The sequence below is a fragment of the Nipponia nippon genome, unplaced genomic scaffold (assembly GCF_047370975.1).
Source record: "Nipponia nippon isolate SJK-2023a ecotype South Korea unplaced genomic scaffold, ASM4737097v1 scaffold_4, whole genome shotgun sequence".
Classification (NCBI taxonomy): domain Eukaryota; kingdom Metazoa; phylum Chordata; class Aves; order Pelecaniformes; family Threskiornithidae; genus Nipponia; species Nipponia nippon.
In genome coordinates, this window is record NW_028262358.1 from 110,256,757 (window position 1) to 110,398,743 (window position 141,987).

Here is a 141,987-nt window from a genome sequence, read left to right on the forward strand (position 1 = left end):
TTTCTGTAAAAACTGAGATATTTGGGGTTTAGGCTGAGTTTTTGACAAAGCAGAAATCTTACCCAATCAGTAGCTCTTGCATTATGGTTACTTCAAATGGTGCCAGAAAACAGCCTCATCTTTTCCTATATATTTCAGGAATTTAATTTGGATGACTCCTCACTAGCAGGAACTAAAAAAGCTCAAATTTTAAAGCTCTAATTTTAGTTCATGTCTTTTACAAAGTCAAGGGTTTCTGGTTTTTTCTTTTCTTTGTTTTGTTTTTAATGGAAATTCTTCCCAAAATATGTCAGTGATAAAGAGAGTCAGATGCGATACACAGCATGAAGGATGTGATAGCGGCAGCTCTCAGCACAGGCGGAAACGCTCATCTCCACCAGTAGCTGGTTACTGCAGAGTGATTAATAAAGCACTGATAGCAACTGACTGGGACGATCGAGAGCAGGGAGGCATGGTGGTAACACAGCTAGGTAAAACTGAAAAAAAACCAAACAAAACAAAACCAGCAGCTTGCTTGTTTTCCCACAGGACTTTGTACTCAGGGTGTCTGTTTTTCCTCTGTAAGTAACTTGGATTAAAAGAGACTTTGCAAAACTTATAATTTTTAGTTCACAAAGAATTGGGGTGCAAAGAGGGGAGGAAAAAGAGAGGGTAAAGACTGAATCTACTGTCTGTTGAAATGACGTGTGGTGGGTTAGGTCTGTCCATAGGATGGGAGATTACTGTGTTATGAATTTCATTTCATATATGCATGGTAAAAAATGTATCACCAAGCATTCTCTAAGCAATAAATCTCCCAGCATCCCAGATTACCAAGGACTTGAGCTTTTCCATCCTTTCTCTGGAGCTCTTAGCAAGAGTAATTTGTTAGGAACAGGTATCTGAATCCCAGATAATTAATCTCTTGTGATTACAGTGGTGTCATTGCATCTTCATCTGTCTTCTCTTTCTCATGTGAAACAAATCTTTGGTTATTAAAGTAGCTAACAGAAAGGAAGAGCCTGGGGGCAAAGGTAACAAGAAGCAGAGGAGTGAATTAAAGTTATATATATACATATATACACTGTTATTTATCAAGCAAGTGCTGTACCTTGGAGTACAGCAAAGGCCTGGATTAGACTTCAGCATGATGGTAATGATCAGCCATCAGTGGCGTTAGGATAGATGCAAAAGAGGAAATGGGCAGAAATATGTGAGCTCTAGAGAGTGGGATTCAGATTTCAAGGATTAAACAGGATTTCCAGTTGCTAAAAACAAGAAGATGGCTGCTATGAAAAAGTATCATCATCTGCCTGCTCTGTATTTTTTCCTAATGAATTTGCTGTTGTACTGAGAAGTCAGGCAAAGTCACTGAATTTTCCTCCTTTTTTTTTTCCTGTTTTCGCTATGTTTTCTATGACTTTTCACTTTTTGTACCTGTGGTTCTCTTTTTTAATCAGAAGTAAAGCTTTCTTGGCCTGTGGTGTGAGCAGCTGATGGGGAGTGATGGGATAAGAGGGAACAGAAGTCCTGTTGACAGGTCAAGGCTAAGCATTAATGGCACGGCACAGCACAGCTGCCTGCGATTGCCAGAGCTGAAGCTGATAAGCTCAATGATCCCTTCTGCCCTGTGTCCTGCTAGTGAGCTACAAAATGTAGGAAGTTATGTCTTTGTCCTCGTCCTCCTTGTAAAGTAAGAACAGCAACTGAAGAGTAGGCTGAACGTAGAGGTCCAACGAAGAAAGAGGAGTTGCAAATTTTTGGTCATGCAGTCAATGTGAGGACAGCTGGTTTGGGTATAACAGTTGTGTAGTTGTTGCCATTCTAGAGTATTGCCATTCTTTGTCATCCAGTATCACCTGGAAAAACTGCTGATGGAGTTCAGCTGTAGCTTGTGCCAAGCACTTTGTAGTCACTACTCAAAAGATGATCTGCTGGCTTCAGTTTCCTCATGTAATGAAATGTGAGGCAAACATTGGAGAGGAAACTCTTGCACAAGGAGATGAAGTGAGTCACTTGTGGTTGTGCCATCAGTCAGCTGCAGAGCTGGGATGAGTGCTTGCCTCTGGGGGGTCCAACCAAGGCAGCTCAGTCCTGTTCCTACCTTGAATTGACTGACTTTAACTACAACTTCCAGCTGCAAAAAGGTGTGTGTTTGTATCCTGGTGTGCTGCTTGGGATGGTGGCAACTTGGCAGGGCTGAGGGCAACATCCCTCTAATGCAAAGTTTGGGGGTATCATTCTGTGGGGACTCTAAAAATGTTTTTCTGTTTAGGGGTGTGCTATGCGATCCATGCATTTCTGACTGAATGTAGCCAGAGAGACCCATCTTATTAGCATTTCTACCCACAAACATCTTCAGTCTTCGCTTAGAAATGGGAACTATTTTAAAAACAGGCTGTGAATACAGATTCAATGATGTTGTTATAATTACTGTACCAGACAAGATGGCTCATTTTAGGAAGGGGAAAGTAGCTACAAATACAGCATCTCATAAAAGAGACTTTAATTAAGTCAAGAGGCAAAATATAATAACAGTCTTTTTAATGTAGACATGCTGTATCAAAGATCCCCAGACTGACAGGAAGATGAAGCTGGTTATGGTTTCTGTGTTAGCGTAACTGTTGAATTCAGCACTTGCCAAAATAAAACCTGGATCATAAAATAGGCAAGTTCCCATATAGCAAACTATGGAAAGTTTTCAGGGGTTTTAATTTTTTTTTTAATTTAGATGAAACAGTTTTATTCACAATGAATGGTTTAATACCATGTGCATTTGTATAATGAGCGATAGAAGATCCTTAAATTAATGAAAATTACCTAGAAATTAATGAAAATTACCTAGATTCTACCTCAGTTCTTCCCAATACAATTCAATGCTGGGCAGATCTATTCATATATGCAGTGCTATTCGTATGTGCAGTGCTCCCACTAAAGCACTGCTGGTCATGGCAGCGGCTGCAATGTTTTTTTCTCATGTCCTGCAGGAGTCCTTCAGTGGTGGTCCTGTGATGCTCCCCACTAAAACCCTCTGATGACCTTCCAAAGGTCCTCAGCCCTTGTGCCTCCCTGGGGGGTGAGTCCGCTTCCTACCCCAGCTTCTCTGTGCTTGCAGTCTTTTCCCACTCTGTGTTGCTACCTATTCTCCATCCCTGCAAGGTGGCAGGGCTTCTCTTTAGGTTGGGCTTGGGATGCGGTAATAATCTCGGAGGAAGTAAGTAAAATATTTTCCATATCTGAATAAGCAACGGCCTCCTTGTGTGATTTAGAAAGCCAGGCTGCATTCACTTGATCCCTAGCACTGCCTTTGGAGTGAATGGTCTACCTGAGCTGGCTCCTGGATGTTCCCCGTGCTTCCATGCCATGGTTAAAGCCCCTGGGTTTGGCTGCTCTAGCAGCAGATGGGACCATCAGGGACTAACGCTGGAGCTTGTACCCCAGGAAGGAAAGGGTGGGCTTTTCTGACCAAATAAGCATCAAGTACCTCTTGCACTGTGAGTTTCTGCTGCCAAGTCCTTAAGACGTTGGACTGAAATCAAAGACGAATCAGTTCCTACCTTTGCCATAAACTTTTTTTTTCCAAGTCAAGTAGGTCCATGTCGATAAAGATAACTTTAGGAGCCTGACTCCACTTGGAATGTTACTTATTTCTGGTTAACTTCAGCGTGACTTAAGCACTCAGGTCTAGATCTTCTCTATTTATGAGATGTGGATCCTTTGCCTCTTATTTGCCAAAGCTGGTAAATCTGTTCCCCAAAGAGCTAACTCTGTGCATGTGAAATATTGTTTATAATATGACACTGCTACAGAAATACTATTAATTGTTAGTGAAATTCTGGCAGAGAAGTAGTAAAGGAGAGCTGAGAATCACTATCTGCTTATGCAACTTCATTAGGACTTTAAAGTGGGGAGCAAGGCAAGAATATGGTGCTATAGGCTAGACTGTAACTTACTGAAAATTGTATTTATAATGGCCCTTTTGAATGAAAGATATTTTGTGAATGTTATTTGTAATCATTCAATACTTCAGAGCTACCCTGCTACTGCTGACTGTCATTACCAGGAAAAAGGAGGCCTTTTGGAATTCAAATGAGATGCAGAGAGCATCAGTCATCAGACTGACTCCACTTTTGTTGGCAATCTATCAAATACACTGCCAGTGGGTGTCCGAGTCTGCAAGATGAAGAACAGTCAAATCCACTGGCCCTGCCACACCCCACGTTGGTTTCAGCCAGGTTTGAAGATGAGTTACTAAACATCCATTCTCAGCCACGGTTGGTGGCAGGGTTGATCGTGGCTGCTTGAAATTCTCTCAAAGGTGGGAATGTTACACTGGCGACGGGAGAGACGCTGAAGACTCATGGACCAGTGCCTTGCTGCAACAGCATCAGCATTTTCATCAAAAAGATCCTCAAAAAAGCATTGCCTCTACCCGTAATATTTTTGTTGCTTAGGGTTTTTTTCGCTCCTCAGGCTTGTTGGCAGTTTTTAATAATGATGTAAATGGCATCTGTTTTCACTAGTAGTTCATCCACAGCATTCTCATGATGCAAGTAACCCTTGTCTGGTTAAGGGTTTGGTTTGCTGCTTTCTTCCATCCAACTTAGCTTTCACTTAACTAAAAAATTACAGGGAGGTATTGGCTTGATTTGGAGCCAGAAAGCAGTTTCCCAGGGCTGGGGTTATCTGCCTGTGTGTTTGGGTCAGCTCTCTGGGCACAGTCCCACAGGCAAGGACTCTCTAGGGACGTCTGGGCAAAGCTGCTGTAGCTGTCATGGTTCTGCTGTTTTGCACAAAGGCTGTTCTGAACTGCTCTGTCCTGGGCTGCCTGGGAGATCCCACCTCGTTTTGGTTGGTCTGCAGCTTTTGGAGGTGTCCTTCAGCCGTTTGGCTTCTGCTCTGGGACCAGGCATGCTACCAGCATCCCTCTCCTGCCCTCCTTGGGAGGCCACAAGCTCCAGCTCACTCATACCTCCCTGCTGTCTTAGGGCTCCCTGACTTTCTGCCCATGCTTCATCACAAGCACAATTTCTATCAACAACTTAAGGTTTCAACCCAGAACAGGAAAAGAACGGGTTAGAGGGTAGTTCCTGAAGTTCATTCTTGCTTTCACCTTTGAAGATAAAGCGATGTGAAGACCATGCTGGATGGATGAGGTTTTTGGAAGCCCAGCAGCATGAAGGTGTACTGAAGAGAAAGTGGGAGAAAAGACTCACAGATGAGTCAGCTGAAGGTACCACCCTCCTACCTGAAAGCACATGGAACAACAGACTGTTGGAAAGCACCTGGAAGGACCAAGTAAGACAGGTAGCAGCAAATACAACCCAGTCTTTTAAATTCCAAGGTATTTTAGCTTTATAGTCAGATAAAAGCCAATGTGCTCAAGGGAGAAACAGGTATCAGAAGTACTGTCCTCAGGCTTTGGATGTTACATGCGAATGCTATGTCTGATCAGGAAGGGAAACACGGTCTGGCTGAACCTACCGTGACATATGTGTGAGGTTAGTTGATAACAGTGGTAATGGTTCACTTCAAAAGGAAATGAGGTTGCTGTCTGGCATTGCTGCATCTGCCCGGATGTGGTTTTGTTCCGTGTTCTTCAATGATTACCTGGCGTGACCCTGGCGTGGGGCTGCCGGGAGAGGCAGAGAAGAAAGGAGAAATCAGTTCTTCGTGCCCTTGGTGGACAGGATAAGAAATGAGAAGCTTAAATCTGCAGGGAGAAAGATTCGGGTTTTACATTAGAAAGAAACTCGCAATCCGCTAGGAAAGCAAGGTTGTGGCAAAGCAGGGGGAGGAACTGTTTTCTTTTCTTATGTCTCCCTTCTATCAGCTGCCAAATTATTAACAGCTGAACTGTTTCCAATGGTGGACAGTCTAGTTCATCCAAACTGGTCTCAGGCAAGTGCTTCTTGTTTTTCAGACCAAAGTGCAGAGATCAGTGCTCAGTCATCTGTCTCCATGACAGCAAAACACTAATTTTGTGGAGAGGCGAACACTCAGGAAGATTTAAATCAGGAACCTTTTGGCTCTTGAAATCTGGTGGATAAACACTACTTTTGGTCCTGGCAGATGTTCTTAGCATGACTCTTAAAGAAAGTAAGATGTGAAGTTGGGCTGCGACCGAATGCACGGGCAGTGTGGGGGGATGCGCTGGCACAAAACAGGCTGGAGGAGAGATGGCTCTGCCTCTCTTCACAAAGTGCTTGAGAACTGGTGAAATGAAGGGCTAAATATGAGCCTGGCATTGTGGTTAATGTTATAAATGAGATGTTAAGCCAGAAAAAAATGGAGGATCTGAGTCATTCCTTTTTGTCCCTTACCCTCTCTACTTGCCATCTTTAGCTTGCTGCTGCTCATCATGCCCTCTTCTCGCATCCAGACACCAGCCACAGGCTTTGGCAGGTTTCCCAGCCCTCCTCCATGGTCAAGCCACCACAGCTGGAGACAGCAGGCTCTGCTGCTGACCACCCTATCCTGAAAGGGTGGATGAAGACACTTTCCTCAATCCAGGACTAGATGACCCATTATTTTTAAATAATATTTTCCTAGATTTTGCAAAGATCTTGTTGTGTCTCCAGCTGCACTTACTCCTCTACAAATCCTTATGCAGTGAAGTGTCCCAGAGCTTGCTGTGGTAAGGTATAAAAGCAGCTCACTTATTTAAAGATGCAAAACAGTGATAACCTTGCTGGGTTATATTCCTGAGGTTGAATTCTCTTCTTATGCACTGTTGCCCATTCAGTTACTATGAACGCCTGGGTAGGTGAAGGGCAGTGTTGGGTTTCTGTTATATGTTCCTCCTAAGTTGTTGCCAAATTGGAAATTTAAATAACATATGTGGGTAGAGTTCCAGACAAGCTGTAGAGGTCCCATTTGGATGCTGAGTGTCAGAGTTATAGTCTGATCCTTAGAGATGCTGAAATATGTTTTGCGAGATGGAGTCAGGCAGTGGTCAAGGATACTTGAATCTTCTATAGCTTATTGGATAAATGATTTTTTCATTGCTATTGTAGCAATCAGGCTAATGGATTGAGTTTTCTGATTGCTTTCTGATATCATTTAGCAATTCCAAATGCTTAAGCACCTTCATAGGTTTCGTTATCTGCAATACTAGAATTAAATATATTAAATAGAAATGAAAGTAAACGTTGCGTGTTTCTCTATGAGAAGCATTTCTTATTTAATTTCTGAGATGTTACCAGTATCTGCATGATACTGGTATCATGCTTAGGGAATGGCTCTACCTAGTAAAACATGACAACCATTAGCACACTTTAGGTTACAGTTTTAGGCACAAGGAATTGCTCAAGTGCATAATCCTGCCTAGATGACGATCCAGCCCTTCCCAGAAATATGGTGATTTTCAAAGTTACAGAAAAGTGAAGGAACAGAGTGAGCATGTGGCAACATGTTCACACCTTCTTTCCATCTGCATCTACAACCTGCTGAGAGCCACAGGTGGTATTTCTCCAGGTTGATACTTTTCAGTGGGCTCCCATCCTCCTCCAGATTTGTGTAACTCCATTTTTTGCACCCGCAAGCTTTTTGTAACCTGCAGCAAGGAACTCTAGAGATGTTTCATAATCAGGTATTTGCTGTGTGTTCACCATTTTGTCCAGTTGGAGAGCATTAAACAAAAGTGGTCAGAGCCAGGTTCAGAAACGATCATCCCGTTTGCCCTCCCTGTCCCACTTGGACTTTGTGGCTCTCTATGGTGCCTCTGACCCATTGTCTCTGCTGGCCTGAAGGTGACTGATGGGTTGAGTGTTGCCCTTCTCTTTCTCTCCCAGCTCCAGTTGATGCTGCTGGAGGTGGAGGACACCTGACCTGCACACCATATGCCAGATGAAGATGTTCTCTGCATGGTCCCCGTCCCACAAGAACAATTTCTTTTCTGTTTTTTGCTTCTCTCCTTATTTTTATGTTCCCTACTTTTAACAGCTACTGTTTTGAATTTTTCAAAAACTATCATCCTCTGCGTTAACCATATGGAAAAAGGTAATTTAAAATTCATTGTTGTGTAGGATTAGAATTTTTTCTGTGTGTCACTTTGTATTTATCCATAAATTACCTACCGGCTTGCTGCCCAGTGAGATCCTTCTGAAATTCCTCTGCTACCTTCAGATTTTTTTTTTTGTTCTAAATAACTCTGTATCATCAGCAACATTTTTTGTGTCATTATTCAAGCTCTTTACAGCTCATTACATCTATTATAACTTCAGGATCTTTTTCCTGAGTGGTAATGGTTTGTTCAGAAACCACTATCATGGAAGTAAAGCAAGAACTGTTCTCATGTTTATTTATCCACAGTGAATTTAATTTGCCATTATAGAAAATTATGTTAGTTTAAAAAACAGAAGATATTTATTTAAAGCAGATTTCAGTAAGAGGCAAAGTTAAAATTAAACTACAATAGTGAAACAGACGATCTGTTTTAAGACATGAAGTTATGACAAGTGTATTAAGGCCACAACTTGCTATATCTGAGAATTTAAGTTGATGTAAATGAAATAGAATATTTAAGAATGACATTGCTTATTTCCAAAGTTTGAAAAAGAAAGAGCATTAAGCTCATAAAAGTCACCAGACAAACATCTAAACCCAGGTTTTTGTCAAAATAATAAGACAGTTTTACAGCTATTTCATCTCAGCAGGAATTCAGTGGGGTTTTTGTTTCAGCATGTTCATCTAGTTCAGCTCAAAGACAAGTTAATTGAAAGCTGAAAAACTGCTGTTTCCTGTTTCGAAATAGGAAAAGCAAAGCATGATTTTCCTGCACTAACACAGAAGTAAAAGTGGGATGTGAGGAGACCAGCTCTACTGGTTTTAATGGCTTAAAGGACCTTGTGGTTAGTAATGGCCAGTTCAATTCACTTGCCATAGAAAATGTGTATGTTAATAAATGAGAAACGTTTTCAACAGCAATCGCATTTCATTAAGGATTTAAAGACTATACAACCAAAATAATTGCTTTTTTTAAAGTTGTTTTTGTGCTTTGTGTCTGTATTTTTAGCCGAATACAGCTTGACTCCAATTACCTAGGAAAAAGTCACAAGCGAATAACAAATCTGTAACTTACATTTTGAAACAGGAAATTATGAGCTACAATAAAAATTGACAATCTGGATGTACAAATACAGTCTATCCCCCCAATACTCAGAAAGTACCATGTGTACCTCCATCTTCTATTAAGTTGCAAAATGTCATATCCTGGTGGATGCCGGCAAGAAGAATGATTTTTTTTTTTTTTTTTAGTGCAAGTGAAATATGCAAATTATGATTAAAATTAATTTATTTCTATCTGCAGTTGGCAGAAATTGTTGAAACTGGACAAAATTGCAAGTGGTCACAGTCAGCTCTTTAAGAGAGAGCTGTTGGTGTATGTGTATTTCAGTATCCTCCGATCAGCCGGCAGCTCAGTGCAGTTCTTCCTGGCTGATGATATTAAAATAATCTCATAATCTTACTTCCAAGTCTGTAAGCAAGATATCGTAGCTAGAGAGTCACGCATGGTATTGGTCTATGGCAATAGGTAAAAATCAAGGGGAATGGCTGGGTGACTTGAGTAATATATTCTGGCTAAAGTCTTAATGCAATTTAGCAGCTATTCCAGGTAAACTTTAGCATCGATAATAGAGGTCTCCTGATTGGGAAGGAACCGGGGATTCCCTTCTTGACAATGCCTCTGACACCCTGAGCTTGTATGACTTTTCATTTTCAGGGACTCGGTAGCGATGTGTGAATGGCCATTGAATGTCGCAGCTTCCTCCAGGCTGAGAGATCTGGCACTGAGAATTTTCCTAATTTCAACAGACTCATTCTGGACTCTTTCTGCACCCATCTGAGCCTCAGCCAGTGCAAATCTGCATAGTCCCATTGACTGCAAAGGAGACCAGTTAACAGCAGCCATGAACTGAGCCTTGTTTGTGCATACATGTGTGTTTTACCTCTACTACAAAAGAAATGTGATAATTGTTCGTGCTGGTAATGGCCTCCCTTCTTCATCTACCCCCTCTGAGGTATGAATTAGCTTTCTTGCTTCTCTGATGACCTAAATAGGGTGGCCTTCTCAGAGGAGGATTCAATTAACATGCAAATATCAGATTGTATAGAGAATAGCTGACACCTCTGTCTAGACCTTTGTGAACTTAATTCATAAAGCATTGTAAGCAAAATAATTGCTTCTTTTCTGAGGCTGTAATTGCCAAGTACATTATACTCAGTATTCAGGAAGAAATTATCACTGTGCTATCAGACAAAAAATCAGGAACTAATAGGAAACATGCAATTTTATGTCAGGGAAATACAAAACAAGGTCATGTAATTTCTGCACATAATTGTGATAATGTAAAGCCTAATTCTGCAAGACCATGAAATTCACCCACTGAACAGGAGTCCTGACCACGAGGATAATTCAGCAGTGGGGTCCTATTAAAATAACAATTGTAAATAACATTCCTAACTAGATTGAAGTTAGGATAACAAACCACTGCAATAAGAATTTGGATAAGACACACATTAGATTTGATCATAAAATGCATATATAGATAATGACATTTAAAAGTTTCGGGCAGTCAGCTGACTTGCTTTTATCACATGTAGCTTTTTAAGGCAAATTATAACAGACCGCCTGATCAGGCACATAGTATCTCAGTTGCTGATTTGAGGCAGAATTTGAGAGTAGATGCTCTCACTCCAAATCAGCGATCTAGTATAATCAGGCAGATTTCTTTTGATTGCAGTATTTTTGTGGCTGGACCAGATCAAGGACATGGAGCTAGTCTTAAAGAGCAGATTAAAAATGTAAAAAGGAAAAAAAAAATCCTTTTTAGCAAAGAAAATATGAATAGAACTATATTGGAAAAGGAGGGTGTTAGATGCTGCAATCTCATGTACTAAGCTTGTCTAAGCAAAATACCTGTAACAGGGTTATCAGCTTCAAAAGAAGGCTCATGTTGGTAGCGTTGCCCTCTGAGTTGTTGCAGTGCTCCTGGGATAGCTCAGGCAGCCAGAACACTGACAAAGCTGATTCTTTAAAACATGAAATGAGGAGGAGAAAAAAATGTCACTTAATGTAGAGCAGGAGCAAGTAATGGCACAGGGTAAGAAAAGAGGAAAGGACTAGACACCTGCTCAGGCTCTGCTTGGCTTGGAGCAGTTCAGAAGGCACCATGCCCTTCCCCTGGGAGCTGCCCTCACCAGGCATCATTTCAGATGCACCAAGGTGAGTAAATGCACATGGGGAACGGATGGGATCCTTGCTGCCAGCTGTGGCAGGAGGACTGCTAGAAACACCTCCCCATGCACAGCTCTGCCAGCCCTTTGCAGCCGGTGGCAGGGAGGGGATGGTTGTCGGCACAGGGGCAGGGCTGGCCAGATTACACGTGCCTTGCCCCTTGGTGTTGACAAGGTGAAGTGCTTTGCAAGGGTAGATAAAGGCCTTGAATGTCCCTGTCCACACCAAAGATGACAATTTGCAACAGCAGTTGAGAGCCAGTAACTAACACAACTTGGTGCCCAGTACTAAGCTCACTTGTCTTAGAGCAAAAACATGCTTCGTCTTTCCACGGGTGAAGCCCTGGTGTGTTATAGTTGCATTTGTTTTGAAAGGAGGTAGTAAGGCCTCTTTAACTATGCTTTTTAATGCAACTCGATACTGTTGATGGAAGTGTGCATGGGCTTGCCTTGGACTAGGTGAGGGAGTAAGCAAGCTCTAACACAATTGCTGTATAATGAGAGGTAAGATTACCCCTTGGAGAGAGATTTTCATTCCTACTAGATTAATCTAGTTAGGCTTACTTGTGCCAGTCATTTCTGAGTATGTTTAAATGAAGACAAGACGTGCTCCTTTTTCAGGATTCGCTTACTGCTTAGGCACTGCTTGCCTTTCCCTGCCTTTCACCCATGTGTTGGTATCCAGTGGGAGCAGCCACAGCCTTTGTCAACTGAAACTGCAGCTTCTCACACAACGGGACCCCAAGTCAGGGCATCCGGGTGCTACTGTAGGGTAAACAGCAGCATATGGGTGGTAGTATGTTACATAAACTATGGGAGAAAGAGATGTTAATATGATTGAGACATTCACCATTGCACTCCTGAATTTCAGAAACTAACACCTCCTGCATATGCATGCCACTCTGTACCTGGGATTATTGACAGAATTTTAATTTATATGTTAAATACAATGCACTCATAGTATTGGTGTGATACTGCAGCAATCTTCTTATCTTTCATTACCAATGCCAGAAACAAAGAATATTTCATGCTGGCATCTGCATTATTTGTAAGATGTTCTCCCTATTCATCACAATAATTTTATTTCTTCTCCCCTTCCATGTGCATATGCAACATAGCAGCCGAGTTTCACCATTTTCTTTCTCTTATTGTTCAAGATTAAATTTCTCAGAATCGTATTTTCTCTTCCAAGTAAGACTGACCATGCAGTCTGATATTGCTTCTTTTCTGAGAGCATTAGATTTCTCAACAGATAAAATATGGACACTATTAGATGGCATTGACTTTTTTAAAGCTGTAAGTAGTAACTGATAAAATCAGTAACACAGACCATTTTAAGCAACCTTTCATCCTAGTAATTCTTTGGCTTAGTCTGATACGGAAATTAATTTTACATACTGGGAGAAGATATATTTACAGAGTCTTGAAAGAGCATATCTTCTTCTGAGTTATTGAGATGAGAAGCTCTATTTTCTTTCTGAAGTTTGTCTCATTCTTTGTGGTAAATGACTAAAGATGCAATTCGGCTCTGCGTGTTAAAATTTTGTGCAGTGGAAGATCTGGGTAATCTGCCAGATAGTTATTACAGTCACGCTGTGTGAGTTTTATAACTCTGTGAGGGTCTGCAAGAGGCAATCAGTAGCTGACGCTGCTTGGCTATTTGAAGGTGGGTATTTGCAAGGGTTTATTTTTAGAGACCGCAACACCCCGAGGTATGACAGTGAGATCTTGTAAAGATGAAGTCGTGAAGGTGGAGTGGCAAAGGGGTCTCTGCAGTGCTGAAGTCCTCTGCTAAGGCTGTGACAGCAACTGGAGAAAGTGCACGTGGCTGAGGATGAGGGCGGTGTGATGAAGCCGCCTTGCCCGGGGGCTCTGTTGTGTAGATAGGTTCAGAGCCAACTTGGGTACATGTGTTTGGGGATGGTCCAGCAGCTTGTGATCTGTGAGGAGGAAGGTTTACATGAAGAAGTGAAACAAGGCCTAGCAGATCTCTAAGCCAGAGGCATTGTTTTTTTCTCCTTTACCATAGATGGGTGTGTAGAGTAGATCCCCAAATCCAGAAAAACGAGTGTCCCAGGCTCCTCCAAAAAGCAGCTGCAGACACACATGAAGTGGAGGATGGAGCTCCCACTCTTGTTCAGAGACAAATATCTGGGTCTGCATGTGTGAAAGAGGACTGGGGTGGGAAGGGCAGCCTGCAGCGTTAGGGTCGGGACGGGACGTGAACCAGAGACTGCAGCTATTGCTGTTTCTGAAGCGGGAGCAATGGCACCTGCTTCTGTGAAGCATGGAAATGGAAAGAAAGAGCTGGGGAAAAGCTGTGCTGGCAATAGAGAAGTAATATTGTTGATTCATATTGTTGTAACACTTAAAGTGCAAAGCTTGGGGCTCTGCTGTGTTGAGTGCTAGGTAAACACATAATTGCTATCAGCAAATGAGAGCAAATGTCAGCTTTACTTTGAGGTGAGAACCCCTTTCTAATTAAAGGTAAACTAAAGCCCACGACAGGCCCAAATTACTTGGAAATGTCATGTTCTGCAGCGTGGTACAGGGTAACATAGACACCTACTTTTTTGGGTAATTAAGCAAGGGATTCCTGAGCTGTAATACATGACCATGAAAGGTCTTCCTTCAGCTTATAACCCAATCTTGCATTTTTTGTCTTTCAGAAGCTTGAACTGGGTATTTAGGAGGTTCTCAAGATGACTGCTGGCAACAAAACTTGACATTTTTCTGGCACTTAATGAGATAAAGATTGTTTAGTATCTAATTTTTTATGTTACTAAATATGAAGACTATAACAGGTAACTTGTATTTCATCAAGGCTTACCTTTTCTCTGTGCCTCCAGACTCTTGGAGGAGAAGAACATTTAAAGTTGCACAGCTGTGTAGACTTAGAGTTACTAAACAACTTCCATTCTCAAGTCCTGTTTTTAGTTGCTTATGCCTTGTCAAATAAGGTTGAATCCAAGTGGATTGTGTATTATACTGCCTATCCCAGAACTTGGTGGCTTTGCAAGCTTCAGAAATCCGATCCAGCAAATTTGGAAAAAGTCTGACACAAACCAGTTTAATTTCCTTAAGTGAGAATTCTTGGAGCTCTTTAGCCCAAACTGCAGTGCCTCATTTTTGAGCAGGAATTGAAGCTCAGTAGGAGGATTTGATTTGCAACTGGATCAGTTTTCCCTCTCACACAAATCTGGCCAAGATACAAACCTCTAAAAAAAAAAAAAAAAAAAAACAACCCCCAAAAAACCCAAAAAAGCAACAACCCCAAACCCACCACTATTTCACATACACTTTAGATATATGGCAGTGTGGGTAAGTTCATGGATGATTTCATCTCCAAACCCAAGGCTCCAGCCCATGTAGTCTCTGGAGCTCTTCCTTTGTAATTGGGCATTGGAGCCAAGAGCAAAGAAATGCTATGCTTGCAGTTGAAGCATATGGATGCATAAGGCAGAGCTGTGAAAAGCAGATGAAGATGAGGCAGACTGGTGAGTGGGGAACAGATGTAAAGATAGACAGGGTAATCTGGGTGGTAGGAATAGGAGTAGGGTAAAAAGCATGGGAAGGAGCAGGGATATGAAGCAAGAGAAGATGGTGAGGAGGCAGGTGGGTCTGTAACCAACGGGACATATGACCTTCTAAGGTCAAATTCAGGATGAGTGGGTTTCTTTAGCATCTTCCCCAACAAATGGACTAGAAATAATGTCAAGTAAAATGTGAGTATCTTCCTACACAGAAGGCAAGAGTTTGCTGTCTCTGCTCCAGTAGCTTAGCTTGAAGGGATTCATGGATCAAAGCAGCTCAGTTTGGGTAAGGACTGCTTTGGGGTGGAGCATAGAGACACCTGAGGTGCCCCATACACACAAGAGACAACAGGCCAGTGCATCAGAGGGAAGCAGAACAGCATTGAGACATTTCAGTGGAAAGCATCCTCAGTCACTGCTGCGGGACAAGGCCACCTCTGAGGAACATGGCTGCAACATTAAGCAGACTAGTTTCTAGTGATAGCGCTTGAATAATGCCGTCAAAATGCTGCCAGACGTGTTTCAGAACACTCTAATATCTTATATAATATCAGCCAAGGACTGAATTGCTTTGCCAAGCTTCATCAAGACAACTGGGACAGATTGGCAGAGCACATCATACTGCAGGATGCATGATACTTCAGGGGAGAGAAGTACAGGAGAGAGGAAATGTTGAACTTAATATCTTTTATATTAACACTGGCTGCAGAAAATAAAGAGCTCTGTGTGTTTCCATGCCAAACCTGAAGCGATCTGTTCACATCATCTGAATGGTGAACCCTAGCACTTATTTGCCATCTGGGTTAAGGGTCTGCTTATCTCATACAGGAGAGACAACTTGGGTGGCAATGAAAGGGCTGTGAAGGGTTGTCAGCATTTGAGCAAGGTTGATGCGGAGATTCAATGAATGGACCAGGCAGGTATTAAACTTGGCGGGTAGCCAAAGGGCGTCAATCATAGGTAAGTGACAATCCTGCAGCTTGAGCACAGGCTGGGTGTGATACCTTGGCTGGGAGCAGAAGAAGTGAAAGACTGGGGAAGAAGTGAGGAATGCAACTGAGTGATGAAGGCAGGAGGCTGGGGGTGTATGGGGGGGTGCTTTGTGCTTCTATTCAGAGCCAAGGAGACGTGAGCAGCAGTGTTTCAGTTTTGAATGACTGATGAAGGCTTGCTTTGAAGAAACAACCTCGAGTCTCTGCAAAATATTTGTTGGAGGTAATATTTGCAAGAGCAATACATTTCCAATACAAGATTAGTGCTCGTGAATCCAACTGAGAAGGTCTTTGTGAAAGATGATTTGTCTTGCAGGGAGCTCAGGGGTGCACCCTTGTTCGGGTGTGGGAGCCAGGAGACCACCCAGCAGTCTTGGCAGGCCCCCTGAGCAGCAGTGCAAGGGGCTGCCGGCTCTCAGAGCTGAGTGCAGTCGTGACATTTGTACATGGAAGGGACCTTCCCCTGTGCTCCCAGTTACATCCTGAGTTTGACTGCGTTGATGGGATGCAATATGAACGATCCCATCATCGCTGAATGCTTGTTTGTAGAGCTGCTACAAAATAACAATGAATTTGCAAGAATAAACTCAAGTAATTGAATTTACTCATTTGGAAATTTTTCCTGAAGCCTCGTTTGACTTCTGCATGCGTTTAGCATATGCATATCCTGTAAGTGCCAGGAGAAATTCTATATGCAGGTCATGAAACAGACCTTTGGATGGCATCTCAGGGAAATGTGGGGATATTTAAAACAAGACTGAAAAAGTACCCCTCTAGGGAAATGTTTTTCTGGCAGAGATGGCCTAAATGGCCCTTTTTAATCACCATATCAACACAAAGAAGTGTGTCAGAGTACTTCTAAAACAGAGAGGGATTCAGAACTTTCAAATATTGGATTTAGCAGAAATATATAATTTAACAATTTAATATTGACAATATATTAACATAAATATCATCTTGAGTGCTGCTTCATCTGCACTTAGACTGAGTCTAAAATGAGGTGTGGGTCTGTGGCCCTGTCCCCTGCAGCCTCGGTTCCCATGCTGGGACCAAGCTCAGGGTTTCCTTTCTGTGGACTGAAGGGATGAGTTGGGGTGCACCCGGGTCCTAACATGGACTTGGACAATGTCTGGGTCCCTCTACGTCCAGCAGAGCCTAACAGAGATTGTGTGTGTCACAATAGGCTTTTTCTTGCCTTGCAAAAGGCCACATAAAAGAAACTAACCTTCAGACACACTTCCAGTGGAGAAATGATGTGCTTAACATGCACAGAGAAGAGGGTTCATGCACTTTCCTGAAAACACAGTTTTCATGGGACAGCCTTTTCTGTCAGTGTTAACGGTTTACCTTGGGAATATGATTCTATAACTCTACTCAGGTTCTTCGCCTAAGGAAAAGAAGATAAATTATGAGCTTCAGAGTCTGAGTCAGGGCAGGCAGGTAATGTCTGAGAGGGTTTGCAAACCGGTTCTGGTGGTGGCTGCATCATATTCCTATAAATGCTGGTTTCAGTGCTGATACCATCAACATCACATAGGCCTGTTGCAGCAGCATTGTGTATCCAGAAGAAAAAACAAACAAACAAAAGCATTAGTTCGGAGCTGAAATTTACTTTTCCCTCTTCCTTTAGGCTCACGGTTTTTGTATTACTCATTTAATTCTGTGGTCACTTTTCAGGAGCTCCTGCAGGGGATTTTGCCTCCTCCTCTTCCCTGGGAAGAAGGTTATACAGGGAGTTTCCAGCTGTGTTCAAGTACTGTGCAAATATGAACTTTAAAAAAACTCTGTCTTTTTAAAAGGTGAGAGTCAGATATCTTTGCACAGAGTTGCAGGAAATGATGGATGAAGTCTGGAAGCTTGTTACGAACATGAGTGGTTCTGCTGCCTGATCTGTTTGTTTTGTACTTAATTGTGGCTTAGCTTTAAATGAAGCTAAATGCCAGAGCTGTCAATCTAGCACAGAAATGGTACAAAATCTGGGAATCTGGCTGCAGAACTCATGTTGCTCAAGGCAACCTGCATTTGTAGTCAGAGAAAAAGGTAGCCCATCTTGCTTTTCCTACAACACACAGAGTCAGCCATTTGGGTGATGTATATGCTGCTGTCTTCTGTAAGTGTTGGAGATACTTCCCATGTAGAAAATGCCATCAGTGTGACAGATATTCACTGCCAACACATTGAAATGGAAAGCCTGCTGCAATTCAAATAGAAATATCCTGGGAGATTCTCAGCTATGTTGAATTAAGGAAGGAAGAATAGATCAAATGTTTTTTTCTAAGCTCAGTTAACTCCACGAGAACAGGACACAGCTGTGAATCCCTTAAAGGCAGTACACATTCTCTGCCAAATTAGAAGGCAATTATTCTTCATAAATCTGTCTTTTTAAATTCAAGCAGATCGATTGTCTCGTCCATCCGTTTCCTATGCAAGCACCCAGAAAGGCTCTTTTAGCACCACCTACAACTAAGTACCCCGCTTATCAGGAGAGCCACACCATGGAGGCAATGAAAGCCCTGTCAATCCTGCGTATCCCTTTATAATGGTGGATGTAAAGGTACGTTCAGATTTTTAATGTTTTAACCAAGAAGCTTCTGTGCTGTTTTTAAACATTGTCTTGGCTTTAGATATCTGACCTCTATGAAAAGAAATAGGACGATCCTAAACATTTATTGTCTAGCTAATAGGCAGAAAAGTGTTGCAAGAAGACAGGATAGTTTCCTTACATATACTTTCATGGTTGCATTAGCATAGGGCTTCCAGAGCTGTGCTACGTTGGCTTGGTTACAAGACAGTCATCTCCTAATAGCCCTGTTCTGCCAAATCACCTTGGCTCTGAAAGTCAAAATGGCTTCTGCCCTTTCTGGTGACCTCTAGCCATGGCTAGACATTCAGCAGGTACAGCGAAGGCAAATATTGTTTGGTGCAGTTGTGAACAAAGCTTACGTAAAAACATGTGTAAGACTTAGGAGAATCAGTTGCCTTCAGGGCTTTAAGGTGCTCGTTGTGATCTGAGTAACATGCTAGTCCCGAGGCTTTTCACTTTTTTTTTCAGATAGGGAGAATGCTATGCAGTCTTTGTAAGGTGCTTTTTGAGATTGTACTGATTACACCCATTACTGCTATGGTGTGTCTTCTCTGGCTGACATTTGGTGGATTTATTAAGGCCCTGAAAAACCAACAAACACGATGAGAAAGGGAGATGAGTTAGCATAAATTGTCCTCTCCCACACCGCAGTGGCACAGCAATGAAAGAAAGGGTGTTTATTTATCTTTTTTTTTTTTTTTAAGACCATATTGTATATGTACCTCATTTGCATTCTGTTGTAATGAAACAAAGCAGGTAAGTGAGATGTTTGTCCCTATCAACCATCCTCCAGAGCCCAGCCAGATAGACGGGCCAAGGACAGCTGAGGGGTGGGATGTGGTGCAGAACAGACCCAGCAGCAAGTCCTGGGTCAGCTGCTTGGTGGCACTAGGTAGGACTGGGGCAGCCTGGGGACACACGCTAATCATTGCCAACTTAAATCCAGGGGAAAAGTGTGTTCTAGGTATGCAGAAGTATGAGAAATTCTGCTGTCACTTAGGAAACTTCTGGTTTACCCCCACTGGGATCATAGAAGGGTCCTCTGGTGTCTTAGTCCCACCCCTGATCCCAGTATGGCCAACTTCAAAGGTAGGTGAATTGTCCAGGGCCTCATCCCACTGAGTTCTGAAACTCCAGGATGAAGATACCACCACTTCCCTGGGCAACTTTTTCCTATGCTCAACCACCAACCCTCATGATGAAAATTTCTTCCTTGTTTCTAACTGGAATTTCCCTTGCTGCATCTGTGACCGCTGTCCCTCCTCCTCCTGTTCTGCGTATCTGCAAAGAGTCTGGCTTTGTCCTTCTCTGTCACCCACCACGCTGTTAGGCAGCAGGAGGCACTGCTCCTTCCCCCAGAAACAGCAAATGAAGGAACTAGAATGGAGCCAACATATTCATAATAGCTTCTGGGGGATTGAAAGGCCATGTGAATCTCAGTTTGTGAATCATTTCTGCTACAAAAGCAGAAGGAATTCAGAAAAGTCAACGGCTTGGCACTGGCACTTCCAGAACAGGAATTTGAGTGTTCTTCTTTCACCTTGACTTTGAAGAGGCCTAGGTGTTGACAAGGGATGATGGGAGAGGAAAGGGTTAAACAACCTGGAATCTGAACTGAAATAACGCTCTTATTTTGGCCCATCCATGATTTTTTGTTGATATTTTAGTTCCACAAAAACTGGAGAGAAAAGCTTTGAGCGTTACTTTCTCAGCTCCCGAAGAGACCGGAGCACAGCTTCCTGCTGACTTCACGGGGGCTTTCTTGCAAAAGTGGTGGGGTGTCACTGGGCTTAGACAAGAGGGCTTCCACTTTCTCCACTGCAGTGTTGGCCAGTGGAGCTGCATTTTTAAACCCTGAAAATGTGGAAAGCTGCAGCTGCAAATCCTCTGATAAATCACAGGAAAACAGGGCTAGAAAGATTCACAAGGGCTCATTTAAACTTTTCTCCAGCCTCAAGGCAGGTTGTACCGCTTTATCATCTCTAACCACCACTTGTCTGACCTGTTCGTAGTGTGATGGAAATTTCAGTCCCCCCCAGCCATCCAGTCTGGGGGTTTGCTGCCCTTACCTGCAGAATTTATTTTTTTTTCCATGCATACTCTGACTCTTACTTGCTTTAATTTAAGCTTATCACTCCTATTCACTGAAGACATCCCCCTCCACTTAAGACAACATTTTACATAGCTGGAGGATTATGTTTCCCTTCAGGCTTTGCATATTTAGGCTAAACCCCAATTCAGTCAGCCTTTGCTTTCGGGGTGTTTTCCACCTCCCTGCTCGGCAGCCGGGCTCTCTGCAAGTGCCACTCCTCAAGCCACAGTGCATCACTGGCTGGTGTGGGTGGGTCATTTCCCATTGTATGGGCTCTGCTCCTCCTTTACCCCCTCTAGAACATCTGTCTTCACAACAACATGACACTGTTGATTCACATTCACTCTGCAATCCACAACCACCCTCTCAGACCTTTTTTTGGCAGAGCTGCTGCAGCTGAACCCGGGCTGTGTTTGCACAGCTGATTGTTCCCGTCTACCTCACACGCGTCTCTGCTGAACCGCATCCTTTTTTCCAGGCCTTTTCCTCAACTTGTCAGCATTGCTTTAAATCGTCATCCTGCCCTTCTCTGTGCCTGCAGTGCCCACTTGCTTTGCCTTGTCTATAAGCTAATAAGCATACTCTCGATTTCTTCATCTGTACCCTTACCACATGCTCTTCTCTTCAATTGACCCTAATGTTTCTGGACACAAGGGAAATATGTGATGCTTTACCTGCCACCCACTTAAGAGCTTAAGAGCTCTAAAGAGCTAAGACTCATAGAGATGGCCTTTTGTTCCCCTTGCAGCAAAAAACCCTGCAGCAGAGCTGGATGCATTTTTGACTGATACAGTAATCCTTGCTTCCTCTCTCCAGTTGCTTTGTGTCACGTCAAACAGCTCCCACACTTACAAATGAAGGAGAGGATATCTATTTACAATACATGTCTCCTCTCATGCACTTTTTAAGTTCAAGGAATGGCATGAGCTTATAGGAGAGCCTTTCACTTTGAAGGATGCCAATGTTCTTAATAAATGAAGTCTATGGAAAATCATGGCTCACAACTATGAAAAAAGCACTTGTTTGATAGCATGCTATGACTGCACCCAATAACCTCATACTGGGAATGAATAATGCCATAACAGGCAGCTCATGGAAACATGAGCTGACATGGGACAGACCCCTCTGCCATTCTGCATGTGTCTTTGGCCAGAAGGTACGACTGGAAGTGCCTCGTCCTGTGCCACTGAGAGTCATGCTGAACCAGGGCACTGGACATTAAAACAGTTCATCTGGAGCACTGATAACCTCCCTGTTTGTTAGTCTGTGAGCAGACTGCCACTTCTGGCTTGCATAAAACTGAATTGTCAGGTGATCTGTTGCTGTTTTTAAAAAAAGGCAATAAACTTCTGCCTCTGTGTGGGTATGCTCTTTTTCCAGAAAGCAACACGTAAAGGGCAGAGTCTGTCCCGGGGACCCATGTGCCGAGCCTCAGGGAGCCCGCTGTGATGCTGAGGGCAATGGGGTTGCATGGTGCCAGCTATAAACCGGTCACCCAACGTTGGCTCCTTCAGTATTCAATTAAAACGTGCCCAGTATACAGCCTGACTACATGTGTTAGTCTGTAAGCCATAAAAATCCCACATCCCCCTACCCGAGAGTGGCAAGTTAAACAAGCAGTCCCAAGGATTCAATACCTTGAACTGGACACTGTAATGACTGGCTTAAAAAACTGGGAGACTGGAAGAAAACATCTGTGTTTGCTTGCTGGTGACTCAGGGCTCAGGGTTAATGTTTTCAAACTTGCCATGAGAAATCCGGACTAGAAATAGAACTGGTTTGAAAATTGAAGGTCTGGATTCACAAGCAACACATGAATTCCAGCATCTGGAGCTTTGAAAAAAGCCCAAATGTGATAAGGTCTGCAAACAAATGGGGATTTTATAGGACCAGTGGTAACATAGTGGATGTGATAGTGGAGGCAGGGTGGGGGGAAGAAGGTTAAACTAGCATTATAATAAAACGTTTCAGAAAATATCCCTCCCTGTTTACAGCTGGGGCAGGAATGCTAACCTGAAACAATTTCACTTGTTTCTTCTATACTTTCTATATTAAGAGGTGCTATTTTAGATATCTGCTCGCTTCATCAATCTAACTGCAGGGTCTGCTTTCTCTCCCTGGGCTGAATCCATCCCAGGAGGAGCTCTGTAGAAGACTATGCAGTTCTGTCGAGTATGAATTTGACCCACTGTGCTCAGTTGTCCTACTAATGCATCTGTCTTGGGTTCAAGTGCTCTCCTGATTTGTACTATAATTATCCTAAAACTAGTTTTTTCTAAATTTCATTCCCTCATAGCTTTTTATAGTTCTGGGAATTAATTATTCAGAGCTGTGGAAGTTCTCAGCAGCGCTTTTCCCCAGCTTTTATGGACATGGATGCATTTGGCTTATGTAGAGCGGACTGCACGTTGGCACTTCAGATGGGGACAAGGGAATGACTTTGGCCAAATGTTAAACATGATGTGTTCAGCATTTTCTTCTCTGACACCATCTCCTTGAATCTTTTGAGGTGCTTATAATCTCTGAGCCTAGTAACGTTTGTATTCCCTCCATGGTGTTCATAGACTTTAAAGTGACCCTTTACCCGTTACAGGTTGATGCCACCTGTAGCATCGCAGGGCAGGAGGCTTTGCGATGAGCGTAGGGACCAGTGTGGCTGCAGAGCTGGGCACTGCCAAAAACACCCCCACATTTTGGCTGGGATGGGAGTAAAGTGGAGCAGGGGTGCAGTGGGGAGGCTGAAGGAGACAGACTGCTAGCCTGGAACCAGAAGCTGGGCAGAAGTTAGCAATCTCATTTTGCTGGCTGGGAGCGAGTGGATGTGCGGTTGGGGATGGCTGGGCTCTGGGGGACATGCCAGAGGGGTGCCTCTCTGGGGTGCAGGCTGAGGGAGATGTGTCCTTACAGCCCTAAGGCTTTGTTCGAATTTCACTTGAGTTGGAAGTTACGAGGCGTGTTTGGAGGGCATGGAGGCACCAAAGCATGGACCTATGAGGCTGCTGCCAGCAGAGCTCCTCTGGCTTCCTTGGCTGGGGACAGAGCAGTCTCCAGTACAGGCATGTGGGGAGCAGCGCCTACGTTGGGGTGTCACTCCCTCCCTTGCCAGACTCACCCCATCTGCCTGGGGAGTCACAGCCACTTCTTTCACTGAGCCCTTTCCCCTGGAGGTCGCCATTCACATGCTGGGAGTTTCCATCGCATGGAGTGGTGGTGAAGGGTCTGCACTGCAGCCGCCAAGCTCTGAGCAGGACCCCGGTTCCCTTGCAGTTGGCTCTGCAGAGGCAATACAGCAGTGGAAAATGAGATTGAGCCTCTTCTGCCTCCCACATCCTCATTTGGGTAAGTGCAGAGTGTGTACTTTAATTAGCGATGATACATGAGGGAGACAGGAGATGAAGCAACGTTCAAATTAAGTATCTGCAGAGCTGGTGAGAAGGTAAATATGAGCTCCCAGACTTGGGGGATTTTTTTTCAGTCCCTTCTCCCGCAGCAACAGTTTGAGTTTTAATTTAAAAAGCAAAGAAATCGTTGTCGCAGCATTTTTTTCCCCAAACCCACCAGCTTTCATGTCCACCTTCGCAGCCCCCTGTGCTTTACGGCATTGCAAAGCCCAGGCAGGGTTAGCTGGGCTCCTGCTGTGGATGAGGGCTGGGTCCTCCCCATGCACAGCTTTGCATCAGGTAAAGGGATGCTGCTCCCATGTTGCAAACCCACGGGGAGCGCGATGGACGGACGACTGCATGACACCACTATCCCTCCTGCAGCAAACCACCCTTTAACAGAAGGAAAACACAATAGATTTGGGGTCTTTCCTGAGGGATGGAGGCTTCAGCAACCTGCCTGACTCCTCTCTCCCAACACTTTGCACTTCTGCCCCCACCCCTGCATGCATTTCTGCTCCCACGACACGTCAGGAGGATAAATTAAGGTTTATTGAAGAATAACTTAACCTTAGATTTCAAAATTGTTGTTTCTTAAGCGCTTGACTTCCTCTGTGCCCTATATGACAGATTTTTTGCTTGCTTTTGTAAATAATACAGTATTTAATTATTGGACAAAGCGTGCTCCATAGTGAAATAGGCTTTCTAATGCATTTTAAACTGGTAAATACCAAGTATTCACACCCTCTTTGCTACGATTTCACTTTAATAATGATTTTGGTGTTTCAGTATGAGTCAGGCAACAACACGGGAATTGCTGAAGAAATTTCACTGAAAACCTCTCTGAAAAACCAGTTATGAGTCAGAGGAAACACAGCCGAATTTTACCGGTTGAGGTCTGGCTTGGTTGGGTCTGTAATTTCAGAAACCAGGTTCCACATCTGGAATTGTCTACAGTTTGGCTATTAATAGGATGTCTGTATTTTTATTTCACCACCACCACCAAGGGATGGGATCTGCCTTGGGGAAGGCAGCAGCAGCCAGCACCCACCGCTGCCTGGCGGAGAGCACCCCGCTAGAACAGGAGATTTTCTGCAGAGATGAGTCAGAAAAAATGACCTTTTTTCCAATGGAAAAATGCATTGCCGATGTGAAAGAAAACCATAAAGAGAATCAGCTAGGAGAGGAAGACACTGGAAGACCTCAAAGGCTCCAGAGTCCCTACCTTTTGCTTTCTGCCCCTGCTAGTGTAACTTGTTTACCTACCTTTTTGTTACCAAACCCTAAATTTTATATGCCATTAAATGCTGGCTGTTCCCAACAGGACCCCAAAGCAAAGCAGCAGTTGTGTTGCTCTCGGGAGTTTGTATGTGCATCGGCAGAAATGTGCTCTTTCCGTGGCTGAACTGTACGTTAATTAAGCAGTGCTGAAACTCTACCAGCTTATGTTAAAGGTGACCCAGTCCAGCACTTTTTAGGAATTCATCTGGTTTAGGAACTCATTGGGTGCCTGTTGTGGTTTAACCCCAGCCAGCAACTAAGCACCACACAGCCGCTCGCTCAGTCCCCCACCCCCAGTGGGATGGGGGAGAGAATTGGAAGGGTAGAAGTGAGAAAACACGTGGGTTGAGATAAGAACAGTTTAATAATTGAAATAAAGTAAAATAGTAGTAGTAGTAGTAGTAGCAGTAGTAGTAGTAGTAGTAGTAGTAATAATAATAATAATAATAATAATAATAATAATAATAATAATAATAATAATAATAATAATATACAAAGCAAGTGATGCACAATACAGTTGCTCACCACCTGCCGACCAATGCCCAGACCATTCCTGAACAGCGACCGCTGCCCCCTGGCCAGCTCCCCCAGTTCATATACTGAGCATGACATCATATGGTACGGAACAGCCCTTTGGCCAGCCTGGGTCAGCTGTCCTGGCTGTGCCCTCTCCCAGCTTCTCACTGGCAGGGCATAAGAAGCTGAAAACTCCTTGACTGGTGTAAGCACTACTTAGCAACAACTACAACATCAGTGTGTTATCACATTATTCTCATCCTAAATCCAAAACACAGCACTATACCAGCTACTAGGAAGAAAATTAACTCTATCCCAGCCGAAACCAGGACAGTGCCCTTTATTACTTCTTAATCTCTGTTAGCATGAAGGCATGTCTCTCAAAGTCTCTGTCAGACAGAATTAATGCCGTTCAGATAGCCCCAGCATGGAATAAGTAACTGAATTTCTCTTACTTGCCTGGATATCATTTTATATAAAACAGGACACCTGGTATCTTGATAATATGAAAAATCTGGCGGTATTTGCATGGCAATCTGAGTGCAGAGAAGCTGCTGTGGCTTCAATAAGCTGTGCCACTGTTTGCCTTTGAACGCTGTTGGGTGTATCGGCTGAGAGTGGCCATACCGGCGGGTGCTGTGAGCACCAGTACCTTGCCAGAACACCAGTGGGATGCTGATGAGAACATGGTGTCATGCATTGTCCAGGATCGTGCTAGCACGCTCTTTTATTGGATTATTGTCTGTTTGGAGGGGGAAAAAATATCCTCTGCTTGAAGCAAAATGCCTCATGGTTTGTGTTGTGATAAAAGGCAATTACACATCCCTGAAAACTGTAATTGCTTCTATTTGCAAAGTTGCTGCCCCTCTCTCTGTTGGTTTAATAAAAAAACCGCATGTTTTGGTAGTGCTGTGGCAAAGGTAGGGCAGGATGCTTGGCATGGCCAGAAAGTAATCTGCCCTTTGGAAAAGTCCTCCCATTCCAGCAAGTGCCCTCTAAATTTTGCTGTGATATCCCCATCGGGTGAGCAGCACCAGCTGCCGATCAAGCTCCTGGGAGGATGCTGCTCCCCTGTCTGCCTGCCCCAGGCTCACCACGCCGGTGGGTCCTTCTGTCTCCCCCTCCTCCTGCACCCACCAGCTCAGGCAGGGGGTGGGGAGGGGTGTTGGACTAGATGAGCTTTAAACGGCCCTTCCAATCCAAACTATTCTATGATTCTATGATATTTCATTCCTTGAAATCAAAGCTCGAGGCAGCAGAATTGGGACATTCCTGCAGTAGCACGAAGAATCTGGTGATTATCTCAACGGGTAATCAATACCACCATTTAATTATTAGTGCGCATTTGTCAAATGCCCAACAATGTGATTATCCTATTTAAGGATTTTCTCCAGGCATAAACCAACCTTTTTAAAATTACTAACTTTTTTCTTATTGAAAGTGTTGTTAATTAATACTTTTATTGTCCTCCCCTGTGATTTGCTTTCTCTTAATTACCAACAGGAGCAATACAAGAGTGCTCCATCGCCTGTGCCAAAATTAATCTGACTTCCTCCAAATTGCACTGAATGATCCACATGGCTTCGCCTTCGGGTACTGAGTGGAAGACCTTGATCCCATGGGAAATGCTGCTTTATGAGGTCCTCTGATTTCACAGAATCATGGAATGGTTTGGGTGGGAAGGAACCTTTAGAGGTCATCTAGTCCAACCCCCCTGCAATGGGCAGGGACATCTTCAACTAGATCAGGTTGCTCAGAGCCCCATCCAGCCTGTCCTTGAATGTTTTCAAGGATGGGGCATCTACCACCTCTCTGGGCAACCCGTTCCAGTGTTTCACTGCCCTCATTGTAAAAAATTTCTTCCTTATATCTAGTCTGAATCTACCCTCTTTTAGTTTAAAACCATTACCCCTTGTCCTATCGCAACAAGCCCTACTAAAAAGTCTGTCCCCATCTTTCTTAAAAGCTGCCTTTAAGTATTGAAAGGAATTTCAATATTGAATATTTCAGGGTCAATTTATGCAGATGAGATTGGTGTGAGGACATGGGTGTCCCGGCAGGAAGGTCTGAGCTCTGGACGAGGGGTGCAGCATGATGCAAAGCCCCTTAACCCCAGAGCGCTGGGGCAGCAGCATCCTGATGCTGGCAGGTCGGGTCCCGCGGCTCTCGCAGGACTCTGGAAGGCATCCCAGAGCACACAGGCTGGCAGAGCGCTAAATTAGCATCTTGTTGTCTCCAGCATCCCAGAAAGCGCTGTTGGGTTTCTTTCTTTTCCTCTTTTGTTCAGCAATATGAAAAAAAGTGGCCTTAGCAAAATCGAAAGTTGCTGCGGGGAAATACCAGGTTTACTATATTATTTTTTTATTGCCCTGAATGAACAAAAATACTTTGTTTTGTTTTGCTTTTTAAAGCTTTTGTAATGCCAGGCTAAAACATTGATTTTCATTTAGACACACGGGTATTTTTCACATTTAATTTCTGACTTTTGCGTTTTCCTGTTGTGGTTCAGAATAGAAACAAGTAACAGCATTGATGTTTTCTGCTGCATAGAAACACTTGACTTTCCTTACTCTGTCTTACCTCTCTCAGCATAAATCTGCCATTTTGGACCACAAAACCAGAGTTCACTCTGTTGCATCCCACAGACACAACAGTCTTCCGATGGCTCTGTGGGACCTCTTCCATTTCGAAGGTTCCCCGTTATTTTCTGCTCAAACAAGTCGGACATAGCATTTTGTGTTTTGATATTGCTGCTGCTGCTGTATGGGTTAAAAACCCCAGGTGGCAATGCCAAGACCAAAGATGCTGAGGCCCTCACCATGCCATGGAATCGCAGGTGAATACCCAAAGCCCTGCTGCTCTGCCCTGATAGCAGGTATCCTTGCGCGTAAAGCCCATGGCAGAACTGGGTTCTTGGTAGGTGCAACTCAAAATAAGCATGTGCAGGCTATGGAGCGTAGGAAATTCCAATTTTTTTAATAGTTTTAGTTAAAACACCCCCTGCCCCACACTTTTTTTGATGATAAATCCCAGCAAACATTGTGGCAAATCCCAGAGTGCAAAACTACAGTAAAGCACTATGGAAAGAAATGAAGCTTTTTAATTTTCCCTATTTAGCAAGGTTTTTCCCTTTTTGTGTAAGAAGCTGTAATATTAAAATCTTATCTAAACCATCTAACTTTAGTGTCTGGCATAGCAACTGCAACATGGGAGGCAAAATCAAGTCCCTTTTAGATTCCCATGTAATAAACTGGTAGACAACAGTAAATGAAATGAAAATGTGCTGGTTTAATTCATAAATTCATCACCTCTGTCAGGCCTAATTTTTTTTAATATTTCCTCCTTCAGTCATTCTATTATCAGAGAGAAAAACCATGCAGCCAAATTTCCTTTATGTTGCTTTAATCGTTGCTCTCTTTGACTTTGAAAAGGACATCAAGTGTTCTTATATATGTAAATGTGCCTGACTGATAGCTTTGGCTGCTAAGTTCCCTGTAGGCACTGGGGTATCCCTCGGGCAACCTTAATACAAATGTAGGTAGCAAAGTGCATTTTTTTTCTTTGTCCAGCTGTGTAGGCTCACATCTGCTGTTCCCAGGCTTACTGCCAATCAGCACAGCTCTTAATATTCATTTTTGCTCACAGGGGAAGAAAGCACCCAAGACAATCTCCTGCTAAGAGAAAGAGCAGAAATCATGCAATGATAGAGTATTGCCACTCTTTTTGTTACTTTTTTTTTTTTTTTTTACATCTATCTGATGTTACTGGCACAGCAGCAGACATAGCAAGTAGGTTGGAGATGAAAAAGCATGCAAAAAAACTACATCAAATATTGTGTTGCAACTAAATTCTCTGAACACCCATTTGCACTTTCTCCACATTATATTAGTCAAACTAGACAAAGAGACTCTGGAGGGTACTAGCAGGTTCCCCCCTCCCGCCTCTCCCCATCCTCCAAGGTTGTTTAAAACAGGCCAGGAAAGTACACTAGAAAATACTGCAGGGAACAATCCTGCTTTGGCAGGAAAATGCACTGTAAAAAACCTACCTGCTCTTTTCCACCTCCAGTTTCTGTGATCCAGACAACTGGCAAAACCCCTTGGCATATTTGTTTTGGTCGTACATTAAATACGGGGTCTGCCTGTTCAGCCGATGCTGCTTGCCCATATTGCAGGTGAGAGCAACGCGTGCAGCTGGCTTTTCCCAAGTTATGTTTATTTGCCTCTTATGTCCAAGCTGGAAATGCAAAGGAAAGGAGCACAAAGAGGGGTTAAACTGATGCAGGCAAAGATTCAAGCCCCAGCATCTGGTAGCAAAAAAATGGGAGGCTTTATAGATAAGCATCCAGGGTTTTATTACTGGAAGACAAAACTTACCAAAGAAAATAGTTCTGATAAACAATTTTCCCTTATATTTCCCCAAGCACCTGCCATCCACCTTGGCTTTATCACAGTGAAATAACACTGGGTGCACTTCCCCATTGCTGTTTCTGTTAGAATTTCTTTAAAGTGATTCCTTGGTGAAGGATTTCCAAAAGCAAGATTAAAACAGGATGAAAAAAATAATTGGTGTCTTTCAAAACATTGTTTTCTTCCATCAAATTTAAGTCGTGAGGACACTCAGTGATGGAGGAGGGTGCCCCTCCGACCGCTCCCATAAAGTTGTCCTGCAAATGCCCCAGCCAGGCAGGACCCTCCTTCCCAGGCTAAACTGCCGGCCAGCAGCTTCCCCCGGAGAAGTGCCATCTGCCTCCAGGAGGGCAGCATGGGGATGACCAGGACGACCGTGTCCCCAGCTCAAAGCCAGAAGACATGCTTTTGCTGTCACTCTCTGCAGTGGAGGCAAGTCCTGGCTCTTCTGGGAGAGGCAGATGAAAGCCTCTCTGACCCACACAAGCTTTCCACCAGACACCTGGCCTGAAAGCAGCTGGAGCAATCAGCCGCCTTTAAGGATGCTGCTGCCCACCAGCCCTTCCTGAAGCACCGGTGTTTTCCATCCCAACAACCATGACAGGTATCAGGAGACCAACGGGGAAAGAGTGGGCTGAATCCTTAATCCTTGCCAGCAGTTTCTTCCTTTGTTTTTTTGGTGCTGGCTGTCCAGGTCAAGCCGATGAACTGCTCAAAAAAGGTAAATACCGCTTTAATCTCTTCCTCGAGTTAATCATGCCAAACCACAGGAAGGCGGGTAATAATTCAAGATTAGCAATAGCTTTACAAAGCTCACATTATTATGGCAGATATTTAAAGAATAGCAGCGTGCCACACACCTCAAATACTTTAGTTTCCATCTAATCCCTTGGTGATTAAACCCCAGACAGCAGAAGGAATTTCACACAGTATTTTCAAATTCAGTGTAGTTGGAATGATCCAGATGAATCTAATTTAATCCCCCTTTGTTTTTCTCTCCTGACTGTGGAAACATGATGAAAAGCAGAAAGAAAAAAGAAACAAAAGGTGAGATGACAGAGCAGCTATGGATCTAAGTCTGCAAAGGCCCACACTAGGTCATCATGGGAGTATTACAGATAGGCTTAATGAACATAACGCCATCGAAAGAAAAACTTCAAATAAGCCAGATACACCCAGTGGGCCCAATCTTGCAAATGTGCCTACTTTCGTAGAATCATTTAGTTGGAAAAGACCCTTAAGATCATTGAATCCAACCATAAACCTAACACTACCAAGTCCACCACTAAACCATGTCCCTAAGCACCACATCTACACGGCTTTTAAATACCTCCAGGGATGGGGACTCAACCACTTCCCTGGGCAGCCTGTTCCAGTGCCTGACTGCCCTTTTGCTGAAGAAATTTTTTCTATTATCAAATCTAAACCTCCCCTGGCACAACTTGAGGTGGTTTCCTCTTGTCCTATTGCTTGTTACTTGGGAGAAGGCACCGACCCCCGCCTCACTACAACCTCCTTTCAGGTAGTTGTAGAGAGCGATAAGGTCTCCCCTCAGCCTCCTCTTCTCCAGGCTAAACAGCCCCAGTTCCCTCAGCCACTCCTCATAAGCCTTGTGCTCTAGGCCCTTCACCAGCTTCGTTGCCCTCCTCTGGACACGCTCCAGCACCTCGATGTCCTTCTTGTAGTAGTGAGGGGCCTGAAACGGAACACAGTATTTCACAGGACATTAAGTTCTCGTAGTAGTAGACTCAAGTACGCACTTACGTGCATAATATGAGAAGGTAACTGCCTACATATGGATCTTAACGGGCAAGTGCAGGGCTTGACTGTCTTCACGTGGCACATTCTCTGAAGAGGAGAGCAGAGCTGGGAGGCTGCAGAGCAGCAGCTCTCAAACTCATTGCAGGAATCAATCTGCAGCTTCTTTTGATCTCAGATTGTTTGTGAGCAGCCAACGACTTTCTAAGGTCATCCTTCCTTGTTTCCCAAGGAATTTCTGTAACTCAGGAATTGTTCGTTATCAAGCATAAGGACTCAAAATAATCTGAAATCTTGGCGGTGTTTCTTTGGTTGGTCATCTGGATTGCTCCATCTTGTACCCAGTCACAGCTGGAAGGGTATAATTCTTGAAGAAAGAAGTTGGGTGTTAATGAGAGTAATGCCTCATGTCTGTTTCCCAATAATTGTTGAATCCAGAATTATTTTCAGTATTTATATAATTTATCATGGGATAATATACAGAATACTGGAGGGCTTGAAGAGAGGAGCAGCCATGAGTCCTTCTCAAGTAAGTACCCACTGACCATAAAATGTCCCAGAGTCTCCCAGCACAGGCAGCTCTGGACAGAAATGTTCGAGCGCTGTGCTGAGCAGGGTGCAGTGCAGCACAGGGACACCCACCCGAGGATCACCCCAAACCGAGGGCAGGGCTCTCGCAGCCGCCGAGCCCCATGGAACCAGGGCAACCTCGCGAGGAATTGCTGCAGCCTCCAGCAATGGCTGCAGGTCTCACCTCACAGCCTGTCCACTGCAGGACGCGGGGCAGCGAGGCAGCAGAGGAAAACCTGCTGCTGTTGGGGCTACCGGGTGACAACCGCATTAAAAATGAAAGCGGGACTGAGTGCCATAAACTGCCTCCTCTCGCCAGACAGCAGCCCTGAGTGCTGTAAATCTCGGAGGAAGCCTCAAGCAGGTACTTGCTCTGTTGCCACCTATTCCTGGGTGGAGGGTGGTGTCGTCACCCGCGCCACCGCCCTCCCTGGCAGAGCAGCCGGAGAGGCACGGCGGGAGCCACAGCCCCATCCCCGCGGCCGCCACGCTTACGTGGGCAGTGCTCGCGCAGGGAAGGGTTTTCGGGGAGACCAAGGGGATTACTCACGCGTAATCATCTCCTGCGAGGAGAACCCAGCTTCAAGTATGTGGAGTTGGCAGCGATGGTGGTTGCATACAGTTTTCCATTATATGTTCCTGGTCGAGTTGCTTCTAGTTTTTAACTGGTTCTTTAGTTTCCAAGCTTGTTCTTTGCCTTGGGCTGACATTTTTATTATCTTTCTTTAAGCTGGCAAAATGGTTGAACTATTTCGGAAAGGCCTTGGAGAAAATGGTTATTGTTGAGTAACATTTTCATCTCTTTGCATCAATGTATTCAGTTTCAATGTATTCAACCTTTGGAGTACATGTGAAAGGTTTGCATTCTTTTTTTTTTTTTTGCTGTCCTTATAAAAAAATCTGTTGGACTTAGTACAGAGATAAGCTCTGAAAAACTGCTGCTTTGGTGGTGGTGGGATTTTTCTCTTTGTTCCTGCCTCCCCCCTTGCCTCCCAAGGTCTGTGGCTAATATCTTTAAGTATCTTTTTTCTGGTGTAGCCTTGATTTCAGCTCTATTCAGTTCTTATCTCCTGACTGCACTGAATGTGCTCACTTAGTCTCCTGTAAGGGAAGGCAGAGTGAAAGCTACCCATAAGGTACAGCGGCAACTACATTAAACTCTCCATACATTTTTGACTTGAAAATGTGCTGGGCAGGATCTGGGCGGGGGGAGGGGGGGGAATCCTAACGGGAGGATTCATTTCTTTGTCTGTGCTGCAGGCCATATTTCTGAGCAAAGATTTCAATTACTTCCCTCGGGAAGCAGATTAGCATCAATCCCTAAATCCCCTCCATTTTGTGATGGGGTACGCGGGTGAGCTGTGCAAGTTCACGGCTCGCACAGAACGGCGAGTGCCCGTCTCCAGCCGGCTGGGAACGCACCCACCCACCGGCTCAGCCGCCGGTACCAAATCTACCTGCACCAAATTCACCTGTACCGCTCCCAGCCTTGGTGGGGGGCACTGCTGGGATGGGAGGGGGGCACTTTGGGGGGCACGGGGGCTGGCCCGCATCGCCGTGCTCAGCCGGGGAGCGCGGGGTGTGCTGTGAGGCTGCTGCGCTCGCTTCCAGCGGCCGCTCCAGAGCTGCCACCGCTGCCAGCCCACCCAAAACTTGCCGCTGCTACGGGAGTCCTGCTCCATCGTTTCCTTATTTGCTTTGGGGTTAAAAAAAAAGGAAAAAAAAAAACGAAAAACCCAAACTTTCTTGCACACCCCCCGCCCACGCCCGCGTTGCCAGCGAGGCCGGCAGCGAGCCCCGGCGGGGCGGGCGCAGCCCCCCGCGGGCGCGGAGCCCCGCGGAGCCGCCTCTCCGCGCTGCCCCGCCGGCCCCGCACTTCCTGCCCGCCGGCGGCGGCGGCGGCGGCGGCCCGGGAGGCGGGCAGGGCGATACCAAGTGGCCCGGCTGGGCGGGAGCGCCGGCGGCGGCGGCGGGCGGGCCGTCCCTGCGCGGGGGCTCGGTGCTGCGCACGCCGCGGGGCGGCCGCGGAGCAGCGGCGCGGTGCGCTCCGCCCCCCCCCGCTGCCCCGCCGGGGAAGTTGAGCTCCGTCCCTCGCTCTCCCCGGTCCCTCGGCGACGGCTCCTTCCTCCCCCTCCCTCCAATGCGCCTCCCGCTCATTTCCTCTTTTCCTCCCCGCTCGCCGCCGCTCCGCAGGCGTGCGGCTCGCCCCGGCGCCGCCGCGGAGTTGTAGCGCCCAGGAAGCCGCCGCGCCCCCGCGCAGCAGCCGCCGCTTCCAGGCCGCCGCGGGACCCCGCTCCGCCCGCCGGGTAAGGGGCTGGGGCTGCGCGCTGCCGCCCGCCGGGTAAGGGGCTGGGGCTGCGCGCTGCCGCCCGCGGGAACTTCGGCGGGGCTGCAGGGGAGCCGCGCTGCCCTCTCCTGCCGCGGGACGGAGGGGAGCTGGGGTAAGGGGGGGGAACTCTACGGCTTTTGGGGGAGTATTTTTGGGGAGCGAGGGTTGGAAGGATCCCGGCTGGATTGCAGGCGCGGGGCGCTCCGCGCATCTCTGGCAGCCCCGCGGGGCGCGGAGCGGGGCGGGGCGGGGCGGGCGCCCCCGCCGCCGCCGGGGGATGCGGAGCGGATCCCCCCCGGCCCCGCCGCCGCCGGGCTGCGGTGGCAGCGCCCGCCTCGCCCCGAGCAGCGCGGAGCGCCAGCGCTTTCCCCTGCCCTCGGGAAAAATACATCTGCCTATTTGTACGTGTTTCTCTCTGTGTATGTGTGTATATGTCTGTCTGTCTGTCTGTACGCAGATATATGTGTGTATGTATATACACATGCAGCCCGCGTGTGTGTTTGGGGTGTGTGTGAGTCTTGCCTGATGATAAAGCGAGTTACGCAGCTCTGCTTTATGGTGGTTAATGGTTTACCCGGCGAAGTTCCCGCCGCATGAATGTTGCTGGGCGCTTTGAGTCAACTCCTTCAGATCCGGACTTCCTATTTGCCACCTTCCCGAACGGCCTCAAAAAAATGCTGGCGTTTGCCTCTGGTGAGCAGGCTTTTTTGGCTGCCTCCTCCCCTGGGAGATGTCTGCGGCTGCGGCCGAGGTCACCCCGGTCCCCTAAACCCGGGGCAAGGGGGGACACCCTGCTCCCGGGAGGTCGTGGCAGCGAAAGTGTCTGCCAGCCTTGGTTTGCATCGGGGACCTGCCAGGGCGCCGGGCTCCGGCGTGCAATAGCTGCCGGAGTATGGAGAATCGCAAGAAATAGGGAATAAAACAAGGCAAGTGTGTTTACAAGTGAGTTTCCATGCAAATAAGTTTCTGCTTGGTTTGGGAAAAGGTCGTGTAATGCATCATCTGGAATGAAAGATTTGCTGAGAAAAACAGCTGGGTGTTCAGTAGGTCTGTGTCTCCTGCTTGCAGCTGGGTGATTTATACCTTTATGGCAAAATCCTGAGTTTTTTTCACAGGAATACTTACAGGCAAGAGCTGGAACTGAGCGTTATCCTGTAATCTCATTCACAAATGAAAATCTGGTAGGGAGATCAAATTTTCTCTGTGGGGGAAAGGAGGAATCAATTACTCCTTCCCCAAAATATTCCACCGTTTTCCTGATAGGAGCTATTTGTCATGGTTTGGGGTTCAAAAGCTCTTCTTGCCTGAGAGGAAACTTGAGCAAAGACCACAGGGCTATTTCAGCAGCCCACTGGCACGATAACGCTGTCCTGCGTGGGGTCCCAGTGGCATCCCACGGCAGCCGGGGAGCAGAGCTGGAGAGGAGCCCGCGTGGGGCCCTGCCTGCGCCGGGGCCGAATATCCACCTTTCTCCTGGTGCCTCGGCTCTTCTTGGGTGCTTCGACGGGACCCCTTCGATTCAGGTGAAAGGATCTTACAACTGCTTATGTTTGATTTCATCTAGTGTGGTGAGGCTTGGGAAAAAAGGGAGGTAATCCCCCCTGCTTCTTCCCTTAGGTTAGGTGGGGAGATGCTGGCCAGCCAGCAAGCCACGCGTCGCCTCTTCCTGATGCCTATTTCTGCTTTGTTTCTTTCCTTAAATTTAGGGTTTCTCTGTGTAGAGTTGGAAGTGTAGGAAACTGGGAGGAAAAAAAAGCATGTGCCGCTATAGAGCGGCTGTCGCAACGCTGGCAGCAGCTCTGCTGAGGAGTCAGCTCTGCTGGCAAAAGCAGTGCTTTTTGTTGGCATGGCTGAGTCCGTTCACGGAATCGCAAGGGTGAGAAGAGTTCTGCCAGCTGCAGGAGTGGGGTTTGCTCTTACAGCTGGGTGCTTGCACCGGCAGTAACTTGTGTCAGTGTGGACAAACCTTTTGAGTTATGGAATGAGGCTGTTGCTGTGGAGGTGCAGGCGATGCTCTGCTCGCTGTGTGTTGCAGCTGGCACCGTGGTGCCTGCTTCTGCCACCCGAACTTGTGGGCATGGCAATAACATGGGCCAGTTGTTGGGAGCTGATGACAGAGATTACTTTGTAGCCTAAGCAACATTAAACTTGGATTATGACTCTGCAAAAAAAAAAAAAAAAAAAAAAGCATTTGATCTGTGATTAGAAATGGTTGCAATTAAAAATACTCATGCAACGTGATTTTTTTCTTTTTTCCCCAAGCAAGACAATATTCTTTTGAGTGTTGATTATTTTGACATGAGTGAGAGAGGAATGCTGGTAGACCAAGGGACAATCTGAATTAAAATTCTATGTTGTTGGGGTTTTTTTCTTGCTTTTAGTGATGCGAGACTGTTAGGAATGAGGCTGGGCTGTCTGCATATGCAGGATGCACTGATACTGCATGGGAGGAGGATCTTGCGCTTTTCCAAAGAACTGCTGGCCTTTCCTTCAAGCATGACTTATAGGTCAGATCCAGTAACAAATGCAATATGTTTTCCAGTGAATGAAAGAAAAACAGACCTTTTTTTTTTTTTTTTTTTTTCCAAATGTGCTTTTCCTCATGTTCCTAGGATGCTTCCCATAATGTCTGTATGTGGGATTGGTTTCTTTGTTTGTTGTCTGTATTAGAAAATAGTTTGTGTCCAACTTTAGTATCTTTATGGAGCTTAACTCGGACTGAAGTTAAATTTCTTTTGGCACGAAGTGATTTATCTTAGCTCACGTTGACTGTATTACTATATTGTGTGAGATCCTAGCCATGGATTGTGGAAGGATTTGCTCTTGCAAAATTGTTGGGTTTTAGCTTTAATGAACAGAAAACGTTTTAAATCAATGCCTGAAATTTCCGTTCATCCAATAATCCTCTACCACCCTGTGAGTATAACAAATGCAAATAATTATCTTCACTTCATCAGCCTTTTGCTGTATAAAAGCTTTCACCGGTTGCTTGTGTTTTGCTGACCTGCTAATTAACCCATGGATTTCTGCATTTCTTGACTTCCCCAGGTAAATACCTTCTGCCTATTGTCACACTCCAATAGCAAAATAATTGTGAATCCTTAAACAATGGGGCAAATACTCCATGAAGGAGTTCCCTACCTAACCTCCCTGGGTCTTTCAATGGATAGGAGAGAACATCCTTCAGCTGAGCCTCCTGGGAATGTGACCTTTCTGGAAGTTCAGTGTTATGTTGCTTATTGAGTGGGAGACCCATAGGATCGACTGTGGGATGAGTTATGCATTCTCCTGCACTGATTGCACTGGAATTAAAAGGGAGGAGCTGGGGGGGCTGGATCCATTTTGTAATCTAAGAAATATTGCAGTTCTTCTGGATTGCACTGCATGAAATATGCCTTTATTATTATTAAGAAATGCCGCTTATATTTCGCACAGTAGGTTTGTAGATACCTGTGAATAACCAGGCTGGAAGAGATGGCAATGGTACTTTGACTATTTCAGTGTTTCTTGTACTGTAGATGTGTGTCTTTTTAAAGTCAAAGAAAGCAGCAAGTAGTTTAAGGAACTCCCTGGTGATCTGTGTTAGTTGAGATACTGTGGAAACCCATGCCAGCAGCATTCTGTGCAAAAGACACCAGCTACAACCTGGTCGGCTTTTCTCTTTTGCACGCCACATGTTTACTGACGAGCGGACTGCCTGTATCAGGCGACACAATCTACTTGAAACCTAGCCGGGGAGAAAAAACAGCAACAGAACTTAAATGTAGCTATAGTTACATACAGTTCATGCACCAGCCTTTTGAGACCTTCTGCCAGTGTTTTGGTGACTGCTACAAATATGTTTTCATTTTCTTTTTCAGCCCTCTCTTTTCAAGGGAGATCAGGCTGCCTAAGTGGGAAAGGGTGCAGCTGGATAAATGTATGTTTAACAGCTGGGGGAAAGGACGCTTGCTAGTATTTCAGTTGCTGTAATCTTAATGTATTCAGAGAGGTGTTCTGAGTAGATGGTATCCCTTTAAATATCCACTTGAGTTGGAAAACACTGGATCTGGGTGACAGGGACACCTGGAGACTTCGAGGGTGAAAGGCATGGCTTGCACCTTCAGAGATGCTTGCTGAAAACGAGGCGTACTCAGATCCTGACACGCTTGCCAAGAGCGACAGCTAAACTTGGGCAGCTGGTTTAGCAATTAGATTATGTTTTTGTTTTGGACAATGGGTTTACCGTAACGAATTAACCGGTGGACTAGTCAGAGTGGCAAAGGGGTTTGTTTTAGATTCCCCAACCATGCAGCGTGCCAGTATCGGGAACGTACTTCCCACCGGTGGGAGTGCAAGAAGTGTTTCATATGAATGCCCCGGGGGGCAGAGGGAGCGTGTGTGTATGTTCTGGTGTGCAAACACCAAATTCTTGTGATTTCTTGAAAGTACAAGCACGTGACGGATGGTATAGCTTGGGCATGGGATAAGAAAATACATCTTGCTGGTGCTTGAAAGTTGGCACGTGGCTCATGCAAAGTCATTTTAGAATAGGCGGGGGTGGCGGTGGGAGGAGGGAGGAAAAGAAATGCCTTGGGGGGCCGGGAGCCAGGGCGCGGGCGTGCTGCAAGCCTTCCTTGCCCTGCTTCTCATTCACCTCTGCTCCGCACAGGCTAGCGTGTCTGTGCAGAAGGGATGCTTTCCCTTGCTGGGAGGTAGCAGGATTTTTTTTCTTTTCTTTTTTTTTTTTTTTTTTTTTTTTCTTTCTAAAGGGCATTGTGCGCAGGATGCTCTGTTCTTGGCAGCTCACCCGTGGTGCTAGGGGAGAAAGCCGCTGCTTTGGGTCTTGCTGCAGATAGCCGCTGTCAAAGCCAGTTAGCATTTGCAGGGCATCCTTTCCTTTTTCTCTTTAGTGAAGCTTTATTTTTTTTAGCAGGTAAATGGTGTTTCTCCAAAGATATCTCTTTGTCTTTCTTAAAACTTACCTGGGGAGAAGCAGACTTTCCTTTGGAGGACTATTTGGGGCTGGTTGATGACGGTTGTTTGCACGAGTGGGGAGTGGGAGTTGCAAGGCAGGACGTTGTGGATGCATAACCATTAGCACCAACTTTAATTATGAAATGTGTGTTCAAAAGAAAGTAAGCGTACTTTGCGGTGCTTAGGAAAGGGTCTAGAAGCAACATCTGTTCAATATGCTAGAAGACTGTATCCTCTTCAGCAGAGCTGAAGGGAAGGCAGCAGCTTGAAACTTGGGCTTGGGAATGCAGGTCTGGCAGGAGCTGCCTGGCAGGAGTGGCCGGTGGGTATCGCAGGCAGCTGCCTTTTGTAGTCCTCTCCACAGGGTGGTCAAAGCACCGTCTGGGAACAAGCCAGGGCTTCTGCTGTTCCGTCCAGTTTCCAATTTGAGTTTCTTCTTCGACAGTCAATACCCTTCTGTTTGTGTCACCTCTCTCTGTCTCCTCTCCCTGGTATCGGTCCTCCTAAAGCTCTTGTAGCGAGAGAGCTGGAGTTGCTGTACAGAGGAGTGGGGAGAAGAAAGCAGACTCAGTGTAAAATGCCCTCTGTGATTAGATGCTACTTTGGTTTTTGCTGGGCTGAGTTTTATTGCTCTTGAGCTCGTGTATGTCAGCTTTGCTTCAGAGGGATTCGGGGTGGCTTTCCAGAAAATGGGTGCTCCTGTGTATAAGAGTTTATTAAAGGAGGCACTTATGCAAAATAAAACGGGGGTTGGAAATGCAGGTACTTGACAGTCACCTTTTTGTGACCAGTCTCTGAAAGCCAGAACTATTTAAATGGGAATGAGCATGTGCCTGTGTCCAGCCTCTCTCCTGGCTCTGTGCAATGAAGCCTGAATAGTTACATCCAGTGGAGGGTGGCAGGCCAAGCCTGTCCCTGGTGTAAGGAGCCTGATTCCCCCAAATCCCGTGGCAAATTATTCTCCTTGGCTTAAGTTTGATGAGGAGCAAGCCCAAACCCACTGAGATCAGTTGTGGGAGACCTTTTCCTTTCAGCTGGCTCCCTTGCTGTTGGTAACTCATGAGCTGCGGGGGTGGTTTGCTGGGTGTTGTACTCTCAGTGATGGCTGTGACACCTTCTCAGGTTGTCAGGACAGGAGTTTGGTCACTGCACGTGTGCCTGTCCTCCCGGGGAGCACAGTGTGAGCCTGGGGGTGCTGCGCTCCTCCGCGCCAGGCTCGTCTCAGGAGCATCAGCGCTGCCTGGGCTGGTCAGGGGCTCTTCTGGGGCTGTCAGAAGATGTATCAGAAGATTTTTATTTTTTTTTTTTAATGGAAATTGGATTTCATTCCAGCTGAGGGTAATTGGAGCTGTGGTAATGATCTGAAAGTAAATGAGAATGAGCTCTGTAGACTCCAGCCACAACTTTCTGTTCTGCTCATGTCATGCTTCTTAAAATGGCATTCGTTCCTAAAAGTGGCCCTAAAGCTCTAAGACCTGTGTTTTTCGCAGGAGATATGCAATGTGAGGGAAGACCATCCTTCCTGATGTAATTCATCCTCTAGTCCTCCTCTCCCATCTCCTTAAGGATGCCCTGAACCTGCAGGCAGACTGGCTCAGCCAGGCTTGTCCCTGTGGGAAACCTCCTGACCCTGGTGGCACTTTGTGAAGGAGCAAAGAGTCTGCCTTCGTGCTCCCCATATCATGAACAGCTTTGGCTGGACCCTCCAAAGCAGCCTGCAGTTGCAGGAGAAGGAATCTGTGACTCCAGTAATGTCTCCCTGCTTGGCTGGGAGGAGGAGAGGAGTCTTTGCAGAAGAAAATCCCATCGCCGACATCTGCTAAGATACTGCTGGATCCTCCAGAGCGGAGAACCAAAGCAATTGCTGTGCCCGTCGCAGGAGGGGGCCTCTCTTCTGACACAAGGACTTGCTGCATGCAGGTTTTGCCGGGTCTGAGCGTCTCAGCCACACCGACTGTGATTTCTCCTCTCTCAGATCTCCTGGTGTTTGCCCGTGTGTTTCATCACCCCAGTGGGGACTGTCAGCAGGCTGTTCGCAAGGTGTGTGCTGCAGCTTTCCACAACTCCTGTCCCTTAAGTGAAGCAAGCTGTTATGAACTGATAGCACCAGAAACATGTGAATTTACTGAATTACTGAATGCTCGTTTTTATGGGCATAATTCAGAAGGCATGATCTGGAAGTGAAGATGCCCTTGCTTGCCGCTTCCAGAGCTCTGGCTTGTTGCAGGACACGTTCAAGGATCTTCTTCCTCAGCAGTTGGCTTAGGCATTGTCTTCTGGGGACTGGAGCTTCACAGCCAGGTGTTTGCTAGTCCCATTTGTGTTGGGAGATTTTGAGTTAGCTGCTTCTTGGTGCTGAGCTTTGTTTTCAGATGCTTGGTGCCCCTGGCTGGTGCTGGGTGTCTTGTATGCCTCATTACCTGGCCCTGCTGGCTTTTTACGCTTGCTGGGGAGACATGTTTCTAACAAAAGTGGTCTGCATTGCTTGCTCAATTTCAGGAAAGCACTGCAAAACCGTGCGGGGGCAAGTTTTAATATTCTTGAGCTGTATGCATGCGAAAGGCTGGGCTGGCTATTGAATATTAATGCCTGCTCAAGAGCTTGTAACCAGCATGCCTCCTGGTGTAATAGTCATTAGATGGACAAATAAACCGTCGGTGGCTTTTAAATATCACGAGGGGTATGGCATCCTGCCTCCCCCTTTCCATACGAGCACGCTTGCTGTCTCTTGCCCGCTGTTTGGGCGGACTCTGACCCGGGGAAGACGTGTGGGTGCTGGGGCAGTGGAGCCACAGGCTGAGCTCCTCAGGGCCAGCCACCGCTGACACCTCTGTTCGTGACAGCGTTTGTGAGATCTCCGTGCCGGCTTCTGCGGCTCTGGTCAGCATCTGCGGCCAGTGTGACGTGGGTTTTGCAGGGTGCCCATTTGCCACCGCTTGTCTCCTCTCCTCCCCCAGCTCACCCTGCTGTCCACGTCAAGCCAGGGAGATGGCAGGCTCTTGCTTCCTGTTATCAGCCTCCATTTAAACCTAAGCTTGGCCGCAGCATTTCTTAATGTCAGTCACCAGTGGAAGGAGAGGGAAAAATCCCTAACCAAAGTAGCAATGGTGAAAGATCCGAGAGCGTAGACTTCAAGGTGGTCACCCATCAGTCTTCTCCAGGTGCCTGGTTTCGTGCAAGTCATGGCGCCCACCAAGTACAGAAAGGAGGGGACTTCCAGCACTATCACCCGAGTGTCCCTGCAGCTCCTGAGGAGGGGTTCACCCAGCTGTGTTTCAGACAGTCCTGCTGCTGAACCCCATCTCCATGTACCCGGTTTGTGCTGGGACAGCCCCTGCCAAGGTGAGCTGTGGGAGGGCTGCCCGCAGGGAAGCAGCAGCCTGTCCTGGCAGAGCAGGGAGGACCCACCAGCCTGGAAAAATCTTTGTCACCTGAGGTTGATATTTTACAGCCTCTAAAGCCGTGATTGATGTGTTGAGGAAGTTTTGCTCTTAATGTAGCTTTTCCAGCTCTCTGGAGGTTAACAAGACACCGGTGCATCTGGTTTTTGCTTTGCTTTCAAGGTGGTTTTCCCCTTATAATTATAAAGAGAATGTGTAAATTTTTTTAAAGGAGTAAACAATCTGCCCAGGAGCACTAGTTTGTGATAAAGTCAATTTAAACACAGCTGCACATTCTGTAGCTGGAGTGTGGTTTTATGTAGCGTAAAAGAGCCTCAATATGCAGAGAGGGTTAAGGTTATATGAGGAACCTTGGCTGTGCCATAACAGCATTTATCACTGTAATTTCGTTTTTGAATAAATTCAGGCTTCGTTCAGTCCTTGGAAAGTTTTTGAACTCTTTCAACGGCTCTGTTATGTCCCTCCACCTAGTAGCTTAGCTGATACAAATTTGCAATCTCCTTTAATAAAAGGCAGTTGACACTATGTCCTGCATAGCTGCGTAGCAAATCTTATTTTAGCAGATGCCTCCCTTTCCATGACCGTCCTAATTCAGTTCATTCTTCGCGAATCTTTATTGTGTAACTTGAACGTAATGTTTAGCTTAGAGCATCCTGTGAAGCAGGGAAATGCAACTGAAAAGGAGGCTGAAAAAGGGAAGAGAGAAACTTCCTGGACAATGAATGTGTAATGACATAATTTAGTTAATTGTATTGGGGAAAAGTTTAAAAGAGGAAATAGAGTAAATAAGTGGCACTGTTCTGTCCCCGACTGCCTGTATCCTTTTTAACAGTAGGCTGATGGCTTCTGCGCAAGTCAGACCAGGCAGTATGTGGCATTTGTCTACAGTCTTTGTGAGGAAAAAACAACAAAACCAGCCCTGCAATTCAGTAAGGCAAAAATATTTACGTGTTATTAGTTCATCTTGTTCTGACACTTTAAATTAGATTTAATAAAATTTAATGCATTTAGTCATAGCAGAGTCTTTGACTTTCCATACTTTCCTTTCCTTCTTTCATGTGCATGCAGCTTCTAGGGGAATTTAGTGCAGTACGTGTGCTTAGACAACTTACTTTGGCCATCAATTCTGTGGTATCATCAACTTACCCAACTTGGCTTCTAGCCTTAGCGCTGGTGCTGTCCTGAAAAAGCCTTTCCTTACACTTGAATTTGTAAAGCTTCCTTACCCTGTTGTGGTTTCCTTTTATTTGCTTTTGTGGAACCCAAGTTTGGGGTGTGTTTAATAAGCCAAATAGCTTTGCTTATGTAAAACTGGCCTAAGGACTGCAGATATTAATTACTCATTGAATTGGGTGGAGGAGATGTTTGTACAGCTTCCTCACCCCTCTGAAGTGGGGCATCGTGGCATGGTCATCCTCAGTGGCCAAAGGTTATCAGCCAACTTGTGAGAGCATCCGTTAGCAGGAGGGCTGGAGCCAAAACTGACATATAATGCAGAAATACAATCTGCAGCTTTGGATTGAAGTAAACAAAACTCCTCCGAAGCCAGGGGAATTGCCTCTGACTCCACTGAGATGAATCTGTGGCAGTGTAGCCCATGATGTATTTCATGATAGGTCTTGTTGGTGTGCAGGTTTCTCATTCGCATGAGCTTAGTTTGGTTTCCGTTGGTTTCCCTGTTGTTCCCCTGAATCTGGCAGGGATAACTGTTTGTGTTATGATAGCATCAGCCAGAGATAAGATTCTTGTACCGCACACTTCAGGCTGTTCTTCAGTCAATGGTTTAACCACTATATTGCAGCTGTGTTCAATAAATAAACCTTCGGGGATGTTCGGAGTGGGGTTTTTGGAAATGTGGAACAACAGTTACTCACTGTAGACCTAATCTTCTACTAATTTAGGTCCAAGCTTTTCAGATTGTACTCCAAGTGTTTCTGTGCTCCAGCACGGCAGGCGTGCAGTGGAGATGTGCGGCGCAGCATGGAGTGTTTCCTAAAATCCCACAGTAAAAATTGAGGGGATAGATGCGTTCATTTGATAGGATTTTGGTGACTCCTGTGAGCCCAACTCTGATGTCTCACAGCTAAGGCATGACATTCCTGCTTGGGTAGGAGCACAAGTCACAAACAGTCTTCCAGACAGAGCCATAGGTCTCTTACTCACTTGGAGAGTTTACTTTTAAGCACTCAGGTAAACATCTTGTCATGCTCTCAGGACTTGTTGACTTACCTGGTAGACCTGTTGACTTACCTGGTAGACCTGAGTGCTACGGGAAACCAAAGGAAAACAATGCTCTGGTGGGGCAGAGATTACGCCACCGTCCCCGCAACACCCAGCAGCCCCATTCTCCCTGTTTGGTTTTGGTTTTTTTAATGGTACAATATCCACCATTCTTTGTTCTGTCTTCTCTGCTGAGAGGTGGACCTGGCTTCGCATTTCACCTCACTGTTAGGGGTTAAATTCACCAAGCAGTGTCAGGGTGGCTTTGTGAGCAGGTATAGGTACCGGTGATGCTGCAACATGCTTCAGGTTGCAAAAATTTGTGTTGGAAAGTTGTCCAAATAAACTGCAGAGGGAGAAATCCTGAAGGCAGAGAGCTGACAGGAGTTGGACACCTTCTGAAAATGCAGGCTGCTTTACAGCATGAGAAGTCAAAGTAGCCTGGGAGCCTGTTCAGTCTGTTCAGTCAGCAGGTGCAGGAGGTGCTGCAAATAAGCAAACACGGCCTCCGAGGAATGTTTTGAACTCCTCTCTGTTGCCGTGTCCTGATACCATCAGTGCTTGCTGTTTCCTTCATGCTCTGGCAGCCGCCTGGTTACAGTCTTCCCTGTGAGAAATGGTGCTTCGCTACGGTGACTGCCAGGAACTTTCATCGAGAGTTTTTGGGCTGTGTGACCATCTCGGTGCACATGTCCAGTTTGATGCGTTCAAATTGAGGTTCACTGTTGTTATGGTTGTGGTGACAGCTGGAAGCAGGTATAGGGCATGTCTTCTGTCAGCTACCAGAGCTGATGTGGCTCTGCTGATGGCCTGGGGCTCGAGGGAGCGACATTCAATCTCTGCCTTAACTGTATGCCTCTTGAGATGTTCCTGGGGAGGCTGCAGGGTCTCCGTACATCAGTTTCCTATTGCAGTGGTTGGATTATAATACATTTCTGGGGGTGTTGCAAGCATGTTGTTTAGGTGAAATGGTAACAGGAGAGGTGCCACTAGCAGTATCCAAGGCAGAGAAAGGAGGGGCAGGAGTTTATTCTGTTGACACAACAGAAACCTCTCTCAGTGGTACCAGCCCCTCGGGGGATGCCCAGCCTAAGGTATATCTGCACCGCAGCCATAGCAGAGTATTGAGGAGGACATGTGAATTAGCTTTTACGTTAGCCAGTGCCTAAATCTCTAGTTGTAGCACCCTGGAGTGCAGTATGGGCTAGAAAGGGAAACGAGCCTGCGCTGGGCTGTGGTGGCATCTGGGCTCTCTGAACCATGCTGAGTGGTGTAAGTGATCCCTGGGACTTAGGCAGGTTGGAAATGAGCTTGGATAGTGACAATCCTTTGATGGACAGGGTGAACTGACCTACTCTTCTTCTGGGATGTAGGGGCCTTAAAGAAAACAAACGTGGAGGATAGAGTCCTCTGGGAGTTTCCTTGCACTGTGGGTTGAATTCTATGTCGAGGTGGGACCTCTCAGAGCTGCTGGGTGGGCTCTGAGCGTGGTGTGAAAGGTGAGGAGGAGAAAGGGGGCAAGAGGTGAGTGGGAAGAGACTGTGCTATGGAGGAAGAGGTAGGTGGACACACTCCAGAGCAGTTTGTCAGCTGGCACGAGTGCTGGCACAGCTACACATGCAGTCTGGATGCATCCACAAGCATGTGTAGAAGTGCAACAGCCAAAGATGTGGTGCCGTAGTGGGTGATGAGCTGAGCAGCTGGGGGGGACTGGAGGAAAATTAGACTAGAATAGTTCAGTTGGAAGGGATGTACAATGACCATCTAGTCCAACTGCATAGCAAATGACAGGACAAGTAGTTTCTTGGCTGTCCATGGACTGTTGCTACCCACATGTAAAGGGGACTGCAAAATTGTATGTCCTAACAAGTCCTTACCAGTTTGCATTTGCAAGAAAAAAAGAAAAAAAACTCAACACATTCTTATAAAATAGCAGAGTCTAGTTGAAAAAGAAATTGCAAATAAGGGAGAGCAGAGACTTCATGTAGTGCTTGGGGTTATCTCCAGGGCTGCAAGTGGTGTTTGCAGGCAGGTCACACCATCCACAAATGTAGCAATGTTAATAACAGTATTGATTTGTCTCAATGCAGTTATGAAAGCTGAACCTTGGAGGTGTGGGAGGGCCTTATCAGTAATCAGCATCAAGATTGATCAAGGATAGTATCAGCCAAAGGGGAACAAATGGAGGCTAGAAGAGCGCAAGATAAAATAGTGGCCATTAAAGGAAGAAAAGTGCCCACAACACTTGAGGCTTCTCCATCATGTAGAAAGAAATCTACTTTATATATAATGTCTATGACTCGGGGCAAAGGAATGGGGTTAAAATCACTTTGGAAAACAAGACAAAAGAAAAATAAAGGTGTCTGCAATGGTTTTGGTGCAAGCTAAGGCAGGTCTGGAGACACTGCAGGATGTGGCAGAGCTGCAGTGCCCGCAGGGGAGGCAGGGGTGGGTGACGCGTGACCGTTGGGAGGGACTTCTACCCCTGCCAGATAGGTCAAAGCGTGGTCTGAAAAAAAAACATTTGCCACCTTGGTTTCTCCGGTCTGTCAGTGAAGCTCTTTTTATAAGAAGGATCTTTACAAATGATTCTTTGGAGCAGTCTTCTCCTTAAGCTTTTTGCTGGCAGCTCTGAAAACAGTAGGTTGATGCACTCACCTCTTCCTGCCCAGCCTCCAAAAGTTACTGACATCTCTTCCTTTAATTCTGCTTTGTAATTGAATTTCTGCCATAAGTTGCTTCTGCTAATTCAATTATACCTTACTTTTAACTGTCAGTGGATTTAAATACTTCATGTGATACTAACATAGAAATTAACGTGTGCTGTCTGGTTACCCTCTACTCCATTGGGTTGCAGGAAAGGTTTTGTATGATTATAAGAATTTAAGTAGCCATTTTTTTTTCCCAAAAGTCTTTTGGGATGCCAGAATCTAGTCAAGGACTGGGAAATGCCATTTATTTTGCACACATAAATATGGCCAAAAAATTGTGCACTATTCTGTAAGGTTTGTTGAATGGGGAAGGCACAACAATTTTGTACCAGCAACACAGAAGAAAAATCGGAAGAGCTTCTGGGTTGTGTTTCCTATTTTGCTATTGACTGGGTTCAATCCTTACCTTGCCTTTCCATTGGGTTTCCTTGGGTTGGCAGCTTGGAGAGATAGCATCCATCCCTGTACAAAATGAGGATACTAGGTTTTCTTCCCAAAAAGATGTTGAAGCTAAAATGACTTGTTTAAATGTTTGTATTGCTGCCAGGTTACAACATTAGTGAGTGCCTGCCTGGGGATCTCAAGAGTAATAGAAAGTTTCATGGAGTGTTGGATCTTCCTTCCTGTGAGCAGGAGACTGATGTAGTTAACATCTGCACTGACAAGGGAAGATACCAAGATAAAATAGGAAAAGAATCATTTAGGGAGCACTCACTTAAGGGTTTTTCTCTTTTTCTTTATTTTTTCTTCCAGGTTCTCTAGGCCTTAGGGAAGGGTTTGTTTAAAAAAAAAAAACCTCAAATGTTGGGAGGACACATGTGGCAAGGTTGGTCTTCAGCAAAAGCCGGTCAACCAGCATCACCAGTGATCAGGGGAGAGGGCACCTGCAGGGGGTGGCTGGTGACCCTGTGGCAGAGCAGGATGCCCTGACCTCACCTCCATGACACTTGTCGTGTTCTCATGATTTGTAGAAGGAGCTAGATTTCAGTTGGCTGCTTGACTTTGGTTCTTTCCAATTTCTTCTGGGTGATTATTTCTGAAAACCTGTGGAGAATTTGTGAGGTTTCCATAACAATGAAAAAGCAAAAAATATGGTGCTAAATTTTTTAAAAAGGAGGAGATAGAATTGCAGTACAGCCAGTCTGACTTTTATTAACTTCCAGTAAAATACTGTAATAAATTATTTCCCACCTGGGCATCTTCTGGGTGCTTATGAGTAACAATCAGCATGGATTAGTCTGGAACAAATCATGTCAGACATCCTAATTTCCTTCTTCAGCGGGGTAACAGGTCTTGTGGATAGAAGAAGAGCGGATGATAAGATGTACTTCAGTCTAGTTAGGTTTTTGGCACTGTTTTGATATTCTCAGAAGGAAGCTAGGGAAAAGAAATTTTGGTGAAACTTTTGCCTTATGGATGGTGCAATGTAGGTGTGCTAACCATGCTCCAGGCTTAGCTCCAGTATGTCGTCAAGCTCAGAAGAAGTATTGGGTGGGGATTTCCAGAGATGGACCCTGTGGCTTGGGTCATTGTAATTGATGCATTTGATAAAATGCTGGTTCAAACTCAACAGGTAGCACCAAACTAGGGGAGGTTACAAGCACTTGGGAGGAGGGATTAGATTTTCAAATAGCTTTGGGCAAAACCAGAAAATTAACTTGGAGGGTCCATCATTCGCACCCGAAGGCGTTAATGTGGGCTTGCAGTTATACCTGTTGAATGAGCTGGCTGTACAGGCTACCCAGGGGTGGTTGGAGGGGCTCTGCTGAAAAATGTTTTGGGATCGTGGTGGGTCACATACTGCTTTGCCAGCATCATCCTGCCCCAACAGCACCGGACAGAGTCTTCCATAAACAGGAGGATGGCCTTGCTGTGTCCTGTGTTGCGTCTCCTGGTGCTTTGGCATTGCTGGAGTACTGGAGCCAGCGTGGGGCACTGCATCTAGGGGAAGACGTGGAGAAAATGAGAGAGGCCAGTGGGGATCTGAAGAACATGACCCAAGAGACCCAAAAGATGGGAAGGAGCGGGGTGTTTGGTCTGGAGAGAAGGTGAAGGATTGGCACAAGGGATTTGCAGGAAGACTGCTGCAAGGGGAGAAATATGAAACATCTGCCCCATGTCTGTGGGGGTTAGGGCAAGCGGTAATGAGTTTGAATAGTATCACAAAAGGAAGAAATTCCTACTTGTAAGGATAGTGAAATGTTGAAGGAGACTGTTGGGAGGCTTTGGTAATGTCTGGGATCTCTGTGGCTCGGGTTTTGCGTTGGGCAGACCAAATGTGTGTGTTAGGGGTGGGTTGGAGGTGCCTGGGAGTAGGGTCCCAAACCCGGTGGGGTTACTGGGTCAGATGAGGGTCTGGCAGGAAAGAAGTTGGTGTGGTAGGCCTGGAGATGTAGGGCTGGAGGAGATGAATGCTTCCCAGCTGTGCCTGGCCTCAGCGGTGGGGGAAAGGCTCTGTGGGAGGGTGGGAATCAGAGCGAGTCACTTGGTTTTGATTTTCTAATCCACAGATTTTGAGAGAGTAGGAATCGCAGGAGCAGGTGAGCTCGCTCCTGGTGCTCTCCTCTGTGACTCCTTAAGTGCTGATGAACCCTCAGGATTCACAGCTGGCAGATGCTGAAGGGATGCAAATTATTATACTCTGTTTTCTTGAGAAGCACGCTCAACGGAAAGAGAAGTGATTTCTAACCTTTCAGAGCAATGCTTAATGGCTCCAGGAGAGTTGAAACTTTCTCCTATTTTTAGATCTTGACACAGTAATATTTTGAGGTATAAGCCAAGTAAACCTTCTGAATCCGAACTTGATACTTGCTAATTTTGAAAGATGAGTTTTACAAAAAAGATTTAAAGTAGGAAGGGTGGTTTCAGCAGATTTTTGAATGCCAGAAGAATTTGCTGTCTGAATTTGAGAGAAATCTGTGCGTTTTTCAACATAGGAGCTGATTACTATTTCAGGACAAATAATAAAATGCAAATGCAGGCAACAAAGTTGTTTCTCAGTGTAGGGTAAGAACTGGAGTGGAGTTTTTGCATGTTTAGACTAATTCTGATTTCTTTTTCAGCTGGGAAACCTGTTTTTTACAGGGGAGGCCAAAAAGTGGGAAAGTAATCACTTAGAAGAAAGCTGTAATGTAAAGCATGTTTGGTTTGTGTCTTCTGCTCCAGGTTATCGAGCCCCGTGGACTTTCTCTGAAGAGGTTCCAAGATAGGTGGTGAGTACTTTCCAGAGCTTTCTCCTTTCAAGGTGCTCTTTAAATGAGTTATAGAAAATACCAGTGTTGGTTTTTGTTCTGCATTGGGTGCAGAAGTTTGCATTTGCTGAGCTTGTGGCACACTTTAGTTTTAAAGCTGGCAGGGCTAATCTTTGAGTAGGGGTTTGGCATCAAAATGTTAAGCTGTACTTTTGCACCAGAATGAATTTTCTGAGACTTGATTCGTGAAATAAATGCTATATTTTTAAAAATATTTCACTTTAGGGAAAATCTGTACAAATTACGCTGTATTTTTACTAAAAGGCTATGCTGTCCAGTGGGGCAAAGTGTTTTCCATGTCAGAGAGTAACCTTAGGTTTCTTTTTCCTTTTGTTCTGACCATCTGTGTTAATCTAAAGGAATGCAACTTCCAGAGGGTTAAATGACCTGCTAATCGTTGCTGCATGTGACTGATATTGTCCTGCCTGCACCCAAGACTTACATGTATTTCATTTTTATGCACTTCATTAAAGTCCTTATTTGTAAGTAAGCAAAACATTAAATCGGTAAAGAGTTGCAGGAGAATGAGATTGCTAAGAAATACCGATGTTGTGGCATTGCAGCCGGAGAGCCACCTCTTATGCTGATGTAAATCAGTGCAATTTCTTTTCCTCTGGTGGAGCTGATCTCTTCCGGTGAATGCCAGCCAGGACGCTGCTCTGTAGCACCCTTTGCTGTTTGTTTTTGTCATTTCTAGAGAAATACGTACCCTGTTTCCTCTTTCAATTCTAGATTTCTTTCCAGTGAGATTAACCAAATCATATCATTACCCATTAATTGCTCAGGAAGTTTATTCTTTAGTTGCACTTCCCTGGTGCACAGGATACAAGCTATTAGAGCTCTTATGTGTTCAGACTGACTAATGAACTACAGTTGAATGTCCCAAACCTCTAATGGACTTCTCCATCTTCCAAATCAATACATTTTCCATAGATAAGGTGCCTTTTGATACAGATGGTGCCAGGTTGATTTGAAGTGTCCATACAGCTGAAATGTAGCCATCTGCACGTGTTTCTTGTCGGGGCAGGGGAGACACTGGCGTTTGGTGTGTTGTACTGTGCTTGTGTCCACCTTAAATATGTGTTCATTTTGGCCAGAAAATGCTTATTTAACATTTATAAGGGTCTTATTTAATGCCCCTTGAATGTATTTGTCACCAATTACATCTTTCATTGATGAAAGCATCCCCTACTTAATAAACTGTGTTATCCATGTTTTCTGTATAAGGGGAGATAATTTAACCCCAGATGGTCCTTCTGACTAAGGCTTATGTCCATAAACCATGAGTCTTATAAGACCAAATTATGAATCTTGTGTGCCTTTTGCCAAAATGCTCTTGTGAGTAATAGCTTATGAACCCCTCCTCTCCCCCCAGTCCCACAGCTACTATTGGATCTGCATTATAAAACTGCACGCTGTTTGTACTGATAATTGCTATATTGGGACCTGAATCATCGATCTTTTAGAGATGTTGAAAGATGAATCAAGCTCTCTTCTCCTGAGGGCAGAGGGGAGTATGGGGTTGGTGACACTAAAACCATCTGTGTAAAGGCCAGGCAATTTTAAACTGTCTGTTTAAATTGTATTTACAATTGGATTTTCTTTTCTTGTTGTTTTACAACATCTGAATAGGTTATAAGTTAAAAAAAACTTATTAATGCTTCAGACTGTGCTTGCCAGAGTTAAAGTTTCTTTCTCCTGGGTAGTCCCTTTGGGTAGTGCTTTTAAAAGCATGAAGGTCCTGTGGTCTTTCGGGGAAACTTGGGCTTCCGATACACTTTTGCAAAGAGTTTAGAGGTGTCAGGTGTTTATGCATCACATTTTTGCTGCTTTAATGGTCTATATTCCTCCTCGCCTTTTCAAATTCAGGTGTGTCCTTTATTCCAATTGGGACTTTAGATGATCCATACCAGTATGAAGGTACATGTCCAGGGTGTAACAGTTTCTGTATTGAGCCTTACAGTGGTCTGGCTGTGTCGGTTGCTATTTAACATGCAGTAAGAGACAGACTTGAAGGCAGACCGGTGCTGAGCCAGCTGGGCATTTTCCAAAATGTAACATGTGGCCAGTGGCACATGTGTGGCTTCAGAGCAACGTATAGCATCATGAAAACAAAATATATATGAAAGTCTCTGAAAGTAGCTCAAATTTTACTACAGCTGAGCAAACCTGGATGCGAGGGTGCTGTCTGGGGAAGGGGGGAACAGGCACTTGGGTGCTCTCCTGATGGGGTACTGCGGGCTCTGACAGGGCAAGCTGCTTACCCGTGTTTCTGCCTGTAAGCTCATAAGCAGCTCTGAGCAGCAGAGACTGGGGAGCCAGGCACATGATGGGAGATGCACCCGCGTTGGGGCCGCCCTGGGCAGGATGGCTGAATCGGCATCCATGCTGGAGTCTCTTGTGCCTCGCCGTGTTTCGGGGTGCTGCTGGGGTGCTTGTGCCAGGAGGCTGGAGGTGTGATGTGGGCGTGAGGGCCATCTTGGTCCCAGGTCTGATGCGGTGGGGCTGCAGCAGTGGCATCACCGTAGCCTCTGTGCTGTTTCAGAGGAGTGCATGAGCAGCTGTGCCCTGCGGCTGAGGGAGGCAGAGGATAGGGCATGAAGTGGCACGAACAACAGCAGAAACTGCCTGTTGCTTGCATGGACCTAGGGCTCTGCAGCTGAAACAGGGCTCCTCGCTCCTCCGGTTCAGCGCTGGCATGCGTCGCTGCAACATCCAGGACTTGCATTTTGAAGTGAAACTTTCTGCAGCCAAAGACTGACAGATCAGTTCTACCAAACTGGTGTTGAGAAACATTTTATTTTTAAACTGCAAGCTGACCTGAAATCTGTGCAACCTTTGTTTTTGAGGGAAAGTGGCTCCCCTTGAATGGGAGGTCGCGTGGAGGCCTGGAGGGTTGGGCTCCTGGAGATGCCTCAGGACCACCTTTGGCTTGGCGTTGAAATCGGTGGATGCTCTTGCCATTGGTGCTGGGGTGTTTTTGAAAATACTCCTGTGCACAGAGCGGGGCTGTGGGCACCTCCTCGTGGCCTGGCTCTGGGACCTTCTCCACCACTAGGACATCCCTAAGATGTCCTCATCCCTGAGCCCCAGTGCCTACCAGCATGGCTCCTCCTCTGCTATCCCTGCCAGCACCTCCCTGCCTTCCCCACAGCCCACTCCTGTCCCCATCTCCAGGGTCCCGCAGGGTCACTCTCCCTGTGAGCATCTGGGCTCTGTGGGGAGGAAGAACCAGCAGCAGAGCCAGACTGAGCACCAGGGTGGAGGAGGAGGAGGAGGGAGCAGGCAAGATAAGGGGGAATTTGAGGCTTTTTTCCCCCCTTCCCTGGGCATCCTCTGTGCCACAGCCTTGAAAGACTCCCTGGTTTGAGGCTTCAAATCCTGTTGGGAAAAGGGAGACCTTTCAGTGCTATAACCTTTTCCTGTTACCTTTCCCCGCAGTCTGCTAAAACCCTCTGGAGGAAGCTGCGAGGGCCAGATATCTGCCATACATATGACTATACTGCAGTAGGGGAAAAAAAAGTGCAATTAATTGGAAAATGTGTCTTAAAAAAGAACAAATGGGGAGCACAATAGCAAATTAAGTACCTTGTGTGAGTGGCTTATGTAATAAGAATTGTTAATGCATTTTTCCTCCCTACCACCTTTACAAATTCATATTTGAGTATGTTGTCTATATTTTTAATATAAAAAGATTTAATTATTTTCACTGATGAGGCATTTCTGTGTTGTATTGTGTGTTTGCTTTCCACATACCCTGTTAGCTCATTCAAGGATATTAAGAAAATAACCAGGATGGATGTGCAACGCTGCTGTTCATCTGTGTTTGTTTTTATGAATGAATCTTCTGCCTGGTTGCACACAGGCTTCGGGATTGCCCACTTTTTCGAGAACTCCTAAAATTCAAACTTTTTCATCAATTCTTTTCTGTAATGGGGAAAATTTAAAAGCAGGCTTTGCTTTTAAAAAATGTAAGTTATTAGCCAAGATTTCCAAGCTTGGATTATTCTGTAATAGCGCTGTTTTCCCCATCGTTTACTGTGTCTCCTACAAACACCACCTACCTTCTACATTTTGGGTAAATGTTGCTGTATAGCATGAAAAAGGAGTGTCTCCTAATGCAAATATCTCATGTTGATTCACTGCTATACAACTGTTCATCCTCTAATAGTGTGGGATTACAAAGCATTATCATCCTCAGATTGACTCAGGTAGTGCTATTTTTATTTAAGCTGTATTAAGGTATCATTGTGAATCTTTGGTCTTGCAGCATGGGGGTAATACGATTTACTATTTTTATAAAAAATCAACACAGCTGTACAAATCCTGTCCATAGCAAGAGCTGCAAAGATTAGTCATGAGCTCAACACTTTTTTCCCCCGTTTCCTTTACAGTGAGTTGTTAAATTTTTAATTTTCATGTGACATCCATCATGTTGGCCAGGCTTGGAATAAAATATGAGGGTGCCTTGGCTTATGGCCAGGGACTTGCTGGGAGAAGCTTTAGTGTAAGCAGGGGGCTTTGGTGTAAGAGGGTGAGCAGGTTTGGGGATGCTTGGTGGAGTTACCTGGGCAGCCACCGAGGGGATGCAGTGGATTTCATCCATCTGAGCCCTTGTGGGGTCATGTAATTCAAGCAAATGAGACCTCCCATGGACATCATACCAGCGCTTGTGTCCCTCCACCTTGCCGGCTTTTAGATCAGGCCCTGCCCCTCTTAATTAAAAAAAAAACCTGCTGTAATTTGGTGTGGATCCTTTCCTTGCTCCTTTCCTGCTTATCACCCTGCAGCAGCTTGGTGTCCTGTTAAAGCAAAAATAAACATATGTCCTGGGGTTGAGGTTGGCTGAGGGGCACAGTCAGAGCTATCTATGGACAGCATGTCTGTCCGGCTGGATGCCTGTGGGTCGGACGGACCGCCAGCTGTTGTGTTTCCAGAGGGTGTGGAAAAAAAAGCATGGTCAGGGATCATTTCCTGTAGGTGGTTTGGATGCAGCCCCCTTTCTGGGGAGCATAGTAGGAAGGACATCACCCACGGGTCGGCAGTGCACCCCCAAACTTCCCACCTCCAGGATTTGCCAGGATGGGGGGCTGCTTCAGAGCAGGGGATGCAGCACTGTCTTTTGGGGAGTTTCCGGGCATCTTTCTGGCCTTTGTCGGCATTTGGAAGAAGAGGCGATGGTTGACAGAAGGGGAGCAGTGGTGGAGCTGCTCCACCTGCCCCAGCATCATGCACATCCTCCTGGGCATCCTCCTGGGCTCTGCATCCCGGGGCGGCCTGGCTGGCGAGCTGCTTAATTGCTCTAATTGGCTCATGGCACCCAGAGGCACCAGGATCCTGGTGGGAATGCTACCGTGAGCAGCTGTGGCTGTCTCAAGCGTGATCCCCAGTTGTGTAAGTATGAACACATGTGGGGACACATGGGGCCTCAGCCCGCAAAAAAAAACATGTGAGTGGGTGTTTCTATCCCCTTCAAGCCTTCATTTGAAATGAAGTAGACATTCAACAATGGGTATTTTTACAGCTTTCTCTTTAATTATCAGGAATGCAGAATAACTTTCAATAACTACTTGATTTCTACCTTACACAGAAAAAAAGCCAGTGGTAGTGGCTGGATGCTCCACACTTCGGCATGGGCAGCACAGCACATCTATTGGAAGGGGTGAGAAGATGCTGTAGGTTTGCCAGTGCAGCACTGCAACTGGCTTCTTGCAAAGGCTTTCAGTCCCATTCCCAGCTGATCACGAACTGTTGAGCTGGGTATGGGAATCAGCTGGTGAAGTCTGATCTCTGTTATGCCATTTAGGGTAGAGGAACTTAAATTGTCAATTTTGCCATAATAAAATATGTGAATAATTTTGACATGGGATGCATGCTGAGTTTCAGAATAGCCAAGCTTGAAGGCAGGGAAGAAAAATTGTGAATGTTAATTAAAAGGTTTTTTGAGGTGAAGGCTGAAAACCCCAACTTACTTTGAGGGTTTTGACCTATCTAATGTGTTTGCCTCTTTAAAAAGAGCAACGCGTCCTGTTCATTGTACTTGTTTTTATGCTTAACATGTATTTTAGCTGTATTTAAGTATTTCAGTAGCAAAATTAACCATTTAACTAGCTAACCACACACAGACTTGCAGGTCTGATTTTGCTGCAGCCTCATTGCTGCATTCTTGCTCCGGCCAGGGTCTTGGCTCCAGTGCTTTGTTAATGGTTTGGTTTGGGGGGGGTTGGTTTGGAGTTTTTTGGGTTCTCTTTCCCCCTGACACCACCAAGTGTTGCATCTACATCGGCTGTCTGGTCCAGGCGTCTCCCTCTTCCTGCACAGTGTTCTGGTGAAGTTCCAGTGGAGCATCGGTGGGGTTGGTGGGGGGTGCAAGCTGGTTTTTGTGTGAGCAGAGGGTCTGAGCTAAACCAGAAAGTTTTGTTTCCTTCTCCCTAAGCGTTTGGTATTTATAAATACTACCCTCGGGTTACCAGAAAATCGTGTCTCTTAGCAATCAAAATCCTGATTGCTCCCTTCCAGAGAGCTGCCCTGCATCACTGGGGGAAGCAGATGTGGCCATCAGACAGATCCTTGTTGCTGTTTTCTGGGATGAAGCATCAGCATCTGCAGTTGGGCTAGATGATCGTTGCAGGTCCCTTCCAACTGACCTCTCCTCTCTTCTCCTCCTCTCTTCTCATGTAGACAGGATTCGGGAGCTGCAAGAGGACTGGGCTGTAGATCCCAGCTGGTATTTCTGTTCTTGCATTGGTGCAGGAGGGGTTAGGTGCTCACTGGCTGGCTGTCTTACACCCTAAAGCCTGAGAATTAATTGTCTCAATTTTGATTGCATCAGCAAATGGAGTGTGGTCACAAAATGCAGTGAATCTGCTACAGTAAAACTGAAGTGGATTGAAATACAGAATTTTCATTTCAGGAAAAAAAAAATTGGTCTTCATTGAATTTCAGGGGGAATATGATTTGACATTTTCTTTAATAAAATGCCATAAAAATAATTTAGGAAGAATGTTAATTTTTGTAATTTGTGGGAGAAATTTCTTTTTTGGGATTTACCATCAATAGCTTATTTCATGGCACATGAGTATTAAGGCATTTATCATTAAGGATGTGTATCATGTTTCATTGTTTGTTATGTACCATTACTACCTATATGTCAGAATAGTTAATTATCTAGTTTTGATCATTTATATTGGAGTCATTAAGGCAGTTTGGTTTTAAGTCTTTTTCTAGGTTAAAATACCTTTTCTCTGAATGATGATGAAATATTTCAACGCTGTATCAAGGAGCACAATAGATATGTTAATATAAGGATATGAAAATAGAACCTTGGGGATTCAAAACCTTGAGCAGATTGGTTTCAGAATATACTAGGAGTACCTTCCCTGAGTTTGCATATGCTTCCCAAGTGTTTTGAATCTGAAAAAAAGAGCTGTTTCCTTTTGTTTTGCTTGCATTTTGGTTTTTGTTGTTTTTTTGTTTTAAGTTGGACCAAATGTATTTGACAAACTCTGCTCCTCACTTGAATAGTCAGGTAAGAGGATTGAATGGTCCCCGTTCACCACTATAAAGATAGTGGGGGATGAATTTACCTACAAAATGGCAAGTGAATTGAGGATTGAGAGATGATAGCATGTACAAAAGACATTTCAAAGCAGGCAGGCACTAAATGTTGAATTTTGTAGAGTACCTGGGAAATTACTTCAGATTATCCTCTTGAATCAGTGTACTTTTAAAGATCATAGGCTGGGTCTCTAAGGACAGGGATTCAGTTTTCCAGGCTAGCTGTTTCTCTGGTTGTTTCCAGACATCTACCAGCTCTGTGGTTGCATTCCGCTCCAGCCACATACTTTCTCTGCGCCCCGGATAAAGTGTGACCTAGTAGGACGGTGGGCCTTTACCGTGCTCTCCATCCCTTTCTGTGATGGCACGGTTCTGTCTATTTCTAGCTAAACAAATACAAAAGTTTGATTTTTATTTCTCATTTCATGTCAAGCATCCTTCTCCCTTCAGCCTCCCGTGATCTGCGAGATGCCCTGGTCAGGGGTGATGATGGCTCTGCCTGGAGTTCCAGGCATCTCAGGGGAGCAGAGCAGCATCCACCTCTGTGACAGCACCCAGGCAGAATCCGGGGTTTATTATGCCTAAATGCAAGTCAAAACCTGCAAGAAGTGGTTTAATAATGGGAATGTCAGCAGACCCCTGAGTACAATGATGCTGCTGGATGCTTTCATAAATCTAAGGTTTAGGGATGACAGTTATGATGCATGGCACTGGGAGAACGTGAAACTGCAGTCATTAAACAAAAATGGGCTTTTAAACTAATGGCAGCTGCCTAAACAGTTTTGCAGTGAAGCAGATTCCCTTAGGCTACCATTCTTCAAATAATACAGGTCCTATTTACTTTAAAAATCAGGAAAATATTTTGTTTTGGTGCTGTAGCACTGCTTTTACATTCATCCCAAAGGTCAGGCTGCTACGTGTTTGCTAGGTTTTAAGCTGGAGGTGTTAGAAAATAATAAATGGCAACATTTCCAGATAATTCATTCATCATTATTCCCCTGAATTAAGCCACCTGCCATACCAAGGATTCACACCTGCTCCTAGATGGGTTTCCAAGGGAATATGGGGGCACTTTGCTCCGTCCAAACTCGGCTGTGTTTAACCCAGTAGGTAGTTCTGTACAATGTCTCTGTTATACAGATTTTTATCCAAATATCTCCCATCAAAACCTGTTCCAACTCCTGCTGGTTTAAAATGATACACAATAAAGCAGTGTGTTGCCTTGTCTCCTTTGAAGCTGTCATTCCCAGCCTAAAGCTGGAGGTGTAAAGATGCACATATTGCCTTTTCCTTCATGCCAGAGGGATCCGGGTGGACAGGTGCTACCCGTGATCTGAAGTGTGTTGGCCAACTCCTTGAAGAGGCATTTCAAGAGTGTGTGGTGGTTGCAGAAGGCCAACCCATTCTCAGCCGCCCACTTTCACATCTTTTGTAACTTTTACTTTACCCAGGCTTGGTTTCTTCCTGAAAATAGCTTGTTTTGGCTCAGTCTCCCTGTCCCCCTCGTTCTGCAGCTTGATCAGAACCTATAATCTTTTTTCTTCCCCCCCCCCCTTTTATTGCAAGGAATAGAGGAGAGCACAAAATAACCCTGACTGTGAAAGGATGCCGAACAGCAGAATTTGGTTGTTTTGTTTAATATCTCTCTTCATACCATACATGGCTCAGAGCCCACTTCTCTCCCTAGAAGCCCAATTTCAGCCTGGGGCTGGCCTTGCTTGCTGAGTAACTCCAGATTGATTTTTTTTTTTTTTTTTTAATTATTAGTATTATTTTTAAAGCAAACAGTTCCATTAGAAATGTATGTGAAATCCATTGTGATCAGTCATATTTCACTTTGAAGCCCTCCACGTCATGAGATAACAGTTTAAAGCTGGATGTTGTAATGCTCTGTAGTTTTTCTAGGAGCCCTGCAAGACCAAGCAGAGGTTGGGAAGGATGGGCTGGAGGTCTCCTGCCGTGTCAGGGAGGTCGAGCGCAGCTTTCAGAAGCCAATGAGTCTCTTCCAAATGTCGCCTGCGGTCCCGGCTCTCTGTAGGTTTTGGTTGTCCTGTGAGACCTGGGTAACATACTGCTTCTTTCCACCACTTTTCTTCTTTGCTTCCGTAGTCTGTCCTTACTGTAAATGTGTTTTCTGTCAGCAGTTCTTTGTGGACAAGGAGAGCTGTCTAACTGCGGTGGCTTCAGCCAGGTTTTCTTTTTGCTGGGGAGTATGCTTGAGTCAGGAGAGGAAGGTGGAAGAAGAAAGGTTAAATTAACTGTGACATGAATGTTTGAACAGATGGCTGACCTTTGTAACACCAAGAACCATTTACTTTTAGAAATTTGCAGGCTGTTTGAAGTTTGTCATGCTCTTTACAACCATCTAAGCGTAGATATATGACACGATTTATTAGCTTACCACAAGGCTCCATTGCTTAATTTCCCTGCTGTTTGAAACACTGAGCTTTAGGTGGAATAAGCAGGATCCAGGAGCATCAATGGGATCAGCTCCCTTGGTGCCAACTTTCTTTAAACTTCTAGAAGCTGAGGGAGGAGGGATGCTCCCGGTCATGCTGGAAGGAGCTCAGCTTGCTCCCCCGGGAGAGCTCAGCCCTAGCAGGGATGAGGGCCATGCAACAGTTAATTGTGGACAGGGAGGAGACAGATGATCATCCTGCCCCAAATCACTTAACCGTCTTAAGGGTCTACCCTTGCCTGCCTGAACTAGCGAACTAATCTTTCAGTGAGCCACACAAGTGAGCACTGAGCTATGTATGGTATGAAGAGGGAGATGACACAAAACGATCAAATTCCCCTATCCCACCCCTCCCCAGAAAGCTGTGCACCGTATGCCTGCCTAATGGGGGAAGAACATCACTGTTTGGAGCAAATTGTTTCAGCCCGTGGTGGGTTCTCTGTCCTCTTGCGGCTTTTTAGGTCAGGGTTGCATATCTTCTGAAAACATTTGTGGTGAAGGCCAAATAGGTGGTGGCTTGATGCAGAAAATCCTGGAGAAATTCTTTGAGTCAAGAGGTATCGGACTAGATCAGTTGTTCTCAAATTAATGCTTTTTGTGAGGGCACAGCAAATTCCCAGGGGCTGCACTTTGGACAGTTGTGTGGTGATTTGGAAAAGCAATATCTGCATGGTGGCAACACATGAAGTCTGTGGCGCCTTTCTGGAGATCTGCTGGGATGAGTGATGCTAAGGGTCCCATCTGGGATTCAGTCAGTCAAGGGTGGAGGTACAACCGTGAAGTGCTTGGAAATTGTCATTATAAGGAGTGCACCATGTTAGTCCAACAAAAAGAAAGAAAAAAATCTGTATCAGTGCAGCATGTATTTCTTTTACAGAGGTCTGGCTTATCACTACGGTTGGCTTTTCTTAATTACTGCTAATGCTTCTGCAGGCTGTGCAGTTGGAGCTGGAATGTGGCTGGCCCGGAGTCAGGGCGCAGAGGCTTTTATCAGGGCCACTCGGAGACAGTCCATCTGCAAGATGTATTTTTTTTTTCTTATTTGTCTTCTCTAAATAAAAAGTGATGCTGTGAGAATGTCCCTTCCATCCTATTGCTTCACTCTACCAAAGCTGCCATTTTCTGACAGACTGTTTTAGAAAGTTGTATTTGGCAAATGGCTGTTTACTTAATTCCTCTGCTATCGTTGCTGCTTGTCCGTGAAACCCAAATCTGTTTGCATGCAAGCTCAGCTGTAGCTCAGTTCAGAGAATTCTTTAAACCGTAGTTGCTTTCTGCTCTTGTTTGCTTTTTTTTAGCTCCTTTTCTCTCATGATGGAGGAACTGCAGGTACTTCATATCTGACAACGGCAAATCCAGTACCTGCAGAACCAAGGCTGTTAGAAGCTCCGACAGGTGCGTGATCAGGTTTCCTTGCTTACCCCAAGTGTTAGAGCTTCAACACTCTTGGCATCCCACAGCTATAACACAGAGAGCATAACGAGGATTAGATTTGCAGGGGTGAGTTTATTGTGTCTGCAGAAAACCATGTGAAGCGCCACAAAGGAGCAGCCACCTATGTTGGTTCCCCAAGTGCTGTTGGCTCAGGTCTTCAGCCAACAAGGGAGATTTCTCCATGATTACTGTCAACAAGACTGGCTTGTCAGGAAGACTTGGGAGAAACAGCCTTTTTTTTTTTTTTTTTTTTTTTTTTTTTTTAAAAGTTATTTCCTTGGGCTCAGTGCCATCTCTGAAGTGAACTTACCTGCTTGGGACACTGGGATTTGTTTTAGAAATTAAATACCTCCTCCATCATGGAGCTCTGTGCAGAACTGTGCTGTTCACTAGGGAAAAAAGGAGAGTCCCTCAATGAAACTGGTTGTTGCAGGGTTTTTCTTAGACTGATAAACTTAAGGCTGTCCCTGGCAAAGTGAGCTTAAGCAAAGCTTAATGTGCTTTGCCCACAGTTACTGCGATACAACCCAGCTTTGGCCACCCTGGCCTAGCACTGGGTGTTTCTGGAGGAAGGTAGAGCATAGGGACTGTAGTTATAAAGGGAAATGCAATTATAAAAGCAAAAGAGCAAACAGTTGTTTATAATCTATAAAAATTGATACTCATTGCTCTCGGGTTCACCTTCCTTGCCTTGAGGTTTTCTCATTAGAAGCAGTTTCTGTAAATACCATCTCTTTCTTTCCCCTTGGAGAGATCTCAAATTGCTGGGCTGGAATTGTTGTCTGGGTAATCAATAAACTTTATTCTACACGACAGGTTTTTTTCCTTGAAGTTGGTTCTTTCTGTACTGGAGATAACATGTCTAAAGCAAATGTAAAATGAAGAAGGGTTAGATTCAACTTGACTCACTCTTACAATTTTGCAATATGAATGTCTTCCAAAACAATTATGGTTATTGCTAAGTGGACACTAAATGATTAATCTACTAGCAGACAGCCAGTGCAGTAGTGTCTTTGAAACAATTTTTGAGCCTCTTCCCCGCTGTTCTTTCCCTGCAAGACTGGTTTAAAGATAAGACACTGACAATAAAATAAATTGTGATTTGTAGCCCAGTTCTCTTTCAGTCTACTTCTTTGCTTCAGTGTTACACTTCTGCCTCACAGTGAAAAGCATGTAATGAAAGGGGTTTAATGTCTGCCCTGAGCCCAAAAAATATTCAGTCTTGTATTTCATTTGAGGCATATGCTTAAATTGTCATGAGGTTGGCTGGATTTATTGATGCACTTTGATGCATGCTTAATCCACGTGAATAACGATGCTTGAGAGCTTTTGTTGATGGGAGGTCACAAGTGCTCTTCTTTGTGAGTTGGTGGCATCATGTGCAGAGCATGTGTAAATATTCACTGACCATTTTACCGTCTGGACTAGTCCTTATAATGGGAATACCTGCTTACATCCTGGTTTTCTTCTCAGAAGGTCTCTCCTTTTTGCTACGTGGTGTGGAGGGAGAACTTCTCAGCGCTTAGTTAAGGAGCTGAATTTGCAGCTGAATTTAGGGAGATGGCTAAACACTTTAAAATGCAGTGATTTGTGAGAGAAAAGGCAAGACTGCAGAAAAGACTCCAGTGTGGTGCCTCATAGATTGTGTAAACTTGTACATTTTTAACATTTTTACAGCTACAAGTCATAACACTACGTACCATGTTGCGTTGAGACAACTGACTCAGAAAAATCTTCTAGAGTCTGTTGATGCCGTGGACTTGCCTATGTGCTAGTGCTGGTTTTAATTGTCTTTCTGTTTGAGCAGATGTCGTCAAATCTGACCTCAAGTTAGAGGTTAAGCTCTTGAATAGCAATGATACGTTTGGTTGTATGCCCAGTTGAGCCGGCTCAGAGCTGGTGAGCAGCAGTGGAGCTGGGCATAAGTCATGGAGTTACTCATATAGCTTCTTACCCTTGCCTTAAGTTGTTCTGGTTAATAATATGATATAATAATAATTCTGAACAATAATAGGTTTGCTTCCCTGGCTTGTGTGATGGCAGTTCTGTTATTGCAGAGGTTTTGAATTTAACTCTCAATAAACTGTAGGCACAAAGCCAGTTACTGAGTGTATGGTTGAATACTGGCTTGATGGAGCTACAGAATATTTTCCCTGCGCTTGGAAATATTTTCTCGTCCCCTAAAGGCAACCCTGTGCTCTGATGGCAACACTTTTGTTAGAGCACGAGAAGGCTAAAAACTGGCTCATACTGCAAACTTTCTTAATCCCAGCTTTCTCAGGTAAATGAATCACCTTTTGTTAATTCCACGTGGTGGAAGAAACAGTCGTGACAGTACTTATAAATGATGCAGTTTGCTTTTGCTCCGAATGCTGAAGTTTGGGAGTGAACTCCAGGAAGACATCTGTGCTCTGTTAAGGTTATTCAGAGCAAAGCTTGGTTTTAGTCTTAATGTATTTGCTATCAAATTCTAGTAGGTAAACATGAGACAGACTGCTCCCACCCAGCAACAGATATGGTTGTTTTGGTGCTATGGCTTTGGTGCCTGTTCCAAAATGACTCAGATGACCAGTGCTTAAAAATAAGCACCCTCCTCTCCTCCGAACCTCCAGTGTGGGGGCCTGTGGTGCAACTCCTGCCAAAGGAGATCAGAGAGGAGTGATGGTGTGCTGAGGTCAGAAAAGGGATGTGAAGATGTTGAAGGAGACCACCAAGAGCGGTCTTGCCTGTGGGTGCTGCAGGATGAGGCAATTCATCTCATTTAATCTTATTTTTAAGATAGTTTAAGATAGTTTTCTCCATGCATCGGGAGACTCTGTCATCATCCTGTTGTTTAGGTTTCTCTGTGACATGGTGGTGGTCAGCATGTTTCAAAATAGCAGATTTCACAAAGCTGTGTTGATTGCAAAGCCCAGTCTCGTGCTGTTGCAGCGAGCGGCAAGTAGACTTCCAGCCCGAACAAACAGGTCCCCTCTCGCGTGTTGGCCCTGCTGAGAGGCTGTTCACTTCCCTCCCTGATTAGAAACTGCCCCACTTTCAGTTTTAACTTACGGTCTGTTTAATAGTTTGGGGCTTTTTTTGTCAGTGCTATGGGTTTTTTTTTGGTTTTTTTTCCATCTACTGTTCACCATCCTGATGCAGTTATAGCAAAAGCTCCTCTCCCTTCTTGTGCTTTTGTTTTAAGATGCATCAGCCAAGTGCTGCTAGTCTGCCACTTTCCTTAGCATTTTTTAAAAAATATGTATCACTGAAGAACATTTTGGTCTTTGCTCTTTATTTTTATTTGCGTGATCTAATTCAGCTTGACTTTGGCAATTTCTCTTTGCCCCTTTGCTTCCTGACCTCCGTGACACAGCTGTCTTTGCCGAGCAGCCCTTCCTTTCCATTCCTCGCAGGCACTCTGCTTAGTCCTGAAATCCCTTTTTTGGTGATTGTTTCTTCAGTTAGATTGGGAATCATTCCCTATATGTCTTCCCCACTTTGCTTGGGGTTATAAGTACCAACTCTTTTCTTCTTCTTCTTTTATTTTTTTTTTTTTTAAATCTTTGCTGTAAAGATAGTCTAAGCTTCTTCCAAGCATGTCCTTGAGCACTTCAGTCCTGTTGACTTCCATGCCGAGTTCCTTTGATTCCTCAAAGCTTATGGGAAATTGAAAATACTAATTTCTGTGTTTCGCTTCAGAGTATTCTTCTACCTAAACCACCTCTCCACTTTCTGAGAGCACTTACAGCTACTTACAGTGTCTAAATTAGTACGCCCTTTTCTAGTTCAGGAGCTGGAGGATTACAACTGCTGTCTGCTGCTTCCAGGAATATCTGTGGTCAGCTCTTAGCATTAATAGTAGGTTCTTCAGTTGAATATTTTGGGAAGTTACAGTCCCACAGTAAGATAAGCCGTGTTAGCACTTTTATCTTGCTGCGGACCTTGCAATCTACACTGCATTCCCATGAAAACTCTGTAGGGTGCAGGACAACCTGTGCCATTGTCCCTCCTTCTCCCAAGCAGCGTGGACCCCATAGCACCATAGACCGGCCATGACTGCCACCCTTCTGAGTTTCTTCTTGTTCTGCTTCCTGACTTTTCCATTGTGTTGCCCTGGCTCCCTGTATCAGTATTTTAATCCTTGATCTTGTTTCTTACTCATCATCTGTGAATTTCTGGCTAATTAACTACCATCCTATCTGGCTAGTGCTATTGATGTTAATATGGTCTTTGTTCTCCTAAGTTTGGATGATATTATGTGCTTTTTTGTCCACATTTACCAATCCCCCTGTCTGTTTATTAAAACCAGATGTGGGAATTAACTGTATTCCTGATTATCCTCTCTAGAGTTTTTTTTTTTTTTCCTTTAGTTTAAAACTCTCAGCTGTGCCTGCTGTGATCACAGAAGGCCACGGAGAAACATCCTTTTTCCATTAATGCTTTCTGGTGGTGGAACACCCTAAAACTTCCCTTGCAGTGTCAATTCTTGAACCATATGGATGACATTAACTTGTAATGGCCTTTCCTTCTCTTTGTAGCATCGAAAGTAAGTCCCCAGGGATGATGCTCAGAGGCTAAGCCTGGTCTCCCCAGGCTCTCTCTATAGCCTAGAGGGAGGTAGGCACCACTAGGGAGCATATAAAATGGGCTCCTGCTCCAAATTGCCTTCCTAGTCTACTTTTCCCACTGGCAGAGAGACTATCCTCTTCTGGGCTAAATTTAGTCCTGAGCCTAGTTCATACTGTGGTTGAGTTCTCCATCTGCACACTGAGAGGAAGGGCACTTCACCTCTTACCAGAAAGCCAAAGATAAATCTCTCAGGGAACGAGGAAGTCGAATACTCTTAATAATAAGGACCAAATAAATTGGTGTAAGTAAACAGAGAGCTGAGGACAGTACAGTGGAGCAGCTGGGGGCACGGGATGGAAAAGGAGATGGAGAAGCGGAGTATGATGGAGAAAAGTCAGGCCCCAGGCACATGAGCTGTGGCCTTGCAATCAGGAACAGCTGAAAGACTTTCATGGTGCAAAGACATCTTGCAGCATCTCTCCAAGCGGGAAGAATGGGTCCAGATTGCTGTGTCTACAGAGGACGATTGTTTTATTTCGCATTAAGAAGGTAGACACCAAATCAGATTTCCACTCTGAGTTGTCTTATATTTTTAGCCTGTGATTGGATTGCAAATGCACAGTGGTTATTTACATTTCTGGAAGCAGGCTCTGGTGCCGTCTTCTTAACCAGGATCCGAGTTAATTTGCTGAGCTTCCAGATGGGAGCCATTCATTTCTCTATTACAAATTTGCAGGAGTGCTTAATTTAATCTAGATTTTCTAGCTCAGTAGTTTGCCTATTCTAACATTCAAGCGTTTTCCTTACCTCCCCTTCTGCTTTTTTTTTTTCTTGCCCTTGAGCTGAATTATCCACTTGTGCAGAAGAAAGAAAATGGGTTTTGCAGAAGGAGCCACCTGTCCATCATCCATCCTGCGTGGAAGCAGATTGTCCTTCCATCTCCTATAGAAGGTTTCCTAAGAGGGGACTAAGCGCAACGTGTAGCTGGTAGAGCCTCTTAGCCCTGTTTCACTTGGTTTGTTGAGGCTTATTAAATTTTGCTAGCTTCTTTGTTTTAAACTATTTAATGATCACCTTATTCTGGTCTAGTACATGTGCTGAATGAAGATGATGTTAAACTACTGGCTTTTTCTCTGTTGCAGGTAGATAAGGATATTTGCGGGGGGGAGGCTCATAATTTTCCTTAGCAACATTCAGCCTCCAGTGCATTGAGTGACTTGTGATTGTATTACAGCCATTCTTTAATGAAATTTTAAACTACATGCCTCTTTACAATCACTTCTGCCTGGGGTTCTTAGCCATGCAAACACTATGTATATCATTGCCGTGGCGTGCAGTACATACTGAAGAAGCAGATGGAGTGCAGACAGGTAAGGTTGACTCATGAACCAGCCTTTCTTCATTACTGCATTTTCCATAACAGTTAAGACTGTGGTAGGAAAAAATGATGCATCATGTTTTAGGTACTTTAGTTTCAGAATGAGTGTATTGAACCAGCTTGAGGTCAACTTTATTATTTCTTCTCCTTGTGTTACGAATTTCCAGTGTTCCAAATAGCCAAACCTCATCCTAGAAAGACACAGAAGTGCTGCACAGAAGGACTGCATCCCTAAGCCCCCGAGACACAGCGTGCCCGGAGTGACAGGCATGCTTGAGAGCTTGTCCTGAGCAGGTTGGGTCAGTGACCTGCAATACTTAGCACATGGATGAGCACCTACAATTGTCCTGCGTGGTTTCTGTGTTGCTTATGGTTATGCAGCAGTTGAAGGAAGCTGGGGTTGGTAGGGAATACGCAATATGAAACTGTCCTACTTCATTCCTTGCTCGGGATTGTTGCCTGTGAGGCAGTGATGATGGGGATGATGCGATAAGGTACGAGAAGACATCTTTTTGTTCTGCATCTGTACAACATAAAGTCTTGCTGCCTCCTGGTCTGTGGCTCAGGCCCCAAGGTGCTAGGGTGATGCTTTCACCCAGGTGATGCTCAACCCTTGCAACAGTAGGGCAAAGTGGGGTAGTTGGCTACACAGTTGGGAGGCTCTGGCTGCTCACTTCTGGTATAAATAGTCCTTGGCACTTTTACATTTTGGGGTTGGAAGTGTCAATATTGGTTTTCCTCACAGCAGATGAGTGGACAGGCTTTGGAGTATTTTATCAGGCGATGGAAGCGATGGGGGGGCTCACTTCTGGAAGGTGGGTGATGGAGCATGGGGCAGGGCTGGGTGAAGCAATACTGCAGTTGTGCCTGGGAAGGCAGGCACGGGCTGGGCAGCGCAGCCCAGCCTCAGGACTGAGGGCAGGGGATACGTTTTGTACATGCTCGAAGGGTCAAGGCACAACCTGGGCCTGATTTTCAGCACCACTGGCAGGCTGTGAAACACCACAAAGGCAGAGGTGGTGTGGTGGAAATGATGCATCAGAAGATTATATGGCTAGCAGTACTCAGGTCAGCATCTCAGGTTAACAGTCAGTAACCCAGACAGGGTGGGAAATTATATGAAACTATATGAATGGTACTATAATATATATTTTATTAGACCGTTGTTTTCCATCTTGCTCTACCACTGTAAAAAAGGATGAATATAAAGGAGAAAGAAGCAGCACTGGTATTAGAAACAGAAGCTTCTCTAATGTAGCCATGAGATAAGCTTGTTACATCGAAACGGTCAGCCTGGAAGTTTTCTCCCCGTCGTGCTGCCCATGCAAACTCATTAAGAACCTTTAGGAGTTTCTCATGGTCTCCTCCTGCCTTAGTGTGAATAGGACACTGAAAACATGGGATTATGGCTGTGCTCCCCCCACTCGCAGAGTCTTAACGGTGTGCACGTGTTGTGAAAATTGCTTGGCGAGGCTGCCCTGCAGGAGCTGGAGCTCTTTCAGGCTGCCTAGCAAATCCTATTAAGTCAGGAGTGTCAATACAATGTGTAAAACTTTGGTGCGGGGCAGGGGGCAGGGAGGCTATTTATAGCTGCAGTAAGAGTATTGTGTGCACAGGGCTTTTCTCTCACACCTAATCAGGGACCTTGGCAGATTCACTGTTCCCTTTACCTGCTCAGCAGCTTGGGTGCCAGACCTCCGAGGGGACCAGTATTTTAGCTGGAAATCCCGGTCATCTTCTAGGGCCATCTGAGGGCCATTGTGGAGGAGGAGGTCGTGGTTTTCTGCCTGCCTCTCTGTACAGCATCTCCTTCTCTCCTGGCTCACTGGGTTCAGCGGTTTGGCTCTCAGGGCGCGCTGTGCCCCGCCATCACCACCAGCGCTGCGGTGGGAAGGAGGAGGGATGCCACATATATGTCAGTGATGTCATTAAATTTCTCAAGCTGTCTCCATGATGAGTGAGCTCTCTGAAATGTTTTGGGGCAAAGTGCATAGGATCTGGAGTTTGGAGGGACCGAATGCGGCAGAGCTCCAGGGGCAGGGTAACAAGGAGATGTGCTTGGCCTTTGTGGGAAGGATGATTTACGCACCCTGTCGGCAATGTCAGTTCATGGTTTTGGGGTCTGGCTGGGTAGATAGGAAGGACTCGCCTATAAGAAGTTTCCCGCCTTGGGTAGTCCAGTGGTGGAGCGAGGGCCTCCTTTGTAAGCGTGTGTTCACAGTCTGGTTTTAGGCTTTGGCATTTGGCAAGCACACTAATGGGATGTCAAGGAATTGACACTAATTTAGTTTTAAAATAACACAGTGTTAGGGGAGCACAAACAGCAAAGACCAGCAAGAACATGCTCCTTCCCGCAGCTGGTCCAGGCTGGGGTCCCCCCACCACTGCTAGCCCCTGGGATGCAGCTGTGAAGCACAAAAAAAGTGTTAATAAAGCATACAAGCTTTCTGCATGCTTACCGCATTACACTGAGCGAGTTGATTATAGGGATTGTTTATTTTATGGGATTTTTATATTCTTATTGGGAGCCATTTGCCAGTCTGCACGGAAGTCTGATTAGCTGAGAATTGCTAGCTCTCTTGTATGTGTTGACCTATAAAGTGAAGGATGCAGCAATAAACACAGTCCGTTAGGCTGCTGGAGAGGTCTGTAGGCTTCTTTGGAGGCTGGAAAGGAGAGGTTTTGACACTTAAATGCCTTTCCCTTGGGAACTCGCCTGTGTTCGGCATGGGGGGCCTGTGCTGGCATCCCTTGGAGGGGCTGGCAACCCATTTCAGCCAAACGGCATTGCTCTCGGCTGCTGGAAATCTGGGGTCTGGGTGTCGGTGGGTCTCTGTGCTGACCACGGTGGTGAGTTGAGAAGGAGCTGCCTTACTACAGGGGGTCTCGTGCAAGAAGGGAGCAGGACGCTAGTGTCAGTGCAGCCATAAATCTGCCCCATCGGCAAAGCCCCAGGTAGCAGGAAGGGGAAAGATGCTGCTTCTGTAGATGAAGGGAACAGGGAATTGTGGCTGACTGTGGTGCTTCTGCGATGCCTTCTAGAAATAAGCATGATGCTCCTTGCAGAGTGCAGTTCATTAGTTAAGTAAGTGTAAATTCAAGTGTCCTTCAGGGTACGGGGGCACAGTATAAGGCTTCCACTTCGCCCAGCAAATGCACCTCCCCATCGGTCCGTGTAAAATGACTTTCAGTTTTTAAGCAAGGGGATATTTGACCTTAGCACTGGGCACCTGGGTGTGTTGCCGGAGGGTGTTGAATGGGCACTGTATACGAGCGGATAAAATACAGACAAGGTGATTAATGACACCTGCAGCCGTGCAGCGATATTTTTGTGAAATGTCTCCAGTGTAGCAAAAGCGCCAGGCTGTTCTCTCCAGTATCCTCTTTTATTTTCCTTAATTACAACAGAAGATTTAATTTTTTGTTAACGGTGTAGGAAAAACCTTTGGCAATAAGGCAAGCAAAGGCTGTGGAGAACTTTGCCCTCTGTGGTGGTGCATTCAGGATGCCACTGCCAGCATCATGTGGGGTGAGGTGGTTTGGGGCAGCAGACTGGCGCTGCTGCTGTCCCCATCCCAGCAGCCTTGGAAGAGACCAAGCCTCCATCCAGGACAGGATAAAGGTATATTTTTAACCACTGTTTTGACAGCATGAGTTCAGCTGCTTGGTCAAGGTGGATCTGGGCTGCAGCGTGCCTGAATGGTGTGTCAGCGTGTAGTTTGCCTTCAGTCCCTTCTAGGCGCACCAATACATTGACTTGTTTAGAAAACCCAGTCTGGCTGCTTGAGATGGGCCAAGAGGGCAGAGTGAGAGTGAAGCAAGGGGTAGTTGTTAGCTAATGTAATCTGCTGTCCTAAAGCCAGCCTGTGTCTTACCATGTGTTTGTTGGGTTGGACTGGGAAAAGATGTCCACATGTTAGTTCTGCTTCTTAAGATCCACAAAAATAGTTGCCAGCCTTTCCAAAAGATTTTTAAATTACTTAAGGTCTGTGCAAGGCTGCATTGAATCTACTTTTTATCCTAGCATAGAGGACCACTGTGTGGTTGGAGTGGCCCAACCATGTTAGCTTCCACCTTTTTATATTCACAAACATCTTATTGTTGTTGAGGTTGTGGACCAAAGCTTGTGTGTGTTCAAGCCTTGCAGTGCTTGAAGCTGTCCAGTCTGTCCCTGAGCTACTGTGCAATGGCATACCCACCAAATTCTTCTTGTCTTGGAGGTAAAAATCAGCAGTGAGATACTATAAAAGAGGCAGATGCCGTCTTACAATTTCAAGTGGCTCCATTTTATCTTTGAAGTTTGCTTTCATCAAAATGATGGCTTACACTTGTCCAAGCAGTATGATATCCAGCAAGTAGCAAGGGCATTTTTCTGCCTGGGATTAGGCGTTGCCAGTGACGTCAGGGCGTTGTGGAGCTGGCGTGGCGTTTGCAAACTATCACTCATAAAACCAGTGCTGTGACTAATTAGGGTTCGCAGAGCTCTGAAACAGTCATTTCTATATTAATAATGTTCACATCTAAGTGGCCCTCCGCTGGTGTGGAGTTTCTCTTTGAACAGAGGTTGAAACAGGTAATTTTCCCATTAGAGCCTGAATATGTAGCCACATCAGGCTGTGGGCACAAATTGGGTCTTGTGTAAATGTATTTGCTCCTTGAAGGTTTTCTTCTCTTTGATGCAGAACTTGCTGCTGTAGGTGTAAATATGTGTATGCTGACCTAGTGCCCCCCTTTTTTTAAAGAAAGATCTATGAATTTCTGATAGACACATTTTGGAAAAACAGGGGATCTTTCAACTTTTTATCTTTATTTTACCTTTGAGGGAAACTAAATGCTGTACCAGAAATTCCCATGGTGGATGGGTGACCAGCCAGGTGGTCTCCTCCTAGCTCCAAAAATTTGACCTGGGGAGCTGTAGACTGCAAAACCATCAACTGCTTGGAAAAACCCTTCAACCCTTTCTACCTGCCTGTGCCTCTGAAACTAAAGTTTGGGGTGTCTCTTGAGATCCCATATCTTGTTTAACTGAAACACTCAAAGATACTGTAAGTAATGATGTCTGAGGAGCTGCAGAAGAGAAGCAAGAGCAACTCCTGGCTAGTAGGGATTCAAAACTGTGTTTGAACTGGTGGGAAGGGAAAAATAATCTCATGCTAGCTCTTACTTCTCTGAAACGTCTGCAGTGCAGCTTTGGAGGAGTGAGCTGCATCTTCTGCTGGTGCTCCTGGATGTCCTAAGCCTGGGTGGTTTTTGGGGAGATGTGAAAGGGGGAGATGAGCTGAGATCAGAGCCGCCTGCCTGCTTTTTATGCCGTAGCAGCGCTAAGGACGCATTCCCTTTCTGAGCTCTCTCTTCGGGTTTTGTCTGCTTCTTTACTTGAGAGACTTAATTCAGCATTTGAGAGACTCTTATTTTGCCCGTGTAGGAATGGGGCTGCTGAGGGGGATAATGGAAATGTTCGGGGCGATAGGGTGACGTCTGTTCTCCACCATCGCCCAGGAATTTCTGAGTGTTGGAAGGATGTAAAATGTAAAACCCATCGCTGGGCGGAGTGAGGGTGAACGTGCGGTTTGTGCATGTGTTTTCGCTTCGTATTTAAGAAGAAAAAAAAAATCATCTAAAAATAAACTGCCAGCTTGCCTCCGCTTCCTGGTTCGCGTGGGGCTGAGGCGGAGCAGCCGGAGGGATGAGGCGGCTGGCCTGGAGCAGGGAACCCCCGTCCTGAGCCGGGGGCGGCCAGAGGGGTGAGGTGAGGGGGCGAGCGGGGGGCGTCCGGCACCCTTTCGGGCAGCCGGCCGCAGAGCGGGGCTGATGGTGCGTGGCTGGCTGTATTCTGGGTGCAGGGGGGTCACGCTGCTGTCGGACAGTACGGCAGCACCCTGTGAGTGTCTGTCCTTCATGGGGTGGCTGCGTGAAGTCCCTCTGCAAATATGCGTTATGGCGTGATGGTGCGAGTGTGTAGGTCCTCCGTCAGTCCTGAGTGTATGAGTTTCGGTGGGGAGGGAGGTGGTTGGCTTTGAACCCTAAATTGTAGAGAGTGGTTCAGAGGTCTGGAGTGGAAGAAGCAGCTCTGAGTGAAATGGGTGAGCGAGGAAAGCAATGGTGAAGCCATCAAAAATGTAGAATATAATGGCAGCCTCCTGTGCCGATGCAGCAGCGTGGCGTTACGGTGGTGTAACCAGCACTGAAACTCGGCTTGAGAGCCACCGGGACACTGTGCAACGGCAGCTGTGCTGGCTCGCGGGGGGCTTTGCTCTCTGCGTAGGGAGGAGCAGCGCGGTGCAGGGGCAGTTTGCTGAGCCGGTGCTAGCAGAGCTGCAGACGGGAAGCGAGAAAGGCACTGCCTGGCTGAAACCACAGCGCGGTGTGTTCGTCGAGAGATGCCCTGAGAGCTTATTTTCTCATTAAAGATGCTACATTTCCTAATGTGTTGATTTTTTTTTTTTTTTAAAAAAAACCCCAAAACCTAATGATATTGTGCAGGGGATGCACAGCTGATTAAAATGTTTGTAATACTGAAGTGTTTACAAATAAGTTGATAATGGCAATAGGAAGTTGCGTAGTTTTCTCTGCTCTTTACAGGCAGGACTGAAACTCCCCTAGCTTGTGGTCAGTAAGATATTGCAGAGCCTGGTTCTGGCCTGAGCTGCCAGCAGGGACTTTTACTTTCTTCTTCGTGTGAGCTAAATCCATTTTACTCCGTGAACCTCCATGAACTTTGTTTTTACCTCCATGAACCTGCCTTGCTTGTCTCAAATCCAGAAGCTGGCTATTTGAAAAGATTTCTCTGAATGTCCTTCCAAGTTTTATCAGTGATTTCTCATCATTAGTCCTACCAACATATATATCGTCTGTATATTTACATTGCATATTTTTACTTCACAGCTTGTTAGTTCTCAGAGGTTTAGCAACCTCCTGGAAAAATGTGCACTGATGGGGGAATCAGTGGCTTCAGTCTTTCATGACCTTGGTTTTCTGACCTGTATTAACATCTTTTCCCCCCTGCCTGGAGGAGATGGCACTTGCAGATTCAGCAGTGGGCTGATGGAGTGGCACCGGGGAGGTGCGGGCTTGCTGAGCAGTGGGTTGCCCAGCTGGGGTGGCCAATGAGAAGCATCTGGCATTTAAAAAACATTAGTGGGCGATGGATATTATATCCTTATGTAAAAGGTACTTTTAAAAGTGCCTGGAAGGGTTGCAGATTGCCCATCTAGCTGGTGAAGCATCTGAATAGCAGAGCTGCATGGGGGAGCATCTTGCCATAGTTGGGGCTTTTCTGAGCAGGGATAAAGTTGATGGATGCAATTTAGTTTCCGGATAACTGTAGGCAGTTTAGCACAAGTAATCACGAAGGAAATAATGGTGGGTGGAAAGGGAAATGTGACTAGTGTGGCCGAGCAGGGCTCTGATGAGTGTCGTAAATGATGAGTTTCTTTCCACCTTTTTTTTTCCCCCTGAAGAAAGTCCAAGCCCTGGTGGCTCTGTCTCTGCTGCACAGCCTCCTGCTTCGCGGAGCTGCTGCAGCCACCTGGGCAGATGCTCTGGGCTGCGGCCGCTGGGTACCAAAGCACCCAGCGGGGAGGAGATGCTTCTGCATTGACTCGAGTGGTGGCAGGAGGGATGGATGTTTAACAAGGGCTGCCATCGTCTCGTCCTTGCTGGTGTCGCAGCCCAGGGATGGCTAGCTGCTTTTTATTGACCGCAGGTTATTCATCCGCTTGGTTTTCCTCTGTGGGGGAAGAACTGGTTATAGTGCAGGGATGCTCCTTGGTGTATCCGGCGGTTTCAACTCGGCTTGAATTTTGTGACTGATGGCTGCAGCAATCGAATTCGGTGTCTGAAGGCAGCGCTGCAGTCATGCAGCACTTGGGAGGGGACTACAGTAATTTTTCTATTTAGCTTCTCTGAAGACTTCTTTTCATCTGGCCAGTTTGGCCATTTTTGTTGTTGGTTGGTTGGGTTTTTGATATTTTGAGGTGTGTATGTGGTTTTTTTTATTATTAAAGATGAAATAATAGCTCCTTGCCTCTCTAATGTAATGTAATTAGACAGAGGAGCAAGCTATTGAATGGTTCTGGCTAAAGCTGTGAAAAAGAATAAATTTAACTGCTGTTATATGAAAAATCTTCCTCCTTCTGCTTTTCTGATGATGACTGCCCATTTGTATTTTAGCATCTGTTCCTGTAAGAATGTGGAAGCAAATGAGCTGGCTCAGCAGAAACTGAAACCCAAACTAATCTCATGCTGGAGTAAATCCTCAATAGTCTCATTGTCTGTAGGCACTTTAGCAGCAAACCCAGAAAAAAAAAATCAGCATTAAAAACCTGAATAGATGGCAGAGAAAGCATCAAAGCCCTTTTGTTGTTTTCCCCAGCACCCCTCAGGCTCCATGCACGTGGCCGGCAAGCACAAAGCTCGGCAACAAACTGCCGTGAGCTTTGTCCTGCTGCCCAGGGTGCCGGGCACAGGGTCCTGCAGCTGGCAGTGCCAGAGCCCGGCGTCACCATCACCGGCGGGCGGCCGGTTGCTGCCAAAGCTCTTTGAGCTCTCCGAGGCTGGCTGCCGTGCATCCCGCAGAGTCCTCCCATCCTTTCACCCTGCGCTTCCCCACTTGCATAACTGACTTAGGCATTACCCTCCCTGCTCTCCTTGCCGTGTCTTTGGTACTTGTGCATCACTTGGCCTCTTTGTTTCGATAAATAACTTTCTCAGCCAAGTTGCTCCTTAGGTGAGGCTGGGAGTGTTTCAAAGCAGAGGCACTAAGTTTACATTCTTGCCTATTTAATTTTGTAGATCAGTTTCATACCTAAACTCAGTGGGGTTATTTACTGAAAGTATATGGAGAATAGTATTTCTCATTTAAAAAAATACCAGTTGCTTGTGAACTCGATGCTTCCTCCGGTCAGAAACTGAAAGCGGAAAGGATTTTTTTTTTTTTGATTACTTTATCAGACTGAGAGAAATGTAGATATTAGTAGAGCATAAACAGAAGGAAGTAAAGTAGCTCTCAAGTGTTTTAATGATCTGAGTAGCCAGTCTGTTTAGTATGAGTTGTCATTGAACCTTCAATTTGGAACTTAGGGTTTTAGTTTGTTAAATTAAATAAAGCATGGCAATAGAGTTTCTAGAAATTGTGCTCCAGCTTAGCTGTGCATACATTCTTCAATCCCACACACAAAGGATTGCTCGGTCTGTGCTGGTATTCCCCGTCTGGGCTTTTCCTTGCAAGGTGTTGTTGTGTATTTTAACTTATTAATGCCATAGACAGTGGGATTGAGTGTGCCCTCAGCAAGTTTGCAGGTGGCACCAAGCTGAGTGGTGCAGTTGATACGTTTGAGGGCAGGGATGTCATCCGGGGGGACCTTGACAGGCTTGAGGAGTGGGCCCATGTGAACTTCATGAAGTTCAGCAAGGCCAAGTGCAAGGTCCTGCATCTGGGTCAGGCAACCCCCAGTATCAATACAGACTGGGGGATGAATGGATTGAGAAGGACTTGGGGATACTGGTGGACAAAATATTGAACATGAGCCAGCAACGTGCACTCACAGCCCAGAAACCAATTCTGTCCTGGGCTGCACAAGAAGCAGCATGGCCAGGAGGTGATTCAGCCCCTCTGCTCCACTCTCGTGAGACCCTACCTGGAGTCCTGCGTCCAGCTCTGGAGCCCTCAGCACAGGAAAGACATGGACCTGTTGGAGCGGGCCCAGAGGAGGGCCATGGAAATGGTCAGAAGGATGGAACACCTCTTCTATGAGGAAAGGCTGAAAGAGCTGGGGTTGTTCAGCCTGGAGAAGAGAAGGCTGCGGGGAGACCTTGTTACAGCCTTTCAGTACTTAAAGGGGGCTTATAAAAAAGATGGATAAAGACGTTTTAGCAGGGCCTGTTGTGACAGGACAAGGGGCAATGGTTTTAGACTGAAAGAGGGTAGGTTTACATCGGACATGAGGAAGATATTCTTTACTCTGAGGATGGTGAGACACTGGACCAGGTTGCCCACAGAAGTTGTGGATGCCTGGAAGTGTTTAAGGTCAGGTTGGATGGGGCTCTAAGCAACCTGATCTAGTTGAAGATGTCGCTGCCCACGGCAGTGGGGTTGGACTGGATGATCTTTAAAGGTCCCTTCCAACCCAAAACGTTCTCTGATTATTCCTGTGAGATCTGGTGCCAAAATCTGCGTTTGTTTACTGGCAAAGGCTGTGATGTTTCTTAGGTGATATTTATACTGTACTTGAACAACTGTTGGCACTGCTGCTTGATGAAGGTAAGCAAAATTCCTGTGTCTGAGTGGAAAAAATGTTCTTCAAGTTTAAGACATGAGGCATCTAATATTTTCAGTCATGGTAAATGTAATATTTTATGGGCTGGGAGGCAACGGTAGGAAAGAGGTCTGTAACCTTTTGAAGGAGAGGAAGCAGATTTTTTTTTTTTTAGGCTTGCCAAGTGTTGCCATTTATCAGGCAGCTCCTCTTTATCCCCAGCCCCTGTCCTTGGACCTGCCCAGGACTTATTTGAAAGGACCTTCCACTTTGTCAGTGCAGGGTGATGTTTGCTGCGGCAAGATGTGTTTTCCCAGACGGCTGCTTGGCAAAGCAGGGAAGTCCCGTCAGCTGCCTTTTGTACTTAAATTACCCGCTTTTTGGCACAGCTACAGGCTCTTTTTAGCCCTGTGCATGGTGCCTGGCATGGTGAAAGCCAGATCTCAGCTGCCACTTCTCTGCATCACAGCAGGAGCCCTCCAGCATCGCGCTTTTGGGCTGGGGCAGCCACCGGCAGATGTGATCCCCATCGCAGACTTCCACTGGTTAACTTTCAACATGTACCAGCCTCAGATGTGCTCTTAGCAAAGAAATGGTAGCTCCCACCGCTTGTACAGACGCGTGAAACCAGGCTACTCATGTTAAACGTAGTGCTGGCTGGAGAGCATGTGCGCCATGGTTTTCTCCGGGAAGGCTGCAGGCTTGGAAACACTGGCTGCAACAGCGGTGTCAAGAAATTGTATGTGTTTTAGTGGGGTTATTTGTGGGTAAAGAGTGGTGCTCTGCTGTTGAGGAGCTCTGTAAGCTCTGCCTGTGGTGCTCCTGGCAGCCACCGTGGCTTCGTGGTGTAGCCTGGAGAAATGTGCTGCCACGGCTCCCCTCCCTGCCAGAAGGAGCAGTTTCGGTCAAGAAACAGTTGCTTTTTATAGGAAAACTAGATCTGGGGGATTTATGCATGCACCAATTTTATTAACTGGCGTGCCGAGACATGTAGGGGTTTGAAGCTTTTTCACAACTTGGGTATCAGAAGCAATGGGCCATTGGAGCAAGCACCTGGCTGAGCAGGCTTGTGCCTGGCCAAAGCTACCTGTGTGTGCCAGTGTACATCCAAACGCCCTTATGGAGTAGACCACAGTTTTGGCAAATGATCAAATTTGCGGTGTTTTTGCATGGTTTCTCCCTATCCATTTGCTTGCACGGCGACCCAATCCAGGCTGCCTTTCTGGTTTGCAGAGGGTTCTGCCATCTTGCTCTGGTGCAAGCACTGCTTGGAGCTAAGGGAGGAGTTGTGCCAGGCCGCTGTGGTCCTGCCCAGAGGTAAAGCAGCAAAGGGCACACTTCTCTTGATGTCAAGAAAAAAAAAAAAAAGTGCTTTTTTTCAGTGGCAAATCTCTCATCGACTGCAAGCACTGTGTGTCTGTAAGCATGCATGAACATGTGTTTGCTGAAGAGTTTCCCCTGCCCGTACAGCAGATCCTGAGGCCCCTCATGCTCCAAGCAGGCTGCAACCTGCTCATAGTGTTCAGGGTTGTTTTCAGTCACCTTTTTCATTGCTCTAGTAAAGGGGGATTTTATTTTTTATTTTCAGAGCAAAATGCCTAATGGCCTTTCTGTTTGTTACAGCTGTTCCTCTGATGTGCCAGATCTGAATCTCCCCCTTTAGGAGGAAAAAAATCTTATTATGGATAAAACACAAATATATGTGTGTGAGAAGCTGCACTTGCTGAACATGTTTTCTAGTACACAGATCCTATTGAATAGCAAATAGAGAGTGATTGTGGTCTCCCCTAGTTAAGGCTGTGGTTAGATTTGTTTGGTTGGTTTGTTTTGTACAAGCCTGCTGTATTGTTTATAAAACAAATACACTGTTATTCCCTGCTTTTCCACTGGATGGGTGGTAGAAGTGGTCCTCGTCAGTTGCCCAACACTTATAGCTGGAGCAAAACTGGAAAATCCTTGTGTGATGTGCACCACTAGGTTGTACATGTGGAGATATTCCAGAAACGTGTTGGATCACTTATTTCTTAACGTTGTTTTTCCACTGAGCTTCGCATCTCTTCCATTAGAACACATCAGTGGATGGGTTTTGAAGCTCCACATTTGGGAGTGCACAGATCGGATATCTGATGCCACAGCACTGGCGTTTGTCATTAACGTGAAAGAAGTTCAGGACGTGGTTCTGAGAGCTGGTTAACCCTGGGGATGGAAGTCACAGAAAAGGCAAGAAGTGGATGGGGAGACCATCTCTGAAGGGGGGAGAAGCTGCTCATCTGGAAATGCAGAAAAGAGCCCGGGCAGAGCTGAACACAGATTGACCCAAGGCCCTAAGGTGAAAAGACAAATCCCCTTCTTGGGTGCGTTCCCAGTGCAGATAAGGAAACTCAGTGTCACTGCGCAGGCGAGACCTCATCCAAGATGGTGCAGTGTGGTTCCAGTGGCCAGGAGTCGGGAGGCTGTCACTGCATTAAGTGTGGAAGATTTCTACAACACAGGGAAAGGAAAATGTGTGTGTGAGAGGAGCCTGCTCAGTTAAGCCAGGAAAGCCAAGGCTGATGCGAGAGTGATGTCTCTCTATACGTGTATGTAGCAGAGGGGACGTTCTAGAGAAGATTATGTTGGGACCAGAGCAAATGCTGTAACCAGCACTGAACACATTTGGGCTGGAAATTAGAAGATGACTTTTGAAGCTGTTAGAGGAATCAGGCCCCTGACTAGGGTGATGGGAGCAAAGCCTGACTGGCTCTTGGGATGAAGCTCAAGAAGAAAGTCAATGAGTGATGCTACACCTGCTGTACCAGGGGCCAAACCTTGCGAGCTGGATGGTCCCTTCCCCTGCTGAGTCCCCACTGTTAGCTTGGCAGAGTGAGGGGAGTTGCCAGCACCATTAGTTTGGTCTTGTCAGTTATGTGAGGAGGGGTAAAGCTTGCCTGGGTTTATGCACAAGTGGCTGTTGTGTCTCAGCAAAAAGCAGGAAAAATGTGCAGGGCAGGGGGACAGCCAGGGCTTTCTAGTACCACTTGTACCCCGGTGTGACAGATGAGCTCTTGCTGGGCATGAGCTCCCCTAACGCTTACCTAAACATCCAAACACGCACCTGTGTGATGCTTTAAGGGCCTCAGTGTGACTGTATTTCTAAGAGGAGCGGCTTATCTTTAAGAATATTGAAAATAACGAGTACTGACTGCATTTGCGAGTATATTGAGATACATCCACTTGGGCATAGCTCTGTATGGAAGCCATTAGGACAAAGCTGAGTAAGGGAAGCTTATAGGACACTGAGACAGTTTGGAAGCAACAAGAAAAAGAGAAATAACCTATAGTAGCTGAACTGAATTTGCAGGAACGGTGGCACTCAGCGTCTTTGCCTCAGTGTGTGCCCGTGGTGGATGTGCCATCTCTCCAGGGCTGGCACTCAGGCAGGTCTGCCCCTCTCACCCCTGGCTGCGAATTTGGTGTCGCCACGGGCTGTTTCTTACTGCAGTTTGTCTAATCTCAGCCCAACAAAGCCGCCTTCTCAGCTGAGTGCTCACTGTTACTGCCATAATATGAATTAGTAGAGAGAACCCAGGAGTTTTATAACAACAGTACATTTACCGAGCGCATTTTGTTGTCCAGTGAACCCAGAACCTGGCAGATAATTGCGATGAGAAGTAGTTTTGATTCTTTCACTCCCTTGTAAAACCAGGGAGGAGTTGATAACTTTATCTCTCCCAGTTTTGGACCAAGTGCAGTTTTGATGGCTATCTCAGCAGGTCAAAACCACAGACGTCTGTTCCAAACCAGTAGGTAATTGCTTTGTGCAAAGCCATTCATGAACTAATTTTTTCCTCCAGGAAGGTGAAGTTTGTTTGTTTGTTCAAACCCATTTCAAAGCAATGCCATTTCTTTCCAGAGACCATAGCAGAAATGCATGCACCACTCAGTTCTCTGACCTGCCTGTATCTTCATTTTTTGTTTTGAAAATATAATTTGGAATATATTTTTTCCACATTGCTTCTTAATCTGTCTAGCCTGATGTTTTCCAAACCTGTGGTTTCCTTCCTGCTCTCCCTTATTTTCTGTTATTAAATCTTCCAGCCCATTGAAAATATCCGAGATGTAGATTTAAGCAACTTTGGCCCAGCACAGGTTGTCTTCTCTTGGGTTAATAGGCACTGGGTGCTCCAGCACACTAAGGATGGGTTGAAAAATGACAAACAGGCTTCTTCCTGTGGGCTGATGCTTGGGGTGGAAAACAAGGCAGGCGAGAGGTGTGATAACTGAATATATACATTAAAAATGGACAGATAGATATCTGATGCAGAACTGTACAGAGAAAAGATCTGGATGGTCTGTAAATATGTAATACTGTATTTAGGGCCTGATCCTGTTACATCCAGGCAAACTAAATATTCCATCAGTATTCGTTAGGAGTGGAGGTTTTTTGGTCAATGCCGGTTGTTTGCTTATCAGTACTGTTGCCCAAACGACAGATTGTCTTGGCTCCAATGTTCATGGTCTACAAGTGGGACCGTGCAAGAGGCAGGAGGGAGGCAAGGGGGGAAGGTCCAGTGTGGCTACAGAGGTGGGGAGGGAGGGAAGGAGCTGGGAGGCATGGATGGAGCAGGTTGAGTGTCTCTGTCTGTCAGAATAAAGGGGCTGCTGCAGCCTTATGGGCGACAGGAGAAAGAGCTAGAAGGTAAATGAGGCTGAGAAATAGTGGGATGTTGAGATGGCATTGCAAAATGTAAATGTAGCTTCTTGATTTTCCTTTTTCAGCAAAGGATGTTCTCGGGGGGGCAAGTCTGGCTCTGCACCTTTGGTGAGGGAGCTGAGAGCCCTGTCCCAGGCTTTCCACAGGCTTTTTTATCTGGATGGTGCCGGTCTCAATGGGGCTGTGTGCAGCCCAGCCTTCCCTTTCCCACCAATGTGGTGGGAACTGCAGCAGGGTGGCCGCATCCCGTGGGAGACCCCCAGCAGCCTTCAGCCGGGTCCCAGCCAGATAGGACTTTCTTCCAGCGGCAACCCTTTTGGTCTTCAGCGGGACTTGGGAGGAGAGTTATTTAAAGCCCTCGTCCTTTCTGTGGAATATAGGAAGAAGGAAGCGCTTCCTTCCTGTAGATCTCTATCCAAAGCTTTTGTCCTCTTCCTTACAGTCCCACCCTGCTTGGAGTTGCTCCAAAACCCAGCATGCCGGGGCAATGCGCAGTTGTTCAATGGGGTCATCCTCAGCTGTGGCTCCTCTCCTTTTCCAAAACAGAAGGTTTTGGCACCAAAATGCCGAAGAGCGCTGTCCTGGGCTGGGCTATAGGATATATAAATGCCCATCTGTCCACCCTGCCCCACCAGCCCTCCTGCAATTGGAAATGTTGGTGCTGCAGAGAGGAAATAAGGGGGTCGACCTTCCTTTGGGAGCCCCATTGATGCTTGCTGCTGCATTTGAGTTGTGAAACTTAAGGGAGGTGTCAAGTCTGACAAGTCATGATCTCTGCGATAAAGGGTCAAGAAGCTAAAAAAAAAAAAAAAAAGTTAACCACAAGGATGTGAGGGCCTGAAATGCTTTTAAGGTACTGCCTACTCTCTTCAGAGCACATGGGGGAATGTGGGACTATTTCTGATGTGCTTGATGTATCTCAGGAAAGTCCAGCAGCAGGATTGTGCCTGTGTTTGCAGAGGGGAGAGAGAAGAGGCTGAACAGGAGACTTGGCCAGGGCAGAGCATCAGCTGGAGCATCTACCTGGTGCCTCCATGGTCCAGACTACCTTCTGCTGAGCAGATAAAGCTTCACCTTCCTCCAGCAGGAACCTCTTCCCTGATGCCAGTGTGACTCCAAACACCTGCATCAGTTTTGGAGCTGACTCCCCTGACCCTGAAGGTGGTGCGTTCGCTGGCCTTCCCTTTTCAACATACGTTCTGCCAACAAAAAGCTGTTAGCAGGCTTCAAGGCGAAGGGAAGCGGCCTTGCTCTTGTGTGCTGAAATATGATGTCTGTACACCCCGGGAGAAGGCATCACTTAAGAAACTTTCAATTAGTGCATCATCCTCCACCACTGTAGCCCTTCTTTTAAGCACTGCCGCGTCCTTTAAACACTTTTTTCCTGTTCCTCTCAAGAGGAAAAAATAAATGATAAATTATTGTGTTGACATTACGCAAATGTTGCACTTGCGGAAGGGTCTTGTTGACATGGTTTCTCACACAGGATACCTTCTCCTCGTGCAGAAAAGTTGCTGAAAATTTCCAGGAAAATAGATATGTCATCCTTGGGGAAGGGAGATTAAAAACGAATGACAGCCTGGTGGCTAGCGTGGATCTTGGTTTGTGAAAGATGCAGAAATTGGTGAAAGTGTTGGGTTTAGCAGGATTTTCTGTAGCCTTGTTAAAAGTGGAGCTGACTAGTAGTTCATACCAGGTATAGCTTAAGGTCTCTTCAGAGACCAGAGTAATAAATGAAAAGATTAAAAAGTGGCTGAGGTCAGTATCCTGGCATGGCTGGACCCAGAAGACCTTGTATGTCTATGGCCTGATACATTAAAACATTACTGATTATGTGCTTGCTTTTTTTTTTTTTTTTTTTTTATCTTTGCTGAAACAAAGTTCATGAAGATAGTGCCATCTGAAAGAGAGACCTTAAGGTGGTATCAGGAGTAGGTTTTCTCCCTCATCCCCTTCTCCCCCCATGAATGTCCACCTTCAACATCGCTGTTGAGAGAAGACACTCATTTCCTGTTTTTCGAGTTGAGACCTTCACCGATGCAGCACCGAGGCGGTGGGAGAGGATGTGCCCCGTGTGTGGTCTCAGGTGGAGGTCAGCTCTTCTCATCCCACGCCTGTTGGGGTACTTCCTGCTTCAAACCCATCGCATCTCCTTCCTGTAACCATACCCAGCTAGGGACAAAAATACACCCATTTGGCCACTACTGGCATCACTTAGATATAAATATAAAATACAGCGTGATTTGATTTTCCATTTACTGTCATGCCTAGGCTGCTGACAGGCTCAGCTCCAGGCAGCCCTCACCCGCAGCACTCAGAAAAGCGCATTTGGTGTGGATATTGCTGGGGATGGAGCCCCGTGGTGGAGGTTAATGAAAAAAGTAATGTCTTGAATGCGGATTGCATGGTTTGCTTCCAGGATGATTTGCATGCGAGTGTTGAATGCTGTGCAGAAATGCCAGAGGAAAGGATTTTCAAAGGGCTGTTCTTGGTGGCCCGAAAAATGTCATCGTGTGTCTGGGTCAGGGGGTCTTCAGCTGTCTTCTCTGATATGGAGCACCCCGTTTCTCTTAGACAGACTGTCATATTGCTCTTTTGCATAATTTGTAGTGAACACACTTAAAAGCAAATAATGCTGTCGAGTGTTCAGGATTAATGCAAGTTGTAACTACTTAGCGCATGGGCTGGGACTGGAGGTGTCCTGCCGTGCCGCTGCATCAGCCGCTCCTGCCATGGACTCAGGTGCTGGGAGAGTCCAGCAAGTGCAGTCCCTGACAGCTCAGTGAAGGGGTGTTATCCATTTTTGTACTGCTTTTGCAGGAACTAGTCACAAAATAATCCAATGTCTCCTGTTTTCTGGAGAACTTCTCCCATTTTTAATGATGGGAACTTAAGAAGTGAGAGGGGATATTACTTGTATCACTGAGCATCATGCATGGCTGGAGAGATAGTCTGTCATATCACCGCTGATCAAGCAAACATGTGCTTCTTGTCTCTGCAATGGGTATGGAAAATGGCACTTTGTGGTCAGGATCTACCTAACAGGGATGCCAATGCCCTGCTCATCCCTGCGACCATCGCGTCTGGAGTTCACACCACTGAGGTGCTGCCTTGGGCAAACACCCATGTGTGCCCTCGCACACGTTGCCTATGGGGATTCACCAGCCCAGGCATTCCTTGGTGTGGGCAGACCTCGCTATCCCAGGAGGACAGCAGGAGTTTGCCCCAGATGGGTGTCTGAATCTCAGCACAGATTTTGCTATAACTCAATACGAGGTGTTTGGCATCGCATTCTCAAGGCACAAAGGCTTGTGGTTATCCTGATGCAAACCTGAGCACGAGTTCCTTGTGTGATGCTCTTGTCGAAGATGTGTGCTGGGTACATGGCTTTCCTGTATATGATAGTAGTCTCTGCACTTTTGGCTTCTTGATTTTAAAAATAAATTTAAAAAATCCCTTTGAGGCTGGTACAGTCCCCTGCACCAAGACTTGAATAATATCATCAGCTAGCGTAGAGCTTGGGCTGATTCCTACCAGCAGAAGACTGGGTCTCCTGCTGCCTGAATTGCTGCATCCAGTGGAACCAGGTTCCTTCCTTACTGGTGGGATGCTGTTCTCGTGTAGTTATTTTGCAGAGTTTTTATTTCCCAGGGTTTTTACACCTCTGCAAGAAAAAAAAAAAAAAGTTAAACTCTAGGTTTGCTTTTAGATTTTTAACTTCAGAGTTTTTTTCATTCATCAAACAGGAAGATAAAGGTGTGAAACAATTAAAGTACTATCATTAGTGGTTGCCACTGAAAGGGAAAGAGAACAGTGTTCTGAGAAGAATTTTGGTTTAGTGGAGGGTATTTTTACAAGGTAGTTAACCCATGGCTTTTGTGCTATTTTAAAGTGATGATCTGTATAAAAAAGCTCATTTAGAAAGCTAAATTAATAACATAAATGGATGCATTTATATTAGATTTGAGATTTTGGGAACAAAAACCTGGGTAGTAGTAGAAATAGCTGTGTATTTGGTGGATGAAAATGTTAGTGACAAACAGTCCTTCTCTTTTGGTAGATTTTTTTTTTTTTTTTCCTCCCAGTGTTTCAGTATTTTTAATTAAGCATCTAAATAAATATTGGTTGAATTTTTGTTGAAGGTAGCTAGTTGGCCTGTCTCCAAAATCACATTTTTCAGCATCGTTTTCCTAAGCATACCTCTCCTAAATAATGCTTTAAAAAGAAAAAGTTTGTCTCCATTCTCTGAAAACAAACCCGGTTCTCCTCTCTTCCCTGTTTGAAATTAGCTGCCCTGAAATCCCCTTGATTTCTCCAAGCCCTGTATCTCAGCACAGTACCTGCAGCTGGGGAAGGGAAGGATGACAGATCACCTTTTTTTTTTTTTTTTTTTTTCTTTCTTTTTTTTTTTTCTTTTCATTTAGGCATCATTAGCAGGGAGGATGGTCAGCCAGGGCCAATTATCATCTGTCACTATCTCTTTAGCAAGTGTTATTGTCCCCAAGCTCTCCATCTACTGCACACGAATGGCTGCGGTGCTACGGGGTTTGCTCAGGTGCAGTTGGCTGGCTCTTGATACTGCCATATTTTGGCTAATTCTTCTGAAATTTAGTCCAGCTTCCTTTCTCCTAGGGCTGTAATTATTCTGTAGAGAGGACAGCTATGTAAAAGTGGGAATACAACCTGTATTTGTCCCTCAAATCAGTACATATGCATCCCTTAATGCAAGCAAACAAGACTTTAAAGGATTTTCAGTGACACACTGACTTCTTAAATGTTTTAGGGACTTTATGAAGCTGGCTTTGCACACCAGAAGAGGAAAAGAGACTGATATATTGCGTCTCCACTAGCGTAGCAGGGTGCTCAACATGGGATGCAGCACAGAGTATCTCACCTGGATGGGCAGTGCCTGAGAAGCGTTGCTGCCCCTTCCACTGGCCCCCTGCCCAGAACGGCTGTGTTAAGGACGCTTGCTGGGGAAAGCCAGCAGGGAAAGGGTGGGAAGCTGGATTTGATTTACCTTCATCAATTAAATAAATGCATCATATGAAGCTTCTAACATCCAATGGCAAGACAGCCCAACCATGCTAATTCTGTGGGTTTATTTATATTAAAAATATCATGCCCTGTGCTGATTTTTATCACTTTTTTCCCCCTCTTTGTAAGCTGTGAGGCTACAAAGTTCTCTCTGGTTTCCAGGTTCACATCAGGCACCTTTCCCTGTCCTGCAGGCCTGAATTCACACAGCTTTGTTTAAAACTGTGTATCACAATAGTATCGTCAATGAACATGACGTGGGTTTTTCCTCGTGCAATGCAGCCTTCCCTGAAAAAGACCTTGTATGCTAAGACATTGTGCTGACATGTTTTCCTTGCTCTGTAATATTGTGTAAACAAACTGTATTTTTTTTTTTTTAAGCCTTGCCAACTTTCCACAGTGTCTGAAGACAAAATAGGGCTGGCTGATTCTCCCTTGGTTTTGTTAAAAAAAAAAAAAAAAAAAAAAAAAAAAAGGAAAAGGCAAAGGGAGGAGACAAGGAAAATCCACTCATGATTTTCTTTTCCTGTCTCCAATCACAAGCTGCATTGCTGCCCTATCTGCTCCCAGCCAAATTAACCCAATTTCCTAATTTACTCAAAATATTTCTGTGCTTTTCTTACTTCATTGGGAATATTTGCCCTTTACAGTAATAAGCTCTCCTCCCTGAGCTGGACAGCATTACAGAGAGCTCCCCAAGGAACTGCCGCTTTTCTGGTCCCAACGCAGGTCTCATTTTTTCCCTCATTAGCAGCCATTCATGAATGTTTGGGGGTGTTTTGTGGTTCTTTTGTTTCTTTGCAGCGAATTTGCAACCGTGCCCTCGATGGCAAACTCTCATCTCCTGGTGACAGGGGTCAGTGTCGGCGTGCGCAGCGGGTACCAGCGTGCCTCAGATCATCGCCGTGACTGCTGCTATCATCTGCAAATGCCTCTGCACCACATACCAATGATTTGAACGTAAAATGGTTCTCGGGTTAATGCATTGATGCCCGATGTCAGAGACTAATTGGTTTCCCCCTGTAAATCAGGAATATAATCCCGAGTAAAGTAACTTCAATAGACAGGAGCAATCCAGAGACCTATAAGTGAATTTCTTAGGTTTCAGCCCTTGCAGCTGACTCCTTGAAATTAATGTGCCAGCCTGGAAATATTCCTCTCACATAGCTATTTGCAGGACTGGAGCCTTTGTAATTATATCTTTCTTTGGTGAGCTGGGGGTAGGTGGTTATCTATAATGGGTTTTCATCCCAGACGTGGAATCAGGTTTTCAAGACCACACAGTTCCTGAGTATGTGTTTATGGATAAACTTACAAAGTAAGGTGGCTCGAGGTCTGTTACCAATTCACTGCGCCTTTTGGAAGGACATTCAATGCACGTACCTGAATTGTTACTGAGTTTTCTGGAACTGAAAATGTGGGTGATACAGAGGATGGTCCTTTCCCTCGCCTACTTCTTTTAAATAAGCTTCTGAAGAGGATTTAACGTGAAAATAAGTTGCAAGTAAGCAATGTTACTTATTTAAATAAAAGCGTGATTAGTCATTGAAAGTGAAAAATTTAAAAAGCCATTTATTTGGTCTGTTCTTCACTTGTCAGGTTTCGTTTCTGTTTCCCCAAAGGCAGCAGAGGAAGGAGCTTCAGCTCCTCTTGACGCCAGCCTTTCGCATCTCAAACCCCGCAGCATTTCTGCGGGGTTTGAATTTTTCACAGCATTATTGATTGAGGTTTCTCTTTTGTCTTGCTGCTTCTATTATTAACTTTTCAAGAGGTGAAGATATTCCTCGTTGCACTACAGACTTTATCAAAAGGTGTTACTTTTGGCTCTGCATCTACGGCTTGGGAAGACAAAGCAGATGCTGCGGTAGCTGGTATGTGAGCTTCAGTGCTGCTTTTGCCACAGGGCAGGAAAGAAGTTCACATGAGTTTACCAGGCAGGACCAGATATCTATAGCAACGTATTTGTATATCCTGTGCCTTCTCTATTGCAATGCTCGTTGCTTAGGATACTGGCATTAAAACATGTAACAAAATCTGCTCTTTGCTCCGGAGTTTGTTATCTGTCCCAGACCCATGTAATTGCACATTTCCCCTCCCAGTTCAGATCAGACCCGTTGACCAGCCCTGGGCAAAGCATGGTCCAGAGGATGTCATTGTAATCCCATTTTACAGCCTATTTGCTACATGATCTTTTCTTATTGCCAGGCATTTGTTGCTAACTGGAGTGCCTGAGAACCCATCTCCCTCTTGCAGTTTGGCCCACGGGAGCTGGAGTCTCCTTAAATACATCTGAGCATTGACTGAGTTGGTGAGCACTGGTGCTACCACAGCCCAAAACATTTTTTCTCGAGGGTGTGTTCCTGAAGCGTGGCAGCACAGATCTTTAGTGACTGAGGCTTTCATTTGGACTACTTGTGTTTTTTCATGTTGTTTTTTTTTGTTTGGTTGGTTTTTTTTTAATATAAGGATCAAACTTTAAAAAGTACAGGCTCAGAACAAGGCACCATAGTTGCTGAATTGCCCCAGGGGAGCAGGGAGCAGGACCTCCTCATGGCTCTCATCTTCACCTGGCTGTAGGAAAAATTACATTGAGACTGTTTCACAGAATGGTTGAGCTTGGTAGGGACCTCTTGAAATTGTCCAGTCCAACCCCCCTGCTCAAGCAGGGTCAGCTAGAGCAGATTGCCCAGGACCATGTCCAGCTGGGTTTTCAGTATCTCTAAGGACGGAGATTTCACAGTTTCTCTGGGCAACCTATGCCAGTGTTTGACCACCATCACTGTAAAATAGTGTTTCCAAGCAAAGCCTTTCTTAACATGATGCTCACAAGGTCCTTGTGGGCTAAATCCTTTTGTCTCTTCTGCGCCCCAAGGCAGATGGCATCAGTGATGGATCTGACGCTTTAGGTGTTTTAATAAAAAAAAATCTTCAACCCCTGTGGGAATGGTTCTTGCATTTCAGACCAACTTAGAGCAGTATTTGCTGCCGGGCTTACGCTGTTCATTTGCTTTGGGCTCCTGCAGTCCCAGAGGCACTGTGCTACAGCTTCAGGACCATAACAGATCTCAGACACACTCGTTCTGTTTTATAAGTGAGCACTGCAAGAGAAATGGTGCTAAATTTCCCCCTGTGAAGCAGATAGCTCAGATAGTATAGAGAGTATTTATTCTGTTTCTCTGTGCACTGTCTTTCTCTGCTGGAAAGCAGCTCTGTCCTACAGAAAGGCGTTTCATCAATTTTCCTCTTTTTATTAACACTAAATCAGTATCCAAGGGGGGTTGCACAAGGAAGTGCATTTCTAAGCAGTGGTTCCTCCTTTTGCAGTTGTAACTGATGTACTGAGAGGATCCCGTCGGGAGTTCAGTTCAAGGGGGTTTTGCCTTCAGAAGGTTTGCAGTGAAAAAGCCAGGTTGGTCTCTGGCTTTCTGGGTTACATGCTCGGAGAGTGCTTCTACCCGCAGTAACCGGTGGTTGACGAAGAGTTCACGTAAAAATAGGATGCACTGATCTTTGTTACAAGTATTGCAAATACTTCAGTGCGTGGATGCTGACAACCCATCCATCTATTGGTAAAAACACAGAATTGCTACTTTAGCTCTTTCAGAGTTAGCTACAGTTACTCACCGTAGTGCTGGGGTGCACACTGGTGTGCATCTTGGCCTCAGTAAAAGACCTTTTTTCTCATTGCGGGGCTTTTGCTATGACATTATTGCTTATTTTTGGCGAGCCTAGAAGGACAGAGGATATATTCAGGTAGGAGTTCTCTGGCATCTCGGTTTCTAGCCTGGCTGGATGTAGCTTACTGCAGGCAGGCAGCAGCACCATGTGATTTTAACAGAAAATTTGGTGTAAAAGTGGAACAAAAATGTATCTGCATTCCCCGTTTGACCCTTACGTGACTGAGCATCGCTTTAATGAGCAATGATACACTTGTGAAGTCTACTGGTCGGCAATTATACTTCTAAGCTTTTCCTTGTCTGATCGCCTCAAGGGCATTCCTGTGCTTATTTTTGTTACTGCCATGATAGTGCCGGATGCTCTGAGGGCTTTCGCTCATCCAGCTAAGCAGGGACGGACCTCGCTGCAATGTGTGTGGCATCGCTTCCCTGGATTTCAGCCTGGCGTGGCAGGAAAGGAGGGACAGGCAGGCTGTGTTGAAGTTAGGTCTCTGCTGACTGCTCAGGGCAACGCTGGGTGCAAGGATTTCTCTTCTCCCTTGCCTTCTACGCCCACTGCAGCGAGTGATTTGGCTGGTACAAGCTCGTTTAAAAAAAAAAAAAAACAACAAACAAAAACCAACCAAAAAACACAGCCCAAATCACAGGACTGACCTGAGCATCCCAGACCCACTCCCTGTGATTTCCATTAGCAGCCATCCTCCGAGTGGTCTTGTGGCTAAATCAGCTGCTGAGCCTTTGGAAAGTGATTTGATGAAAGCATTTTATAGCAATCGAATGAAATGTCAGTTGGATGCTAGCAGCAGGGGTTCTGTCATGATTAATGAGATATTTAGGCATTTCATTTTGGAGGAGCTACCTGCAACACAATTCACACCAAAGCTGTTTTTTTTTTTAGATGGGTTTTAATAAATTAATGTTAATGTTGGTTACAACAACTGCAGGGTTGAACATATTATGAACATATTATGAAGCCTTTCAGAAAGCTCATATGCAAAAAAGGTTGTGTTCAGAGCATTGCACGTTATTTTTCTGATATAAAAATATGTAAAAGAGGAGTAAGGGTTGAAATAACCTGTAATTTGTTGAATGCAAAGACTACTTGAATATAAAGCTTTTGAAGCTGATAGTAAATGAGCATCCATCCAAATAACAGGATATCTCTTACTGCTAGTAGAAGTAATGAAATCTAATAAATGAAGTTAACATCTTACCTCTCTGTTGTCTAGAGGCCTCTATTTTTAAGAGAACAGGAATAATAATGTTGTTATAGGAACAGGGAGAAATGGCATTAAACCTTTTCAAACCTCTTTTAACTGCCGGTTGTTGGAAGTTTTACCATGCATTCCCCATCGCTGTGCATGATTAAAGCTGAGTTTGTTTCTGCTTAAAGTCCAGCTCCTGCATTAAGCGGGCTCTGGCGCTCCTCCTGCCCCTCTCCCAGGGAAGTCTGAGACAGCTGCTAGCGAGGCAGGGATTGCTTTTGGCCCAGGCATCATGAAGCCAAGAGGATTCCCTGAAGGACAGGACCCAAAGGCACCTCCTTGTCCAAGGACAGTAACAGTGTTACAATTTCTGCTCTTAAAAAAAGGACCGCGGTCGATCCGTTATTTGCTCCAAGCCACTGTTTTCTGCAAATTGACTGCAGCAGAGTAGAATATAGTGTTTTCTGCCTTTGGCACTGCAAGGGTGAATATCTGGAGCAGGGGAGACTCATAGATGGAAAGGCAGCGGGAGCAGCTGGGAGACAGTGGTTTAGCTGGAGGGCAGCCCAGTGCTCACCTAGGGATGATGCTGGCAGGGACCGGGAGCTGTAGCATCCCTGCACATTGGGAGCAAGCAGAGGTGTGTCAGGGGCCCGGAGAAAACTCTGCAGTATAATGGACAAAAATAAAGCTTTGGAGCTGAAAGATATTGGCAGCTTTTCTAGAAAACAGAAGTGCTAATGATAACACAGTTTTCCGTTAAGCCCGATGCATTGAACTAATGAGCAGCTGGCTGGTTTTTGTCTCTGAGCTTTAAGCCACAGAGCAGGATGTGGATTTTTTACATTGCTGAGGCGACGCAGAGACTAAGTGGAATACAAATAAAACGAGCTTAAATTCAGCTGCTGAAAATCTGTCTGTAGAGCAACTTATTTTTTGCTGACCTTTAACTCTTTTTTTTTTTTTTAGGTTCTTATGCATGCCTGGGATTTTTACTCTCTGTGAAGTGCTTAGCCCCGTTATATTTTTCACGGTCTCTACACGCTTTGTTGCTTAGCTGTTGCAGTTTCCGAGTAGCCGCGTGGTGTTGGTCTGTTACTAACCTGCCTTCTGCACTGGCTATGAGCAAGCCTAACAGGGGCATAACAGACTGCATAGAAATGCCATTTATGCTGGACCAGTCACAGGGGTTTGGATGTGACTTTGCGCAAAGCTTGTGAATTAACCTCTTGAGTCTAGGGAAGGAGATAGAGCTCAACCTCTTGCTTGGCAGCTTGGTTTGGTATTGCTGGGAAGCCATGAAAGGCTGAAAGGGATAAAGCCAAAAATACATCATGGTATCTTTTTTTCCTGTTGTTTCCTAAGTGCAGATTGACCGTCTTTCATTTTGTTGAAGGAGCTTTCCTGTTGCCGGGCAGTCTCACCCGCGCAGTCACCTGCGCATCACGGGCACTGTCAAAGGAGGGGACAAACCCAGCCCCCTCCTGAAATCCTGATAAAATCATGAGGTTGAAATGCCCTTTTGCTCACATTGGGGAATATTGAACTTACTGAATAAGCTTATGTAAAAGTATAAACCCCAATAAACCTGGAAGGAGTTGCTTTGCCAAACATTTTGCTTTAAAAAGCCCTTTTCTCTGCTTGTCTGGGGAGGCAGAGGGTTGCGATCTGCTGGGAAGGATGAAGTCTCTTGTGCCGGTGTTGCTGTCACGGGAGGAGGGAGGAGATGCTCCATAAGCCAAGGGGTTTCAAAGAGCATCTGGACAATGTGAACGTGGCTGGCACGGAGCCACCTGCCCTTCCTGCCCCTCGCTTCGTCCCTGCTTACTTTCACTTTTGAACAGATGGATTTTACTTTTCATTGCCGCTGCTGTCCCTTCCCGCTCGGTCGTCGCAGCAGATCAGCCTGTTGGGCTGGGTCAAAGATTTGGGATCCAGACCTGGGCACCGCAAGCCATACGACAGAGCAGTGGGATCGTAGCAGAGAAATAAAATAATAAAGATGATTATTTTCCAAATAATAAGGATTGATAATAAGGGTTAATATTTCCCAAATAGTCCCTGCCAAACTGCCTTCCCTTGTCCTTCTGCAGCATACTAGTAATTGAGAGAGCCGAGAGGAGAGGAAAAGAGGCCAGATGAAATGAGATATTTTCCCGGTGATTTATAGCATCCTTTTTCTCCTCTTTCTGCCTTGCATCAGGCAGGGTCTGCATTTCCCACAGGGCTCTGCCTATGCCTGGCCCCTCTCTGCTGAGTGGGGCCGGAGCTCAGGTGGATGCTCTCTTGCTTTGCAGCCGCTGAACCCGGATCCAGAAGAGGATGGGGAAGCAGAACAGCAAGCTGCGCCCCGAGGTGCTCCAGGACCTCCGCGAGAACACTGAGTTCACAGACCACGAGCTGCAGGAGTGGTACAAGGGCTTCCTAAAAGATTGCCCGACGGGCCATTTGACTGTGGAAGAGTTCAAAAAAATATACGCGAATTTTTTCCCCTATGGCGACGCATCGAAGTTTGCGGAGCACGTCTTCCGCACCTTTGACACCAACGGTGACGGGACGATTGACTTTAGGGAATTCATCATCGCCCTGAGCGTCACCTCTCGGGGCAAGCTGGAACAGAAGCTGAAGTGGGCGTTTAGTATGTATGACCTGGACGGCAACGGGTACATCAGCCGCGGGGAAATGCTAGAAATAGTGCAGGTGAGGCATTGTCTCTATTTTATATTTTATTCATGTTGCTGTAACCTCTTCACCCTGAGACAGTGGGAGCTGGAAATGAGGGGTGTGCTGAGCTGGGTCCTTCCTGCCCCAGGGAGGCTCCTGAGCCCGTGGTCCCCAAAAGGATGCTGGGATGAGGTGCAAATGAGGAAAGAGCCCAAGAGACGAAGAGGGGGCTGTGCAACTGGCCCACAGCCAAAACCTTGCAGCTCTCCCTGGGGATTTCTTAGTGGGGTGTTGATGGGATCAAAAAACCCTAAATGCAAATTTTACTGACCAGATTAATCTCAAAATTAATACTTTGAAACTTCAAATATGAGTCAACATGAGCTCCGAATGAAAGGCCGTAGCATGTCCTCGTCTCCCGAAGGCTGAGGCATGTAGCCCATGGGCTCTCCTGGGGGGGCGTGTGGGGCAAAGCCCATGTGCCAGCCGGGGCTCGGCCTCGGCAGTGGGCTGCTTGCCATCCGTTCTGCAGCTGAGATTTGTCTCCAGTGCACTGCCATGGGCACTGGGAAGCACATAATGCACCCAGCCAGTGCCCTGGCGTTTGGTCCTCATGGCTGAGCAGGGATAATTTAGGAGGAGGGCTAGGACTGCAGGTGTCCTAAAGAGGTCTCGTCTTTATTCACATTCTTGTAAGTCTAAAAATGTGTTTCCTTACCCATCCACAAAGAAAACCAACCCGTATTCCTAAATAGTCATGTTCACCTGTAATCCATACAACACTCCACACGCATGCACGTAACTGAGTGTATGTTGAGAGCCAGCTGAAAAGGCAATGGCTTAGCCCAGTTACAGAAAAGAGAATTACACACCATTGCCTCCTGTATTTTAGCTCAGTCCTGCTCGTACATTAATTTAGACCCTGACTTTCAGTTAAACTGACCCAGTGGTGCGGAAGCTTCTTTTGAAGTGCGAATGAGTAGAGGAAAGAAAAATAAAAAAAAGCTGCAGTCAGAAATTCCTGTTTGTTTTGGTTTATAAAGTCCCACAGCTGCCTGCCAGGGTCAGCTGCCTTTTTTTATTGCTACAGGCTTGAATTCTTTTCCTCAGTCCTGATGCTTCATTGTTTGGGTTGTGGTTTTCCTATATCTTTTTTTTTTTTTTTTTCCTTTCAATACCCAGGCCATCTACAAAATGGTTTCATCAGTAATGAAAATGCCAGAAGATGAATCCACTCCCGAGAAGCGAACAGACAAGATCTTCAGACAGATGGACACAAACAACGATGGTAGGACAACACCGACACCCCTTCGTAGGCTCTAGAAATACAGGGTTTCTAACCCAGTGTTGGTTGAAGCAGGTGATGGTATTTGGGGGGGGGGGGCGCGGTGTCAGGTAGAGGGCAGGGGTGTCCCCACCAGTACCTCTGGTCTCTGCCTGGCCTCAGTGAGCACCTCCGGTCCACAACAAATAGGGTGAATAACTGGGCAGTGGGTGAAAGATTTTTTCTGCTGGGGGGATGAAGGAACGGGAGGGGAGCAGTTCATCCCCGACATTTCATGGGTAAATCCCCTTCTGCAAAGGCTTCTCTGAAACCCCCCAAGTCCAATGTCTTTCGGTTATTTTCTCTGGGCATAGCACGAACTAGGCACAAGGTTTTGCTCCCGTTGCCCTTGATAGGGTTGCAGTCCTGGACTTGTGATCAGTAATGCGGGTCGGGGATGTGGTTGGGTACCTAAAAGTAAAATTCCCCTGGGTCCATTATACTTATTTTCTGTGCATGTTTATGGTGTGTGTACGTATACGCATGGTCACACACGGTCCTGCAGTTTACTCTGCTGCAGTGTGCGCGTCGGGGGCATGTAACATCTCCTGAGCCAATTATGGAGCCACTTGATAAATTATCTGACAGCATACCCATCACAACCCCTCCACCTGAGCTAGCTTGTTTCCTTAGGCTCGAAGAACACAGGCAAAATTGGGCAATTTCCTCTGCCCATCGGCCTGCTGACGTGTTTCCTCTCGTCCCAGTCGAGGTGGAGCTTTCCCTGGGAATTACCCCAGCAGCCGCCAAGGTGGCAGCTGCCCATGTCAAAATCAGGAGCTGTATCCTACTGATGTGCTCAGTGGGAGCACAGATTTGGTTCTAGTGCTGAGATATGGAGACCTGGAAAAATATGATCTTATGTATAAAAGGTTTTTATTTAAGAGAATTTTATGGCTGCATTTTGGCATCTGGTGCTGCAGCCCCCAGGGCAAATTCCTGGCCTTGCTGAAGTCCTTGAGTATTTTACCTTTGACTTCATGAAAACTATCACTTCATCCCCTGACTTCACATGTGGAGGGCCCTAAAATGACGTGATTAAAGCATTTTTGTTCTGCAGAAAGTAGCGGTGCGTGCAGATGTGCAACAGAGTGGTGGTCACAAAATCTGCTACATACATCCTCCTTCTGTTGCACTTCGTTGCTGAAATAAAGTCATCCTATTCCCAGTTAAATACCAGCCCTGTAAGCCATGCAGTGCCAAGGAATAGCGTGTGCGCAGGGAAGCGCATGTGCTCTTGGTGGCTGGAAATGTTTCTTCTTCCCCATCTGATTGTTGAACGTTGCAAACAGATTTTGATTTGTGCTTTTCTTTTAAGTATTGCAAGGAGAGGGGAAAACTAATAAATGTTCTGATAGTTACGAGTACTCTTTTTCAGGCTGATAAAAACTTAAGAAAACACTTGGTTTGGGAACATTAGCTTAAAAGCCAGAAATTAGGACAGAAGCGTGCCACGGGTTTTTGAGCTTCTGTAATTTCTACAAGAGGGAGGTTTTCTCGTTCTTCCCTGTTCAGCCTGATTCGGGTGCTGGCCACCAAGCTCAGTCCTCTCCCTGTCCCCGTGGCAAGCTGGGAGCATCCCAGGGCCGGTGAAAACTGGCACGATGAGCTCGTGCCTCCCTGCCTTCAGGGGCACATGGCCAAAAGTGGCAGCAGGTGGGTGCCACGTGCAAGATGTTCATGCGTGGGTCCTGGCTGTCTCGAGCAGAGCAGTTTGGGTTGGGTAAGGGTGGTCCTGGGGTGTTGTGTGAGGCTGGGGTTAGGTTGTGCTGGGAGCATGAAGTAGATGGCACATCACTGGACCTGGTGACAGGGATGCAGCAAATGCTTGTCTCCTCCAGTTCGTAGGGAAAACTGTTTCTCGTTAATATTGCTACGGCTTATTTCTGCCATAGTTCAGAGTGCTGAAGCAGGAGAGTATTGGTGATAGCAGGCAAGGTGGAGGCTGCTCACGGGCTCCTGATGGCATTTGTGCAGGGGACTGGTCCTGAGTTTGGGAAAAACCTGCTGGGAGACTGGGTTGCCCCAGGATGAGGTCTGGGAGACCAGATGGGACCTTTCCTCCTTGCCGTGCCATGCCGTGCTGTGCCATGGGACTGTTGCAGCCAGGGGATGCTGGGGTGGTTGCTCCTCCAGAGATCAATTTTTCAGACCCACAGACTGTTACGGGGTCCATCCAAGTCGGTGCCTGTGGCCTAAACCAAAGATGTATAAACCAGAAACACTCGGTAGCGACGCGTGGCAGTAGGTGGCTCTCCCAAGGCTGGCTTTTCTCGCTGCCTCGTGAAACAGGTCCCGTTCTGTACACCCCACAGGGCAGAGCAAGTGGCTTGTAGGCGCAGGAAAAGCCATCACTGCTCAGCCCTACACGTCACAACAAACCCAGAGGGTGCAAAGTGGAGACATTTGGGATATTTAGGTTTAAAATGCCGTAGTAACATGGGCATAATTTTCAAAGTGTACATGTGTTCAGGTACCATGCCTTGGGTTCATGTGTCATGTAATTTGTATAGTCTGATTCTGGGTAAAAAGCTGCCAAATGATATTAGAACAGTTGTTTTTATATTTGGTACTGTCTTTTTAAATAAAAAAATAACAATTATTATGCTAGATTGTTTTGCAGAAGAAAAATGCATCTGGGCTTAAGGGCTTGAGTCGGATTTGGCTGCTGTGCATTGCACTAAATTCCCCTCAGTGCCTTTGCGATAGATTAAATATACGTATGTTGCTTCGGTGAGGAGGGGTTTTTTTAAGCTACAGCAACGGTGGCAGCAGCAACTGACTTTTTTTTTTATTATTTCCATTTTGTTTTTCCTCCCTTTCAGGTAAGCTGTCGCTGGAAGAGTTCATCAAAGGTGCCAAGAGCGATCCCTCCATTGTGCGGTTGTTACAGTGCGACCCCAGTAGCGCGAGTCAATTCTGATTAAAGCGGACAGTGTGCACGGAGAATCTCGGCTTGTGTCCTTCAAGCTTTGCTCGCAATCGGATGCCTTCTCAACCATTCCTCCACACTTCGCGGATAAGATCCCGTTGCCAGATTGTGTGTGTGTGTGCGTGTGTCCGAGCGAACCAGCCCTCGCTCCTCTCACTAACACCAGTGCAGCTCTCCTTTGGCAGCTCCGTTTCTGCTTCCCTGTAATGTTACGATTCACTCTACACATTTTAAACGTTAATCGAAAGGTATGTTTACATGCAGCTACAAAAGAGTTCATACCGCTGGTGAGATACCGCTTCACTTAGTCCGTAAGAAAGGTGATGTTCTAGTAGTTCCCAAGAAGATGCTAGGTAGGACTTTTACCCAACATAGCAGATGGTAGATAATTTATTTTGCTTCAGAAATTACTATGTAAAAAAAAAAAAAGTGGACTGAATGGAGTAGAAAGTTAAAAAAAAAAGGAAAAAAGAAAAAAAAAAGCAGCTTTCCTGGGCATGGTTCCAATTTTCTTTTTGAGGAAAATTGCTTGCACTTATCTAATGGTCTTTACTTTCTTTTAATATATATATAAATTATATATATATGGTGAAGTAAAATTTTAAATATTTAGGTCATCTATTTAAGGCATAAAATAGAATTCGAGCTTTGTTTCTTCTAGTCGTCTGTGATTTATTCAAATCTTGGAGATTGTTTTTTTGTGATATTTATGCATTAGCAAATTGCTGTTCCAAAAGAAATGCATGACTAGCAGTTTGTGGATATTTCACTCTGTTTAATTCCTGAATGCAAATATTTGTTCATTTTTACTGTCAATCGTTCCAACATTACTGTATTAACGAAAGACCTGAAAGGAGTTCATCTTCATTTTGTATTTCTCAGTGGAGTCCTACTTTCTGGTGGTTGCTGCGTCAAATGGCTTTTGAGTGCCCCGAGGTGATGTGACTCGCACTGCTGTTCTCGACTTGGCTACACCTCCTCCCTTTTGCTGTCGATAATGTTAATAGTCTTGTGCATTCCAGTGTTATTTAATATCTGCCTAATGCCAAGAAATATTAATTGAAATAAAAGACTACTTTTCTTGTCACTGCCTGTCTTGGTCTAACCCATGCAACAAGTTCCTAGCATCGCATATTTGGGGGAAGGACGAGGCTGGCTCCCTGCCTGCTGTGTCCCCATCTTGTCCGAAACATGTTGCCTTGTAAGTACATAGGGTTTTTTGGGAGCCTGTTGTGGCTGGGTTAACGCAGCAGTGTTAGTGCCTGCGGGTGCCTGTGGCATCCTGCTCCATCCCAGATGGGCCCTGGGTGAAGGCAATTCCTTGGTGAAGATCACAGGCAGGTGACAGCTCGGTTTCTGCTGGATGTGGAGAGGCTCAAGGTGCCGAAGGGAAAGCTGCCAGCCCCACTGGCCAGGCTGTTGTGACGAAGAATTTAAAACATAGAAGTATCTTGTTCCTGTCAGGTACCAGGTACGTGCTGTTAGAGTAACGTTTGACATTGGTGGCATGGAAAGCAGTGTTCCCCATGTTCATCAAGTCTGCAGGTAGCTACTTAAGCCTGTCCTCTGCAAAAGAAAGTATCAACAAATGATTTGGCCTGAGGTTAACATTAAGCATGTAATTAAGGGATTTTTGCTGTATAGAATGGCCTAGTAGTGGTTAGGTGTTAATAATTTAATTTTAAAAAATTAAGGGATTTTTGTTGTGTAGGATGACCTAGTAGTGGTTAGGTATTAATACTTTAATATTTAAAAAGAGAGAGAGAGACGGTTGCAATATCCAAATGGAAATGCGTTGTTAGGTCAGACTCGGTCTGCAATACGGGCTCGTGTCAGTGCTGCCAAGCAGAAAAGTGTGTTCATTTTTTTTCCTAGAAATTAAAATTTGAGCTATTAAACCAACAGTCCTTCCAACCACAACACCCTGCTGACAAGCACAACCCTGAAAGGAGAGTTAATCAGGAGCCTGCCTGCTCTCCCTGGATGAGCCCAGCAAGAAAAGCAAGGTATTGGGAAAAAAATATAATTCCACGGTTGCTTATAGTCTGTCTCCAGACTATTTGTGTTCATGCTGGCTGGCTCTCTGCCAGAAGATGCTGTGGTGTTAAAGATGGTGCAGGTGTTCTTACACTAATGGCTCTTCTTGCACGGGCTGGGTAGCAGTTGTTTAGATGCACAAGGTTTAGATGCGAATCAGCCACCGTGGGTTTTTAGCATCTCTCCTCACTCGGAAGAACGTGCAAAAACATCTCTGACCTTGTCATGGGGTGGTGCCTGTGAGAGGGACCACAGCATTTGAATCTTCTTTGTGCAATCTTAAAATGAGTCAGGCATATTTTTAGTCAAGCATTGCACAATATCCTTTTCTTAGGTACCAAGGATGTAAAAACTCTTGCTGTAGCATTCATAAATGCAGCAATTCTTCTGTCATCATTCATCTGCTCTTGTAAGTGGGACTTTTTTCACCTTTTCCATCCTTTTCTGACATCTCTCCTCTTCTGGTTTCCACTTTTGTCTTTAGTGAATAGCAAGTTTAAGTAGTTGCTTAACAAAGCCCAAACTTCTCATTTGAAAAGAAAAAATTCTCCTTACAAAAGTTCATTTTGACCTTGTTTTTGCAGAAACAAAGTGAAAGAATCTGAATTTTAGGGGTCAAAAAATTCCCATTTCTTTGACTTTATAATTTTTGCTCTGAAATGTGCCGAGGTATCGGCGATGGAGTTTGCTGCCCGCCACTGGCTAACAAGCCCCTGAGCAGCCCTGTGCAGACACTGGGACTGTGTTCTGCTTCATCTGGCCCAATTTCTTCTGCCTTTCTCTGCCTCTTTAAACTTTCCAGTCCCAGGTTTGACTTTTTTAGGTTGTCCCCCACTACTTTCCCAGCTTTTAAGGGGTTTCTTCTTCTCAAGTGGGTTGGCTCTGTTTCGGACCGGGGCTGGCACAGGGTGTGTGAACAAGGCGCTCCCAGCCTGCCTTTTGGAAAGCAAGTGAGGAAAATGCCCAGGAAAGGTAGTTGTGCATGGCATCCCGGCGGGACCAGGGAGATGCTCTGAAGCCCGACCAGGCTGAGCTTTTCAAAGGTGGCTTCTGATACAGGGAACCTTTTGATTACAGGCCAGCTAAGTACTGGAAAGGGCTTTATCTGCTGCTGCCAAGCAACTCTCTTAAGAAAATCAGACCTGCTTCAGAGGCTAAAGTTGTGCATCCGCAATCACGGGGTAACTTTGAACACCTTGGCTGTGCTTTGAAGAGCTCCTCTGAGGATGCGTCTGCTTCCCTGGCTGGTAATGAGGACTAAGAGGGGAGAGCAATTTCCAGGCTCGTCCTCCAGGATGTGTCGTCCGAGAGTTGATCCAGGCAGAGTTCAAAACCGATGGAGAAATCATTGAAAAGCTCGCAGGGTTTTACTGCTCGTCGGGCTCCGGGGGTGTCTTTCAGGGAGGGACTGGTGTGTAGGGGGGTTAACCACTTGCGAAATGATGTCCAAGTGATTAATAGAAAACTTCAACTTCTTAAGTGACTTTGGTGTTTTGGCGAACTGTATGTTTCATCAAAATTAGAGTCTAACTTAGTGATAAGTGGAGTTTAGCACAAAAAAAAATATCAGTTGGGTCCATTTTTACCTCGCTTTAATAAGCTATGTAATTATTTTCTCGCCACAGAGATACCTAGCACTCTGAAAGCTCTGGCTAATTACTACATAAATTCAGGCTTTTCTGGATGAATTGCAGGTCCTATTAAGCTAATTCAGAATTATGTCATTGCCTTTCAAATTAAGTTAGTGCCTGTCTGGTTGCAGCTTAACTCCAGCCTGGGTGGCAGAGGTGCTTGGATTCAGTCTTGTATTTCTCTGTCGCCAGGTTCGCATTAGCCCTTTGTTTTTAAATAAGGCACTTTGCAATGTATTTTTAGCATTAGCCTCTGAGTAATAAACTCCTGCGAAGAACAACGTGAGCATTTCTGCAGCCACCGGGCAGATGGTCTCCATGGATAGTCCCCGATCCATTATGCAGGGCACCCTCTATTCATATTTAAAGGTTAGGAATAGCCATCGACTTTAATGGTCCAGTGGGCAGACTGGCATTTTGAGATCCCCAGGCTGCATGATGGCAGATATATTGCTGATGAACCCAATAATTGCTGTTATCTCTTTTGAGAGGGGAGAAGTTTCATTGGAAAAGAAGGAAACGGGAGTAAAAAAGGAGAGCAGAGCATCTCTCTGTGTAGCAGCTTTGAAGACGTGCCTGCATCGCCGGGAGCTGTGTGCCTGGAAGCAGACCCTACCTGTTGCCTGTCTGTATCCAGTGGGATGGTTTGGACCCAGGCACACTTCTGAACACAGCATGGTCGCTGTGGTTAAAGGGCAGTGCGTCACCAGAGGGTTGGGTTAATCCCAGATTGATGGCCGTGCCAGACAAGTTAGAAACCACTAAGTACTGAGGGAGCTAGCGGATGTTATGGCAGGAGCCCTCTCGATCATTTACCAAAGGTCTTGGGAGTCTGGGGAGGACCCTGGTGACTGGAAGCTAGCCAATGTTATTCCAATCTACAGACCTGTTAGTCTAACCTTAGTGTCTGGAAAAATTATGGAGAAGATCATACTGGGTACTACTGAAAGGCATTTAAAGAATAATGCAATCATCAGGCACAATCAACATGGGCTCACAAAGGGAAAGTCCTGTTTAGCTGATTTGTTATCCCTCTAGGATAAGGACACCTGCCTAGTGGATGAAGGGAAGGCAGTGGATGTAGTTTTCCTGGATTTTAGTAAGGCTTTTGATGCTATCCCTCACAGCATCCTTCTGAACCAGTTGTCCTACTGTGGGATGAGCGGGTTCACAGTGCGCGGGGTGAAGAACTGGCTGAAGGGCAGAGCTCGAACGGTTACATGTAAATGGGGCTACATCTGGCTGGTGACCGGTCACCAGCAGTGTTCCTCAGGCTTCAATACTAGGGCCAGTTCTGTTCAATATATTTATCAACAATCTGGGTGCAGGAGCTGAATGCGCCATTAGCAAGTTTGCTGATGATACCAAACTGGGAGGTGTTGTTGACTCTCTTGAGGGACAAGAAGCCTTGCAGAGGGATCTAGATAGATTGGAGCATTGGGCAATGATTAATGGGATGAAATTTAACAAGTCCAAATGCCAGATTGTGCGCCTAGGATGGAGTAATGCTGGGCAGAAGTATAAATGGGGAGAGGAGTGGCTGGAGAGCAGCCCTGCAGAAAGGGATCTGGGGATGCTGATTGACAGCAGGCTCAATATGAGCCAGCAGTGTGCCCTGGCAGCCAAGGGCAAACCACATCCTGGGGTGCATCAAACACAGCATAACCAGCTGGTCAAAAGAGGTGATTGTCCCGCTGTATTTAGCGTTGGTGCAGCCTCACCTTGAGTACTGTGGGCAGTTCTGGGCCCCACAATTTAAGAAGAATGTGAAGGTCCTTGAATGCATCAAGAGGGAGGGCAACAAAGTGGTGAAAGGGCTAGAAGGAATGTCCTGTGAGGAGCGGCTAAGGACTTTGGGCTTGTCTAGTTTGGAGAGAAGGAGGCTGAGGGGCGACCTCATTGCTCTCTACAGCTTCCTGAGGAGGGGAAGGGGAGAGGGAGGTGCTGAGCTCTTCTCCCTGGTATCCAGTGATAGGACACGTGGGAATGGTTCAAAGCTGCGCCGGGGGGGGTTTAGACTGGACACTAGGCAGAAGCATTTCTTTACTGAGAGGGTGGTCAGACACTGATCAAACCCAAGCCTGTCAATGTTTAAGAGGCATTTGGACAATGCCCTTAATAACATGCTTTAACCTTTGGGCAGCCCTGAAATGCTCAAGCAGTTGGACTAGATGATTGCTGTAGGTCCTTTCCAACTGAAATCTCCTCTCCTCTCCTCTCCTCTCCTCTCCTCTCCTCTCCTCTCCTCTCCTCTCCTCTCCTCTCCTCTCCTCTCCTCACTGGCCAGAAGAAGGAGGTGAGGAGCTGTCGTGGTGGCTTTCTGTTGTCTTCAGAGGTGAGGGTAAGCCCACGACCACCAGTTGGGTGGGTTATTTTAAGAGGTTGACAGTGGGCTGGCTCTTCCTGATGGAGGAACAATTTATCCCAAACAAAATCTTTACTGGTTGGGATATCACTAGAGGGAATTGTCTCTCACCTGAAGGTGAGACGAAAGGTCCCCTCCTTGCTCATCCCCACTGCATGTTCCCATGCCTCAGTGTTTGGTGCTGCTGGTGCTCAGGCAGGTCAGGGCTGCTACACTGGGTCATCCTCAGCTCCCCCAAACCCTCCCTGCCTGTAGGGCTACAACTCTGAGCACATCTTTGGTGTCTTCTCTGCCTGGTCCTTGGCACTGGGAGCTGCAGCACTAAACCTCTGGGCACTGCCAGCCCACCTCCACCCCAGCTGTGCTCCTGGGTCCCCACTCCAGCATCATTTTCCCTTTCCTGCACTGTTTTGCCCAGGACCGTGGCAACTTCCTTTGCCTTAGCTGCGTCTGACGTGCAGAAGTATGAAACTAAGTGCGCAAGGCAGGTCACGCTCCAAGTCTGAGTTGGTCACAGATATATTATAGCAAATATGACAAATTACATCCCAGATGAAGCTTGTCTCTGCCTTCCTGCTCCTGTCACCCAGGGCATTCTGCAGGTAATGAGGTGTAAGCGAGGGAACCTCTTTCCCCCCGGTGATGCGAGCTGCGCCTGCCCTTCGCCGGCGCTGGGGGTGGGGTTGCATTGCAGAAGAGAGCAGGAGCAGGGACAGGTCCTGCCTAAGGGTCCCACCCTGTCAAAGCCACCCACAGCGAAAACTTCCATTGTCTTTACCAGGTCGGGACACAGGCGTCTTCCCAGTTGCTATTTGCATTTTGCTCTTTAGTTTCAAAGTGAAAAAAGTAATAGCCCAAAAGTCCAGTGTGGGTACAGATTCAGCCAGGGTTGAATCCAGGCTTTCTCCAGCAAACTCTGGAGAAAAGGAGGCTGAAGACCTTACTGCTCTCTACAACTACCTGAAAGGAGGCTGTAGCGAGGTGAGTGTCTGTCTCTTCTGCCAAGTAACAAGCAATAGGACTAGAGGAAATGGCCTCAAGCTGCACCAGGGGAGGTTTAGGTTGGATACTAGGAAAAACTTCTTCACTGAAAGGGTAGTCAGGCACCGGCACAGGCTGCCCAGGGAAGTGGTTGAGTCTCCATCTCTGGAGGTATTTAAAAGACAGGTAGACGTGGTGCTTGAGGACATGGTTTAGTGGTGAACTTGGCAGTGTTAGGTTAATGATTGCACTCGATGATCTTAAGGGTCTTTTCCAACCTAAATGATTCCATGATTCTATGAGTCTAAAGTCCTGGCCGTGTGGCTGTGGATGGTTCTGCTCCAGCCTATCCTCACTGGCAAGAACAGCCACATATTTCTTCTACGTACTAAAGCACCTCTAATGCATTCCTTGACTTGTTTGCACAGGAGGAAAATGCAAACTGCCATGTCTAGTTGGTGTCTCCAGCGTGAGTACATGCAAGAAGAAACACCCTCTTCCTCCCACGTGGGATTCAGGTTGTAGCCAGTGCTGCACTGAGCATGCCTCTGTGGTCGAGAAGTCCAGAGGAGTACCTGGCAGGCAGCCTCCCCAGGGTTTGCTCCTTTTCACCTCTGCAGGACCCTATGTTGCTTCTGAGAACTTTTCTACTGTATCTTTTGCCGTGGCGGTGGCTGCAGGGACAGCCCACGCTTGCTGCGCTGTGGCTGTGGGAGCCGGTGGTAGGGCTCTGTGGAACAGGCTGCCCAGCTCCAGCTCCCACAGGGATGCCATGCGGGACCACCGCTCCTCCCCACCCTACTGCAAAGGTGCAATGGCAAAGCGGCGGTGGGAGAAAAGACCCTTCCTCCTCTCGCGAGACCCAGCTGGTGTGAGCAAACACCCAGCTCTTGGGGCTGCAGCGATGACTGAACCTCTTGGTCAAGAGCCAGGTCACTGCTGAACCCGTATGGTTTTCCTCTTTATTCTTTTTTCGATACTTTCCTGGACCCTTTTCAGGGCAAATCATTGATTCCACTGCTGAGTGGATGCCGTGGGCAGCAAGCGCAACGCTGGCAGCTGGTTCCTTGGAGAAAGGTGAGCGCAATGACTGTGCCTTAATATGCCATTAATAACCAGGAACAAAACACAAACACTGCATACGCTTTCCTTGGAGAAAATAAAATAAACTCAGCTAATTTAGATGTTAGTGTTGCACAGGCATGGTTATTCCTGTGCTGCTTTCCTTCTGAATTATTAATACTTAGGATGCTTGCGACAAGCAGGTTTGATGCCTGCTGAAGGGCACAGGTAGCGGCACAGCACGCATATGGTGACACCGAGGAGCAAGGCTGCACGCACACTGAGGACAGTGCCGATGCTCTAGAAATGAGTTGCAGGTGCCAGGGTTTGCCCCACACGGTGCCATCCTCCATCGCGTCAGCACGGTGATGCCCCACCTGGCCATGCCAGGGAAATGTCGTCTTTGGGGAAACTGGCTTTGATAGCCCCCTGTGCCCCACATGGGGAGCCCTATGGGCTAAAGATAACCGCATGAGAAAAGAACTTCACTTTTAAGCAGAAGTGGCTTAAGGCAGCCTAAAAGCAGCTGTTGAACCTTTCTGAGCAACTTGGCAGGAGATTTCACAGGCACTTCTTGCTGAGCTGCCAGCGCTATCAGCCACCCTTCAGGCACACTGCCACCAGCCTGCTGTTCCCTGTGGGACTCGGGGATGGCTGCACAGTATAGCAAGGCTCCCCAAGGAGGCCCACGTGGGGCTCCAGCTCTCCCACAAGGATCCCAAAGTCTTTTGGGACCGAGGCATCAGGGGCCACATTGGTGAAACCTGCAGGACTGCTCAATCAGTGCAACTCTCCAACTTCAAGTCTGCTTAGCCTTTTGATAACTGCCAGTGCTGCTGCTGGAAAGTGGGTAAAAAAAAAGCTTTTTTTCTTTTTTGCCATGAGTGTGATGCTTTCCTGTGATGCCTGTGGAGGGAGATGCTGGCCACTCTTGCTGTACCTCCATGTGGCCTCTCCTGTGCCTGCTGCATGGTACCTGGGTGATGCTCTTCAGGCAGCAGAGGCTGGGGCCACCTCAGTTGCTGTGGCAACACCCAAAAAGGGGCCAGGAGTTTAATTTTTTTCTCCTCTCAAAGCAAAGCAACTTGCTTGAAGCAAAACCTCGCTTTCCGTTTTGGATGACTTCCCAGTCCCCCAGGTTCACCTTCTCTGCACAGTTCACAGCACCCGTGCTGGGCAGGATGCTTGAATGGGCCAAAAAGTCCCTGCCGAGCAGCATGTGTGCGACCACGCATGGGACAGTCCAGTGAGGTGGCAACAGAGGGAACCAAAGCCCTCTATTTCTATGCTCCATTGTAGCAATTGTCTGGCAAAGTTACTTTCAGGGCAATTGTGCTTTGCACTCCCCTGCATTTTTGGGGGGTTTTGACACCACCCAGAATACAGGCAAAGGGACAAAGGGGACAGTGAAGGGCAATTATAATGAATTTCCATATTCTTGTAGCTGATTCTCAAAGCTGACATTAGATCATTCCTCCACCAGCCAGCAAGGTTTGTGCTGTTTCTTGCATTTCCATCATCATTTTTCTAGTTTTAGTTTCTTCTGTGCCAGCTGCCTTTATATGCTGCTTCCACCCAGCTACAAGTTTCAGTGCTCTTATTTGGCTTGTGTTTTTAAGCTTCCTTTTCACGCTTGAGCCAGCACGAATTGACAGTAATTGCCCCACCAGCCCATGCTTGCTCGGGTTGGGTGTGCCACAAATCTCAGCAAGCCTCCTTGCAGCTCAACCTGCCTGCAAGCAGGAGGCACTGGTGACAGCCACATGGCTTGCCAAGAAGAAGATCTCCTGCTCCTGGATTTCCAGTAGACCATGTGACAATTTCAGACATACCCAATCATCAGCAATCGTCATTTTGAGTGGCATGAACTGCCATGTCTCCTGGAAACCTTTTCAGTACAGGACCAGCACTTTTAATCTACGTGCACTTGCTTAGCTGCGATGCTGCCTCCTCCACTGCAGCGTGGCTGGAGAGCTGCTGTCACCAGGGGTGAAAGCATGAGCACAGGCACGGGCATGAGCATGGGCACTGACACAGACAGCGGGATCGAGTGCACCCTCAGCAAGTTTGCAGATACCACTAAGCTGAGTGGTGCAGTTGACACGCCTGAGGGATGGGATGCCATCCAGAGGGACCTGGACAAGCTGGAGAAGTGGGCCTGTGTGAACCTCATGAGGTTCAACAAAGCCAAGTGCAGGATCCTGCACCTGGGTCGGGGCAATGTCTGGTACCAATACAGGCTGGGGGATGAAGGGATTGAGAGCAGCCCTGCAGAGAAGGACTTGGGGGTCCTGGTGGATGAAAACCTGGACATGACCCAGCAATGTGCGCTCGCAGCCCGGAAGGCCAACCATATCCTGGGCTGCATCAAAAGAAGCGTGACCAGCAGGTTAAGGGAGGTGATTCAGCCCATCTACTCTGCTCTGGTGAGACCCCACCTGGAGTCCTGTGTCCAGCTCTGGGGTCCTCAGCACAAGAAGGACATGGACCTGTTGGAGCAGGTCCAGAGGAAGGCCACAAAAATGATCAGAGGGATGGAACACCTCTCCCGTGAGGACAGGCTGAGGGAGTTGGCATCGTTCAGCCTGGAGAAGAGAAGGCTGTGGGGAGACCTTATTGTGGCCTTTCAGTACTTAAAGGGAGCTTATAAGAAAGGTGGGGACAAACTTTTTAATATGATCTGTTGCGATAGGACAAGGGGTAATGGTTTTAAACTAAAAGAGGGTAGATTCAGACTAGATATAAGGAAGCAATTTTTTACGATGAGGGTGGTGAAACATTGGACCAGGTTTCCCGGAGAGTTGGTAGATGCCCCATCCCTGGAAACACTCAAGGTCAGATTGGACAGGGGTCTGAGCAACCTGATCTAGTTGAAGATGTCCCTGCTCATTGCAGGGGGGGTGGACTAGATGACCTTTAAAGGTCCCTTCCCATCCAAACTATTCTATGATTTTCATACCTCACCAAGGACCAACCTTGAGCCTCACCATCATTAGGTTGTAGTGTGATGGGGACTTGTTTAAGCTGCCCACGTACAACCTGAGCTGACACTGTGGCTCCATGAGCCTCCACCAGTGTCAGCTGGACACAGACGTGGCCAGATCAGCCAGTAGTGCTGGCTTAAGGCTCAGAGGCACTGGGGAATTTCAAAGGGGCACCACTCCACAGGCAGGACTGGCCCAGCAAGAACAAAATAGCTTCATGCTTCATCCTGTTGATCAGCAGCAGGGATCCCACCTGCTCATGGCTGCATGAGCGGTGATACCACCAGACCAAACTTCCACACACTGGTGCCCGGGCTCTCCGCAGCCTCAGGGAGAGCCAGCAGACAATGGTGTGCGATGGCTGCCTTCCTTCAGGCTTGGCCAAGCGAACTGGTGGAGGCTCCCAGGGGGTCTCTGCCTATTTTCCTCAGCACATGGTAACCAGCAGCAGGTGGTCAGCCTGCAAACATGGAAAAAAACTGTGGTCAGATAGAGAATGCCAGTGTAAGGACAGCAGCGTGCCTTGCCAAGCTCATCCTCCTGTGCTGCCTTAGATGCTCTCCAGAGATGCATGGTCAGCTCTGTGCAAGGGCTTGATCTGCTTGCTTGGTGCCAAGCAGTCCCTCACCATCCCCAGAGAGCTTGGGGTCAGAACAGCATCCATCCAGGACATGGGAGATATCATGTAAAGGTCCGAGCCCACACCATCTACCAGCAACAGATGCAAGAGGGCTTGTGGGCTCTGCTGGTGCTGTCAAGAAGAGGTAGCACCTTATTTGCCATCCTCCCCACCAGACACAGTTCTTCCTTGAAAATTGGGTTACTTTGTCATCTTCCAGGTCCCTGTAGATCACCAGGGACCAGGTGGTAGATCGCCACATTTATTACCATCAGCCTCAGCTGATCTGGCCTTGCACATTACAACTGCATCTCCAACAAAACCTGCCAGGCTGGTGTCAGCAGCTGTCCTACAGCACAGGTGGCCTTGAAGAAAATTCCATCTGGATGCCTGTTGTGCAAATGGGAGGCAGGTGCTACCCCAAAATTTTTCTGCATTCCTGATATATCCAGCTGGGACTGAGCCCTGCAGGGCCTCGTGATGTGGCTCCCAATGGGGCAGGCTTTGTGTCGCCGGCCCTGGCAGCTCCAACCTGGCAGACTCTCAATTCCCAGCCACAGAGGGGAAAAGTAGCTCACCTGGCAAACAAGTGCACAGGGCTGGATTGGCACCTTCCACTGCAGAGGTGACCTGGAGGGAAGGAAACAGGGTTAGTTCCCTAACATCAACATACCAGCCATTGAGGGTGCAGAAGGGGTTGGGCTCTGGGGCTGCTGGACATTGTGGAGGTTAGCCCATAGGGACACCATGCTCGCAGGCAGCAACTGCGTGGAGTGCCAGGAGTGAGCCACGCTGCTAGGCCAGAGCTTGCCTTTGGGATGGATGCCTTTTCTTTGCTCCATGCTGGCTTCAGACAGGGAGGAGCCTTAGGGGGAGCTGGTGCACTGGCTGCTGGCTCAGGCAAGATAAGGAAAGCAGTTGTCATTCTCCACGGGATGAAGAGCAGTTCTTCCCTACCTTTCAGCCACTGTGCAGGTCCCATGAGGGGCTGTTTCCCCATTGCCTGGCCATGAAGACCCCTGCGTTTGGGTATGCCAGTGGCCCAAGGAAACAAGAAATGACATGGACCTCTGAGGAGGTAATGAGCTTGATGCAGGTTCCTCGCTGGACCTGGCATGCCAGGCACAGAGATGCTCCTTGAATACATGGTCACCAGATCTCACCTGGACTGAGTAGCCAGGGAAATGGAGCAGAGAGATCCATCCCAGGTTTGGAGGAAGAAGAGGCTCAGCAGACTCAGTTGACCTTTCCCAAACAACTTTAGGATTGCGTGAAATGACATTCAGCAGCAAAAAACACCAACATGTCCTGACAACAGACAAGGCAGCTTGGCCATGATGTTACAAAATACATCTTCCCAGAGCCACTGGCTGCATCTAGCTTCATGAAATAACCTCTGTCCTGAGTGCCCTTGAGCGCTGGAAGCTGCACTGGCAGGCTCACCAGCTCCTAAGGTCTAACTTGTTTAGTGTGGGAGGGGAGCATTTCTCACACTATCCGAGGGGATGACAAGGGACTTCGGCAGGAGAAGAGGTCAAGCCCAGGAGGGTGGCCTCCTGGGGGCTGCTGGTTCATGGTACAATTTGGGTTTACATCACACCTTGCCAGCTGTGGCTGGGTGCTTGTCAATGGGGAGCCAGGGGAATGGAGCGGGCAGAAGGGGCTGCAGCCCCATGCATCCGAATGCACTGCTGAGGCATATCAGCTTGTGTGTGTGCATATGTCTGCAGCTATACTGGGCATTTATTTTCACATTGGTGCTGTGCAGGTCCAGCACAGTGCACGCAGGCAGGCTCTGGCAGGGAGGAGGCAGCAGGAGCATGCCTGCAGCACAGGCATCTGTGCTGGGGAGGTGTGTGGGGACAGGGCAGGAGAATATCCCATCCTGGGCAAAGCTGCCAAGGCATGGAAATACGGGGTGCCACACAGCGACTGGTAATGCCAGGGCCTTCCCATGAGCTTTCTTTGACCAGGACCTTTTGCACAAGCACAAAATTCAGCAGCAGCGTTTAGAAAAAAAGGGAGGTATGAGTGGGTGTGACGAAGAGGATGGGACAAGCAGTGGGAGGCTGAGCCTGAGATGCAGCCTGTGGACATGATGGCAGATCACCCATGTAGGATTTAGACACACCAAGCAAGGGGACTTTCTTGAAACTGTCCACCTCTCGGCTAACGCCACCAGCAGAGCATGGAGCTGATGGCACAGGCAGTGTGGTGCCTTGCTGCATCGCTTTATGCTGCTTACAAGCACTTTCCTAAGGATAAAGCTAAATGTCCTGCCTCTGAGTTTGACTTGTCCTTGCCTTGCCCATCTCCCCTGGGATGAGCAATTCCCACCTCTGCCCTGGAGCACAAGTCACTTCAAAGTCATCACCTCCATCAGCTGCCCAGCTCTCTCTTACGGGCTTTTGCCAAAGCAAGACTGCTAGTTGATTCCCTCCTCAGTAATGTGATTTAAATCACCCTTCAATCACTAGTCATTTCCACACCTTATGGCAATAAGGACAAATTAGTACCTTAAATGAAAGAAAGGTGCTTCTAGGAGATGGGTTTAATTTCTAATGGGTTTTTGAGAAGGGGCTGCCAGTCTTGGATCAGTTGATTCCTCTGCTGTGGATGTATGAAGGAAAAGGACACAAATAGGAAAAAATGGCACATCCTTGTGTTGTGCATGGCACAGATACAGAAAAACACTTTCTGAGTGCCATAGAGGGCACCTGGGGGCTACCAGGGCGTTGTGGTGGTCCCTGCCTGCATCCTGCCTTCACCTGCACCAGAAGCTGACAGCCACGGTGGGTACATTTTTTTTCATTGCCCAGTGCCCTCTAAAACTCAGAGGTTTCAGTGCTTAATCAAAAGGTAGTTGGAAATGAGCCCTGCAGGATGTAGGAGCCTGTGCCCCACTGCCGGTAGGTAGCCACCCACCTCCTTGAAGGGCGGTGAGATTTACCCTCCAGCATGCCTCCAGGTCATGCCTTTTCCTTAAAAATAGGGGGAAAATGATTTTTAATGTAAAAAGTAGTGATGTTGGGAGATGTTAAGACCCAGCTGCAGGGGGTGGTATGGTGGGATTCCCTCTGGCAGCCAAGCTCAAAGGCATGTTCACTAGCTCTGCCCAGGGGATCGAGAGGATTTTTGTACTTTAGAGAATCAACCACAGCCTTACCAGGTTGGACAGATATCTTGGATGACTAATTAGTGATTGACAACGAACTGGAGCCCACAGGCGTCACCTGTCGCATCCTGGGAGAGAGGATGGAGTCACACAGCGAGGACCTGTGTAAGCTGGGGCTGGATGAAACCAGTGCCCAAAGACACCTGCTGTGACTTTAGGTTTCATACAGATAAGAAGAGCTGAAGTGAATGGATTTGACCCAGGCAGATTTTTACCTTTATCCATATATCTTAGAGCAGCAAGCATTTTTTTCATCTCAGAATAGTAATATTTTACTATTTATGCCACCAGCACGGCAGTGAGAAGCCAAGCTTCAACAGTTCAGTTCCGTAATCAAAAGCTGCAACCACGGTCCCCCGCAGCCACAAGTGACAGCGACCCAGGCTGAGGAGCTGTCACCACTTGAAACACCACAGGAAAGGTTTTCCAACAGCCTGCTAAATTGCTCAGATTTTGCTAAATTCCAACAGCAACAAATTGCTCAGATCGGGTGGTACCCACCCGAGTGCACCCAAAGAGCAGAAAGATGAGAGCATAACCTCTCATATCAGCCTCTGGCAAACATAATATCAGATTATTAGTAGTATTTTTTTAATGACTCTAGGGCGCAGTCTGAGGAACTCCAGACCAGTAAGCCTGATGTCTGAACCATAAAAAAATTGGTAGAAACTATAGCAAAGTACAGACATTGCAGATCCTAGGATAAATGAGATGTATTAGGGAAGAGATAAAATGGGCTTTTACAAATGGAAGTCTTGCCTGATGAATCTGTTTGTGATCTCTGGAGGAACAAAGAGGTAACACATTCCTAACTGGTCTGAAAAGGGATGGATAGATGGATGGAGGGATGGATAGATACAGTGAGATAAGGAAGCTTGCTAATGGTACAGGATTGTCTAGGATCATCAGAGATGGTGCAAAATATTGCAGAAGTGTTTCTCTGTGTTGATGACCAGGCAGTAAAAATATTAGTTAAGCTACCTAGTGTTAATTACAAAAAAAAGGACTCAGAAAAAATAGTTCTAATTATTCATACACTTCAGGGTCCAAATTCACATGATATTAGAATCAGTTTGGGTAGAGGTCTGAAAATATAAGCTCAGTGCTCAACTTATATGATGAGTAAGCTTTTGGGGTTTAGGATGTTACTGAGCTGGGTAAAAGGTTTCCCCAGGCACCATGCACATCATGTGGGGTTACGCTGGCCTCTAAAACCTCCTTCTTCTGCTGGGCACAGCCAGTTCTCCCTGGGCGGCCCATGTGCCTGTGTTTCTGTACCTTTAGCTCCTCACTTGACAATTTAAACTTTCAGGCTATTTACATGGCAGCTGGTACCTGGCTAAATCACGTACAGTGTCAGCAGTACTCACGCAGACCGATGGCAAATAGCTTCACAGCTGCCTAATGCCGGCAGGGAACATTTTGATCAGCCCATCTTGACCCTGTGGCTAATGCAGGCCAGCAAATCTGCCTTGGTAATTTGTGTACCAGGCTTGTACCTTTGGCCTGAGGCCGGAGACGACGCTAAACATCTGCCGCTGGACTCCTGAGAGTGACGTCAATACTCTTTTGTCGTAAGTCTGGTAGCGGCTCAGCTGCATCCATCTCTCCCAAAGATAAATTATAGTTTATTGCATGGTATTGCTCAGGACAGAAAAAAATCTCATTAGGCACCAGCACTTAAAACTCAGAGTAATAAATAGCTTGTAATAAATACCAAGGTACCTTTTTGTCCTTTTCCACTTTGTCTTTCCTCTTCTCCTTTCTGCCAGCACACACACGCTCCGGCTCTTGGGAAGCATGGGGGGACTGGCAGGATGGCAGAGGATGGTTCACGGTGTAGCTGGGCATTACTGGGGATAGCACTGGGAAGCCAGACCAGCGGAGATGTGCCCCATCTTGTTGCAGCCCCACTGGCATCATCTGCCCAAGCAGGGTGGTTTTCTTCTCCAGGAGGGGACAGCAGCAGGAGAAACTCAGGGCCTTTCCCAGGGTACGTCTTGGGGTGCATCCACATCTTGGGGTGCATCCAAGCCTCAGCTTACACCCAGACTAAGCCATCCAGCCCTGGGTATGGGGGTAGTTTCCACTTTCCACATGCAATAAGCACTGTAAGGCAACTGGCTCCAGCCCTCCTTGGGCCATGGGGTGCTTGTCTGGCCTTGGGCAGGGGACATGGGCAGGAGGGCAGGGAGCTGGGCACAGCCGAGCTCATCTCACGCAAAGGTTTTAGGGAGCCTTCGCTCCACCAGCCTGCCCTCATCTCTCAGCAGCTGCAGGTACTCCAGGGAGTCTCTGCTGTGTGGACTTGGTGGCATCAGGCAGAAGGATGCCTGGGGCTGCTGGTAACCCTTCTGGAGGGACGCATCCTGGGCAAGGTATGCTGGTGTTGCCTGCTCAGGCCTCCTCCCTTCCCGCCATCCTCCCCCCAGTTCAAAAGCCAAAGATTTAAGGCATTCTGTTCTCCCTGCAAGCACTGTTTCCCTGTTGGGTCTCCTCAGGGCAAGTCAATTTATTTGCTGGTAACAAAGACATTTCTTCCCTCTCCCCGAAAAATCGAAGTGTGCAGGTGGTAACCACAGCCATGGGAAGGTCCCGGAGCTGAAGGCCTTGGTCTGCTGAGGAGCAGGTGGCAGCAAACACCGACTCCAGTTTTGGGATTGAGGAGGCAGCGGGTGAAGCCAGGCGCTAACGCGGGCTGCTGCTGCCATCTAGCCATGCCCGCCGCTCAGGCACAGCGCAGCCCTCGCCCACACCCCCTTCTTTCTTTTAATCTATTTTCTGTGCAAGTTACTGGTTTTTTGCATCGTTCCGCTTCTGAGCCACCAAGGAGAAGGTATCTTTTAAGGTCTCTTCGTTTAGCCCACCCTTTCTGAGACTGCTGCCGTAGCTGCTGCAGTACTTAGGGCCAGGACCTGCAGCAGCTCAGTGGTCAAACCAGAGCGGGATATGCCGGCTGCCTTCCCTTGCTCGCCATGGCTGTGGGCTTGCGCCCAGCGAGCGCTGTGGGGCCACACTTGCTGGGTTGCATCCTTCCACCCAGTGAGATTCACCTACCCTGGGGGAAGACACCCTCTGTGCCATGGTGCTGGCATGGACATCTGACCCCACAGATGTCCCCACTAGCCTGGCCGGTGTCCTAAACCTGAGGCTGGGAAGGGGGTCTCTACTTTTGAAGCCATATGCTCCCTGCAATGTCTGCAGCCATCGGCTGACCCGGGAGGAGGAGCGAATAGCGGTCCTGAGTCTGATGAGCAGCACATTCAGCTGGGGATGTAGGGAAACGGCTTCAGGAGGGTGAGATGTCACCTTATGAGGGTCAGGGCTCCTGAGTAAGGAACTCTCTTCACCCCATGGAGCAGGCCGTGGTTCTTGCCTTTGCTCCAACAGCCACACCGTGGCAATGGTTTAGCATCCATTCCCACTTCTTTGCCCCCACTCCTTTTTGTGAGGCAGGAGTGGGTCACCTCTCCTCTGTAGCTCCTCAAGAGGCAGGTGCCCAACTTTGTGACCCCATTCTTAGATCCATTTTAGCACTGGAGCACTGGCATCTCATCAACCACAGCCCCAGTGGGAAGGCAGATGAGAAGCTGCTGTTGTCAATCCAACTGCAAAAGCCTTTGCTGGACCGAGGGGACTGTGCTGCTGGGCTCAGCCCCACGGCACTGCCGGACCCGATGGGGACAAGCGCATTGGGGTTGGTTGGACCTCAGGAGGTCGCTAGCCCAGTATCCTGCTCCAAGCAGGATCAGCTGCAAGGTCAGTCCAGGCTGCTCAGGGCTTTGTCCCATCAGGTCTTGAAAGCCTCCAGAGATGGAGCCTGGCCAGCCCCACCAGCAGCCTGTCCCCTGCCTGGCTGTCCTCACGGGGCAAGTTCCTCCTTGCACCCAGCCTGACCCCCCAGTTCCAGCTTGTGTCTGTTGTAACCTAACATCAGCAATCCTGCAAAGCTGCTCTACAGAAGATGGCATAGATCCGTTCCATGGGCTTACCCCCCCAAGAAAACCCCTGACAACAGAGAACCTAAATTAACCCCAGAAGTGATAAAGGAGAACAAAAATGTTGCAGAAATAGCTACTGGAAGAGTTGAGCCTTGGACTGGGCCCCAAGTAGGAAGCTGGAAGCTGGCGGGACATTTGACGTAACAGCTTTAATGAAAAAACAAACAAACAAAACAAAAAAAACCCAAAAAAACCAAACCAACACTCATTTTGAAGTGTTCTGTGTATTAAAAACCCCAAACCCTCTGTTTCCCATTTCTGTGAACAGAAGGGAAAGAAGTTTTTCTTGGTTGGGTTTTTGGTTTTTTTTGAGCTGTGCAGTAGCTTAATTATTACTTTGTACCTACTTTTTCCTTGTACTTTCTTATTTACATTTGTTCTCGGTAATAACATCTTGCTTATGCTGCGGTCTAACATCTGGAGTGTGGGACTCATTTGAAAGCTTTCCATTTCTCTCCTGCCTTCCCTGGCTCTGTCAGACAGGGGCGGGGGGGGGGGGGGGGGGGGTTGATGCTTTTTTTTGAGCTGAGCTCCATCTTGTGGGCTTTTGCTTGGCTCATTAGTCATCACATCGTTATCTCTGAGAGAATCTCCCTTGGCCCCTGCCAGAGGAACACCCCTGCTTCTCTTGCAGTCAGGTATGGTCACCCCACCGCACGGCCCAAGCAGGTGAGTCCCACGGCTCCTACCTCCCGGGGAGCTTGGCCAGCCAGCCTGGCGGGCTGCAGGAGCAATTTCCCTCCCCCGAATCTGCAGGCGCCATGGTGAACTGGATTTTTTTTTCTTTTGCTTGTCACTTTGGTCAGATGCTTTAATGGTTTAATGCGAGTTTTGACTGCAGGAAAGCAGGAGAATTGTTGCTGAGAAATATTTATTGAGCTGTTACAGCAAAATGCTGTTGCTGCTGTTAAACTATACTTAACAGCAAGTAACTGGAGTTTTTAAGCAGGAATTTTTTTATCTAGCAACACCATAGATGAGTATTTTCTTCTTGTCCTTACAGGAAGGGCAACACCTCTGTTATCTTACTGAAAACTGCATCCACGTTATGCCATTCAAGCATTGCATCCTCGTTCCTTGCAAGAGTGCCAACCTAGAGCTAATACCTCATTCTTCCCGACTTAGTAGCCAAATATGAAAGGGTGATGCTTAAGCCCACTGAATGCCCAAATCCTGTTCTTCTCCCAAGGTAGGGAACTGCATTTTAAGGATGGATGAAATAACACCTGTGATTACGAAGTATGTTGGGAATCCTTCGTACTGAGCTGCTACAGGTGCCCTTTCTCAGCTCGTACGCAGCGCTTGCTGCCTTTTGGAGGTACAGAAACTGACCCTTCCCTTCTCCAGCAATGGTAAGGTGTTGGTAGCCATCCGGGGGGGCACTGATCTTTTTGCATCATGGGATTGAAAGCGTTTCTGCCTTTGCTTCCTTCCCTGAATTGCTGTGCAGCCTCGCTGTCTCTTGACCGCTTTCTGGACTGGAACAGGGCAGTTGGCTCTGAACCACGAAGGCAGGATGAGCCAATTAATCCTTTGCAAAGTATTCTCTGAGCGTGAAATGAAGAGAATATAACTGGAAGGCACTTTTTTTTTTTTTTTGTGGGAATACTGTGGGCAAGACTGGGACCAGCTCCCTAAAATGAGGGAGAGGAAGAAGGAGGGTTGGTTTCAGTGTGCTAATGCTTTTGTCTTTAGGCAAAGACTAACAGACTGAGGAAAATTGTTCCTGTAGTATAGGCATCAAGAAACACATGCAAATAAGGGCCTAATATTAGTGGGACTGTAGCAGTATTTGCAAGACAACATGGACATATGCAAGACTGCAGCGTGCTCCCCTGAGGGAGCTCCCCTTGTTTGCCAGTGCTTAAGCATTTGCCTGTAATGCGGGTGGCCTCTCCTTACCAAAATGGAGGGGATCCAAGGGACCATCAGTGGTCATGCCCAAAGCGCTCACCTTTGCATTAGCTCTCAGACTCACACCGCAAAGGGCCACGTCATGGTGGCCGCACCGCTCTGAGCGCTCACAGCTTTCCACAAGTGGCACCGCTGAGATTTAGCTGCTCTGAACACCTCCTGTGTGCAGGACTACAAAAACAGCTGAGGAGCAATAGCAAATCTTGCCAAAAATGTAAGTCCCAGCCCCATATATGCTCCCTGTTCTCCATGTATTTTCAGGATAGTCAAATACAGTGTTTTAACTAGCTAAAGATGAATTTGAATTGGAGGCATTTGTGACATGGATATTGAAACCAGACCGTAGCCACTGAGATACCTACTGCTTTCAAACTGTAAAGAAAACCACGTGATGCATGTCAAAAACAGGGACACTTCTCTAAAGCAAATTACTCTCACTTCTTTTGGTACTGATCAGTGCTTATTTCAAGAGAAAATTAAAAGTAATAATAATAATTATTATTGCAATGATTGATGACCTTTTACTTTTTGACAATCATACAACATTGTACTGGGTTTGCGCGACAAGGTTTTGGCAGCAGAGGGGCTACAAGAGTGGTTTCTGTGAGAAGCTGCCAGAAGCTTCTCCTGTGTCCGATAGAGCCAATGCCAGCCGGGTCCAAGACGGATCCGCTCCTGGCCAAGGCCGAGCCCATCAGCAACAGTGGTAGTGCCTCCTTAATAGCATATTTAAGAAAGTGGAAAAAAAAAAAACCTGAGAAACTGCAGCTGAAGAGAGGAGTGAGAATATGCGAGAGGAACAGCTCTGCAGACACCAAGGTCAGTGAAGAAGGAGGGGGAGGAGGTGCTCCAGGCACCAGAGCAAAGATTCCCCTGCAGCCCCTGGTGAAGACCATGGTGAGGCAGGCTGTCCCCCTGCAGCCCAGAGGTTAACGCTGGAGCAGACATCCACCTGCAGCCCGTGGAGGACCCCACACCAGAGCAGGGGGATGACTGAAGGAGGCTGTGACCCCATGGGAAGCCCACACTGGAGCAGGCTCCTGGCAGGACCTGTGGACCCATGGAGAGAGGAGCCCAGGCTGCAGCAGGTTTGCTGGCAGAACTTGTGACCCTGTGGGGGACCCACGCTGGAGCAGTCTGTTCCTGAAGGACTGCACCCTGTGGAAGGGACCCACGCTGGAGCAGTTTGTGAAGAACTGCAGCCCGTGGGAAGGACTCACGATGGAGAAGTTCATGAAGGACTGTGTCCTGCGGGAGGGACCCCACACTGGAGCAGGGCAAGAGTGTGAGGAGTCCTCCCCCTGGGGAGGAAGGAGTGGCAGAGACAAAGTGTGATGAACTGACTGCAGCCCCCATTCCCTGTCCCCCTGCACTGCTCGGGGTGGGGGGGGGGGCAATCTGGGAGTGAAGTTGAGCCTGGGAAGAAGGGAAGGGTGGGGGGAAGGTGTTTTAAGATTGAGTTTTTATTTCTCATTACCCTACTCTGATTTGATTGGCAATAAATTAAGCTAATTTCCTCAAGCTGAGTCTGCTTTGCCCATGACAGTAACTGGTGAATGATCTCTCCCTGCCCTTATCTCGACCCATGAGCCTTTTGTTATATTTTCTCTCCCCTGTCCAGCTGAAGGAGGGGAGTGACAGAGCAGCTTTGGTGGGCACCTGGCATCCAGCCAGGGTCAACCCACCACAAACATATTCATCTAAGCTCTTCTTGCAATACTTGTGGATAATGATTTTTTTTTTTTTTTTTTGTGGAAGAGAATTGGTTTTGATCTGGAAAGAAAGCTCTCCATTTCAGTCTTCCTGCAAATCGGTGCTGTGTTTAGCTATAAAAGGTCTGTTTAGATGACAGTACTTGCTGGGGGTGAGGTCTGTCGGAGAGGAAAAGCTCTCCTTCCAGCGCCAGATTTGTTCCCGGACCAAGCCTTGCTCCTGCAGGTGGAGCTGTGGGGTCCCTGCTCAGCACCGCTTGCAGCTCGGGGTCAGTCTGCTGGTGCTAGTGTGGCAGCAGCCTTCCCTCTTCCAAGGGGACTCATGCACTGGCACTGTTTGCTGGCAAGGCCTGCGTGTAGCTTACAAGTTAGCAGCTTAAAAATTAAATTGTGAGTTAAATGCTCATGCAGTAACACAAGGGAAATCTGCCCCACGGTACAGGGCCATCAGCAACTTCCCCCTTTGTCCCTCAGTTCCTCCCAGTCTGCTCACTCTGCTTCACTACTCTACACACTCTCCTTAAACCATTCCCATCTTTCATTTTCCATCTGATGTAATTTCAGAGGGCCAGTGTTTCTCAACCTTTTTTTGTATATGAAACTACATTTGCACCAAAGGACATCAGCTGAACTCCAGCACAGGCCATGTGTAGCCATAGGTAGACTTACGGAAGGTCTCAGCTAGACCTGTTTCAGACCTGAAACTCAGTAGGAATGGGGTGAGGAGAAGCCATGCCCTCATCTCAGGGAGATGCCTTGGTGTTTGCCTCAGATATTACTCTCTTTTTCCAAGAGCAATCCCAAGAGAACCAACATGACCATCACCGGTGCCAGCGAGGGGAGCGACCGGTCCCTGCAAACAGCCCAGCAAAGTCCACAGAGAGACAGGCACAGCACCCTACGGAGCATGGCCAGCAAGAAGCAAGCTGAAAGGCACAGGCTATTCTTTGCTCCAACACTGGTATTTGTTGAGCTAATTATATAAGACAGATACAGCTGATCTCAATTTTTCTGGCATGCAGCTCCTCCCTCCCTCCCCTATCAGACAGGCTTGCTCCAGGGAGGAATAATTAAGACATGTAGTTAGAACAACTGGATTTGATCAATGAACATGGCAAAACAGAGCAAAGGCTTTGATGGCCCAAGACTTGGGGAAGGGAGGTCAAACTAAACCACAGGAGTTCACCGCTTGCTTTGCTACATTTTTGCTGTCCTACGCGGTGCTCCAGCTGACACTAGGAAATGTATTTCCCTGATTCAGTTGGTAGGGAATCCCCACAACCACCCTATGACCCATTCCTGTCACTGGGGGTATTTTAAAAGCAATTTAGAAAGTGGAAATGGACCACTAAGATTCTATGGAAGCCAGGAACAGGGCACTGAAGAATATATACTCAGTATCCCAAAGCCTAGAATCCAACTTAAAATGAGAAACTTGTGTCTTGCTTAAAAACACAGCACCATTACTGTAAAGATTTACTACTCCCACAGGTACTAAAAGTCAGCTGGGTTTTTTGGGTAGTTTTTGGTTTGGTTTTTGGTTTTTTTTTTTTGTCTTCCCCCCCAAAAAATGCTCAAAAAAATATTAACAGTTCTTTTTAAGCACTTGATACTCCCCTTCGACACAGCTTACAGAGCACCAGCTGAGCCTACAACATACCTGCCATGGAAGAAGGTAAAGAACTGAGGTCACTACATTTCTTTTGGGGAGCATCATAAGTTAATCAAATGCTTATTAGCATGTTGCCACTGTCCTGGCCTCCAGCAGAGAAACAGATGTAATTTTTGAGACCAAACCCAATGAAATAGCTAAAACAACCAATCAAGTTAGGTGCAGATCAAGAAACTAAGTGGAAGCCTGCCAAAAACTCCTCTCAGGGAAGCCTACTAATTAGCTTCCACAAGTGATTGCCTTCAAACAAGCTGCTGGAGACAGTCTCTACTGGCTGCGAGGAGAGCAAGCCAGACTGTGGCACTTGCCCGCCAAGGCACTAGCTGCTAATGCAGATATCACATAAGGTCTCGCTGCAGCTGTACTCCCTTCTGGCTCAACCATCCCCAGCCGTCAACCAGGCAGGTTTAAAAAGTAGCTACATCTCCTTTAGACAACTGCAGGCTTTCCAAGAGTACTTTTTCTGCATACCTGTTAGGTTTCTTCCCCACAGTTCAAGTGCACTTAGCTCGCACAGGGCAAGATTTAAATGTGAAATTGTTAAGAGTATTAACATTTGGTTACCATTCATTACTTTTGCTTTCATGCTTAGAATCATGGTTTCCATATGAATTTGGAGAAGCTAAAAGAAACCGCTGTTGGGATACAGGGAATCAGGAACGAGGTACCATCACTTCTGTTTACCCTAACAGTTCAGCTAGTGAAGAGTGTAGTCTCAGCTGAAACCGCAGAATGGAGGTTAAACGTTGTCTTTCACAGCTGCTTGTAAGAAAACAGCTTTATTTCTCATCTTGCTAGAGCCACCATTTCCATCAGCAATGCTACCCTTTGGATGACCCTTTAAATTTTAACACTTACTCTAAGTTAGCTTAAGCTGTATATACTTACTTGATCATTAAGGCTTTGCTTTTTACACAGCAGGCATTTGCTAAGGGAGGCCTGCAGTCCAGCACCTTCTGGCAAACGGAACAAACCCAGATCTGTGGCTGATTAGGTCGTCAGAAACATTTTGCAATTTTAGTGCAAAAAGTGGCAGCAAACTAGCATCAGGTTAAATAGAAGTCAGAATGCTCTACTCCAGTAAACAGACTAATTTTATCATCAACACACCCTGTATTAGCTCCTAGTACTTACTACTGATGTCATCTATCACATTTAATCCAAAGTCAGAAGTTTAGCAGAGTAACACATAAGAGCTTCTAATTGTATTGCATGCACAAAGGATGTTGAGTCCCATCTCTTATCATCCATTTTATACTAAAGCCCTAGGCACAAGGGTCAGAAAGTTGTCATCACCTATAGTCAGCCACATAGTTTCAGCTTCTTAAATCTTCCTATGACATATTTTAACCGCCACATAACAAGCAGCTTGCCAGTGGCAGCCATGGAGCCTGCGCTATATTATCTCATTAATGACTAAATGTGTTTAAACAGCCATCAGTCCTGGCCACAGCAGCTATAGACTAACATGAATGAAAACAGAACTGCACTGAACTTGCAATATGCAACAGTGATAAGCCCATGTTCAACAGTGAAAGACAAACGTGATTCCACAAGAATTGACACAGTATTCAACTTGTTGACAGTCAAGCTTTTTCTAATCGCACATTAAAAAAAGGCACAATTTAGTTTCCCTATCAATTAAGGGGTTCCTTCACTTCAGTAAGTTGGGAGGACAAGGGTAGGGGAGAAGACGGCAATTGTGTTATTCATTTATTAATAAGCTCTGGGCTCACAGCATCTAGTCTGCCTCCATATATGCTATAAGAGCCATCCATGACAGATTAGTTTTCTACAGATTAACCAAACACAGGACCAGTTATTTCAATATACTTTATTTTAAAACAGGTAGGTCACAAAACACTAAGCTTAGCCCGTTCTGCCATACACAAGCTACAAATACTTGTTTGACAGTTGAGGGTCAGTCTTTAGTAGCATACATGAAAAGTGAATAAAAATCCATATAAAACAATATTCAAATAGTTTCCATAGGAACACAGATAATTGTGACCCATCTCCTAGTCATTTTTGTTGCATTTATGCCAAACCTAAACTTTAAAAAAATCACTTTAAAATTCTAGCAAGAATTAAGTTAATGGTCCCCCAAATGCCCTAAATTCAATGACTAACCTTGCAGTTAATTACTAAATATTACCTATACATTAATACTAGCTGAAGCACAAGTTGCTGGATATTCAATTCCGCTTTCCCAGGCACAAGAGAGTGGCAGACTAGCAATATCCTGCTCCTCCACTTCAGCTAGGAACCCTTGCTCCTTGATCTGCTGCATTAGTTGCCTAGAAAGAAAAAAAAATAAAAGCAACAGTCAAAAAGTGTTTCACTGATGTATCAAAAAAAGGTAAGCAAAGTTGTTTTTTTTTTTTTTTTTTACTGCCAGGGAGCATGAAATGAACTCTTTACTCATCATCTGCAATCCAGAAAATATTATCACAGGGGGGAAGAAAAAGAATAATCAAAGCAGAGTCCATGCAGGTCACTTGTGGCTGGCTAGGCTTTAGGGCAAGTGCCAATACCAAGCTGGTTTCACCATTTCTGGGTAGGATCTAGATCTTCAAAAATGCACCTATATACCTGTAGCTGCATATATATACCACATGCTCTACAGATGTAATGACCTAGTGCTCAGTAGTTCAGAATTTCACACCTATGTCACTGACTATCCCTTATCCCACACCCTCACATTCCTGGGTAACTTGAATCAAGTAAAAACATGGATGGCAAACTAGGAATGTAAAGGAGCTGACCAGCGAGAACCACGCAACTCCTCCTGTACTCGGATAGGAGTTGTACTGAAAGACAAGCTCGGAAGAACTTCACATGACTGAGTTTTTGGACTTAAGTTACCCTATACTATACGCAAGGCAAGAAGTTGTGCTACTGCATGGCTCCCCATATACTACTAGCTTTTACTTAGACGTATGTAGTCATCTTGTCCCTTACCTTTCACAGTTACCTAGCCACAAATTTAGTTGTGCACCTTTATACATGTAGATTACATTCCCAAAAGCTTTTGCCTGTGCTAGAAAGATCTATACCATAACTTCATTGACACCCCCCCCCCCATTTTGTATCACAGAATTTTCTTGCCAAAACAGAAAATGCAGACGGTCAAGTAGGGGTGAAAGAGGGCTGTAGCCTTGGATGATGGTTATGTCCGCATAATTAAGCTCAGCATGCCTCAGACCATTTTAACAGAAACCCAGTGCTATAGCAAAAGAGCTAATTATTCTCCTGCAGAGCCATTTTCAGTTCAATTAGACACAAGTTTGGAGTCTTGTGGGAAGTCTAAAAGCTTCATTTGGTTTGAGGAATGCTTCAATTGACAGGAGGTTTCACTAGAGGAAAGAAACAATACAAGCCTTGCTTATAGAGGCAAGGCTAGTAAAGAATGGAGGAAGCTTCCTCTGACTTTTTTATGACAGGAATTCCCCTGAACTTAAGCATTTTCAGTAAATTTGAAAGCAACCCAATAGCAAAGTTAATCATGCTTTAGGGTAATACTGATGCCCAAATGCTCTCTGCCAGTTTACTAGGCAGACTTCAATACAGAAGTAAGGGCTTCCTCTTACAGGAAACCCCACTTTTACAGAAGATGCAATCCGTTAACCTGCCTTGCACAGAAGAGCATCCCGATTACTTCAAAGTACTGTTTAAGTCCAGTTTCACAGTATCCTTGCACTCAAGGGGTAGTCCTGCTTTCTTTGCTTACCTGTTTAATAATTTCCCATGGAGATCTAGCACTCTGCACTGAGCAATGGGCCAGAGCTCAACCTAAACCAAGGAACAGCTCTCAAACAAACAGATCATACTGTGAAGCAGCACTGCAGAGTGTTCCTGTGTCCTGCAGTCAGGATTTAACAAGCTATCAATTTAGAAGAGAGCGTGCTATTAGAACTGTGATTGACTGGTCTCTAATTACTGGTCACAAGCTAGCTGTAAAGAATCTGTAATGATTCTATATGTTGTGCAAGAGTGAAAAACACCAGTTAGAAGCCCAGGTTAATGAAAAAAAAGACTCCTAACATTACTCCATTAAAAGCACCTCTCCTCAAAGCGAGTACGTCAGAGAAAAGAGTAATTGGTAGTGTTAGCATTGTTCTAAGCACACAGCAAAAACCTTCAGAGGCATTGCCTTCTTCCACACCACAAGGAGGTTTTACAAGAGCTATGGCACCGAAGCTATGGCCCTGTTTGTTAAGGGGCAGCCAACTGACCTGAGCTATGCACTACAGTCATCTGTACCAAAAGCACTGACGGATCAAGATACTTCATTACTAACCATGTTGGTCTTGACATCACATAGTGTATTGTTGGCCTCTGGAATCCATTGAAAGTAGAAGCTGCTGCAACAGTATAGGCACCCATGTTTTCAAACAGGATCCAGTCACCAACTTGCAACTCTGGCATATTAAAACGCTCAACAATACGATCTAGGCCATCACACGTTGGTCCCCATATGCTGCAGGAATAGCAACTGTCGTCTGGTTTAGGCCGCTAAAGAAGAGAGTTGAGTATGATTAGTTTGACTATCAAAACAGAGCTTCCAGAAGTAGTATCATAATTAGTCTAACATTCCACCTCACAGAGAAGAGGAGGAAGAGCTGCTTGCAGCTCCTTCTCCACCCTTGGCTTTGAATTAATTCCACTGCATGCTTCATAAGTCAAATGCCAAATTCTGGCATCATGAAAGGAGCAGTGAACTAAGAAGTGACTGCTGTGACAAGGATTCTCCTACATCCATGATACATGACCAGTATGTGATACTTCTGAATGGGCATACCTTTTGCAGAACTGGTTTAACATGTGCATGATCATACAAGATGCAGTTGAATGATCCATAGACTCCATCATTCACATAGTACATAAGAGTCTTGTCATTTGCATCATCTTCATCTGGAAGAAGTTGAGAAACCAGTAAGAGAATGCTTAGAAAGAAGCATAGAATTGGCTAGAAGTAGGATTAGGTCTAGATTTACATACCATCAGAACCTGTTTGCTCCTTCAATACAATTTTTTTTGCAATGATGTTGACTGCCAGTGTGAATGCTGATGCAACATAGTATCTTCCCGGCTCTGCAATAATATTTATTCCAGAATCCGAAGGAAAGTATTTATCCAGTGCTGGGTTGATTACACTTGTGATCTAGGGAAGAATCAGTTGCCAATATTAGAACTTCAGCAGTTACTCCGGTGCCGTTTTAGAAGTCTGAGATGAAGTCAAGACTTTCATGCTCACAATGATATACTGGTCAAGTGTGTAATAACTATTAGCAGTAACCTCTATTGATTGCTTTTGCTTTATCTTCCCATTCAAAGTTTTGTTTGCTATTAAGTTTGCACAAAGCAACAAAAGCAGACATCAGCTTGCAGCTTAAAAATTTAAATGACCAAACAGCTCATGTTTGGGTCTAGAGAAAATCACCCCTCCTAGACTCATTAAACCAGCATTAATGCCCTGCAAGTCCCCACACTTCAATTTTAATTTCTAGTCCACTTGTAGTTCTGCTAATCATGCAATATCCTCCAGCTTACTGCATCCTAAAGAAGCCATCTCACAGGATCTTAAGAATACAAAAGGCTTTGTCATCACCTTTGAAATTTAGTTGCCTTCACGAACAGTCATTTTCAAGTTCTGAAGTTACCAGTGATTATTAAGCTGCCTCCAACCGCAGCATGACTGTGTTATGCCATGGAGCCCAATGACATCATCATTTGCTCTTGATGCTTCATGTAAGCCAATACTGTACTATGAGAAGCCAGCCTTCATTAAGAGGTATTACAAGTGAGACAACGTTAGCCCATAGTATTAGCAGAAAACTCAATTTTATATAACTTATTTGCTGTGTAAATACGTAACATCATTTAACACCACATTAGGTTAGACTGGCAGGTGCTCTGACAACACTGCTTTAAGTGGAAATCCTATTAATACGCAGCCACCTTGTCTCTTCAGAAAGCAGAATGATCTCTGTGTGAAAGCAGACTGGAGAACACTGATCAACTAAAAAATGACCCAAAAGCTAGTTCTAAACCAGATCAGACACTGATCTAGTTTGCTGCCACCCAGAAGGACAGTATGGGTTCAGAACTACCTTTTCACCCTGTTTAGGAGCACTGCCAATCTATATAATCTGAAGCACAGCATCTACTGGAAGAAGTCTATGCCAGCAAGAATCAAGCCTGCAATTAAAACCTGCTTTACAAGTTTGATATCTCTGCATGTTTATGCAGTCATTTAGCTATGTATTAATGTGTTCATCTAATTTTCAGGTTTCAGATTAATTCCCTTTTTCCTCTTAAATTTCTGACCAAGCAGACAAATTTTCTTGCAAATACATCTGCATACAACTAGAAAAAGCAAGACTTTGTTTAATCCAGACCAACATTCAAAAAGACTCTGCAACGTGAGAAGTTCTTAGTAAAGCTATACCTCTTCGAATTTAAGCTTGACATCTTCAGAGCCAGGGAAGCCACCACCAATATCAAGCAGATACATATTGAAGCCAAGTTCAGCCTAAAATGAGATTAATGGCAACACTGTCAAGAAAGCAGTTCTTAGTAAAAAGTAATGTAACGTCATGTCATTAATACTTGGAACACAGCTAACTTGTTATGTTCAAGTAACAGTCACTTGAGTTTGAGCTGGTGATTCTAGTGCATCTGCAGATGATTTTTGCAGAACTGGTCAAAGTAAGCCATCATGACCTCAAAAATTCCAACAACAATAAATTAGCGACTTAGCTAGCTTTAACCCTGTAACAGCTTTACACTTGATTCAGTTTTGCCACAACAGTTTAGCAGTAGCTCCAGAGAAAGCAGAACTAGACTTACTCCCATATCGAACACACAGCGGGCATCAGAAATGGCTTGAACAAAGGTCTCTGGGTCTGTACATCCACTTCCAACATGGAAACTATGAAGAGATACAAAATATCGGTTGCTATTTGGCAAATTAGTCCAGAAGTTTATACAAAACTCAAGTCACCATATGCAAAGGCATCTCTATTGTCAGGTAGACCATTTAAAGAAATCTCACTTAACATGACTGTATTTTGATATTATCGACTCACCTAACTCCAATGATGGCAAGGTCAAGTTCTTTTGCACGCTCCAGAAGAAGCCTGCTAGTCTTAAGTGTAGCTCCAAATTTAACACTCAGACGACAAACTGCTTTGGAGTCATCAGTTGTAATGCGCAAGACTAACCTAGAAATAGGAAAAAATGAGGGTTTAAATTCCAGTATAAAAGACATCATTATCAGGCAGGTAAGACCTCAGAATGAGACTGAGCTTAAATACACAAGCTTTCCTGACTGTTTCTTCCTAATGTGCCAGTAAACTATACAGGATTAGATTTCACTGGCTAGAAGTAGGTTTACTTTCTCATAGTTTTGCAGCCCATCTTAACTAATAAAGTTTCAGATAACAGTGGATGTTTCCATAACTTGGGAACCCAAGCAAGAATTACAGAACTATTAGCATAACTTACTTGGCTTTTGGATGGGCCCTCGCAACTTTCATTAGTTCTACTTCACTATCAAATGTCATCATCTGTACACCACTGCTGGCAGCATGTTTGATTTGAGATACTTGTTTGCAGGGATTTGCATATATTATTCGCTCAGGAGGTACACCGATGCTCTGTACCAGCTGTATTTCCATCTGAAGAAAGAACAGATTACATTTGTGAAAGAGATTTCTAGATGGATGATCAAACTGATCAGTACAACAAAAGCCATACCCCTTGGTTATGCTTAATTTGATACGAACACATCTTGTAAAGCTGAACACGTACTAACATCACAGATCAGAACACAGTCAAGATCTTACCTTACTGGCACAATCAAATCCTGCACCAAGAACGGCAAGTGTCTTCACTACAGCTTTGCTGTCGTTACATTTTACGGCATAAAAGGGGGTTACCCGAGGAAGGGCTTTATGCCATCGCATGTGCTTCTTTACAATATCCCCGAGGTCAGCAACATAGAAGGCATCTTTATCATCCTAGGGCAAACACACATCTTAAAGTTACAAACAACGGATAACAGGATAAGCCTAGAGGTCAGCATTTGAGGAGGAGGTTGCCTTGCAGAAGATCTGCAAAGACAACTTGTTCCATTAGTTTATAAACTTGTAGTGTCACAAAATGAAGTGATGTTCCTATCATACTTACAGATGACGACACTTCATTTATTTTTTGGTCAAGGATATCCTTGGCAGTAAAGCCTTCGTCAAGAAAGGTGAATTCAAACTCTTCATTGCTGAAGCTAGTCATGATTTCCAAGATTTCAGGTTTACGTGAAAGGATTTAAGTACAAACTGTTGATACAAAAAAAACCAACCCCATTCATTACTTCATTTAAATTCATACGGTTTACATTCACTACTTCACTTGAATTCATAAAGTCATTATATGACCACTACATTGTAATTTACAATAATTTACAATTATACAATTCCTACAGTGATCACTTAGAGCAGCACAGATTAGGAACTTACATAGATGACAGATCAGATTTAATCAGAACCAAGGAGGCACACCACAAAATAATCTTGCTAGCTTGAAGGCAAGTTCTCCTCTGCTCAACAACTGTATGATGTACTCAACCTATTCAAAGAAAAAAAAAAATCAAATAAATACTGTCAGATATTATTAGCCTAAGTCCCTGGAAGTTTCTGCTGCCTCTTCCTTTACCTCCACACTGGAGCTCTTAATTTTATGTCAGTGCCACTGTCAACCTACTTACCACTTCTTTTTAACAACTCTTAAGCACTATTGTAGCTCACCAGTTTCTGGGAAAAGGGCTTACCTGTTACTACAGACAGAATCTGAGGATGTTACTGACTTTGAGTAGTAACAACTCTCCCTAGGTCAAAGCTAGTTGAATATCTGGATTCTCACTACAGTTCAGACTACGCATAAACCAGCCATGAGATCAGGGCTTTCCTTGAAGTTGCTCTGTTGGTGGTTAGAGCTTCCCTGTTCTACCCATGACCTCCAGGCTAGATGAAAAGAAAACCTCAGCTGTCAGGAGTGGCAGATACAGACTAAAAGAGTGGTTCCTAACTGTGATCTGCAGACAAAGCCTTAACAGTGATCCCAATTAACACTTTATAACACGATTTTACAGTAGTCCATAACAAATCTTCATTGTTAACAGAAATCTGCCAGCCAGGTAGAAAGTCCCTTGAGAACCAGAACTAAAGAGCAAAAGCACATTCCTCTGCCATCCAAGACCTATGTATGTGTACGGGTTATCCTTTTACTGAGTAGTCCAAATAGAGAACGACAGTCTACTCCATTAAGCTGTTAAGCAGAACTGTGCGCTACCTTTTAAAGACCTCGGCATTGCAACTGACTCATAGGGAAGATATGGTTTCATGTAACCAGGTCCAGCCCTCTTCCTTCTCTCAGCATTTTTTACACTCAGTCTAGTCATACACATTCAGACTGAAGACTATGTAAACTCTAAATTGTTCACTAATCTTTAGTTACATCACTGTTCCCTCTATTTTCAAGAAGGCTGGCTATAAGCCATATGAAAAATAACACGTTTTATAGCTGTTACAGATTAACGAGGTTCCAACACCAACAGAATCACTCATTCCATACACTGCGTGTACTAGAATCCCTTAAAGTTTATCTACTGAATGCCTTTGAAAAGTCAGCGATTATACAACTTCATTTCAAGCCTTCAGAAACATCTGGTACCTGAACTGCCAGCGTCAAGAACTACTGCTCATCTTTTGATCAATTCTCACTTGCCAGAGACAAACCAGATTTGAGATTCAAAGTGGATGAAGCTTTAATGAAATAAAACCCAAGCCTCATTCTGCCCCTGCTGTCATTCACATGCAGTGTTAATTCTCCCAGAAGCTGGATTAAAGTCTTCTCTGAAAAGCCGCTTTGAAAGGACCTTAAGAAACAGCAAATTAAACACTTCTCAGGAAGCTGTTTGTTACTAAAGAGAAGCTGCATCCTATCATAGGATGATTTCAACAAGATGTTGCAGCTTTACGGAAAGCAGTTCAGGGGTTTCTAGCTGTGGTTAAGAGAAGTGACCACCATCAGGAAGAATTTAGTTTATTTTCCCGTCTGCACAGAGCTGCATGAAAAGCACTTACTAACCTCTGAAAAGGGAATTACCTTTGCTGGTCACTTCGTTAAGAAGTTCTTGCAAGCTTTCCATCTCCACCTTATTGCACAATTTTAACTGCAGTGTAATCACACAGAATACAGACAGCACATGATCATGTCGATGCAAATTGTAGCCTCCCAGAGTATATTTCTACTTGGATTGTGTGCAAAGCGTCTGCAGCTGCCCAGAAGAAAGGCAATTTGTGCTCACTTAGAAGTTGTTCTCCAGAACATTCCCTTATTCAGCAGCTGTATTTAGACTCAGCTGAGTCACGCCTGCGGGCTCTGTGCTCAAATACCAAAGCTGCGTCTAGAAAGGGCGCCCGAGGCGCTCCCGGCCCTGCAGTCAGCAGGCCGCTGCTGTCGCGGAGAACGCGGCGGGCTGCCCGGATCCCGCTGCCGCTCCGTCTCCCTCTCACTCCCCGCGGTCCTCAGCCCAGCCGGCTGCCCGCCTCGGCAGCGGGACAACGGGCTCCCCAGCCTCCGACGCTGCGGCTCCCGGGGCGGCATTTCAGCGGGCCCTGGGGGTCTCCACTAGAGCCCGCTTCTCCGCGCCGCCCGGCCCCCGCCCCGAGCCACCCTCCCGCCGCGCACCTGCCTCTCCCCGCCCGGAAAGCGCCCGGCGGCCGCGGCGGAGCCCTCCCCTCCCCCGCTCCCGGGAGGCGCCGCCAACGCCTCCCCCCCCCACCCCGCGGCGGGCCGGCCCGGCCCGCAGCCGCCCGGAGCTCTGCCTTCTCCCCCGCCGGGGCTGGGGATTCCCCGGGCGCGGAGGGAGGCCCCGTGCCCGGCGGCGGGAGCCGGCGCCCAGCCCCGGCCGCTTGGCAGCGGCCCCGGAGACACGTGGCGCGGCGCCGGCCGGCTTCCGCCCAGCGCGCCTTCCCCGCCGCCCGCCCCGGCCCCTTCCGCGCCGCTCCGCTCCCCGCCGCGGCCCGGCCCGCCGCCGCCGCCTCACCTCGCCTCGCCTCGCCTCAGGCAGCGATGGCGGCGGCTGCTGTCAAGCCTCGGCGGCGGCGGCCGCTCCCCTCGCTCCGAGCCGCCTCCTCCTCCTCCTGCGAGCCGGGCGCGGTGCGAGGAGCCGGGCGGGAGGCGCCCTGCCGCCTGAGGAGGAGCGGGGCCGGCGGGGCGAGCGGGGCGCCGCGGCTGACAAAGCTTCGCCACCGCCGCCGCGCTCCTATATATAGGGCAGCCGGCGTCGCTATGGCAACGCACCAGCTCAAACCAGCCCCGATCGGCTGGGACCGGGCAGGGACTCGGGCCAGCCGCTATTGTGACGTCGGCGGCCAACACGCGCCGGGCGCGCCACGCCCCCCCCGCCCGCCCGCCCCGCCCGCCCCGGCCCCTGCCGTGCGCTGAGCGCGTCGGGTCTCTGCAGCGGGCTCGGCGCGGCTCCCCCGCCCCACCGCGGGCCGCCCCCCACCCGCGTCCCCTCCCCCCGTGGGGCCGCAGGGTGCGTGGTCCTGCGGGGCGGTGTGCGCCCGCCCAGCCCTGCCCGCTGCCGGCAGGTGCGCGCACCGCCCCGGCCCGCGGTGCCGTACCCTCGCCCGCCCTGGGAGCTGCGGGAGGCCGGGGGACGCGGGGGGCAGGGGGTGCTTTTGGCAGAGGCCGGAGAAAGGAAACGCTGAGCCGCGGGACGCGGAGTGTCGCGCATGTGGCGTCGGTGCGGTGACACTTGGGAAGCGCTTGTCCCCCCTCTGCGGGGCACTGGCAGCCCCTGCGTTTCAGGCGTCGGCCCTGGCTGCTGCCCGCAGCGGTGCTGCCCCTGCCCCCATCCCTGCCCGCCGCCGCCGCGGTCCAAAACGCTTCTCATAACGCTGACCATCTTTTTTTCCTTTGCTTTTGCTTTGACACTGATATCTGTTTCCGCCGTACGGTTTTGTTATTTTTCTCCCTGCGTGCTGACTTGTGTAAAAAATGAGCTTTGAGGGAAGTTGTAAGCAGGTATAAATTCCACGCTTCTTTTAACCTGCTTCTGTTTGAGCCCTGAAACAACTGCCGTGACGAAAAGGGGATTTTTACGCCCTGACAGCTCTGGGGCATTTGCAGGAAACCTTTCTGCAGCCCACGCTGCAGGACGGAGCTCGGGATGCTCCTGCTCCCCACCTCCAAATCACCAGTGGCTATTTTAATTAAGAGCTAACGGAGGGCTGGGGCTTTCTGAAAGCAGAGACATTTGGCGGGCCCCTGCCCCTCTGCACGGCTGCCGGGTGGGCACCGTGCTGGGGGGGAAACCCTCGGCCCCGCGTGGGGAAACGCGATGGGGAACGCCGGGCGCTGTGGGGCGCGGGACCCTGCTGTGGAGGTACCAAAAAGGCTGTGCCCACCGGCCTCAGAGGTCCCGGCCTCTCCCACCGAGCCCAGCCGGAAAACCCACCGTCTTTGGGCAGCAGCGGATCGATGGGATGTCCTTGACCCCCGCAGCCCCCCAGCTGCTGGAGCTAGGTCGGTGGGAGGGGGGGGGCAAGGCTGAGGCTGCACAAGAATCCCTTGAAGGAGTAAAAGAAAGGAAAACACCAAGATCAAGCAGATAAGAAACAAAAGGCGAGTTGGGCTACAGCCAAAAGAAATGGCAGGGGACAGAGCTGGCTTTGGTTAAAATAGCTAAATGAAAGAAGGAACAAAAGCTCCTGAAAGATTTAAAAAAATATATTTAGTGTGTGTGTATGTCGCCATACACACAGGTATGAATTGGGGAAGGTTTTCTAAATAACAGCAAGCAGGCAGTGGGACCATCCCAGTGTGTAGCATCCACATCAGCTGGTCCCCGGGGTGCTACCTTCCCTCAACATCTGTTCCCATCGCTGCGCAAGCATTGCCTGTGTCGAGATAATTCATCAAAAACCCAGAGGAGTTTCACACCCTCTTCTGCCAGTTAATGGGGCAAATAACAGGGTCTGCAAGGCTCTAGATTTGGCTCCGTGGGCAGCAGATGCAATTTAGGTGTTGGAAAAGCGGATGGAGGGGAAGCGAAGGGCTGTGCCACCACTGCAGGAGCCCAGCTGCTCGCTGAGCTGGCAGAAAAGCAGGGGCTGAGGCTGGGATGGGGATGGTGGCCATCACCTGGCCCCAGCCCTCCTCCAACCGGGGCTGGGGGAGAGCCCACGGCTCCCTCCCTACTGGGGTCTGCCAGTTTTTGTCTCTGGAGGCTCCTTGAGAGCTGCTGGTGGCAAGAGCTGGCTGTGAGGGGCACAAGGCTTGCAGGAGGTGCCTGACTACAGGGAGGGAAGGGGTCTGGCCCTGGGTCTCTGTGCGGGGACACAGCCGAGGACAGCCTTCAGGCACATCAGGCTAGAGGAAGGAGGCACATCCTTTGCTGCCCATACTCTGGCTAGTGCCCTGAGGGCCTGGCCAAGCTTCTCCGAAGGGCGTGAGGAGCTGCACAGGTCCACGGGTGACAAGAGCAGAGCAGATCCTGGGTCTGAAGAGCTGGGAGGTGCTCCTGCAGCTCCTCGCAAGTCACCGCGAGTCTCAAACTACCTTACACGAAGCAGCTGTGTGGGCCAAAAATGTTTTCCAGAAGAGGGCACTGGAAAAGCATTTGTTGGCAGGAGGCTGTGGCCACATCTTCCTGATGTTTCCCCTCCTCACTTTCTCTCCAAGCAGGGCCCTCGCTGCTATGGAGGGACAGGGGATGGGGACGGCTGTCTGGCTGCCCCGTAGCTGGTGGTGTCTCCTACATCTCACAGCAGCAGCAACCTGGTGGTCCCTGGTCCTGCTGAGTGGTGGGTCTCCTGGCTCTTGCAGACCCCTGAATTTGGGAGGAGCTGGAGCCAAGCCCCAGGTTCCTGCTGCCACCGGCCAGGCAGTGAGAGCTGCCCAGCAGGAGAGGGACGGGGTCCCCGGCCAGCACCATCCCAGCAGCTGGAGGAAACCTTGAGGTAATTCTTGACATTTCTCGACTGCTTTCTTTCCCTCTGAGTCTATCTAGGGGCTTTGCGCTTCTTAAGAGATGAAGGCTTGTGACAGCTCGTGGAGGTAAGTAAATAGTACCTCCACTTTACGGATGGAAAAGTGGTGCAGAGGGAGATCCAATGATCTACTCAGGATTGTGGAGAGTAAAATCCAGATTGGGGTGTGCCGAGCCGTCAGTCTGAGGTGGAGGTGGAGGTCCTCAGCAGGCTGCGGGGTGCAGGACACACGCGTGGGGGACTCCTGTGGGGCTCCCTCCGTCTCTCTTGGGGCAGCAGCTCCTCACTCCCTTTCAGTTTGTTGGCCATTTCACGGAGTAAAAATGCTATAAACTGTCCCTGTCATTCAAAAAAGGACATTAGAGGAAACAATATATTTCCAGGATACATTTTTGCCATCTTTTGTTACACATTTTCTAGGTGTTTGAATGCAGTTTCTTGCCACTCAGTGCTGCAAATGTGGTGTTGCATTCTTTTGAGACAGAGCAACAAACTAAGTAGCTCCTCGCAGTGGCAAAGCTAAAGGAGATGGAGTGACTGAAAACCTTGCGGAGTGACCGAAACCCTTGTGAAGTGACTGGAAAGCTTTGCAGCTCAACTGCAGAAATGCTTACGGTTCTGTTTTCTAACTTGCCTTTTTTAGGAGAAAGTAGCCCCAGTATGTTCAAAACGAGTCATTCACAGACACATGCCATGAGGTGAAGCACGTAGCTCTGACAGTACAGCACCAGTTTTGTGTCTGAGGCTTTCCCAGTCCTTCACATGTACAGATTTGAGATTTAAAAAAAAGAAATTAAAAAAAGTCAGTGCTCTCATATGCCTGTTGTTAAATATACTTGACACAGAAAGGTGTTTTGAGTATCATCATCCTCTGTATGAGCTCAGCGCCCACCAGAGGTGAGCCAGATTGTAAGATAACAAATGTTATATTTAATACATGGATTCTATAGGCAACACATAATGGTATAATGGGCTTTTAAAATGCTTTTTGTTTTTTAATAGACTTTTCATCTCATCTTGCTCTCAGTGAAGACAATGTCAAAATTCTCCGAGTCAGGAAGAGTGAGAACAGCTCTTGCAAACTCTTGAGGATCAGCTTGAAAAGCAGAGGTCAGCCTGTACGGTGGAATCAATGGAGAGTGACATGGAAGTGACACAGTGATTTTGTGTGTCCAGCCAGCAGAGTGCTGTTTACACCAGAAAGTGGGGAGGCAATGGCCAGTCCTGCTAGCACAGCACTGCGGTGGTCAGCCCGTAGACCACATCTTTCTCTCATGTAGAGGGCTGTCTTCTGCCATGGTGAAGACATTGCTGGGACTGAGGGGCATTGCTGTCACACATAGTTCACATCCAGCTTCTGAGCCTGCCACGGGCAAGACTTTGATTTACTCCAGAAGCAGCCTGAGAGTTTGAGTAGGTTTCAAGTTTTGAGTGAGGAAGCATTTGGTGCTTGTAAACTTATCAAGCATCACATCAAATGGTGACCACTGACGATGTCGGTACTGGATCTGACCCCTGCATGCATCTTGTCTGGCACACGCTGCAATGGCCACGCAAAGAGGAGATCGCTGTTCAGTGTGGAGAGCAGCAGCAGGACCTAAAATATGCCACAATTTGCAGAAAGGAACACTTTGCAGTATTGGTCATTTCTTTACCGCCTAAGATCTCTCCCTTGGATCAGATCTTCAGGTGTCGTGCAAACACAGTGAGGTTACAGACTCAGCAAACTTGCAACTGCTGGTGGGAAATTCAGTGTATGGTGTGAGGAGGCAGGGGATGAGGGCAGTCCATGGCATGTGTTGGTGAGCACAGCCCAGCCCCGTAAGACTTTGTGCATGGTGCACATACTGACATCCGCTCACAAAGGTTTGTTTTCTGGTTAATCTATGTCCCAGTGCAAAGCTCTGAGTACACACTAACATTTGGTGGTAAAAGTAAGGATGACTGGGAAGCTTAGTGTCTCAGTTTTCACCGCAGCCTTCTCTTCCTCTGATTTTTACTGTCTTCAGATAGACAAGTGACAGGAACATGTAGGACATCTTTCTCCTACAGTAACACAAAATATGAGAAAATTCTCAGAGGTCAGTATGGTTTCCCAGGGTTTATGGCAACATTAAACTTCAGTTATCATCTCCAGTAGGAGGAAATGATGACATGAAGGGCAGAACTGAATATATTGGATGGTGCATCAAATCAGGGCTCACAACATTTGGAGGAAAAGAGAGACACATGTAAAATTTAGAAGACTATAAATACTGGATGCGTTAAACATGACAACTATTCATTCTCTTCTGCGATACTAGGTATATACCATGTAGCAGACAGTTTCCCAGACTAGCTGAGAACTTCTGAAGGTTTCCGTGTCAGGGGAAGGGAATAATACAGTATCTGGATCCTACCTTCCACCCCTGAAAAGACTTTCATGCAACGGAAATCTTTTGAGACTACACAACAAATTGTAAACGACTTTGAAGAGATAGCGTGTTGGTTCCTGACTTTTAATTTGTCTTCAGAGAGATATGAGAGTTGCAATCTCACCTACACAATACCCACTGCAAATGGCCATGAAGCAACACCTTGCAGCCAAAAGCCTCACATTTTGGATTATGATTGCAGTTTAATTCAGGATTAGTTTAATCTGGCAAAGAGCAGTTTAAGAGGTGACTAGCTGAAGGGTGGCTACAAAGATGGTGCAAAAGTCTTAGTATTGCCAGACACTGTAGCAAGGAGCAATGGCCATAAATTGTGGCATTAGAGGTTCACGTTGGACATCAGGAGAAACCTGTTTTCCAGGAGAGTAGTGCAGCCCTGAGACAGGTACCTAGAAAGGTGGGGTGGCCACCCTTGGAGATTTTCAAGCTTAAGCTAGAAAAAGCCATGGCTGACCTGATCTGATGCCTGGTGATAGTCCTGCTTTGAGTGCGAGGTGGGATAGGAGACCTCTTTTCCAGCTGGCGTTTCTGGCTCCACGTTCTGCATTCAGGTAAGCCCATGGGTGATGCAGACAAACCTCACGACATTTTTCTGACCCGATCCATTAAAGGTGTGAGTAGAGAGGTGTCTGTGTGCCAGGGACATGGCATGGAAGGCACGGAGATGGTTGGACACTCTCACAGGCAGGGGACGGAGAGCTTGGTGCTCCCAGCCTGTGCAAGGGGGAAGGAAAAGTGGAGAGCTTGCTTTGGGAGAGGGACGCAGGACTGCCAGGATTGTGCAACTGTGGCCTTGCTCCCTGCTGTCCTTTGGCAACTTGTGCAGCGAATGCCTGAAAACCTGTATTCCTCATTCACTTGCGAAAGCACACAGGGGGAAGGGCCAAACAGGCACATCTTGTGTGTCAGGAATTACATTCGGCTGTGCTGAGATCCCATATCTGTTAGAGACAGCAGCAAGTTGCAGCTGAGC

At 46.5% G+C, this 141,987-nt stretch overlaps 2 protein-coding genes and 1 long non-coding RNA gene across 11 annotated transcripts; 2 read left to right on the forward strand and 1 right to left on the reverse strand.

Moving 5' to 3' along the window:
- Positions 1-1,954: 1,954 nt before the first annotated feature.
- LOC148053468 (uncharacterized) lies at positions 1,955-14,330 on the forward strand. The gene is made up of 5 exons (XR_015708567.1): positions 1,955-2,126; positions 2,967-3,055; positions 7,773-7,980; positions 9,704-10,001; positions 13,887-14,330. It is a non-coding gene; the product is annotated as an uncharacterized LOC148053468 (long non-coding RNA).
- A 20,070-nt stretch (positions 14,331-34,400) lies between these two features.
- On the forward strand, positions 34,401-101,453 carry HPCAL1 (hippocalcin like 1). 8 transcript variants are annotated; one of them, XM_087776584.1, is made up of 5 exons: positions 34,401-34,673; positions 51,115-51,161; positions 95,744-96,146; positions 97,293-97,398; positions 100,260-101,453. In XM_087776584.1, the coding sequence occupies exons 3-5, from the start codon at positions 95,769-95,771 to the stop codon at positions 100,355-100,357; spliced, it is 582 nt and encodes a 193-aa protein (XP_087632710.1). In that variant the 5' UTR covers positions 34,401-34,673; positions 51,115-51,161; positions 95,744-95,768; the 3' UTR covers positions 100,358-101,453. The 8 variants fall into 8 exon arrangements, with proteins under 8 accessions (XP_087632710.1, XP_087632716.1, XP_087632709.1 ...); XM_087776583.1 differs by having other exon boundaries at positions 34,402-34,638; XM_087776586.1 differs by lacking the exon at positions 34,401-34,673 and adding an exon at positions 34,735-34,773.
- A 24,884-nt stretch (positions 101,454-126,337) lies between these two features.
- Positions 126,338-135,924, reverse strand: ODC1 (ornithine decarboxylase 1). 2 transcript variants are annotated; one of them, XM_087776686.1, is made up of 13 exons: positions 135,630-135,924; positions 134,687-134,858; positions 133,039-133,147; positions 132,713-132,858; positions 132,370-132,543; positions 132,029-132,201; positions 131,611-131,745; positions 131,372-131,453; positions 130,971-131,054; positions 129,521-129,683; positions 129,321-129,433; positions 128,820-129,034; positions 126,338-126,816 (listed from the first exon to the last, which is right to left on the reverse strand). In XM_087776686.1, the coding sequence occupies exons 4-13, from the start codon at positions 132,812-132,814 to the stop codon at positions 126,675-126,677; spliced, it is 1,383 nt and encodes a 460-aa protein (XP_087632812.1). In that variant the 5' UTR covers positions 132,815-132,858; positions 133,039-133,147; positions 134,687-134,858; positions 135,630-135,924; the 3' UTR covers positions 126,338-126,674. The 2 variants fall into 2 exon arrangements, with proteins under 2 accessions (XP_087632812.1, XP_087632811.1); XM_087776685.1 differs by lacking the exon at positions 134,687-134,858.
- Between the last annotated feature and the right edge of the window lie 6,063 nt (positions 135,925-141,987).

What these genes read in the sequence shown, in the direction of transcription:
- HPCAL1 (XM_087776584.1), top strand. Translation starts at nt 95,769, where the DNA reads ATGGGGAAGCAGAACAGCAAGCTGCGCCCCGAGGTGCTCCAGGACCTC. An exon ending in AAATGCTAGAAATAGTGCAG is followed by an intron (nt 96,147 to 97,292) that starts GTGAGGCATTGT and finishes TTCAATACCCAG; the next exon opens with GCCATCTACAAAATGGTTTC. An exon ending in GATGGACACAAACAACGATG is followed by an intron (nt 97,399 to 100,259) that starts GTAGGACAACAC and finishes CCTCCCTTTCAG; the next exon opens with GTAAGCTGTCGCTGGAAGAG.
- ODC1 (XM_087776685.1), bottom strand. Translation starts at nt 132,814, where the DNA reads ATGACTAGCTTCAGCAATGAAGAGTTTGAATTCACCTTTCTTGACGAA. An exon ending in CTTGCCATCATTGGAGTTAG is followed by an intron (nt 131,454 to 131,610) that starts GTGAGTCGATAA and finishes ATCTCTTCATAG; the next exon opens with TTTCCATGTTGGAAGTGGAT. An exon ending in GGAGCAAACAGGTTCTGATG is followed by an intron (nt 129,434 to 129,520) that starts GTATGTAAATCT and finishes AACTTCTTCCAG; the next exon opens with ATGAAGATGATGCAAATGAC.